Source organism: Macrobrachium rosenbergii, chromosome 42, assembly GCF_040412425.1.
Source record: "Macrobrachium rosenbergii isolate ZJJX-2024 chromosome 42, ASM4041242v1, whole genome shotgun sequence".
Taxonomy (NCBI): domain Eukaryota; kingdom Metazoa; phylum Arthropoda; class Malacostraca; order Decapoda; family Palaemonidae; genus Macrobrachium; species Macrobrachium rosenbergii.
In genome coordinates this window covers 44,426,322-44,536,321 of record NC_089782.1, presented here as the reverse complement: position 1 = coordinate 44,536,321, position 110,000 = coordinate 44,426,322, and the positions used below count along the sequence as shown (strand labels likewise).

The 110,000-nt window shown below is 35.4% G+C and overlaps 4 protein-coding genes across 9 annotated transcripts; 1 reads left to right on the top strand and 3 right to left on the bottom strand.

The window, feature by feature from the left end:
• Window positions 1–2,852: 2,852 nt before the first annotated feature.
• ND-18 (NADH:ubiquinone oxidoreductase subunit 18) lies at window positions 2,853–13,200 on the top strand. The gene is made up of 5 exons (XM_067086340.1): window positions 2,853–3,157; window positions 6,355–6,502; window positions 10,456–10,568; window positions 12,261–12,348; window positions 12,788–13,200. The coding sequence occupies exons 1-5, from the start codon at window positions 3,093–3,095 to the stop codon at window positions 12,938–12,940; spliced, it is 567 nt and encodes a 188-aa protein (XP_066942441.1). The 5' UTR covers window positions 2,853–3,092; the 3' UTR covers window positions 12,941–13,200.
• A 252-nt stretch (window positions 13,201–13,452) lies between these two features.
• Window positions 13,453–50,059, bottom strand: frj (farjavit). 2 transcript variants are annotated; one of them, XM_067086337.1, is made up of 10 exons: window positions 49,744–50,046; window positions 46,338–46,464; window positions 42,721–42,895; window positions 41,439–41,593; window positions 28,716–28,772; window positions 21,254–21,465; window positions 20,903–21,076; window positions 20,468–20,606; window positions 18,741–18,929; window positions 13,453–18,098 (listed from the first exon to the last, which is right to left on the bottom strand). In XM_067086337.1, the coding sequence occupies exons 1-10, from the start codon at window positions 49,953–49,955 to the stop codon at window positions 17,946–17,948; spliced, it is 1,593 nt and encodes a 530-aa protein (XP_066942438.1). In that variant the 5' UTR covers window positions 49,956–50,046; the 3' UTR covers window positions 13,453–17,945. The 2 variants fall into 2 exon arrangements, with proteins under 2 accessions (XP_066942438.1, XP_066942440.1); XM_067086339.1 differs by lacking the exon at window positions 28,716–28,772 and having other exon boundaries at window positions 49,744–50,059.
• A 4,088-nt stretch (window positions 50,060–54,147) lies between these two features.
• TfIIS (RNA polymerase II elongation factor) lies at window positions 54,148–83,096 on the bottom strand. Of its 5 annotated transcripts, none has more exons than XM_067086333.1 (7): window positions 82,887–83,096; window positions 77,110–77,169; window positions 76,854–76,971; window positions 72,533–72,742; window positions 66,576–66,787; window positions 65,707–65,853; window positions 54,148–55,485 (listed from the first exon to the last, which is right to left on the bottom strand). In XM_067086333.1, the coding sequence occupies exons 1-7, from the start codon at window positions 82,950–82,952 to the stop codon at window positions 55,405–55,407; spliced, it is 894 nt and encodes a 297-aa protein (XP_066942434.1). In that variant the 5' UTR covers window positions 82,953–83,096; the 3' UTR covers window positions 54,148–55,404. The 5 variants fall into 5 exon arrangements, with proteins under 5 accessions (XP_066942434.1, XP_066942433.1, XP_066942435.1 ...); XM_067086332.1 differs by lacking the exon at window positions 82,887–83,096 and adding an exon at window positions 82,714–82,845; XM_067086334.1 differs by lacking the exon at window positions 82,887–83,096 and adding an exon at window positions 82,579–82,638.
• A 5,535-nt stretch (window positions 83,097–88,631) lies between these two features.
• On the bottom strand, window positions 88,632–96,325 carry LOC136828371 (uncharacterized). Its single transcript, XM_067086331.1, has 6 exons — window positions 96,187–96,325; window positions 93,044–93,144; window positions 92,812–92,860; window positions 92,554–92,636; window positions 92,222–92,401; window positions 88,632–91,107 (listed from the first exon to the last, which is right to left on the bottom strand). The coding sequence occupies exons 2-6, from the start codon at window positions 93,128–93,130 to the stop codon at window positions 91,075–91,077; spliced, it is 432 nt and encodes a 143-aa protein (XP_066942432.1). The 5' UTR covers window positions 93,131–93,144; window positions 96,187–96,325; the 3' UTR covers window positions 88,632–91,074.
• Between the last annotated feature and the right edge of the window lie 13,675 nt (window positions 96,326–110,000).

Below are 110,000 nucleotides of genomic sequence, written 5' to 3'. Positions count from 1 at the left end.
TTGGAATAGATGGAACAATGTTTAAGTAAATGGAAACATGAAAATCAAGATTAGTTAAAAAAAAGAAACGAAGCAGGAGAGAGATGTCATAGTAGTTGTTTAAATGTAAAAGTAAATAAAAATCGTGTACATATTCCTTAAACAGTTAAGACTGTATTTTTGTTCTTCGAACAAGCCCATAAAATATATCCTAAAACAGTGACGTTAAGAAGGGCCAATGAAAAACGTCATACGTGTCATTTTGTCTCTTAGGGGGTAGTGCAATCAGTGTACCTCACGCGGTGCACTGTAGGCATTACTTAAGGTTCTTTGCAGCGTCCCTTCGGCCTCTAGCTACAACCCCCTTTCATTCCTTTTACTGTACTTCCATTCGTATTCTTTCTTCCATCTGACTTATAATTGTTTCATAGTGCAACTGCGAGGTTTTCCTCCTGTTACACCCTTTAAACTTCTTACTCATAGTGTTCCTTTGATCGCTGAATAACCTCTAAAGTCCCCAGGGCTTGGCCATCGGCCTAAATTTTATATTGTACGTGCCATTTTGTTTCTTTCGTTCATGAAAGATATTTCCGAATACAGATATTCAGAGAAAATTATTATAACGGTAGAACTTCCTCAAGAAAGAAAAACAGGTTGAAAACTGCTCTCTGGGGACTTGGCGGAAGGCGAATGTTTCTATATAATAACAAAAACATTTAACGCCATTGGACTTTTGGAAAATCCCAGGAAACGCGTAATGATAACTTGTTTGTTTATGTACTTTAGCAGAATTACTACCGCCAGAGATTATAGGCGAACTGACAGGATCGATCGTCTTTATTTTCTCGTAAACAAAGCCAATTATAGTGTTTTTCCGAGTTCAGGTATCTTCAGTCTCAAATGGACTGAGGGGCGAAAATGTTACGGAAAAACCGGGGAACGTTTGGGAGAGAGAGAGAGATAACATGTTTTATTTGATCTTCCAGATACACCTATTAATAGAATTAACTAGGAAAACAATGCGTATGTTTTTTCGTGCATTCTTAATAATGAAGATATAAAGAAACCGTATTTATTTTTAATTTATAAAGAGTATGATGTTCCACTCAGTTTATCATATTTATTATTTTTTTTTTTGGTCAAGTTGCTCTAAAGGGATATGCAGTTGTACAGACAGCACAAATAATTCTTCCCACGTCTTAACATTTTAGTAGTTAATGATGTTTTCCTTTTATTTTTCTCCTCCCTTTTGCATAAGTAATATTTCTTTTTGCCTTTTCCCAGTTATGTCTCTCCACTCGTATCCATCTCGAGCAAAGATAAATAATGACAAAATTCAAATATCTTTATTGATGGAGATTTCTGACTACCGCTTCCCACCCCTCAAGACCCCCATCCCAGAACGTATCAAATCCAACTTGGCTCTTTCCCTCCAGTGCCATGCTCTGGAATGTTTTCCCTGCTTCCACTTTTCCCAACATAACCCCTATTCTCTCTTTGGGGTTAAGCTTTATTATTTCCTTTCTTTTTCTTTTTTGTATGGCTATTTGGTGGGATGGGAGACGGGATGTGGGTTAAGAAGGGCTGTGAAAAAAAATCATAAATTAACCAATATTTTGGTCGTCTTGGTTGTTTAGACCGAGTCCAGAAGTCCACATCAGGCCACTTAATCACTTAAAACCGTATCAAACTTTATGAATTGGCCCTTTTGGATATAAAGTCGGCTTCATATGAACCAACAAAATATAGTTTTGCAAGGGTGGTGACGGAATAAGAGTCCCACGTTTACATGCATTCGTGTAGGGCCATAAATAGTCCTATATTTAATAAGTCTCAGCATTCGGATTTACTTACAGACTCGTTCTTCAAACACCAGGTTAAAAACGTGCTAGAAGCTACCGTCAGACTGGGGTAGGCGTTCCGTTCTTATATAATTTTTAAAATAAAACACAAAGGAATGAAACCTAAATGCTAATCTGAATGAATTATTCTTGAAAGACATAAATATTAACACTGGAGTCTGTGATTTTAACGATTTAACCAATTAGCTCATCTAGGCTATGCAAATGTTGCTTCATGAAAACCCATCATCACGAGCTGACCACATCAGTGACAGAGCACATACACGGGGATGGAATCTTTCAGTATAGCACATATTTAGACAGGGAAGAGAGTTCTCCTGTAGTATTAGGTTTTTATTAACCCCTAGAATATATCAAAATTTGCCAAAATATTACCATTTCAACTGAATGATGACAAATAGACGGAATTAGAAATAGACGACATGTCGATACTATTTAATTAAAAAACACCCAAAGACATTTATGTGAGGGTTGTTCCAGAAGCACATCCCATGCTTCCAAGCCAGCCATAAGGCTAGCTTAATCTAACTAACAACAAACACAATCACGAAAAGAAATGAGATACTGAAAAGGTTATGTATAAATACACTGGTGATGATTTGTATAGTTAAAACAATTATGTATATCAACATCTTTTGATATAAGCAGTTCGTGTTCAAGCAAACCAAAAAGTAAAAGGCACTTGGCACATCATCCACTGATATAAAAGAAAGATGTTAAATGATGGCTAAGGTTTCTTAATATTGGTCGGTTGTGAAAAACCCTCATTTTTTTAGGCTCATTTATGTTATCAGGGAAATAATCGCTCTCCTTAGTGAGCAACTTTAGCTGCAATTCTCACAGGATGTGGTAACATTTTCCAAACTAATAAGGAAAAGTACCACATTTAAATAATGTGATAACTATGATTTACAAAGGTGTTCATGATACACATATTAAAAGATTATCAGCTTTTGCTTTCCAATTTTGCTTGATGTCAAGGAAACCTGTGAAGATCACGGTGTATCTGGTAACACTGTTAAGAACAAGGAGTGTAGTTAAACGTTAATATATCTCGATTAGAATTGTTAATTAATTCATAAAACTAAGATTTATATATCAGATTGGTCATTGATTAACCACTGAGAAATAATATCGCTCTGGTAACAAAACTAGATTTTGCATATTATCAGAGAAGTTGAGCAAGTTTTAGTGAGGTCTGAAACTGAATGTCGGTCTGGTAACATTGTTTGATCAAAATATTAGAGAAAAATGGCTCTCCGGTTAGGTACAGCTGCGCTTTGCTCGCAGTTTTCTCGTATTACTTTACGTCAGGGGTAAGTTTTCAATATCTTAATCTTACAGTAAAGTTTTCCATTTACTATGCGTTATTCTTATTAAGTAGAACCTTATCTTAAAGTAAATATAAGCTGAAATAGGCTTAACTTTGCTGACGGAAGGTCAGCTTAGGCTAGTTCCATCATAATCCGGTCACTTTTATGATGATAATTTAAGAATATTATTCAAAAAGGTTTAAACAATCCTCAAGTCTTTGGAGTGTATCTTGGTTTTAGTGGTACGAGGTTGTCAACGAGCAAAAAATATGTGCTGGCATGGGGCCAACTTACGCTAGTCTAGCCTGGGCCACTACCAGCAACAATAGGCTAGTAATAACGTAACAGTCCTAGGCTAAGCTTTTGCTAGCCGAATTACATTGCATTAGGACGGGAGGAAATGCAGAGTGAGGGAGCAGGGCTTCTGTAGTAGGGATTTCAAAGGAAATAGGCCACGACCTAACCAGACTTAGGCTAGGCTACCTTAATCCAACCTAAACTCAGACACCATGGCCTAACCTGGCCAGGGGCACTTTACCCCCCTAAGTAATTCGTGACCCCATCCTCTGCAATCTACCCTTCCTTAACTGAAGTGGTGGCTTGCAGAACGACGGGACTACCTCTGAACAGAAGCTAAGTCCAGTGTCTCCAATGTCTAGCCTAGTGTTACTTGGAGGAGTCCAGAAGGGGTGAAGCCCCACCGGCCAGTTTGGGTCATGGCTCCCTAAGTAAGGTTAGGAAGGTAAGGTCTGGTTAGGTCAGGACATGGCATTCTAGGAAAGGTTAGGTTTGTCTACGTCTGCGGAACCTGTTCCATTTGTTTTACACTTGCTGCATAAAGTAGACATTTAAGAGGGAAGACGGCCTACCCAGACCTAGGATATGTTTACTGAACTTCACCAAGGGTCTCATGCCCTTACCTGGTCAGCATTCGGGTCGTTTCGGCAGTAAGTCATTTAGGCCATAAGCACGTTTACGTGCAAAATGGGCGCCGTGTTTAGTACCAGCCCCTTGGGGATGTACGTAAAACATGAAATAATAATGGTAAGTACCATAAACATAACGGTAAATACCATAAACATAACGTCTTACATTGTTTTGGATGTTACGGCCTAAAGTGACTTACAGCTGAAACGACCAGGACCGCCTGGTCAGGAGGGCTTTGGGTAAATTTTGTTTTACTGTAAATCCTGTCATCAGACAGACAAAATAATATTTATGCCTATTGAGGGTGTTAGTCAGGTTTTTAAGACTTTTTTCAGTAAATTTTTGCCTTTAATACCGTATCCTCCTCATGAACGCTGAGTTTAGTACCATCTCCCTAGGAATGAATCATGGGTAAATGTAAAGGAGAAGGCTGCACAAAGATATTGTTTATTAATGCAATTCCTTTACTGGAGAATATAGAAAAGTGTGTATATAATACAGTACAGGTGAGATAATAGAAATTTACCAAGATAATTGGAAATTTATCATCTGTTGTTTATATTTTTGCTCTTATCCCCAAAGGGATAGTAGTAAACTTGGTGCCCAGTAGAGCTTCCGCTCAGGGATGAAAGTAAAAAGATAAAAAAAAAAAAAGATGGTAAGTTTCTCATTATCACAGTAAATTTTTCAAATTATCTCACCTGTACTCTGTTATATATACCATTTTCTATAATGTATAGTAAAAATTCTACATTAGTAAACGTTATCTTCTTGCAGCCTTCTCCTTTACATTTACCAAATCTTAAAGTATAAAACAAGGGAAATATCACAGTAACAGTAAATCTGTGGTAGATTTTAGTGCTGTATGATTTTTGTATTAATCTATACATATTAAGGAGGCTTAAGAGCACAGCATAAACACCCCAATATCAAGTTTTCGTATTGAGGTTAAAAAGACTAATTTTTTAGTAAAATCTTTGCACATCATAGCCTAATATAGGCTAACCTAGCTTGATACCCAATATGGGGTGGCTGCCATTTTCACTCCCTGTCCTGTCAAGCATGTGTAAGCTACGCTAAATGTATACAGCATGCTAGCCAGATTGGCTCAACCACATACTTTAAGGCCCTATCATGTACATTTCACATTTAAGTATCCAATTATTCTGTGGTAACTTTACTTCTTGTATTTATTAGCATAATAATAAACTAATTCAAATTGGACACACCAACATGAGGCACCCTGGACAATACTGACAGTGATGAGTATGACAAGTCGATTGAGTCAGCTAGGCTATTTACACGACATATTCAAGTTTAGGTACATAGATTTGTATTAAGAGCATATTTAGAAAAGTGAACAAGAGTCCTCCCAAATTGTATTTAGGGTTTTATAACCTAGAATGTATTGTATCTTGAGGAAATATTATTTTCAACAAAAAACATGCATGCACGCACAATGAACGGCCAAACATCATTGACAGTTGATGGCAATGCACAGTCGTATGACATCGCCAGGCAAATCGGTGTTTGTTTTGCCATCTCTAGGTAAAATGTGCCTCTCAAGTTTTACAGATCTTACAATCATGGATTCATCATCTTTGTTTTGCTGTTCTCTTGTGGTTTGTGAGATGAGTTTCCAAATAATTCTGAAATAATAATGGTAGGTTAGGTGCTTTTTTTTTTTTAAGATAACTTGATATCCATGTGCAGATGTTAGTGTCCTTACTGTGTAAGAATGGCTTATTTTATGTGTTTTGGTTCTTTCTCGTTGACGGCCAAAAATAATAGTATCGAGTAAGTCTTTAGGTAGGATATGCCACCTTAGGTCAGGTTAGTTGGCTGTATCCTGGTTTTGGTTCTCCCCCACCCAAAAGTCCCAGTTCTTACAATGATCCTCATTACTACTGTGTTAGACGTGGGGTGCTTTAATTTTTTAACCAGAATGGTCAAATCCATGAACATGAATCAGGACGCCAATAAAACTTACAAGAGTCTGTTATTGACCTGGCTCACCTTTTGTGACAGTATAATGACTAAATGAACTACCAGGTTAGTTGCAAATTGCTATCCTTTGATGATGATGGCATTCCTAGTGAATTTCAAGTGCAGAAATACATGTATATAACAGGTTTGTAAATTCTTTTAAGCCTTATATTTTTATTGTATTCTGGAATTATTCACGGGTCCTTAAGGGCTTAGAAGTAATTTTGCTTTGAGTTTTAGACTCATTTTGATTGTATCTTTAACCAGCAGTCATATTTACTTTTCAGGCGTGCTGTGAGTACATCCCTACCCCGCCTTATTGATGACCTCTCGGCAAAGCAAGTAGAACCCTCAGATGCCAAAAAGTCTATGATGACCGTGGAAGAGGCAGAACATGCTAAGGCCATGCAAGGTTACATTACAATTGAAACTCCAGTAAGTGCTTTTGATACTTATAATACAATAACTTCTATACCACTTATTTATTAATTGACATATTGGTGGTTTTGTATTTTCACTTATTGTATATATATCCCCACTTTTTGGTGGGGGTAGGTTTCAGAACCCACTGCGGAAATGCAGAATCCCATCTAAAAACACTTATAACAGCTTACAACTGCCTAATACCCTGTACCCCTTATATTAAAATGCTTATAACTTTTTATTTTAAAATTTCACTGCCTAATTTAGTAGTTCAAACAAAAATATACCCTAAATTATCATACTAAAACAATTTAATATCAATTCAAACAAAAGTACGCACACCCCAAACCATCATCCCAGAACACCCAAAGTCATCTTAGATTAGTACCCTTTTAGAACTATTACTCTTATGTATATACACCCCCTAAAATGCTTATAACAATGATTTACTAATTTTAAAATATTAATATTAACTTAAACACAACAAAATATCTATAAAATGTTTAATACAAATTAAATAAATCTTTAATAATATTAAGTAAACTCTCCTGCAGAACATTTGACAACTATTCAAGTTACCCCTGTATACATAAGCATAACCGTTTTCTTTCGTAGTATTGAAGTTGTCCAATTCTCCTTATTGGTAAAAACAATTAAAATAGTCACTAATTTACCTTTTATTTTTTGTTGAGCAACACTGTTTATACACTATTGAGATTGAAACTGACCTGGGTTACTGGGTATGTCGCCTTCCACGCCACCCCCACGGCATCCGGTGGGGTTGGGTCTCCCGCCAATTATATCAGCATTCCAAACAAAGTTTGAAAATTTATATCTCGGACGTGTCGAATTTTAAGAGATAAAAGCTTTTACAGTGTTTTGGTAAGTATAATGAAACATCATTTTATCATAATGTCATATTTTTTGTTTCATGTTCGTGACTAAATATAGATTTTTATGATAAAAATAATTTACAGTGTACCTATTAAGCTCATTCCAGGTTGGGGCCCAGACTGAGCATAACAGGTGTATGATTCTCTCTCTCTCTCTCTCTCTTTCTCTCTCTCTTTCAGGGTAATGTAAGATGTATTTGAAATTGTATTACTGTAAAGTGTGTTTTTGGATGATAGAGCATATTGTACAATATTTAAAATTTTTGCTAATTATTTTAATTTTATTTTCCAGTCTGCTTTTACTGGAAAATTAAATTAAAATAATTAGCAAATATATTTTAAATATTGTACAATATGTTCTATCATCCAAAAACACTTCAATATCATTTTCAAATATGTCTTACAGTACCCTTAAAGAGAGAGAGAGAGAGAGAGAGAGAGAGAATCAAATCGTACACCTGTTATGATCAGTCTGGGGCCCGACCTGGAATGAACTTAACAAATACACTGTAAATCATAATAAGTGCACTGTAAATCATTTTTATCATAAAAATTAGTATTTAGTCACAAACATAATTTGAAAAAATACAGTAATTAGTGAATAAGTAGTGTTGCTCTACGAAAAAAAAGTGAATTAGTGATAATTTTGGAGATACAGTCCATAGAAAAAACCAGCGAATTGGTGAAAGTTCTCACGGAAAAGTGAAAGATAACATTCCACAAAAATCTGCTGCAAAATGAAGCATGGATAAGCACAAAAATCTGCGACGAAATGAAGCATGGATAAGTGAAGCATGAAAAAGTGGGGTAGCACTGTCTGTATGTGAATTTTTCAATTGTTCATACAACATTCTTGTTTCTTAATGCCTTCTAGAGGTAACTTGAGCATATTGCACTGATAATTCAAGTGTTATGGTAGTGAAATATTTTTGGGCAATTTCTTTGTTGTTTTTATGTAGTACTGTATATCCTTAGTCCAAGCGATGACCGGCAGGGCAGCCGATTGAGACTACAGTCTACCCCAAAGCCAAATCAAAGTCCTTCAAAAGAAGGCATCGTGCATACCCCATACAAATGGGAAAAACAAGCATGTTAAAAGAAGAAGTATTTGCTTTGTCCATTATGTATTGTTATTCATAGTGTTGATAAGTTCATTGCTTGTTTAATTTCAGTCATTTACTGACAGATTTTTATTATAATAATCATGAATTGTTGCATGTTTTTTAAGTAGAAAGAAATCGATAGGGTTTGGTGTTTTTGTCAATACTAATAATATTGATGTGGACAATTTTAGATTGTCATGAAATGTGTATGGTGAGTTAGTTGTGGACAAGATTGAAGAGTAGTGTTTGCTGACACCATATCTCTTTCTCATAATGCAAAGTTGTTTGATAATTAAAACTAGGGAAATGGTAGTCATGCAACAGAATGTGATCCGGGTGGTCATGAAGTTATGGCTGGTTGTAGTCTTGCTTGCTGAATTGTCACAGGTCTGGTGGACAGTTGGAATGATGACCTTTACTGAGGCAACATGTGATGATGAAACAAGTTCTTAATTACATGAGTCATTGGCTTTGGAAATCAGTGGAAGGACTGTCATGCAGCAATTTGATGAGTGGATGATAGGATTGTTTATAAGTTGCATGGTATTTATAACTCCCCAGGTCTCCTAGGCCAATGATGGGAGTAGGTGTAGGATCAGGGACACTAAAAGTTTAATTCCAGTACTTTGAGATGGAGGAGGAGCATTACAGTAACTGACAGATGGCGTTTCTAGCATTACCAACTCTTAGAAGAGACAAGTCAGGTAATTAGTGTGACACTGTTCTAACAAGATGATCATTAGGTGATGATCAGTTAAGATACGAGGTCAGGTTCAGGAGGTGAACAAAGGACAAAGATTTGCAGCATAAGGATAAAAATAGCACATGAGTTTGACACCTAGATGACCATATTCAGACAGGTTAAAATGACCAGTTGCATAACAAGGTTGTGTATGAGTGCCAGCTATTATTATTATTATTATTATTATTATTATTATTATCATTGATATTATTATCATTATTATTAATATTATTATTATTATTATTATTATTATTATTATTATTATTATTATTATTATTATTCAGACAATGAACCCTATTCATATGATGTTAGATGTTAGTGTGTGTGAGATTGTTCAGTGTTATAATCATTGCATAAATCCCATGAACTGTAGTTCTCTGTTTGCTTGATGTGCAGACTGAATTACATAATATTCCCTAAGACCGTAATCCAGGGCAGAAGGAAAGGTGTTCAAAAGATATGACCTCCAATTATAGTACAATATTGCAATGTTCATTAATTACATATGAGAATGACACCATAACTTTTGCAGTGACCTGTATTAGCCTTTGTTGTTCTTGCTTAGCTTGTACCAGCAGTTTTGAGCTTTTTGTCAAAGAGCAGTTTACAGTTTTGTATTGTATGTAAGTAATAAAGTTACTATTTACTTAACACCAGATTGACCTTGTTTGATCATCATTGGCCTAATTTTTTAACCTTTGTTCCAACTCCCCAGTTTCAAGTATAGTACGAAGTCCAGTTTTAGATGGTCATAGTCTACATGGGAGGGTATGGTGTTAAGGCTTTTAACAATTTATCCAACTTTAGTGACAAAATGACCTCATAGGCATTTTGTCTAAATTTTATACAGTATTCCATTCCTTAATTCTGATTATCAAAGGAGTCATGGAACTGGTGCCTGATATGGCCTAATTTTAGCAGAGGTTCTGTAATATGCTAAAAGTTAATTATACTTGAATATCCCCTTTCTTGCCATGCAATTTTAGTTTGTAATTGTAGCATGTAATAGCAAAACTTTTCATTATACAAAACTTACATATGATTGGTCTTTTAATCATGTGATTTAAAAATCTGTGAATTTTCCAAAAATATTTACAGCAATTGAATATTTGAGAAAAATGAGGATGCCAAAATACAATTCCATTGGCTTTAAGGTTGTAATTTTTTTCTGATGTAACACTGTGTTAGCTGTATACATTGTAATGATCAAAATTGTATCTTTTTCAGCTTGATATTACACCAGTTACTGGTGTGCCAGAAGAACATGTAAAGACACGACGTGTTCTTATTAAGAAGCCTACGAAAAATTCTATGCAGTCAGGAACCAACAGTCTTCACAGGCAAGTGTAACCCTAAATACTTTTGCCTGTTAGTGTTACTGTGTTTCTAAGTTGCTTGTTTTTATCAAGTATTCTAGTTTCAGTGCCAGTGATTTTACATGGAATGTTAATGTCTTTTATGGTAGCACTATAATTTCCATGCTTTCAGAATATTTTTCGTCAGAAACCCATTACTTTAATGTAGCTTATGCATCGTGTGAATACGAGTCGTAGTTTGCAGAAGAAAAAGATGATGGTCAAGTGTCTCTAGTAGAGTAGTGGTTAACTGAATCATTTGGTGCGTGGCAACTGGTTAACAGCTCCAGGGATTGCCAGACTTGAAACTTTTCAGGATTAACACTTTACCTGATCTTGTTTTTTTGTACACTCATTCCTTTATTTTAATTTTTCCCCATGTGCTGCTGATAACATAATCACTCTACGGTTTTTACTGAAATCCCTCTTAGTTTTGTGAACAGCAGTTTCATGAGTTTCTGTATGTACTTTCTTTTGCTTTTTTGCCGTGTGATTTATAATTTGTTCAGTAACAGTCTTATTTTATGCTCCATTTTACTATTTGAAATGTAAGTTTTTGTAATACTAGCAAGAACCCATAGAATTAAGGTTTAGTACTCTAGTTACCAACCAGTAATTTTTTCTAACTAATTAAGATGTTTAAAAAATTCCAGGTTTTATTAATAATTATTTGTGAGGTGTTTATTAATTTCTTAGGAAGTGTTCTATGCAAAGTTCACACCATACTTTTTGTCATTTCTGATTTATTGTTTTGTTGTTAATGAACTCGTTAGCATTGCATTTTTCCCATTAAAGTCACCAAACAGTAATCCATCAAGTAGGTCCAATGGGATGCAGAAACTGAAATTCAGTAAAGATTCTTAACTACCCAAAAATTATAGACTAACCTTGAAATTTACTTTGTCTGCCTTTTACAAGCAGCTTTAGTATAAAGTATGAAATAAAATCTTACTAACCCATTGCAAATAGATATCCAGTCACATAAACTTGTTAGAACCCCAATGTGCATACCCAGACCACCTGCCATAGTCCTCCAAGCCATCATTCTTCCATGCTAACCTTGAGAGTGCGAGTGAAGGGTGAAGGGCATCAGCCATTATGAATGGGTTATCATGATGAAGAAGATTATATATAGCATGCAAAGCTATTGATTGTTCCTAATACATCAGTTAATCATGAATAACTTGAATCACAATTTAGGAGTGAAGGCAAGATGAGCAATGAGAAGTGAAAGAATGTGCCAGTTACTTAAGTCTTTTACCCTTCTTTACGTTCCCTCACTTTTTAAACAGTTCCATTCCAAGTCTTGAATCCCTGTACCTCTTGAGGCCATTTATCTTTGGCTCTTTCTCAGCTGGATCAGACTACACTAAGAATGATTCAGTTAACTACAAAATATAGAAAGGACCATAGACATTTGTTTGCCTACCTGAGCCATCTGCACCAGTATCCTATTCCTTTAAAAGTGGATTGTTATGTGTGAGGATCACTTGCAACATATGAATAGGCATTGTTAAAAGTAATGGGATTTTGATAAAATAATTTTTGTTTATGTTTTACAGTAAGAATATGCCTTTTGAAAGTTGTGTAAGTACAGGTACTTTAGATATATATATATATAGTGAATATAATGTGATAATGTTTTTGAATGGAACATAATATCAATTATTTACTTAGGTGGAAGATAACATTTGAGGCACGTGAACGCTGGGAGAATCCCTTAATGGGATGGGCATCTACAGCTGATCCCCTGTCCAATGTTGAGGTTAGTAGTTTTAAAAAGAAATTTCATGTGAAATTAATTAATTTTATTGATATGTTTGTATGGTGACAGTTACTTGATAGTCAATCTTGGGATTGAGGAATTCAGAGCAGGAAAGGTACTCTTTTACACCTTCCTCTACATGTAGTGGTGCCTCTGGTCAAGAACGTTCGTGGCAATGGGAAATAAAAGGTAACTTGAAACTTTGGGATCTTTATAGACATGTGGAGGGCTGCTGAATGACTGACATCGGGATCTTTATAGACATGTGGAGGGCTGCTGAATGACTGACATCGGGATCTTTATAGACATGTGGAGGGCTGCTGAATGACTGACATCGTGTTTTAATTCTGAACAGGGACTAAGTTTCTGGAATTTCATGTATCACAAAATGGCATAAGTAATGGGTTTACACTAAAAATTTTTTAAAATTTTTTTCCAGATTAATTTTGCCACAAGAGAGGAGGCCATTGCATTTTGTGAGAAAAATGGGTGGTTTTGGGAAACAGAAGACCCACCTGTTAAGCCACCTAGAGCAAAAAGTTATGGGGCCAATTTCTCTTGGAATAAGAGAACTAGACGATCTACAAAATAGTTTTATTCTGGGAATCTTAGCGTGAATTTTTATTTTCATTAAGGTATTTGCAAATTTAGGATGACATTTTTTTTTATTTTCCAAAGTTTTCTCTAAAGGTCATATTTATGTTGTTGGAATTATGCTCAGCACACTATACTTGTATTAAAAAAGTGGTACTGAGCTCTTTGGGTTATTTAATGTAAAGAAATATTAAATGCATGGGAAAATATATTCCAATTCTTTATGTACATAAAATATACATAATTTACTCAGAATAAGTCTTTTATTAGTTCCTTATGTAACACCAGGAGCATTACTGGAACTTCCCTAGTTTTATAATATGCTTTGATAGCTAGCTTTCACTCCACTGCAAATGTGACTTTACTAAGGTTACATTTATTCCACCCGATCTCTGGCTAGTCCTCTCAATCGAAATCATAGTTGGTACAAACACCCAGTAAAAGTGCCTCCAAACTTTAGTATAAATGACAGGATGTATCAAACAGTAAATATGGTTACTTAAAGCACAGTTGTGTATAAACATTTTTATTTCCCATATTAGCTTACTCTCAAATCTTGGTATAGCATGCCAACATGTAGAAGTGAAGACCTATTACCATTTAATGCTTGGAAGATATTTCCAAAAATGTTAATTCTGACTGAGGTGTTAACTCGGCATAACTCCAAGATTTGAGCTTATATAAATATCTATAAGGGTGCATCTACGTGGTCTGACAATGTCCGACAGAAACTCTTCTGACATCATAGGCAAGTCATTTTTGCAGTGTTACCAGATCTGTGAAGTCATGTTCATATAGTACAACTATCTGGGGGGCAAATTTTGCTAACAACAAAACCAAGCTTGTTTGCTGTGAATGACTAATATTTCACCTATATACCAGCCACCCTCTGTGTGGGGATTATGATCAACTTTGTCAGCCAGACATGTCGGATTGTGTACACACATCCTAGAGAAATTTCAACCACAAGACCATCTATTTTTAGAATTATTAGTGTATAATATAAAGTGATAAAATTCAACATTATTACTGACACTACTGTCGATAGTTTGGTATAAAAATAAATGAAGGGTTAAGTACTTTTAAAACGTTCAGCTAATAAACAAGTTGGAAGAATCAATAGGGGGTAAACTACTACATGTACAACTGTGTTCAATCATATTATGCGTACTTGTAGTTTGTATGGCTACAAAATTACTATACAATACATATTTTCTAATCTAAAAGATGATCCGATACACTGGTTTTCTGGTGACTATTAATTTACATTCCAAAACAGTTCTATAAGAATTCCCAAAATGGCTAATCATAGGTACCTCATTAAAACTGATGCTCTAGTACTTATAGAAAACTATGAATTTCAACTGAATATCAAGATTTTTCAATTTTGTTTCCATACTGTAGTTTTCCCCTTTTATGATGACAGTTCTTTGAAAGTATGTACTGTAACAGCATATTTAAAGCACTTACCTCAACAATGAGTCATATTTACTATGTTATAAAATTTACAGAACATTTTGTGGCCCTTATACTGAGATGTAATACCTTTTTATTTCTCAGTATCCACACAAACAATAATATTTACATAAAAACACCCTCTTATAAAGGATGTGCATTACTGTTTACAGATATATTTACACAATCATTTTTATTCAAATCCCCTTAATTTATGATCTTGCAGTTATGAAACAATAATAACCAAACCCCTCTTTTGCAAAAAGATATCCTTGGGAGATTTTAGTAAACAAAGGAACAGGATAAAGGCAATCACATCATATAAATTAGTTTGTAAAATTAGTCTGTTTCCCCATCCCTTAATTAATAATAACCTTAGAATTCACTGGCAGCAAAAAACTACCACATTCGTCACAAAATTGTGCCTTAGAATTCATTGGCAGCAAGAAACTAACACATTCATTACAAAATTGTGCAATGTACATAAATCACACAATTCAAATCTCAAACTTAATGGGTAATAATAGTTTCACACCATTCATATTTAACTGGGAAAAAGCTATTGACTAAACCTGTTAAAACCTTTTGTTACATAAAATAATCTCAATTTTAAAAATTATGTAATGACAACTTTTCAAGGTTTCAGTTTAAACATATGATTTAATTAAGGGCCTTAATCTTACAACCCTTGTAATACTGAATATAAGATTAATTTCACTTAATCATATTTCTAAATATTTAATTAATTTTGATTCAATGTGTTTCTAAAATGTTATTCACATACTTTATTAATTGGTCTGCTTGAGTAACAGCAACTAAAAAGAAATTGCCTATAACCAACATTAATGCTTTAGAGTCTGAGACCCAACAGTATGATTATTCTCAATTGTGCCAAAATAAAAAGCCAAAAATAAATAGACATAAAACTACATCACCTCACATTATTACAAACAGTATTACAAAAATACTATCCCTTAGCCATGTATGAAATGAAAATCATCACAAGTTTTTTTTTTAGTCCAACACTGGTTTGTTATAAAGACACCAAGATTTGAACTCCTGCCCAGAAAGTACATTTTAGTCCAGAACATTATATCGTGAGATTTACCATAAATAAAAAAAGACAAAAATATATGCAAACTCAAAATCACAATGTAACTATTAATGACAGTACCCAGAACACCAAGTTTCTAATACATTGTTAATACTTTTTAATGAACACTACTATATTTACCTGTACATTAGCTAGTTCTCACACTGCATGCAAATACAACCTACAAAAATAAGTCGTCCACATATGCTTACAATATTACACTTACTTTTGGCACACCTTTATTTTACACTTTATTAAACTTGACTAAATCTCGCTTACTACTTGTCAAACAAAACAATAAAGTATACAACATATTCATATATAAAAGCATTAGCAAAATATGGCTAATATACTGTACATTGCCATTTTAATTAATACAGACTTGAAACAAAATTAATAATACTTTTAACCAGTCAAATGACACTACTGTCATGTATATAATGTCTTAAAGCCAGTTTATACATAAAATAAAAGTGACTAGATTCTGGAAATGTGACACTAATATTTCCTTCAAGACAGAAACAACAAATTCAGAGTACTAATCCAATCTTAATTATAATCATTAGTGCTTACTTCAAAATATTCTACTTGAAATTACAGAGGTTAAATTAAGTTTACAGTTACAAAAGTCTATAAATTTTAAACATGCCTAAAATTTTAACTCCTATTTTTAACAGTACACTAAAGATAAACCCCTACAAAAAATGTTTTAAATTTTGTCAAAAACCTTCAAACTAATTCTGTGCACTCTAAACTGAAGTTTGACAGAAACAATGCAGAATTTAGAGATAACAAAAACTGGAAAAAACTTGGTTACACAAGTTATTTTCAGAATGAAGTCATGGCAACTCAATAGGGCAACCACAACAGAACACCAAACAAACAAAACACAAACGTAAGTCAACTGTAGCTCTTAATTGTTCCCATTTTGTTCTCTTACATGAGCTACACAAGAAAAAAACATCTGTAACTGGGAATTACAACACAGAGGGAAGCAACAATACCCAGAAGTTCCATGATATGATATTATCAGGATATAATTATACCGTATGCAGTACATTTACTAGTAAGACATATATCACTTGACTTAACCATTCTAAAAAGGGGATATGTGACTCACGAGGTACTACTACCAAGTAATTTATGTCTTAATCTCCAAGCCAAAATTATGGACCTTGTCAATGAAATAATAATGAACAACAGGCATCGTGATAAAAAGCCAAATTAAGAATTTTGCCAACTTTCAATAATGAGAAGTGTTAAGAAAAATGCCAACTTGGTCCCCTGGCCTTGTACTCAAAATATAAGACAAAATAAAATAATGAATATTCTTGGTAACTTTTTCATTGTGGCTCCAAAGTCTTTACTTAGTACACTGCACCTAAATGTTTGTTAAAGAAGCTTTAAATAAAAAAAAATTATGAAAAAATATGTTTATGATGCAGTCATATAAAAGTCTCAGTTTAAATTTTTCTATTGTTTGACATTACGGCCATTTGAAAACCACTCCAAAATCAATGAGTAATACTGAATAGTTTATACTTAATGACATACGTATAGTACTGTAAATCATGTAGTACAACACTGGAAAAGCCTCACCAAATACAACTTTATCTTTCCATGCTTAACATTTCATTAAAACAATAAGCAATGTCAGTTATCCTTTTCATAACTATAATTTAATTGATGAATAAAGGCTTTCCCTTAAAAAGTTAACAAAGCCTGTGCATTCACAGTCCTTCAGTGGTTGAGCAACATTACATAAGCATTATGCTAAAGTTAATTTATCAATTTCACCATTTGCATCTTGATTTCAATGTATTGAAATACCACAACTGGCTGTTTATTTCAAGTTAGAGAATTTACTTATGTTAAATCATTTTTCATTTCCAGTAAATGAATTAACTCTGATTATCTGTTCCATAAAAATTTGCATTATTAACGGTTTTGAATACTACCATAAAAATCATCATTACCTAAGTAATTTACAGATGTAAAATGACCTCAGTAAACATCAGGATCTTTCCCATGAAGATATTTATACAGTACAGGGATAGGACTGGATTTACAATGTACATAACAAATGTTATCATTAGATAGTTTAACCAGACCTCTGAAATGATATCTTCAATTTGCACAGGACTGGCCTAAAAAAATGGTAATTTCCCTTTGATCTGCATAATCCAGTGTTCATTCTCTGATTTTGCTTACATTATCCTTTAGTATAAACTGAGACTTTAACCTCTGTTAATCATCAATTGAAAAAACACCAATTTGGTAAAGGATAACTTGCAAACTAAATGATTTAAAGTAGAGAATATACAAACTCAAATTATGATTCAGTATGACATGAATGTTTGCCATAAGACATTTTAAAACAATACGATGTCAAAAAGAATACATCTTTAAATGAACTTCATCAATCTCAGCTGAAAAATAAACACCTCAATTATGATCAGTCATCCTTTTTAGCACCTACTGCATCACCATTCGAAGTGTCCAAAGCAACTGCTGGTTCACTCGCAACTTCTATGGTTCGTTTGTAACGAATTTTTGTGGTCTCATCAATGACTGCTGTTGCACGAGCCTTCTTCAGCTTATGTTCTGCCTGGTGTTGAAAAAACAAATAATCCTCATTACTCATACTGAATACATACCTCTTTTCCTTCTTACCATAATTAAAGTATAATACTGCTTTACTTGCACTACTAATGCTATTTTTAGCAAAGTCACTCATACATAAAATGAAATCAATTACAGTGGAATTTGTAAAAGTACAAATACTGAAACTACAACACAAAAATCTAAAACTAAACTTCAAGGGACAGTTTTGCTAACTTTGTCTGCTGCCAAATAAACCTGGGTATGATCTGCATGAGATGGCTAGGAGTGGGTACTAATTTGCAGTTTTCATTAACTTTTGCTATTTTTTTTTTACCTGCAATGTCCCTTGTAATTTTTTTGTTCACTTAATGCACACTAATCAGATGTAATTAATAATTTACTCATGTTAATATTTAACCAATAACTATTTTAGGAATTTATTATTGGAGTCAAACCTAAATCACCTCCAGAAAATCTCAGATATTTTCAGTTAACAAATAAGTACTCCAAATCCCCTAAGTCTGTTATTGAGAGACTATCACAGTTTTCGACCTCCAGTAATATATAACCTTCCAATGCTTAAATGCCATTACAGACTTGTCAAACTTTCATATGATATTGAATAAAAATAAAGCAGATTACTAACCTTTCCAAGGATAAGGTTTACATACTGAGCAGCACAATGCATCAGGAATAACAGTCCATGGTAGAGATAACCAATTGAGTGCCAATAGTAAAGTGTTGTATTAACCCTGAGGAGAAGGAAAGCCATTCCCATGTAAGCGAAGTTCTGCATTTTGATAAACCATGATAACCAGTCATACCATTTCTTTCCCTGAAATAAATAATGAAATGAGAACAAAACAATCAAATATATCTTCTGAAATCATGACACTAAAGTTAATGCAAAAAAAAAAATTACTTTTTTATACAAAACCATCACTCATGCATAGCCCACACCCATGGTTTTTTGCATATCCCAGACATTGCAGTCTCGTCTAAGAGTGGTAGTAACCTATGCACATGCCACCTGGATCAACAATTGCACAGCAATCACCTGCCTCACTTTATGTATTCTAGATAGAGGCTATGAAGGATCAGCATGGCTGAGAGGAATGCACTTTTCATATGATTGGTTTCTGTGAAAAAGATCAATTTTGTGTTAGATTTTTATTAACATAAACTCATCACTGATATACACCGGAGCTCAACCACAATTACAGGATCCACAGAGAGTTCTTGAGGAAAGGATTAGCAAGAAATTAAAGACTGACATAAGAAGGGAAGTTGTCCCTGGATGCAAAGTGTGTGTAGATGTGTACTCCCTAATATGGTTCAGCAAAGGAAAAGCATTTAGCATTTAAGAAGCAAAGTTATCAGATCATCAGACAAAAAATAACTTTTAACAATGGGTAACTCACCTAACCTGATTAAAAATCTAATTTACCTTCATCACACAAAAATTAATAGAGTAAGGACACCAACCGTAGTTTCACTCCTCAAAACACCGAATACTGTATAATAAACACAAGCTATTCATACACAAAACAATAAATACAACAACAAAATACGATTTGCACAATCTATCAGTGCCACCTTGTAATGGCTAACTGTTTAATAAGCATTACTGAAGTCAAGAAAGAAATACCAATAACCCTGGAGAACTATAAAACTGCATTTACTGTACAATGAAGCACTAACTCCTTGATCAAGAATAGCTTTATTCTGTTTGAGCACCTCTCTAGTCAAATCACCATGAAAAAACTCAAAAGGCAAAGACCTCATCAAACATGCACAGACCAAGGCATGTCATCCCACTTGAGCTCATTCTTTTGATGAAAGTACTGGAGAAGGAAGGAGGGCACTAAAATTAAGGCCAAGGGGTTTAATATGAAACATGTTATTGCAAAATCAGTTTGTTTATTACAATCCCATTACTCATAAATAGCCTGAACTGCAATTTCGGGGGAAGGACATTAATAAAAAACAAAACTAAAACACTTACCTGGCTGTAACTTAAGGATCCTTGTGGGGCATGCATGATGCTACTAGCTAGTCAGAAGATGATTAATTTCTATTAAATCTGAATGTCTAGGATTTGTAAGAAACACTACAGTAATGTGAGCCAGTGTAAATTATGGGTTTGTTGTAAAATTAATGAAATTTTTTATTCTTCATAAAGATTTCATTGCAATACCTCTGAACTAATGCCAGAACCACAGCATTACTAAAAGGGTGGAATTCTGTACCCTATAACATCAAATTACAAAAAATCACAAGTAAAAAACTATGGATTTGTAAACTTCATACTGCATCCTACAAGTTATAAAGTCTCACCAACATACTAAATACATACATGGCGTATTTACTTACAGTGTCTCCAAGTTTCCTTCTCACTAGTCTGTCAAAATAGTCCTCAATTGCAAGAATGAATGGCACAGTAAGCATGGAGAGGTAATATCCCGAATAAACACCATGCCAGTATGCAGATGTCAACATTGTAAGAGCTTCCCTGCAAGCAATTTGACTTTTGTAACCTCACATCTGCTTGCCTTATCACCTTACAGTTACATTTTCAGTAGTATCATGCAAATTATTAGCGTAAAATAATTTACTGATTATGCTCACCAGAAATAACTGTAATGTATTAACAGCCACAGTGATTATTTTATCATTCATATTAAGTTTGATCCTCTTATGAAATCTAAAGACTGGCAAGCAGTAGAAAATATAAAAAGTCCCTATTAGATTCAAGTAACAGAAAAAGCAAAACAATCTGGCTCGACTTCACTTATGCACTTAACTTACTTGATTGGTCGAGCTAGTTTAAGCCGCTTATAAACATTATTAGCCAGCCAGAACTGTACAGTCATGTTCCAACATCTCATACCAGCACGCACAGTGGGGGTAAAATCAGCGCCATATTCATCAATGTTGTGGATTGTCTCAAAATTAAACTCTGTCTTCTGTTCTTTATTTTCTCTGAAAATGAAGCAACATCCTTAGCATAACTAAAACATTAAGTTTGCTCAATTGTATGCCAGTGTAAAGCAATTTAACGTATTATTTGGAAGTCATTTCAAGATTAGGCACCATTTCTTAACTGATTACCAAATATATACAGTATAGCATATAAATAACTACTTAAGGGAATCTTACTTCTGTTCCAAAGCTTCATAATTACTAGGCCCCTTTCCTGGCTTAGGCTCACAAATCTTGGGATAAGCGCCAAGCCCAGCCATGATGCAAACACATTCTGACAGTACAAATCCGGAGTATATACGCATTCGAAAAGTGAAGAACACTGGTGTCATATACCACACTCGGTAAAAGAAACTGTAATCCGTGAAGATTGCATCATCTTCTGCAAACTGTAAGTAGAGTGGAAATAACTTATTTTTTTCAGAATCAAAGAACACAACCTACCTTTGTAAATACACCAGCTACTGATGTTAATTAAAATACAGTTATTGTTATTCAATATGTAAATAATATACATTAATAACTTCTTACCCTAATCATATCATATCATATAAAAATTCTAAAAATATATTTAAAATTTCCTACAAGCACTAAATTATCCTACCAAACTATCACAACTCCTTAAAGTGTTTGAAGGCCAAGAGGAATATCCTTTTCAAATATGAAATTGACACATACAGTATCTATGAGTCAGTACTGTATGCAATTACTTATATTCATAATTCATGTAAAGTTTACCTCATACATGGAGCTGTAAAACTAAGAAAGGATGTGACAATCTAAATATGGAAGCTCATTACAGTATCTCTTTAAAAAAAAGTAATTTTTAAAAAATAATTTTTCCAAATAACAACTTACCTGAACATAGCTTATTTTGTGTAGTCACAGATACCTTATTTAACTTTTAATAAAAAATCACCTGACCTGGTATGTTACCAAATGCATACAAAATCCCTCAGGCACCGGTGGTTAAATGAATCACTTTTTCTGTGGTCTGACCCAACCACAAAGGGCTGTGGGGTTAGGAGGTCCATGCTTTGGTTACAGAAATAGGTTAGTAATGAAAAAAACCTTTGTTTTAAAAAAATTATATTTGTTTCAACACAAACCAATTGCTGTAACATAGCCTAAGTAGCTGCTTGGGTACAAGGATGCTGCGCTGCTGATACCCCAGCAGGTACAGTGAAAAGGACCTGAAGAGACCCTAGGAGCTCCTGTGAAACAGGAATGAGAAGCCAAGAGCTCAACAGACAACAAGGAGTTATGAGCTGGATTGGAACCCAGTTAGAAAATTTAATGCATGATGTGACTGCCAAGCAGCACAAGCACTAGCTTATAAATAAGACATAACAGAGAGGTGGTCTTTGAACCTTTAGTTCAGCAGGAAACCAAACTATGACAGTTAATGCTACAAGTAAGACGATCCTCCATGGCAGAAGCTTGTCTTGCTAATCTACCAGGATACTGGAGTTGAGATAACATCTCAGGGGGAAGCAAAATAAATATCTGTTTAACATTCCTCAGGAAAGCAAAAGAAGTCTGGTACCTAGAACTACTGACTAAAAATCAGCTCAGGCTTTCCATCCAGACTTTTCTTGCCAGAAAAGTAAAGGCTACAAAAAATCTTGATTACTAAGAATTGTATGTACGTAGTACCAAAATCTATACGAAAGAAAGGAAGTGTCTCTTGCTGAATTACATGTGGATTATGTACGAATGTCTTGCTGTGGTAAAAACCATGAGAACACTGTCTCTATGGGGAGGATTGAAGAGGCTTCTACCAAAAATTCAAGGGAGAAAATCATGATCTGACAACCAGTGAGAAATCCCACTAGAGGCTAAAAGAATTTGAGAAGCACTGCCTGATGAATTGCTGGATAACAAGCACGTTCCCCGAACCAGACAGCCAAACTGAAAGGCAAACCTGGCCTTGCCTTTGGAGGAGTCTGCAACTCTGAAGGCTTACCAGAAGCAATATTGAATAAGCTTGGTTCTGTTCACTCCAGACAAGAAAAAAAGATGATAACTGGCAAGCGCAAATTCTTGTCTTTGTGCCACATTAACTTGGTTAGATTGCTGTTGTCAAAAAGGCCACACACATCCAAAAGAGAGCTACAATTCAAGTTCATTTGATGAGAAAAAAGTTCCACCCTTTTGACCGTTCTGAGACTCTCCTGACTCAAACCAGTTGGCTGCAGAGGCCAGAATGTCTGGAAATGGCGGTGAAGGGCTAACTCCTCAACTTGAAGGGATGGCTGAAGAGACACTGCCATGTGCTGGCATAAGGATTTGGATTTGAAGAGTCCAGGTCTTTTTTCTTTATTTTTTTGCTGGGCTGACTGGTTACTCACAGAATATACAGCACACCTAAGAATGTGCCTTGTTTAGTTGGACGAAAGTCTGTTATCACTAATCAGTCTTCCAGGTATATGCTGTAGCTGTTAAAAGTGTACCTGTTCAGCTATCATGCATATTCCTTGGAGACGGTGCGCAGAACACTGGCTAAACCAAAGGCCCTTCATCATTCAAAAGTGACAATGCCTGGTTAAAAGTATCCTAACTGGGTCCTTCCCTGCCATCTGACCTATTACAACAGAAATCTGTGGTAGTACTGGAAGTTGAGTCTGAACAAGAAGGAACCCCATCTTGATTTCTTTGACCAGATATGGTTCCTTCCAGTAAGCTGACCTCAGTTCTACTAAGTGAAAGAATTAAAACAAAATTAAAATGAAAGCGTATGACACACAGTGATACTGGAACGTTTTAAAAGCCTGGGAATCTCTGGGAGCTTTTGACCTTGGTAGACACAAAAAGTGATTCAATTAACCTCCAGAAGCACCTGTGTGCACATGCATGCCTACTGGAGCCAGCTGAATGAAGTATCTTGGATTTTGTGCAAAGTATGATATCAGCTGTGTTACAATGATAAGTTCACAATGAAATAGTCCTTTCTTTAAAAGTAAACCTTAATTAGCAGTTTTTAACAAATTTATTTTCAAACATGCTATTAGAAAAATATTTCTGCATGAACTACACAAGCAAAATTTCTTTTTAAACAAACATTAAATTTCTCAGAAACCATTTTACAAAATAAATTTCCAAGTAATATAGCTCCTCTTAAAGAACAACATCTGAAGGAGATATATTTCATATGATGGTCCCTATATGAAAAACATATCTATGTCAGTCACATAAGACATTTTTATGTAATGCAAAATCAGATTATGCTTCACACTGACCAACATTTGCCAAAGTATGATGAAAAAATGCTCTTCTTAGATGAAAAAAAGTCTTATTTTTTAACAAAATTAATAACAGCCTTGATTTTGGCCCTACCTGCAAAGACTGATGCCTTCTATCCTAATGATGAAAGGTAAAATTTATACTTTACCTTAAAGAAATTCCCACAACAAATTTCTGGAGGAATATTGAGTGTCTCTACATTTCAATTCAATCCTACAAGTGATAAAAAATACCCATTAAATAGGTCTACTAGCTACTATTAAATACTTTAATTACTACAGTATCTTGCCAATTTAGTAGCTTGAAGTAGCTGGAAATGCCAGCACACAACGAATTTGTAAGACTTTTTTTTCAAACAAGAATACAGACCCTACCAAATACGGGCAAGTAGAGATATGCACATCTATTCAACCTTGGTCACTTCATATTACCCAGATTACTGAGTCTTATACTGGCCCTACTGGTAAATCTATAAAACTGGAGAATAACAAAAGCCTACAAACAAGATTCTAAATTATATATACTCATACATGAAAATTTTCACATACATTTTTCTACATTAAAAGTTAGCAGTGCTCTTTACTTACAAACTGACTTTGCTTTCTAACACAAAATTATTACTTGCAAAACGTACAACTCATGAACTATAAGTCCATTAATTTTATCAGAGTACTGAATACCGTACACACTACAAACCAACGGTTAAATTTACACCTGATAACACTGTCAACCAGAATATAGCAGGCATTTGAAACCATGAAAATCTTTGAGAGAGAAATTAAGGTTCAATAAACTTAAAAAAAAATTTTTCTATTTGGCTATTTACAAAATAATAATTTTTTCAAATAATTTTTTTTTTTTTTACTTTCAACAATACAGGCCAAACACCACACCCACCTGGCTTCAACGGGCATTCTCCAGCCTCCAATTACATATGCTTAAATTTTCATAATGAAATAAAATTTCTAGAAAATTTTTCAAGTACAAAGGTTTGGATGGGACACTTACAACCACATTATGTAGTTTCTTAGTAATAAATATAACTGTAAAGAGAGGATATCAGCGTTATGAAACAAATTATACATTTCAGGTTCCTTTTTATATGGAAGAAAAAGTACCAGTTACTGAATGTTTCAGTTGCTGAATAATGAGATTTGCCAAGTTTTCAAAATAAATAACACACAATTTCTCTGTGTACAACAGCTTTAAATTAAATCCTTTAAAACAGGGATAAACTACCTAATGACCTATGACCATCCACTGTTTACCTTTTCGAAGGTCCTTGCTGCAAGCATGGCTATTTTGGTTCTAGCTAAACCCATCGTTCACTGAGAGTGGACCAGCAAAGAGAAGTCAGTAGCAGAACACAGAGGCTACTAGTCCGACAAACTAGTTACCCAATAAAGAACCCTTGTGAAAATATTTGCGAGTAAAATTTAACTTATACAGTTTTTAAATCATCTCAAGAGTTTCTTCTGATTGACAGTTAAGAATTCAAGAGTCTAGTTTTCTTAGGATAGAGAAACTCAGACTACATACAGATAGCAGTACCTATCCTCTCTCTATATATATATAAATTAATATTTTAATGTATGCTTAATTTATTTTCTATGCATACTGTATGTTTCTTATATCTAGTAGTACTCTTGTAAATGGTATTTTCTAAATGTATTTTTGGCATTTTTATACTTTCAAATTTTCATTTTACAATGTTTTCTATGTACTTATGGGTATATCTTAAATTATATTTCTATCATCATATGCATTGTGTTTCTCTCTTTATAGTTTTGAAAATGCTACAAGCAACTGCAATGAAACATTAAATAAAAAGCTTACTTTTTGTAACTAATGACCTCAGAATGTAACTACAAACAGTACTGTTGAAAAACTGGTAAATTAATAAACATTCCACCTGGTGGGATTTCTGATAAAAGTATGTGCCTGTCTTACAATGCAGATGAATGTTATCAAGCATACTGATCTCTCTTTCTTGAATGTTGTGATTAAATGTACTCAACCCAGAAAATATAATCTTTTAAACATAAATGTATTTTCATACACGCACATTAGTTATAATTTACCGAAATTTCTGGTCAATGAATTTCCCAGACACTTCATTCCCTATTCCAAAGAAAATAGTTTCCTGGTCAGCAGCATTGCACATGGGCCTCACAAATCCTTAGGTTCACAGTAGGCAAGATCATTGTAAATGAATAGTTTAATCAGACCAATGCGTTACAATTCTTAACTCCCAATTGGCTGGCCTAAAGGGCTTGTAGTACATTGCTGGGTGAAAATGGGGCAATCACAAAAGAGATGTTTGACTGTAACTCTTGTTCTGTACTTGTTCTGTACTCAGGAACTGAAAGCCTCAATTTTTTTTTTTTGTGTACCCTAGCCAACAGCTGCAATTTGGCAGACAAATTTGTTTCACAATAAAACTCTTACTCATCATCTGGCCTGATAGTAGTAATTTAGGAGGAAGGACAAATTCATTATCAAACTCAGAATTGGCCGAATGGAATGAGGGACCTGTTGAGAACTCCTTCGCTTGAGATATGCAATCAAACCCACAGCTGAAAAAACACAGGGGCTCTACTTCTACAGCTGAAACCCTGAGAACTACATCAACACTAAAAAGTTTATAAATCCAAGTGTATACAATAAGGTAATATTGGAAGAAACAGACAAATACTCAACTTAAGAAAAATGTAAGAGTGAATAACTCTGGAAAGTCAGTGTCTAGAATGATGTGCTAATGAAAAAAGGAGGCCAACAGCAATGAAAACCAAAAATCTGTCAACCATCAGCTCAAGGAGGTACCAAGTCACACTGCTATTACAGGTCCTGATAAAAATAGTTCAGTTAAAATATATCTCAGATCTGTAAGAAGGGTTTACAATGCCTGGAACCTCCACAAGACCACCAGAAAATGGTTGACAACAAAGTCTCTTTTCAAGGGTAAACGTAGAAAGAACTGTGATTAAGCAGACAAGCATCTAGCCTTACAAAGTACTGTCATCCATTGAGCACACAAGACAATTATCTAAGCAAATGAGAAATTAGATTAGTTTTACTAATGTTGTTGTTCCCTGGAACAACTTGTGGAAAACAAAATCCTGGACACATACTCTGCAGCCCTTGGTTTCTTGAAGATAAGGATGTATCACTAGCTGGCAATGAAAACTTCACCTGTGAATTCACTCGGATCCTTTAAACACAAAACTAAACAAGGAGATGAACTGAAATGAATACATATTGTGGGATTAAGAAACAAATAAATAAATGAATCCTGAACATATATCAATTTGAAGTCTACAAAATCAGTATGATGTTACAAACAAAGTAGGCACATGAAGGATCTGTGAGGCACTTGTGCAGCGCTGAAAATCAGGGACTTCCTTTTGACATTTGCTGGTCACAAATCTGGCCTAAATTACAAATAATAGGGTTGTTGTGGAGCAAAGCCGTTTGAGGTCAGTGATATTTATTTCAGTTAACTAAATTATAGTATCTATAGAAATGATTTTGTGATAGCTCATGCGCTGAATTTTTCAACTAAATACAGCTCTCTGCTTCATAAAAATAAATTTCAATAAATATAAAATTAATGTTTAGTCATCCCAGACATGTACCACATGACCTCACATAAAACAAAACTTTCATGGGTTTCGTTAGATTCTCATCCAATGCAATGTCAACATATACATATAAAGAGAAGTGTTTTCTTTTTCCTCTTTCAGAAGAAACAGTACTTTTTAACTCACCAACATTAAGATGAAATAAAATATTTTTGGCAAAACCAGTAGCAACACTAATCAGTATCGCTTTTCTTTGTTACAGTATTCACATAAAAGCAACCCATATGTGTTCCTCTATACTGTATTGTAAACATTGGAAAATTGATCAAGATTTTTTCAGGAACTCTTCCAGCAAAAATACTCTGTGCTTCTTGCCTATTCTTCGTAATACACTATAAGAAGTACTAATTCCTGCTAAAAGAGTAAAACAGGGCGGAATTGACGAGCATAATTATCTGTGTCTTTACTGAAGCGCCGCTGGATAAGAGTGAAACTAAAATAAAATAATGTAATTAAGTGTGAAAATGGAAATAATGTGGAATTATTTGCAAATTTGCTTTATGCACATGTGTGCACAAAATCTACACATGAACAATGCATCAGGTATGCACACAAGACAACACTATGTTAACGAGAAAAAAATTTACTCACTACAAAAAAATAAGTAACCAATTACAATGTTAAAGCAATACTGAAAATACCAGAAGCCTGCATACAGAAGTAAGAGTAAAAATAAACTCATATATCAAAGCTCTCAATCAAAATAGTCATCTCTGTATAGAAGCACAGTACAACTACTTGCACATCTTCCTCACCTTGCCGCAGGCTGCAATTCCACTCACAAAACCAAAGCCTTCAAAGTAACATTTGGTCTGGTGGGTCACAGAGGAGCAGAGGGGATGAGAGAAAGAAAAAGACACAAGAAGGACCACTCATAATGATTTAACAAAAATAAAAAAGGCACCATATGAACAAACACACAAACTCACTTAGCTTAACCCCTGATTAATTTCATAACTCTTCTGACATTGACAGCAACCTACCAACCTAAGGGCATTGGGATTTTTTTCCTCAAAAGTACAGTCACATCTTAATTAGGGACATCTCAAAATCTAAGTGAGTATGCTTTATGTCCTTAAAAATATAACACTTATGGAACACAAATATACAAACATGTACATTGAAATGCAAGATACAAAAAATACTTGCACAAAAGTACTACCAAAAAAGGTCTGGACTTATGAAAGACATTTTCATTATAAATTTCAGGTTGTTAATGCAATACTACTTCCTATGGGCATTCACATTTAATACAAATAACATCAACAGCTTTAGCCTGTAAAAGGTCAGTAACTGTGAATTCAGTCACTTTCAGAGTTCTTCCAAAACACATACTCTAATTTCCCCTCAAGTATGAGTACCATATAATCATACACACAGACTACACTGCAAGAAAATAACAAAATGGCTATAAAATCAATATTTTTGTATTTTGCAGCATAGAGAGCACTTCATAGTGAGTCTTTATTAAGATTATAAATTAAGAGGGACTGATATGAGGTAACTATTTGGTGGTAACAAACATTTAGCTATCAGTCTGCCTGGTGTAACTTTGTTAGACCTTAAAAATGTTAGTCCAATATACAATTCAAAATTACACAATACTATACTGTATAAATAAATCTAAAGTGTATCAAGTTGCAAAATACATTACTAAAATCTTTCATACACATTTACAAACTACTGTGCTGTATTGTACTTGCACATATCCATGAAAAATTTGAAATGACCACAGTTTGTGATCATCAATAAAATATGCACAAAGTTATAAAAAAACATAAAATATGACCAAGAAATTCAGATTTGAAAAAGTGAAAAGCACGTGAATAAAATGATCTAATCAACAGTTTCAGTACTGCCAACAAAGTATAAAAAATTACCCCTTTGTAACTCATTACAAAACAAGAGTTCAATCTTCAACCAAAATCAAAGGCCAAGTTTGTTACCTGGTGCATTAGCTGGTGCATTTTAGTGGAGCACTTGCAGTACCAACATGCAATTGCAATTCCAAACAAACAGCCCTCAGATCATCAACATGCAACTGCAGCTCTACACATACGAGATTCTTAAAGCAATTATTATGATTCCCAGATTCAGCCATACACTCTCTTAAGGCACTTTGTTGTTGCTTTCAACTAAACTGATCCTGATTCAGCCATTTCAGGGCCAATGGTCATGCCCAGGACCATTCCAGGTCATGATCAGGAGGCTAATCATGACCATGATAGTCAAAGGACTGTGAGAGCAGACATTCTTCAAGAGACAGACAAAGAAGTGATGACAATTTAGATTTGGTGACACAACAGGTGACTGCCAACAAAAGGTGCCACAAGATCAGTGTCACAGGCAACACCGCCCCCAAAAACATATTTCTTTTGAAAAATCAATAAAGACATTCAAGCTGTCATTGCTAATGTTTGATGTGTAGGAAATAATTAGGACTCAAGAAATGTACCTCTGCTGGTGCGAAAGGTAAAGCTGAACTACAGTATAATGAAGAAGTATGATTCATTTTAAAAGTTGGGCTGGAGAAAAGGTAGAAGTAAAAGAAACAAGGGTGGTCAGGAAAAGACCAAGAATATTCAAGGTAACATCATGACAATTATTAAAATGTATGGGGTTACATCAGACTTGACTTAAGTCGTTCCGATCTTACGGCACTTTTCATATATATTCATAAAAAAATCGGTTCAGGGTTACGGCAGATGTGAAGTTACGTTGTTTCAGTCTTACAGTGCCATAAGCAACGAAAGACTGGAATTAGTTTCTGAGCGGCAAAGCTGTAGGCGCTATAACGAGGTGAGAAAACCGGTTTATTACCAGGGCAATACTTAAAAATCTGTTTCCTTCCCCTGGCTAACATGACAGTCTCTCTCTCTCTCTCTCTCAATGAGATAAGACAGAGGGAGAGAGAGATTTTTTTATGCATATGTAACATTCATCTTTATTTGTTTTGTACTGTTTTATAGATAAACGTGAAGTTACTTTGTCTTTTGTTTTTTCATATTTTCCATGCTATAAGTACAACTTTTTGCCATTCAATAACTAGGAAATTATAATAAAACACAGTAAATTAGGCGAGATTTTAGCATAATTCTGTGGCGTTCCCAATCTTTTTCTGGTAGGATAAGTGGAAGAGGGATGTGGGCTTAACTATCAATTCTCCTGACATATTGATGTGAAGGGTGCTGGCCAAACAGCACTTTTTTTATTTTATAAATTGTTGAGGTAAGAAATTCATTACTTTTTTTCCGATTTCCGTCGTGCCTCAGGAACGGAACTCCGACATAAGCTGGGGACTGCGGGTACTGTACATCATCTCCTAAACAGAAAAATCAAGTATCTGGGGGACATCTCCCAACGAATTTGGTGTGAGGAGCAAATCCAGAGATTAACAGAGCAACTAAAATCACTATGCTAGAAGACAAAGAGGAAACTATATATCCATGAGCCTAGTTTCAAATAATGTTAATATTATACAATACATGGTTCCATCTGTGAAATGACACAAGTAAAGGGTGCAGTGTGAGATTCAGAAAGAATTGGGAAGAGCACCACTGGGAAGTGAATTTTGGGAAGATCACCACTGGGAAGTGAATTTTGTAAAGTAGAGGATAAAGGCTAAGCAATGTTCAGCAGTGGAAAAAAAACTAAAGGTTCATGAATGGAACTAGTACTGCTACCAAGTGAGTTTAACCTCTCACAACAGGAAATGGTACAGCACATTCAAATTGTCTGATGTAAGGTGACAGAAATTTGTAAGAAATATACCTGATCATTAAGGAAAAGTTCAGACATCAAAATAAGGCCATGAGTCAGACAATACAAAGCAGTCCTAGAAGGGAGATATAATCTCTAGTGGCAGTAGTCACATAGGCTGTTATAAAACAGCAAATGCATAAGTATTTTATGCTCAAGAAGAGGACCAATAATACAAAACTAATGTAATATTTGTGAAATATCCTCGCTTAAAGGTAGCAGTGTAAAATAAAAGATCACTATACAAGTCAAGAAGAATAAAAAAAAATGAAGGGCACTAATTATGTAATGTAGGTGTTTCTACCACAAATCAAGAATTTTGAGGGACTGGGTGTGGATAATGATACTAGGAACTTGCCCTTAGCTAGGGACAACTTACACTGGTGTGGCAGAAGGTATAAGTTCAAAATGATGAAGTATCTTGTAATTTTTCCTAATAAAAAGACATCCTTTAATTACCATAGTATGAAAAAATGTCTTGCTTGCAATCATCCATCTTTTCATAAGACACTTAAAATGGCTTTCCAGCCAGCAGGAAGTTTGGCTCTTATGACTTATTAACCACTTACACACATACACAGGAACATGTAAATTTTGGAAAGTAACACCTACACTAACCAATAGAAAATGGCTTCACGTACAGGTAATTACAAAAATTCAAATTCATAAAAAGTTATAAGAAATGAATCAAACATTTATTTTACCTGTAACAAATTTTGCTTTTCACTGTAATACTTTAGAAATGTAACTTTTTAAAAAATAATTTCACCCCTACTGAATTCAATTTCAGTGAAGTATGTTTGAATGCCCAATATACAAATAACACATTAACAACCTAAAATATACTTATCTTAATAGAAATAAAATGAGCTATAACAAAACATCATGATCCCACTTTCAACAATAAGTTTTAAAACCTAAATACAAAAAAGGATATATTTATTAAGATAACAGGATAAATACCATACTACTGCATAAATACTACTAAACCATGCAAAAACATAATCTGTAAATGTAAGAAAATCAGTACAATGTAGTGATCAGTACACAATGAAATAGAATATGATAAAAACAATTAATGCTAAGCCTCTAGATCAGTTATTGTTCATGTAACGACCATAAAATTTGTATAAATGTTTTTCAAGTTTTATGAAGTCTTTAGAAGACAAACTATTGAAAAATCTTAAACCAAACAGGTCAAATCCTTGAGTGTTCAGTTCTCCTCTTCTAATTGTAAGAGTACTACAAAGTGCTCCATCTTTCCTAAAAGCAGTGCATATTTGTCCAGTATTCTGACACTGCTTAGAGTGCACGATCATGAAAATAATAAGTGCTGAGCCTCTGCACGTATTACAAATAAAACAAGAACTTCAAAACAAAATGCCATATCTCAAACGGCTGAAAGCTTGCATCAAAGCTGACTGCATAAAACCAGTTATTCTTTATTAGCAGAAGTTTCAGGCAAAGCCTATAAGTTTCTAGATAAAACAAATGAAAACTCTGCAGAGTTGAGCAAAAGCAAGAAAAATATCAAAAAACAAAAATCTGACAATAGGCTGCAACTAATGTCTGAAAATGTAGATGACCATTGTTGTCTTCCTCACAAAAATGGAAAGTTAGTAAATGTATAGCATGCAAAAAAGTGAAAAATAACTTAAAAAATAAATGAGAGACGGTAAATGTTTTGAGGTTAGTGTCAACCATACTGAAGTCAAAAATATGTAAAAAAGTGTTAGCTTCAAAGATACTAATATTTCCTTTTACATAATTTTTTCACTTGATGTAATAAGGTCATATCTAGAATTCTAAACTGGCTTAATCTCAGTGATGGTTAACTAGTAAGTGAAATAAGCCTAATAAGGGTCGCACCTTCTCTCATCTACTCCTGTAGAAGGGTAGCAATTTTGTGCCTTATGCACCACACTGTAGGTAGTATTAAGAGTCTTTCCAACATCAATTGAGAATTGGTCCAACGAACCAAGCCCCCAAGTCAAGAAAAGTATTCCTGCAACCAGTCTGCAGGAATGAAAAAAGAGCAGTCTAGCACTGCAGTAGCAATTATCCCCTCCAAATTCCAAAATTTTCTTTGTTCATGAGGAGTAAAATCACTGCTGAAAGCTGATGAACAGCTACTGGGAGAGTGGCAGTTCATGATTACAGATATTTTTACTGTAATTCCCATGGTGACCGGATTTTTGTCAAGTTGCAATAACATACAATGACAACTTCAACTACCTTATGAGTTTATCAATACACATGCTGTCTTCCAGTGAGAATGGATAAAGGATTAATTTTGCTGAAGACTGCAGTTGAAGGCCCCAACTGAGCTACCTTTTTCACTGAAATCACCAGTCAAATGAAGAATGAACTAGCAAATAATGGCATGAGACACTGCCTGGATGTACAGTAATTCCTATCATAGTTGGGCATGTAGTTAGAAAGAAAGAGGTAATCATGGGAAAAAAAGTCTTAACATGGCAGCTGGCACAAATATGAAAATGGCCAGGTTTTTACAACGGAGCTGTCAGACAAGACTTGACAAAGAAATGTAACAATTCCAGTTATAACAGAAGCTGTAAAGGAAATGTAAGAATATGAGTTCTGACATAAAACTCCAGCCATGGGTATCATGCCCTGTAAACTGTAAAACACTAATCTATAGGAGAGACACAGACGATCACTTTCTTGTTTTTGAACACAAAATTCCCATCAGACCATTTTATGAATACGGTAATCCTTCAATTATCAGGATCACCATTATCCAGAACTTGACACTATCTGGTACACCCAAACCAGGGACCAAGGCCTCAAAGATATATATATAAGTTTTAAAAAATATAAAAAAAACCCATTCTCCGATGGTTGGCAATGCTGCACAGCCTCAAGAAAATGTTGGTAACACTGATTACACTCATAAATAGACTGAGAGAGGGTTTTTAGGGGTGGGGAAGACCTCGAGAAGTTTCCATGGCTGGGTGCTTAGGGAGAAGAGGGGCAGTAAGGCTATGTAGAGGAACTCAATCAAGAGAAGGGTTTGTTTTGGAAGGTGGGTGGGGCTGAGGAGTAGTTTCCCCTGGCTGGGAAAGGATGGGGATGCAGTGTTGGATGGGTGAAGAGGGCTAGGTGGATGTCTAAGCATGCTAAAGCTTGTTTTATTTTGTGTTGTTATGCTTATGATTTTTTAATTTATATTTTATGCTATTCTCACTTATATTTTTACTGTATTTTCTCATTTTTTATTTTTAAAATACAAAAGATTAATGTAATCGTGTGCATAGGGTATGTACATGGACACACATTCACTGGTGTCATGAACTTGCTAAAGCTTGTTTTGTGTTTTTCCACGATAGTCTTCACTTGATGAACAAATTTTATTTTTGGTAGGTTGAATTAGGCTAGGCTTTCAAACTAGATTACCAAACTTATGGCTTATGTAACAATTCAGAACTATCTCTTATAATTAACAAACACTTACCAATGAACTGACAAAAACAACATCAAGTATGACATAAACAAACAAATCTGGAAACAGCTATTTTGCAATTTTGAGGGATTTTACTTTAACATAAAGTATGTTAGTTTACCTTTGTATACCCGTTTTGCATTTACGTACAAAAATTAAAATAATAATTCCAGTAATATACTGTAGTTGTTTCTTTAGGAACTAAAAAATGTTTCTCCTAATTCTTTTGCTAGCAGGCTCCGTAAGCTGATTCTGAGAGCATAAAAATTACTCAATGCAAATGGCGGATGATTGATTTTTTTATAAATACCATGATGATGTAACTTGACAATAATATAGTACAAATAGATTCAGTTAGTAAAATATCAGTTTCACTTCCATTTCCTTTATCTTACATACAGTACAGCTGTAATAACCTACTTGCCTTGTGCAAATGGATACTGAGAGTAACACCTAGCCTAGGTCACTAGTTCACACATACACATTTTGTATCTCGTGTATGGTAATACAATATGGTTGATAAGAAAGTTGCTGTATAAAAATACATTAATGATCATAAAACCATGGTAGGCCGGGGGTAAACACAGGTAAGGTACCAACCTACTGAACTGTGTCATTTATGAGAGAGAGAGAGAAAAAGAAGGGGTTGCATTTTTTTCAAGGTGCATTTATGCACTATATTTTTTTTACAAATATGGGGGAAAAAGGGTTAATAATTGCTTTTTGCATAGTTTTCAATTTAAAATGTGATGGCTGTTGAAGGCATATTGAGTTTTTACAGTTATGTGGTACTGACAAGGTTAGGTGAGGAAAGGTACGGAGTTCCCTTGAACACCACTAAATTTTTTTTACTTGCCCTTATCTAGATTTCGCCAATAATTAATCCAGATAACTGAAGGATTACTAAACATTACCAGTCAGCATAACAAAGTAGACTTACACTGGAGAAAGAGAGAATATCAGACCCTACAAAAAAGTTATATATTTCAGGTTCCCTTTTATAACGAACAAAATCAACCGGTGATTAAATGAAAAGATTACTGAGGCTTTCAAAACTTCCTGCCATAAATAACACAAATTCTCTAGGTATAACAATTTTAAAACAAAATCCTTTTCAAAAACAAGTATAAACCACTTGATGGCCTATGCACATCCAATGCTTACTTTTTCCAGTGTTACTACTGAAAACTGCTGGCAAGGCCATGTTAGTTCAAGCTCAAAAACTTTCTTGATAATGGACCAACATAGAGTAGTAAGTAGCAAAACAAAGAAACCACTGGTAATACAAAGTAGCTCCTCATCAAGGAATCACTGTGAATATAGTGCTAATTTATTATAAATATATTGTAAATACCTTAGTTTTTCTTGTTAATAGTGTTTTACAAATATATTTATAACACTTGTGAACACTCAAATTTTCATTTGCAATGTTTTTCTATTGCACTTGCGTAGCAAATTGTTACAAAAAATGCTATGGATATGGAATGTGTTCAGTGATACAATTTCCCACAAAAATACCAGTATTTATACCACAATACAGGAAGCTGAGATGGAAACCGATATAACAGAATGATTCTTGACTGTGAATAAAAAGATTTATTGCCTGTCAAAAATCAAATACCCAAAAGAGGTATGTACCAGTGTTCTAACATGACACACAGATTGTTGCAAGAGTTTCTCCAGCCCCCGGTACACTGCTTTCTTCTTTTTACTTTCCATCCATTCCTTTTGGTCTCTTCTCACATAGCTTTCTGGGTTCTTTATCTTACTTTGAAAATATCACACATCATTCAAAATAAAATCCTTAAGGTGACTCTATGAGTCTACAAATGTGACTCAACAGTTTCACTTATAATCTGATGCCCTGCTATTCGATGGTTGGAAAATCTAATGGTGACAGTGACAACTGGCAAGGGGCACCACCACTGGAAAAGATGAAAGCTTAACTAAAGCCAGGAAGGGAAGTTGTTGTACGAACCAGTATTAAATGTGCATACAGTATACTGCACTATGGAGATAGCTGTATCACATTATAGGAACTAAACATAAATAGAAATACCAACATGAGGCACAGGCCAATAAGAGGAAAAAAATAGGATCCAAGTCTTATGAGGAGTAAGAAGGTACTAACTTCCTGACCACAAGCTATGCATATTGAAGATGATTTAAATGCCTTGTGAATGAAAAGAGAAGGAACTTCCCAATAAAAGGCTGTTTCACTGGCTAGTTAATCACAAATCTAAATTATTCATTATTTTAAAGCTGGCTTCCTGTCCTGACCAGAGACATGACTTTTGTTAAAACAAACAATAGTATTTTGTATGAACACACTTCTGTTAGATTACTACTGCCCCTTCCAGATTTCAGCCACTTGGCAATTTTTTCAGTGGCCAACGCACCTCACATTTATTGCTCGCTTAGCAATATTTCACTCTGAGTTGTTATTATAAAGTTACTTCTTTTGATAGGATATTTAGTTTGGCATGGCCTTTCCCACACAAGCAGTGTATGTCATGCTGAACAGACCATATGCCCAGTATATTCTAAATTAATTTAAAAATTCTTTTACTGATCAACTAATTATATGTTTTGGTACCTCAACAATTGCAAATTTTACATTATCAGAAGCTGAAAGGATTAATATTCCTGAAGAAAACTCTTACCTAAGATTTCCTGGCTAAGAGAAAACATAAAAATACATCAGCACATCAGCAAGATTCAAGATTTAATCTTATGGTTAATAGGGTTAACTTCCATAAACAGTCTATTGCTCAGGCTAAACAGACCTCAAATAAGAATATTAAACCTGAAAGAAAAGTAACCTTACTGGAATAATGTATAACCACAGCAACACATAATTCACATCCAAATTTTAAGTTACCTAACACCCTCAGAATCTGTAAGCATCTGGATGACAAGAACATGACTGTACATATACACATTACCAGTTACAGCACAGTACTTCAGTTTGGATGCTCAATTCAGTAGTGCTATATTGCTACCACCAATTAGTGAAAGTCATAATAATAATAATGTGAGACTGTATGTGTGCAGGAACAGAACTGCATACTCAAGTTGAATTTTGATAGTAATAGTAAGTGCAACTAAATAAGCTTAATCAAGAATATTTTCTTAAAACCACATAAACTTTGCTATACAGTAGTTGCAAGGATAACACAAAAGATTAATTATATGCCATAAAGAACAAATAACTTCTCATTTAAAAATTAGTCCTAAAAATGTTTCTTTGCCACGGGATGACAATCAAACTACAACGAGAATGCAATTACATACTGATACTTAACTAGAAAATTGTATCTTGAAAAGACAAAGTAACAGTAGATCTAAAACAATAGAGCAAGCCATGAGACTATAAAAGTCTTACTGGAGACTCCTCCAAGCACCCTAAATATAGGACTGATGTGCTGTAAGCACCAGCTGGCAATGTACTTAAACTGACTTAATCTTCCTTAAAGTGATCACGCACTGGTTATGGCTGATATATATAATATAAATTATGTATAGTTAAGCATAAGTATATACTGTACAGTATAAACTAGATAGTTAGGTACAAAGTCTTATAAACGAATTTTTTAATTCACTGAACTGGGACAAGAAAGCTTAAGCCTGAGGTACTGCACATAAAGGAAAAGTTAAAGAAGACTGCAAGATGTTTATAGAGAAAAGAGGTTCTGAATAAAGTAAATGGTTCCATGTTGATAAGAAGTGTCACCTATAATGAATAGAAAAGTTGGACCTACCAAAAAAATCTGAGAGGAAAGAGAAAACTATGCTGCAAATGATGGAAACTTCAGTGGTTCACAAAGAAAATATTTGCTGTGACTCGTGAAGCAAAATGCCAGAGGCAACATTACTAATATTCTTGCTCCTTGCAATTCTGGAGAAGCCTACGTTACTGTACCCAAGCTTCCATATCTCCTAATGTTAAAAGGTTTTACATCACTCAGTCCCACACAAAAAGGTGAAAAATCCTCGTAAAGGTTAAATGTTAAGAGCTTTCTGGCAAAACATGTTGCTTTCCCCATAGTAGCATGTTTTTTGTTTGTCTTCTACCCCTAAATTGAAAACCTTTTCTATTTTCACTTTACGGTCATTCTAATTATGGACATTACTTCAGTTCCTGAAGAGGCAGAAGTAAAAGTAGCATGCATATTTTCTTCTTTCTTACAATTTCTCTTATGGCTGATTAATTCTATTTTGGCATTCAGGCAAAATCTGCAATATTTTTCTCTTTGTGCATTTCATCAAGAGTTTCCATTTTGAGACTTAAATTGCCATCAGCAACAATCTTGTGCTTTGGGACTATTTTTGCCATCAGCAGCAATCTTGTGCTTGGGACTATTTTAACAAGACTTTTCACAAATGAACCTTAAATGAGGTGCTAACAACAGCAAGCATGGATATGGTTCACAAAGGAAAAGCAGAACAAAAGAACCCAGAGCTAAATAACTTGGGCTGATGGTCACGACAGCAGCCACGTAAGCTAATTCTGAAATATCTAGTATTCTACAACCACAGGTAACAATTACCTTGTTACAGTGAACAAAGGGGTAATGCAGAACAACCATACAGTAGTCTAATAAAATCACGAAGTCACATTTTCATACTCCTATGTAGCTTGTCAAAGACACTTCTTAAATAAAGTGAAAAAATGCAAAATATTAGGGTAGATGAAAAGACAAAAAAAAGGATCTGATGGAAAGTAAAAGGCAAAACACAATACAGCTACAGGGTAAAGGGGCACTGCAAAGGCCAAATACTGTACAGTAAACCCCCTGTATTCCTGGGGGATGCATACCGCGTGAATAGCTAAAATCCATGAATACTTAAAACCTCTCTAAATACACTTAGAACTGCCTATTTTGATAGTTTAAACACAAAAAAAAACTCTCTAAAAATGCTTATACCTGAGTATTTTACTAGTTTTATCACAGAAAGTGCATTTAGTCATGAAAATGATATGAAAATACAGTAATTAGTGAATATTTCTCAGTGAAAAATACAGCGAATGGGCGAATTTTCTGCGAATAATGGTTAGATCCGTTCCACAGAGAAATCTGAGAGTACGTGAATCCACGAATCGTGAGAACGCGAATACGGGGGGGGTTTACTGTATGCAGAAAAAGACTCTCATTACGGCTAGTTATGTACAATAAAACTAAAAAGAAGGATGGGAGAAAAAAATATCGCCTCAGTGAAAGGGACTTAACCTAACATTAAATGGTGCTATGCCAGGCACAAGGAAAATCAAAAGGCTGCTACCACCTAAGAAAAAAAAAAAAAAAAAACTAACTGGAATGCAAAAAAATGGTAAAACTGCTGAGAAAAATTTAAATAAATTACTGCTAGCTTTAAAGCTGCAATTAAATGAAATACAACCCAACACAACAAAGTTGCTTGATGGGTATACAAATACATGAAACATGTGGAGCAAAGTCCAGAAACATGTGGAGCAAAGTCCAGAGATACAAATTATAGGAGTGACACACCAAGAAATCAGGGTTACATGTCAAAAGGTTTGCTAGTTGATGCCTTAATGAACATCAGTCACTCATATTTTGGGTAAATGAAGAACCCCTGCAAAGTTTGCCCTCGACTGATAGCTCATAAGTTATTTCAAATCTCTGTTACTCCTCAGCCAAAAGTGTTCTTTACATATAACATCTAAATTCAACTACTTTTCTCTTTAAGTCTGACTGGATACCACTGTTTTACATGGCAGAGCCATAACCAAGATTCTTTGGATGTAAGCCAATAATTCACTAAGAAATTTTAATGGCAGGTACCTTTAACTGCAATACAAAAAATAATTATGGTAAATTAAATTTGAACTGAATATATTACATTTAATTTGAATTTTTTACCTATCATTACCCATTCCCTAGCCTTAACACCAAACATCATATGTACTGTAAAACTACATCACTTCTGATTGAATGTAAATCAGTGCAAGAAAAATACTTCTAAATAAACTATAAGACATACCAAACATGAAGGTCCAAATGTGCATGCTAGGTCTCCTCTGAATAAAAGTTCTCTTGTTTTCACACCCCAAATACTGTACTATAATGTGACACTGCATGCTATAACCAAGATATATCTTCAAACAAGAACTTTAAATCATGCACTTCCAATGAGGAAAATACTTAAAGAATATCAAACATAACTTAAAATGTGATAACAAAAACAGTAGTAGCACACAAATGTATTTCAACACAAGTATGAAATTTCCTACCGATAATGGGAAGAAATGAGATGTGATAAGAAATGCCACAGAATACAGCGGGACAACCCAGATCCTTTGTAACATTGCCTGTACACAATTAAGTCCACTATCAACAAAAGTTCCATGCAGCATATCGACGTACACTCGATACTTGTAGTACGGACCTGATAAGAATGAAATCAATACTTTAAGTAATGCAACAAACATCATACTATGCTGTTCAGGCACAAACAATAGCTATACTGCCTTTCCACAATCTTAAGAATTTAATGCAATTGGATTTGTTCAGAGGCATGAAACTTTCATAGAGTACATACAACAGCACTAAATTAACTTCACTTTCATCCAACTTATAATGTAGTCACACTTCCCCACTTTTGAAAACTATGCCCCAAATTATATGATGAAAGTAATATAGTTAAGTTTAAAACTAAATTTTCTCACACAATCCCAACACTGTACTTGTATACCCCATTTGTTTGTCACAAACAGTCCAGGACAAAAGTGGTCCAAAAGAAGAAGAATGGCAGCAGGCTGATACATTGCCTGCACATTCAGACCAATTGATCCCCAGCTGTCAACCCAGTTTATTCTTTGTGTAGTTTTAGCTTTTGACCTCATGAACATGAGACACAAGAAAAAGAAAATTGATAAATAATGAGTTTGTATGGAAAAATTGGTTAAAAAAATAAACATTTGTGTCACAATAAAACCCATTACACATAATGCCTGAATCTCAATATAAGAGAAGATCAGTTATCAAACCCCAAGACTGTTAAGAGACAACTCTAGGATCAATTATTTGCTCTATGAACATTACATCCCTCAGATCTATCTTATTTGTGGCACGATACTGTACTCCAACAGTGCTCTCATTGTAAAACTTATCATTCTGTAATTAAACCTATTCAAAATCTCCATTTCCTTTATAAGTGCTAATACAGATGTAATTACAGTAACAATTATGTTATCCCTGAAATCTGTCTCCATTGTAAAACTTACCGCTCTGTAATGAAAACTATTCAAAATCTTCTCCATTTTCCTTATAAGTCATAATACAGATGTAATTACTGTGTACTTACAATTATGTTACCCCTGAAATCTGTACGAAAACATAATAGAAGTCCTACAGCAAGCCTTGTCAAAACTAACTTCACTTAATGGTCATTCTGACCCCCAACAGTTAAACCTAGGTTAAAATTTACCACAAAAATACACTCCATAGTAATGTGAATATATAACCTTTTCAAAATATACTTCAAATTTCAATACAAATATAAAAAAACCATACCTGTTAATACACCAACATAATTAAAAGCATAGTGAAATATGTCTGCTGGAGAAGGATCAACTTCTTCATATTTCAATTCTTGCATTAGTTTGGCTTTAACTTCTTCATCTTCCTCTTTCTTAAGGAGGCCACGCTTCTTCCAAGTATCATGAACCTCATAACAAACTCCAACCAGCTATTGAAAAAAATAAATAAACCAATTACAGTAGTTGTATGTAACCAAATTCTGGTTTATAACTTCAAAATACAGTGAAACCCCCGTATTCGCGGGGGATGCGTCCCACACCCCCCTGCGAATGGGTCAAATCCGCAAATGCTTAAAACCCCTCTAAAAACACTTAGAACTGCCTATTTTGACAGCTTAAACACAGAAAAACCCTGTAAAAATGCTTATACCTGAATATTTTAATAGTTTTATCACAAAAAGTGCATTTATTCATGAAAATTATATGAAAATACAGTAATTAGTGAATATTTCTCAGTGAAAAATACCACGAATCGGCGAATTTTCTGCGAATGATGGCTAGATATGTTCCACAGAGAAACCCGCGAATGTAAGAGTCCGCGAACGTTGACAACACGAATACGGGGGGTTCACTGTATTGGTGGGTGAACCTACAGCTTTACCCCGAAACGACTGTAAAGCTTCGACATAATTATAAAGACAGTAGAAAAAGACAAAAGTATATTTAGAATACATAGCCATACCAAACAGCTGAAGGATGGGGCTGCCAAAATGCATAACGCACCCTGGTCTAGCCCTGTTCTCTCAGGAAACCAGTCATCCTCCTTAATACAAACTAATACAAGCTTCACTTCCACCATAAAAAATGAATTTTTCAAAACCAAAATAGGCTTTTTTTCACAAATTGCAGACAATTCTTTCCCAATTGGAGGAAACAGTAAAACAATCGGCTCCCAAGGACAATACCTGGATTAGTTGCTAAGTTCTGGAACAAAAAACTGACTCAATGAATGCGTTTCATGAACCTGCTTGGAGGAGGGCATTTGCAGTGTAAGTACTGTACTGAACGCTTGAATTAAAATAAGCATACAAAAAGCTCTAATGAATAAACTGTGCGTACTTACTCCATTCTTTAAGGGATAGCAGTAAGTGACCACAATGAATACCATGAAAAGAAGGAAGAAAGTTATGACAATTAAGATGATCCTACCAAAGGAAAATTCTCCCTTAATGCAGGATTGACATAGCTAGCCTTAACAACAGGGCCAATGGAGAAAACATCGAGAGTCATGTCCCTTAGGCAAACTTTACAAAAGTTACTGGCATCTTCAGGAGTCAGCAACCAAGACCTCATTACCATGTATCTTGAGCTTAAAAAGCAATGAAGTCGGCAAAGCCCTTATCTCATTACCATTAGCTTTCATCCTAGATGCCACCTTTTCTGGATCATCCTCACTGGTCATTAAATAAAACTTTACCAAAATGAAATGGTATTCTCAGAAAATGGTCTCTTTACTCTGTTAACAGAAAAACATGATAATCCCCCATTAAGGTCCTAATTCTTCATAAGTACAGTACTCTCCAACACATTTCTACCAGGACAATGCATAAGATCCCTTTCATCCCTAGCATGGGGAGCCAAAGATGGAAAGCAATAGATGATTAAACTGGGTCTCAAGCCATAGAAGGTTGAGTCTTAGTGATGAAATTTAAAGTAAGGTAAAGACCAACCTCTGATCAATTCTCTGAGTGGTTGACCATCACAGAGGCTGCTTTAAGAATATTTTCTCCTCTTTTTAAAAGCCCATTTCTATCTAAAATTAAATTATATTGCATTTACTTATCCTAATTTTTCTTCGACACTTAAGACTGGGTATCAAATTGTTTTATAAAGACAATGCCAAATCTAAAGCCTTATTTTCCCTTGTTAGTTTGTTTACCCAGTGCATTACATATTCATCAGAGGCAAAGTCTACCAAACACTCATTCTGCATTTACAGCCCCTGATTTCCAGTTTACTGAACAGTTGAAGCTCTCTGTGACAATGCATAATTTAACTGTATTTCTGATAATGCTCCTTCAATTGCAGTGAGTTTTCACCTCTTTCCACAGACTGATGGGGAGGCAGATACATATAGAACTTTTAATCAAGTTTATCACATTTCTCAACATTTCATATTCTGTCTCTGTGCTAATTTACATTTAACTGAATGCAAGGGCTGTATTCCTTAACATATAACAGTAAATATCCCTGGAGATGGTCTAGCCTGTAATGAACAACCAATAATCATACAAAATCTCCTGGCCATGGCATCAAGTAACATAAACAACTGCAGTGACACAAAGGCTTTTTATGATTTAGTCTTGAAACCTTTACCCTCTAAGTGACCCATCATGCCTAAAGGAATTTCTGCCATGGCATCAGCAGTAGAAAGATCAGACTCATGGAAAGCTGCTTCTGTCTTGACCTCTTGCATAAGTTCTGTTGCAGAGATGAGTTTGTGAGATTTCGGAGGCTCTGTCTTACTAAAGAATGAGTGCATCATTGCCATTCTCATCATTACTCATTACAAGGAATTCCCTTAACTCCTCTTAAAACCTGATGCACTTGGCTGGGGTTGCATATTATTTACACTTTATTGCTGGATAAATCAAATGATCTCTGCCCGGGGTACCAGAGGATGCCTCAACATTTAGTGAAAGAAAAATAAATCTATGATCATGAGAATACAACCACTTTTACAGAGACAGAAGAGCTTGAATCTACACCCAAGCAGTTATAAAAAGGATGCAACACTGGAAATGGGGGCCCTGGATTACAACAGGCATACCAGAATGTTAATCAAATGCTGTAAGAGGATCAGTTAAAATTCGGAGGCAGTAGTGAACAAACTGCTAGTAGTAAGAGACATACAAGGAGCTGGAGTAACATATACAACCAATATATTATTGTATACATCAGATCTATCCTCCAAGCTGAGACAGCAGTTGGGCAATCATGTGTTACTAGGCACGGTCAGGAGCATAAACTAGATCAAAGTTAGATCTGAAATCCTTAGCTTCACTTGATATTTGCTCAAGATAGAACCAGGAGCACAGTTTCAACCATAGGTGAGGTTGGAAGAAGATCTGGTTGAGTAGTGATGGTCCTACAAATGATGAGAGCTGCAATCCTGGCAAAAGGAGGAAGATCAGCAAGTCAAGGGAGCCCTCAGAGCCAGAAGAATACCAGGAACCAAGATCACAGCCAGAAGTAACAGTATCCCAAGATACTAAGCTCATACTTCCTGTATTAGCCAGAACATTATTGTTCTTTGTACACCAATGAAAATCATGACAATACTATTTCTACAAAATAAAAACATGGATTTCTCAATTTAGCAAAAGTCTTCCACAAATTTGGGCTGCATTTATGAATTAGATGGGCACTCATGGATCCTTTTTGATAAGACTCCTTAACATGTTTCCCACCAGAAATATTATGCCAAGTCTACCACTGTTTAAATATTATGCCACTGCAACAATACATAAAAAGCAAATAAAAAGTCAAGTACAAAACACTTCCTATTATCTCATGCTAAAATTTTACTACATGCTATATTTCCCATGAAGGCTTCTGTTCTATATCAAACAAAATATTCAAAGTATATACCTTTAGTGTAATCATCATCAGTATGGCATTTGTATGAGCAGGGGGCATTTCGAATCCAACGTAGTGACATACTCGGAAGAAAAATAAATAGGAAAAACTCCAGAAGAAACTGGCAACATGGCACAAACTGCAAACAAAAGAAATCATTCAATTCATAACTTTCTTAACAATATACATTAAGGACTCCTTCCATTACCAAATTGAAATCTACAAACTTATAACCTTTTACCTAACCCTGCATCTTGTTACTGATTCTTACATGATGTTAAAATAATAAAAATACAACCCCTGACATTTAATTTTTCCTTGCATCAAAACCATCATTGTACCTAACTTATACAGGTATAAGCTTAAATGACAATCATAAAGGCTGAATAAGATATATATTTCAAACTACATACTGTACTCATGAGACGATTTGCAGTTTGTTACTTATGAAGCACAAAATGTAGCAAATATCAATCATACTTTCCTACCTTAACGTCATAACAAATATTGACCAAAAGAGTTGGAATACTGGCTGATCTATGCAAAACACTTGGTTTAAAAGCTATATAAAAAATTTGTTTCATAACATAAATAAACAACAGCATACAAATGTATCCCATTCATTGTTGGGAATGAGTCATTATCCTTAGGATATGATCTTCTCAAAGGATTTTACTGCAAGCAAATTCAATATGGCTTGCAGTTCATTCTGTAATTTATTTCAGCCCTCTTTTCTAAATACGTTATGCAATTTCACTGGACTCTGTTATGAGTTAATATTTGCGTCATTCATGGGAACCAAGTAATATTTGATAATAACCTTGAAGATGGTAATAACTTGAAAAGTTGTCAAGTATTCCTGATGTTGTAAGATCAGACATGGAACTTATGTGCTGGGTAGTTCAACTACTAAGTTTAACACTGCCAGGTAATGGTCTTTACTGACTGGATCCATGCTGACCACTTCAACAACTGGTTACAGGCTTCCCTAGTTGGTTAACCTGTCATTGCTGGTACTATAATGAATTTCATGCACAAATTGGACCACATTACACTGTCTTTTTAGGTTTGTTTTTGCAAAATTATGAATGACCTCTAAATAATTAACAAATACTGTACCTAGCTGCAAAAATGTATTTAAACAAGTGAAGAGACAAATTTATTGACTAGCAAAAAGTTTTGCTTTAAATAAACCTTAACAATGCTTACTTTGACAGCATGATTATTTTGGATGCATAAAGAAAATTTTACATATGGCCATTAAGTGCATTTGTTTAAAAATTCTCTGTATTCAATGTAATGTTATAATCGACAATTTTTATGATGATGAGGCCAAGCTCATCTGAAACATATGTCAATAAACAGAGAGAAAAATTTTAAATGCTGTAACCAACATATCACCACAAGTTTTACAAAACTTATTCATTTATGTTATGATCATTTTTCAAATACAAAATCATCCAATATTTGGTAAGGTAAATGCTGATGAAAAGCATTTTTTTTATTAGTTCCTAATGTAAGGTTTTACATTATTAAAGACCTGACCTACACACAAGCATAGTGTAGGGTCCTCATGTGGACCCTAAACACCTTCATCGCACAGGCCAGTAATCCCACAAAAACGACCCCATATCTGTCACACATCATTTGTACATATAACTCTATTATTATTGTCACATCAAATGTATCATCATCATCATACGTATTGTACTGTCAACTTCTCAGCCATATGTATATTAACTTCAGTCATGCATTATGTATTGATTCATATGTATATTTCCATCTGCCAACAAACACAAGTGATTGTGTTTAATCTCTTTTCTAGCTGCCTAATGTCAGGTGCTACATTTCTGCTCACAAGAGTTACTCCATTATCAAGATTGATTGATTGATTATGAAATTTAGGTCTTAAAGACCAAGCGCCGGAACCCATCAAGATTATGATGTGATTGATAATGAAAAGGTGAATCAAGAATCGGTATTAATATTATAAATTATCAAGAAGCCTTCTACTCCTCCAAACTCAGGTAAGAATATGTATATAGTTCTTCATTGGGGGGGTGGATAGAGCTTTCAGCTAGCACGCTGTTGGCCCAGGGTTCGACTCTCTGACCGCAGCCAATGAAGAATTAGAGGAATTTATTTCTAGTGACAGAAATTCATTTCTCGTCATAATGTGGTTCGGGTTCCACAATAAGCTGTAGGTCCCATTGCTAGGTAACCAGTTGATTCTTAGCCATGTAAAATAAATCTAATCCTTCAGGCCAGCCCTAAGAGAGCTGTTAACCAGCTCAGTGGTCTGGTTAAGCTAAATATACTTAACTTAAGAATAATATGTCACACCTTAGATTAAGTTATGGTGTAGCTTACCCTTTAACTAAGTAAATTTCAGCAAAGTGGATGTTAGTTAATCTCGATGTTACTTGGACTAGGCTATGTAGGACTCATAGGTACAATTTTATAATGGGTATGATCTAAAAGGGTAAAATTTACTTTAATACTACAACCACTCCTATGAGTGCCATGTTTAGGACCAGCCTCATGGGAATGAATGTTAAAACATAAACAAAAGGTTGTAAAAATCTCAGTAAAAGTAAACTTGCAATATCCCCTAGACTTTAGTATAATTTTTGTATTAGGTATCCTAAGGAGACTTAACAGCACAGCATAAAAACTCCAATACTGATCTGTGGTATTGGAATACAATAACAAACAATATTCATAAATAAATTTCTCAGTAACTGTAAATTTGCAACAGATTTTCATAGGCCTACATTATTCATATACAGCATATTAAGGAGACTTAAGAACAAAGAAAAAGGGCCAATATTGAAAACTCATGTTAAAGTAGAAAATCACCAAAAGACCTCCATCTCACCCATCCTGACTCACATAAGCAGGAAACTTTCTTTCAATATATATATATATATATATATATATATATATATATATATATATATATATATATATATATATATATATATATATATATATAATATATATATATATATATATATATATATATATAAGACTTATATATATAACAATATTTGTTATTATTTTATATTTAAACTATCTTCTGATAAGTTGCTGGATTTGTTATTATTTTTTAATATCTTTTGATGATCTGGAGTTTTTATGCTGTAAGTCTGAGCCTTAACAAGAAAAGAAATGGTAACAAGAAACAAACATTGGGAATGTTCAAAGCACATATTAACACATAGCAAAACTGTATTTTCAAGTCCAAAATATGATAATGGTAGCCTATGACGTTGATTAAAATTTTACCCAATATTCTAATAGGTACAATAGGTTTGCGGTCCAATGATACCATGACCAACCATTTTGGATTACAGAAGACTTAATCTATGTTATTTTTCCATGGATCCCAAGTAATCATAGGCCACCCTGAACTTACCTTTTGTCAACGAAGGTCAAGATCAAGATGTTGGTGATGGTAAGGAAAACAGGATGCAGAAGGTGGATTCCTGAGACCGCTAGAACTACCACCAACCCCACACATGTTCCAACCCATTTTCGGGTTTCTGGGTCTTGCAGTTTCCTATAAACCTCGCCGAATGCAATGCAGCCAATAAGAAGTCCTAAATATATTACGTCATCGAAATTCATTGCTGTTTTTACTCAGAAGGACAATTTTCCTTGGCGAAAAGTTCCATTCGTTGACGTTCCTGCCCAAAAAAGATTAGATACAAACGCAAGGAATTTGAGATTACAGTGTAGGTTCGGTTTAGTTTGATAGCATATTTTACTTATCCTAATTTTTTTCTATTCTGTACTAAAAAATATTCACATATATGATTTATAATATTTATATGAAGACACTAAATGCTGCAAAGTTTTATATCATGAAATGTATACAGTATTCTAAATAGTTGATGTAATGAACAGTTCCAAAAATGTAAACAGTTTAATAAATCAGAAAGAAAGTTGTTTCTCGTGCATGCTGTCATTTTAATGTATAGTAACTCGACTGGATAACTCACTCCAAGAATATCATAGTATAGTGTACTTTTATCATCTGCCGATAATCTAGTGTGCTTATTATGTAGTTACGTAATAACTGGAGGAAAAAATACTGTGTACTAATCCACTTTTACCATTACGTAAGAAAATAGTATTAACGCAAAAAAAAAAATAAATAAATTGGAAGACATGAGCTGCATTTTCATTTTTTCGCCAAGATAAGTTCGTATCCTAAGTCTGTCTAAATATATTGTTTCTATGAATTACCAACTCGTGTTTTTTCTTAACTGAGCAGTTCTATATACTTCTAATGTGCATGAGTTTATGTATAATAAAATCTACATAATTACGATCCAGACTGTCGCCAGAAGATACCTTGAGCAGTCTCCCAGAATTATTCGATATCATTACTATAATTTAGAGGTATTGATAAAAGACCCTATTAGTGGCGTACTGCTCAGAAAGCTATAAGAATTGATTGCCTGCAGTCTTTACCGAGGAATTCTGCTAATGCGTCACTTATTCTAACGTATTGCGAGTGAGTCATCGAATATGTTCTTGTTTATTGATTGCATCTGTTACTTAGTGTGATATGTAGTTCCTATAGTAAATGTATTATACTTGCTCCTTTTCGTCTTCCCTTCTATGAACACAATACACACACACACACACACACACACACACACACACACACATATATATATATATATATATATATATATATATATATATATATATATATATATATATATATATATATATATATATATATATATATATATATATATATATATATATATATATATATATATATATATATATATATATATATATATATATATATATATATATATATATATATATTCATTCGTATTAGGCTTCACTATGACGAGATGGTTTCAATTCCAGATTAATTCATTTGCAAAGTATAAGCTTTTAAAGACATACAGTCTTCTTCAGGTACCGATGCACTGAGGAAAAAACAACTTCACTTGGGTAAATATGTACTGTATGTGTTCCACCCAACATCTGTTGTTTTCTGTTTCTAATTCCCGGGGTGGCCTGCCCTTCTAGTCTTCTTGATCTCCGTGGCCGTATGCTTAACCCTTGGTTGTTCGGAATCATCCCCTTGCTGTTCATCTTTTATGTTCTTTTCATAAAAGTTGATGAAGGCGTTTTCTAGGATGACCTCCGATATTTTGTTCTTGTTGTTTCGTTTAAAATCTGTTATATTTCCAATTGATGATGTGGTTGTAATTCCGGCAGTATTTTGCCAGAGTCGAGGTTTGGTTGTAATGGGCAATTTTCTGCTTTATATAAATATATATATATATATATATATATATATATATATATATATATATATATATATATATATATATATATATATATATATATATATATATATATAATCTCCTTAATTTGATGCACTAGAACTGCTGGTCCTCTTTCAGCAACATTTTTATCACATTTGATGCAATATATGTTGATCTGATTTGATTTCCTAGGAAATTTATGGTGTCAAGCCACTGCAGCACCCAGCAGTGAAGAGAGTTGGAGCGGTCAGACAGCTAGATAGAGAGACCCAGAAAATAAATGCAATGGAGGATCCAAAGGTGGAACTCTGAAAAAAACCCACAGTTGCACTAAGCAGTGACAAGACAGGTTGGACAGCAAGACCGAAGAAACAGGAATGGAGGTAAAATAAAAGGCTTAAAAGTGGGTGTAACTAAGGGTCAAGTGTCACTGCAAGCCACCTTTAGATATGCCTGCAGTGCACCACACGAGGTGCACTGACAACACTAACCCGCTGTGGGGACAATAATTGTGTATGTATTTTCAGTGTTTTTCTATAATGAATGACAGTTTAAGAGGTTTACAGAAACCTAGTGAGGGAGGAATTGCAGCATGAAATTTGTCATAAAGTTATCAAAAAGAAAATTGTGGAAAATAGAATGGAATGGAACATAAATTTTAGGCCAAAGACCTAGCGCTGGGACCTACAAGGTCATTCAGCGCTGAAAGGGAAATAGAGAGTAGAAAGATCAGGTGTAATGGCCTGTCCACACTAGCGGGCATGCCCGTCGGGCACTTCCAGCTGTTTATACTTTCTCTAGCTTCTGAAGCAGTGTTACCGGACAATCGCATCGTTCTGGCTCCATACTCGGTCGGTCAGTATAATGGAACGAGTTATGGGAACAGTGTTTGCCCGTCGGGCAGTGGCCGCTGGTGTGGACAGGGCTTAACAGGAGGAAAACCTTGCAGTTGCTCTATGAAAAATTGTTAGGAGGCAGTGGATAGCAAGATGGAATAAAGAGAATGTGAATGGTGGTATAGTAACAGGAATGAAAGTGGTTGCAGCTAGGGGCCGAAGGAATGCTGCAAAGAACCTAAAGTAATGCCTACAGTGCACCACATCAGGTGCAATGATGCCACTACCCCCACTTCAGGGGTATTATAACCCAGCTTTTTTCTAAATTTCTAATGCCTCCATTTCATTTGCTCCATCACTGTTTTTTTATCACTGTAATGCACTATGTAATTTCAAGGGCCTACATTCAGAGCAGTGTAGCCATTTTTACTCCACTGCTTATAGGCTGCTTTTTTCCAGCTACTTAAAACAACTTGCACCAATTTCATGCTCTCTCATTTACATAAAGTTGTACAAAAACTTTGAATAATGAGCAAAGTTAAGTATACCTTAGTTTAACCAGACCACTGAGCTGATTAACAGCTCTCCTAGGGCTGGCCCGAAGGATTAGACATATTTTACGTGGCTAAGAACCAATTGGTTATCTAGCAACAGGACCTACAGTTTATTGTGGAATCCGAACCACATTATACCGAGAAATGAATTTCTATCACCAGAAATAAATTCCTCTAATCCTTCACTGGCCGGCCGGGGAATCGAACGCGGTCCCAGAGTGCTAGGCGAGTACGATATCGACCCATCCAGTGAAGACCTTGAATAATGAGCAAACCCTGTTACATACAATATATGGTAGTTCTGGTAATGCATGAATGTTACATGTATGTTAAGTATGGAGTGTGTTGGTAGAACTTCAGCAATAAACACTACAGTATGCGGGTTTTGAGTTGGGCTACCATTTTCCTAATGGCATTTTTCAGATGAATCTCAGAAATTGAACGGCAATTGTAAACTACATTAGGCTATGCTAGAAATTAAAAGGTATTAGTTTACAGGATGTACCTCAGCTATAGGATGGGATATCTTGAATATGCAAGTGCAGACTATACCATAGGATTTCAGTACTTACCAAGTTTTGCCACTAAAAATTTACTCCTGAAAATCTTTAATTTTTCTACCGGAAGGCCCACAAAAAATGTGTGGGGGTGGACTCAAAACCTTGATGAGCCTTACAATATCATTCTTGAAAAATTTTAAAATTGGTTAGGACATCAGATGTAATTTGTTATAGGAATGGAATATAGTTTAGGCCACAGGCCCAACACTAGGACCTAATGACCTAGTGAAAGGGTTTGCAGCTAGGGGCTGAAGGGATGATACAAAGAACCTTTAGTAATGCTTACAGTATACCCTGTGAGGTGCACTGACGCCACTACTCCCCAATGGGGTAGATTGTTATAGTGCAAATACTTATTTGAACTGCACGAACTAAAGTCAAAACTCTTGACTACCATAAGCCTGGCACATCTGACAAACTGTTTAACTAGTGTACTTCAACCTCCATGATTTCTGATAAAAGGCACAAGCAAATCAAATTTATTTGAGTTAAAATGCAATGGTCAAATGACCCTTTTTAACCAGTTTACAAATACATAAAAAATTAAACTGGAATTCAAAGAAAACAATTCATCTACAGGTACACTTGTATTTTACGAGAACACTTTACTTGTATATTATTTATAAGCACAAAAGCTTTCAATTTTATTAAAAACATATTAATAAAAGTTGCTCAAAATGATCAACCATGAAAAATGTGCACTAATCAAATAAATAAAACACAAGTTTTTAATGTGACATATTACTAACAACTATATAATACAAAATTCATAATCCAAATACAAAAATTAAACTACAGCATCTACTAAACAGAGCAATGAATTTTAGTAATTTACCAGACAATAACATGGTTAACACATCTTTAAGAGCAAAGTAGAAAAAAAATATTAACAGCACTAATGAAAAAAAAAAAAATATAAACAGCATGGTGACACAGCAAAGTGAAAGATAAATTAATATATCTTTGAATAAAACACTGTTTCATGAAATGCTTGTATCAGGAGATAAAGTCGTATGTTGCAAGGATCTTCACATTTGCTACTATTTACATTAACATATTGCAGTTTACATCTGAACATGTTATATACCGTAGTTTGCAAAGACTGCACAGTAATTATTACTCTATGACTGCGATGTCAAACATCAAATTTAAATGGTTTGAACATAATTTTTAAAACCATTGAAAGTAAATCTCCAAATACAAAAATAATTAATATCTGTACTTTGCAACAATAACTTCTATCTTCCTCTGTCGGATAACCATGACCACTAGGATACTATACAGTGAAAAGTATAGATTTCTCGCAGACAAAACAATTCTATCCAACCATTGGCAATTGCTTATTATCGAAAGTAATCATGTTGACATACAACCTTCATGACAATCTGGTTAACCTGTCAAAATTTATTAAATAAGATGTTAATCATTAGCTCTATGACTGATAGAAAGCTAGATTATTAATTTACAAATTAACAAACATAGTTACTGTAATAATATAGATATAATCTGTAGTACCAGAATAAACACATGATATGGACAAGAAAAGTGCACAGTAAACAAGATTTGTTTACTAATCCTGGCTACTACAAAACCAAAGTAATTCCAGTGTTGAAGTCAGTTATGCCATACTTTTAAGACAAATCATTCTTCACTGTCAAAATGAAAGGTGGGTTAAAAGATGCACTTAACATTTCTAATTAAAAAGAGCAAAAAAAATATCTATGTAACATAAAATCACAATTTGTCTCCTTTAGACGAACATATCAAAATCAATATCCCTCTATTGAGGAGCATTGAGGTGGAGTAAGATGACACTTGGTTCAAGCTCCTCAGCAGAATTTCCAACGATTACCACAGTGATTGCAAAGCACAAATGTGGTCATAGGTTCATCAGAACTTCTTGTCTGCATCTGCAAAAAAGTAAAAGGCAAGCATTAGAAGCTGCAAAAACAGACTATACCCAACCCAGAAAAAATTAAATTCTAAAACTAGCAGATTTTAAAAGTATTTTGTATTTTTCCTAACATATAAACTGAAGTTCCTCTCATTAGTATAAGCTTGCAAATCCGAGCTGGAATGGCTGTTAAACACTTACTGACAAGATGGGTAACTATCAACACTAGGAGGGGAAGCCAGGCCCACCTGCTGGTCTACAATCCACTTTGCCTTTTGGTCCATGTGCCAGGTGAGAGGGGCGGTTGAAGTGGGCCATTACGTAAAGAACTTCAGGTTTGTATGTTAGGAAAAATACAAATTACTTTTAAAATTTTCCTGTTTGTTCCTACACAAATACAAACTTCCATTCTTTACATTAGGAGACTTACCTATTGGTGGGAGGAAATCTGGGTGCTTTCTGAACTGAATGGTAGGTTGCCCAACCTGGGATGTCCTTTTCTGGTCCTAGAGAGGAGCAAAGGGATCCCACACCTCTGGCATACTGTACATATGGGATGTGCATTTGCCAGACTTCCAGACCACCAAGTACTGTAATGGGTTTGTGCGCAATTACTTGATAAGGCTGGAAAAGGCATGTAATACATCAGAGACAACAAAGACCTGGCTATTTTAATCAACAGGTTTGTTTAGTGTATCCCCTTTCTTCCTTGTCAAAAGAAAGGGGGAATATGCAATCTTAAACTAAAACATATCAATCAATGACTGACGCCTTGTAGCGTGTGTAAGTCAGCTGCACAGCTTGCCAGCCCAGCATGTACTTGGCCAGCTTTCCAACTCTCTGCCCTAAGCGAGAGAAAGGAAAGGGAAAGAGGGGAACCAGTCACACATACTCTCTCGCTCACTGAATACCTTAGCCAAGGTGGTACTTGTCCCCTTAGGGGAACTGGGATAGTTAAGCAACTTGTTGAGCAGCAACTACAGGACCCAAGAAAATGTATCCAAGGACTTGAGAGCAACATTCCAAACGTAAGAGGAGGTGAACGTTATCTGCCATGACCCTTGCATGTAACACCTGCTGAAGTGACTGGTTCTTCCTGAATGCCCCTACTATAGTAGGGGCAATGCCCTAAATTCAACAGCTCTCATCCATACTGTACACTCGCCTCCTTGCTGGACTAGTAATACTCCCGCCATGCTTCCACTCTGTCTGCCTGGTTGTCTACACAACCCCCCACTTTTGGCAGGTGATGGGGAGGAATGCTGCCCTTAGCATTCTCCCCTCTTCCTCTTATCCTTGCTTCCCTTCCTAGGACCGGGCAGGAGGCTGAAAGGAGTGCGGCTGTGCAACCTTCCCTACAGGGGAAGAAGTCTGGGGAGCTTGACAAGAAGCAGAGCAAGTCAGGGCCTTCCTGATGCCAAAGGATAGTACTGCATCCCTTCTCTTAAGGACCCAGTTGAAACACAGGTGCTGTCTGGACCAGGTAGGTAATTTCCCTACCTCCAGACAGCAGCAGTCTCCTGAAGGAGCCATCCTTGTCAGGGTATGACCACCTGATGAGGAGGATGTGAGCTACTAGAGCAAAATCCATGGCTCTTTGCAGCTAAGCCCAGCCCACTGCACGCCAATGATTGACTAGCTCTCGAAAGGGGAATGACGTTGCACTTATTAACAGTCCATATGATTACAAGTATGGATTTGAGTGTTTGGTAATGTTGAGCCTCATGCATGAATAATGACATCACAGAGTTGTGAAGTATGCAACTGATATCTCCAATAGAAGTTGCATTAAGTTATATATTATGAAGATCTTGGGTCATTCTGTCTGTTCATCTTTTTTTTTTATTCTGATCATGTGCAACCTAAATACATAAGCATCTTACTTTTTTTTTTAATTGGTGTTGGCATACATAAGCAGTTCCACATAGACCACATTAATTGAAATGAAGCATAAACTTATGCAGCCAGTTCCAATATTAGGGAATTAATTCATAATCCTGCATGTCAAATGTTAATATTATTATGAGATTAGGCCTACATATCAAATTCTTATATTTTAAGGCAATGATACGGCATAAGCCTACACATCAATTTCTTATAATTTGAGGTGACAAGGCATAGGCTTACAAGTCAATTTCTTATATTTTGAGGTAATGACAAGGCACAGGCCTGTGAGGTCCAGAGCTGTTCCCAGGACCCTCAGGCCAATCTCACTTTAAAACAAAAATCTATATGACACACCGAGACTCAGGAAACACAGATCCAGTGCTCCTGATTCAAACAATCTATTATGCATTTTTCTGAAGATACTTTATGTTATTGTCAGAACTGTAATTACTAATACATGTAATGCAATGCATGCTTTTTAACCATATGTATTTGAAAGCTCTTCCTAATTTGTGTATAGAATTGTTAACCATTCTTCAGGTGTGAGAAATCATCTGACTGTATATAGACATCCCCCTATTTTCCTCTAATGTAAAATGCTACTTTTCCACTCGCAAGAGTTCTTGACATGTCAGAGATTTTGTGTCAATAAATTAGAATACCTTGAACCTGCATCTTACTCGCCCCCTCGTTATAGGCCTACACGTCAATTTCTTATTGCAAATACTGTAGTTTTCTACCCATATCTGTTAGAAATAGAGTAGTTTCAATTCCACTATATATAATGTACTATATATGCATGCAGTGGAATGTACACATCAATACAATATTTATGTATGCATATATATATATATATATTATATATATATATATATATATATATATATATATATATATATATATATATATATATATATATATATATATATATATATATATATATATATATACAATATATATATATACATATATACATATTACAAAAACATGTACACACAAATACTACATATATCATATACATGTATAGAGTATACATGCACACACATACATAAACATATCCATACATATACAGACAGTCTCTGGGTTATTTCCTGAGTCACTTATGTGAAGCAGCAGATGCTTATGCTTTCAGCCAGGATTGGTAGATACCAGGTTGTGCTCACACCAGCCCAGATATTAGGTTAAATTAGGTTACGCAAAATGATGGTTGATGCATTTCCACTTCATAAATTGTTTATTTTTTCCTTCTTTGTAAATTGTAGGTAATGGAAAGGAAATATTAATATAAAATTAATATTTTTTGAAGTTTAGGCAAGTTTTAAGATAAAGTAAAATTAAACCCTGTTGTGCATTGTATATATGTATGTGTAGTCAAGGGCACACACACACACACACACACACACACACACATATATATATATATTATATATATATATATATATATATATATATATAATATAACCAGTAGTGATCTACTATTGATCAATCTGAGGTGGTGTAGCCAACTTCTGGATAGTATTATATTTGCTAATGCAGTATATATATTTTTATGGAGCTGGCAGTTGTACACTTTTAGTGATTAAGAACTTGTATATTTGGTGTTGGTAAATTACAGGCTAAGATGTCTGACCTGGAAGAATTGAAGAGGACATGGGGGGTTTTAAGTCTGTGATAACTAACTGGTCAAAAAAGGTTGAAACCACTATTGATGCTGGTGATATCAATAGTATTTCCTCATTGAGAGACTCCTTGAAGGAATATTTACAGAAAGTCCAGGAATTGGATAACGAAATATTGGATCTGACAGATCCTGGAGGACAACCTGACCAAATTATGAATCAAGCAGAATATAGCCTAAAGGTAGGCACTGAAATTCATAGACTAAACTCCTCCATCACGAGTCTTCTAGCTGTAAGAAGTGAATCCAGTGCACAGATATCACCTGTTAAAGCTACTGTAAGAGGTGAATCTAGTGCACAGATATCACCTGTTAAAGCTACTGTGAAGTTACCCTAATTGGACCTCAAACATTTAGATGGTGATGTATTGGAATGGAATTCATTTTGGGAACTTTATTAAGTATCAGTGCACCAATGTACTGATTTTGAAAATATATAGAAGTTTTCTTATTTGAAAGGCCTATTGGAAGGTGAGGCTTTGGAACTGATATCTGGTTTAAAGTTAGAAGGTGATAAATATTACAAGCAGTGAACCTGTTAAAAGAGACCTGTGGCAGAAAAGACGAAATCAAGTTGTGCTTAGTTAGAAAACTCTTTCAAACTGAGACTCCCAAGGCAGATGCAGAATCACTACAAGGATTTTGAGTGCAATTCGAATGCTGCCTAAGATCATTGGAGAGTGAAAGGCTGGAATTGAGTAAATTGTATACCATCTTGCTCTACACCAAACTACCAAGTAGTGTAAGTGAAATAATAAAACGAAGGTGTGGAGAAGATTGGCTGAAATTTGACACCTTTAAAAATATCTTGAAGAAGAAATACACAATTTGAGGGCTTTTCCACAGGCTGAACCAGCAAAAGCGAATACATTGACAACGGTATCTGCTTTCACAGTAGAACAATGGCAATCTGTGAGACTAAAAAAAACATCGGTAAGGCTTAAAGAAAGTACGAACAAAGCCAAGGTAAACCAGGTTAAAGGATGTGCAACCAGAGGAGGAAAGATGGAAAGACTCAGAACTCGGGGTTTGTGTTTCATATGCACATCCAGTAAACACTTCAGTTCCGACTGTGACAGGCAAGGTTGTAATAATGGTTGGACTGTAAGACATCATAGTGCTACATGCAATTGAAACCAACCGAATAAATCTACTGTAGGTGGGGTACAAGTTGGAACTCTCTTTGACGAATACCAGACAGGGAAATAAGACGACTAGGAAGTCGACCTTACCTACAGCCACAATAACCCTAAAGGGTAAAAGAGGTCGCACTGTGCGAAAGAGAGGGTTGTTAGATACCTGTGCCGAGAGATCATTTATAAAGAAATCTGCTCTTGAGGGACTCCACTATAAAAGCAAGGGAGTTGAAAATATCATTGAGAGGTTACTTAACTTCTACACCAGTTGAGGAATATGAAATGGTGAACATCACTGTGCTTCATTGGGGTAGATTAATAAATATGGACTGTACAATGGTAGACGAGCTACCAGAATATACGAAGAAATTTGGCTTTAAGAAGAACTTAAGGTCGTTGTGTAGAACAAAAATCAGCTTGGCTGATAAAGATTTTAATCTACCTGTAGAGAAACAATCACCTATTGAATTGTTAACAAGGGTTGACAATGTGTACAACATCTTACACCCAGGGTTTAGGAAATTTGAAAATTTAGTATTGCTACCAACCATATTTGGTTACATGGTAACCGGAACATGTAGTTCTCCTCCCACCAAGGAGACTCATGTTTCCATTTTAAAACTGGCAGTGGAAACGGACAACATAATTATGGCTGAAGGGGCTACTCAATTAAAGGATCCAAGGGAAGATCTTGAAAGTTTATGATCATTTAGGTATTGACTGCAGTGAAATAACGGAACAGGAATGGAAGGTATTAGAGAATTTTGAGTGTACTATAACATATTCTGAAATTGATAAACAGTATGTAGTGGCACTGCCTTGGAAAGGCAATACAGTGAACCCCGTATTCATGGGGATGCGTCCCCACACCCCCGCTTGAATAGGTCAAATCCATGAATGCTTAAAACCCCTCTAAAACACTTAGAACTGCCCATTTTGATAGCTTAAACCAAGAAAAACCCTGTAAAAATGCTTATACCTGAGTATTTTAATAGTTTTATCACAAAAAGTACATTTATTCATGAAAATTATATGAAAATACAGTAATTAGTGAATATTTCTGTGAAAAATACCGCGAATGATGGTTAGATATGTTCCACAGAGAAACCCGCGAATGCGTGAGTCCGCGAACCATGAGAACGCGAATACGGGGGGTTTACTGTAAAAGGAGATTAACTTCCAACTGTGGGTTGGCTTTGAACAGATTAAAACAACAGTGCCTCAAGTTTCAGGACACTCAGTATCTAGAACACTACCAGAAAATCCTGAAGGATCAGGAGGATAGGAGATTCATAGAGAGAGTGGAATATTTTAAAACAGAAGACTGTCACATCATGGTGTTAAAAAGGACAGTGCAACAACCCCTGTTAGGATAGTATTTGACTATTCGGTCAGACAGGGAAAAAGTGGGTTAAGCTTGCATGATTGTTTGTGGACAGGACCATATAACAGCTGACCTACTCAAAGCTCTACTGCAGTTTTAGGGCAAAGATATACCTGCAGAATTTGTGGATGAACAACTCCCAGACCCATTACAGAACCAATGGGTTGAGTTATCCGAAGACTTAGAAAAATGTCTTGATATATTCTTTCCTAGGAATACTAGCCTAGGAAAGGGGACTCCTTACACATATTCCGCGATGCCAGTGAGTTAGCATATGGTTGTGTAGCCTACAGAGTTAAGAACGAAAACTCTTATTTAATGATGGCAAAGGCAAGAGTAGCGCCCATTAAAGAATTAACTGTTCCAAAACTGAGTTGATGGCATTGTTGCTAGCAGCAAGAATGGCCAAATTTACTAAAGAATCCTTTGAGAAGGATGAGTTTGTAGAACTGTTCGTTTGGTCGGACAGTAAAGTCACACTAAGTCGGCTGGTATCGAAAAGTGTCTCCCTGTGTTTGTGAAAAATAGAGTACAGGAAATAAAATCTAATTCCAGAGGCAGTCCTGTCCTATGTGCCTACAAATGATAATCCCAGTGACTGGTTGACATGTGGGAAAAGTACAGAAATGATCTTGGATAGTTCTTTCTGGTGGGAGGGACCCACTTGGTTAAAAAATTCCTCTTGGCCAATGGATAGGTCATGGGCTGGTGGATCACTTGGGCAGGGTAGGGAAAGGAGCATTTTGGTCAATACTGTTGGGGACAACCTGAATGGTAATACTCACTTGCTGAATTGGGAGATTCAGCAAGGGTGAAAAAGTCTACAGGACCAGAGCATGGATCCTACGATTTTTGAATAATTGTAGGAGTTCAACCAGTACGAAGAGGCATGGTGAATTGACCTCGGAAGAACTCCAAGAGGCAAAGAATGAGACCATTGCCATCATACAAAGGGAATATTTCCAAGAGGAATACGAGAGTTTGATGAAGGGGGTAAGAAAACCAAAACTAGCTCTCATACACCAGTTGAATCTTTACCTGGACAACGGGATAATAAGGTGTAAGGGTTGACTAGAACACGCACAGTTACCCGAATCTGTTAAGTTTCCCATACTATTGCCGATGAGTTGCTATGTTACTCGGGTAATTATTAAAGAAAATCATGATGCTAATGCTCATATGGGTGTAAATGCAACTGTGGCCAGTCTCAGACAGGAGTTCTGGATCCCACAGATAAAGCAACTGACTAAGAGTATAATACACCATTGTGTTATTTGTAGGAGAATGCAGGGGAGGCCGTATAGGCCCAATTTAGTTCCTCCATTACCCGAGTTCAGGGTGCAATGTAAGCAACCTTTTAATACCACATACGTGGACTACACTGGTGCATTATGGGTTAAGGGAAAAGGACAAAGCCCTGAGAAGGCTTATATCATCTTGTTTATGTGCCCAATAACCAGAGGCATACATGTGGAGCTAGTTGATAACCAGTCCTGTGACTTGTTCCTCATGAGTTTTAGAAAATTCTGTAGCAGAAGAGGTTTCCCAACACTCATGTTGAGTGACAACGCCACCATGTTTGTAGCGGTATCAGAATACCTTAAGACCATGTCGGAGAATCCCAAAGTAAAGGAATATCTGTTAGATATAAAGTGTAACTGGAAGTTCATTCCAGCGACAGCACCATGGTTTGGTGCTATATGGGAAAGGCTGATAGGACTTCTGAAGTCATGTCTAAAAATGATCGTAGCCAAGCCTTGCTCAGTTTTGAGGAATTGACCTGTGTGTTGGTGGAACTGGAAGGAATTATCAATGACAGACCATTAAGTTACACACCCGGATTTGAATCAGTTGGAAATTTTAACCCCTTACCATGTGATCCTTGGACGAAAGCTTAAGTCCTTCCCAAGAGAAGTAGTAAACTGGGAAGAGATCTCCGGTGACCCTACCTATGGACGGAGAGAGTTCACCGAGAGAAGATTCCTCTATGTATCCAAGTTGTGTGACAACTTGTGGAAGAGATGGGAAAGGGAGTATTTAACAACGTTAAGAGAGACCCACTGAGTAGGAATAGTGCATGGCTCTTGGCCCATGATAGGGCAAGTTGTCCTCATTCATGACACGGGGCCAAGGAGCAAGTGGAAGTTGGGCCAAATGATCGAGTTACACATGGAGAGAGACAAGTTCCCAAGAGTGGCTACTCTAAGAATGGCACACAGCCAGCTTATGAGACCTGTAATTAAGTTATACCCCTTAGAGCTGTGGCAGGAGTTAAGGGAAACTAATCCTGTGACAGATGACATTCAGTCAAGCACCCGCCTGAGCAGAAGGACTGCTCAAATAGCTGCAGAAGCCAGAGAGGCATTGATAAGAACAGGACTATTGTAAACAATGTAGGCATAAGTTTTCATGCGGGGGAGTATGTCGAAACTTCGACAAGAGAGATTGTACTTTTCCACAAGTTGTGGTATAGTTTTATGTATTCTCTTTAAATTTACGTAAAGTGGAAATGCATATTATGTAGAAGAAGGATATTATGTTTTGTTGTGTTTGTATTTAGTAATGAAAGGCATTGTTTTAGCTGTTTCGTGTGTTTAATTGTAAGTATACGTGAAATAGTGCTTAACTACCGTTATCGGTTGTTTGTCCGGTGGTTAGTCGAAGGTTTGGTGTCGGTCAAAGACGGCCGTGAACTCAGTCTCTTCATAACCTTGATGCAGAGTGGTTCAAGCTAGTAGGGACTCAAGAATACATTAGGTGTCATCTGCATCCATTGAGCAAACTGAAACCAGTTTTGAGTAATGTCCAGTCACCACCTATTGATTTTTGGTAAGGTCCTTGTGATAAGAATGAGACTTCAGAGTCTGATACTCAATATGCAAGGAATCCATTGACCAGAACTCAGCTTAAGTGAATCCAGCAACTAAGATTTCCCACCACGCTGAAGATCATTATACAGGCAGTTCCCAGTTAACGGCGGGGATTCCGTCCCCGGCTGAGCGCTGCTAACCAAAATTCAGTGATAGCAGTGCCAAAATCCTGGCTTAATGGCGCCTTTAACCGGAGATTGGCGCCATAATCCCTGCTTAACGGCACCATTAACCTGAGCCAGTAAGTGGGGTCTGCCTGTACTGGAACTTGATGTGTTGGGTATATGGTGATGAGATCTGTTAAAAAAAATCTGTTAACTGGGGTTGACATTTCATTGCTTCCTGTCATGGTTTGGGCTGGTTCTCATTATCAACTTTATTCACAAACAGTGATGTGTCCTGAGTGTGCCTTGTCTCCATCTGTACCCTGACTGTGTGTGTAACCACACCTCATCCTTGTTTCCATATCCATAATCAAGTCTTTTTTGGACCCATCGCTCTGGCTGAATCCTCTTGTCCTGGTGTGATGTGACATTCCATTGTTCTGTAACCACAGCTTTTAATCATTTATTCTTCTGTTTGAACAAATAAAGAAAAGAAGTTTTCTGTTGACTTCTGTCTTGTTCAATGTTTGGAATGGCAAGCTGCATATCATCTTGTCTCAAGTCCAAGTCTTTGAGTTGCTGTCTTCCATACCTGAACACACACACAGCATGTTAGTCATGACACCAAGATCTTGGTCTGTCTTTTCTCCATGACTGAAACAGAAAAGTATTAGGGGCCCTGTTCAGAGCTATGTCCCAGATAAGTTGAGGCAGATGGACATGGATATAGAACCAAATGCAAAAAGTGTTGCTACTATGACCAACACAATGCTGCAAAGAACCTTTGTCACTGCCTCTGTTATACTGTGTATGGGTACCATCATAAAGAAAATTTTAAATCATAACAGTACAACACATTATAAGAATGTGAAAATTACTATAAAAATAATAAAAGAGAAACTGCAAGTAGTTAAATATCAATAAAAATACTCTCCATACTGTAATAGATTAAAGCACTTTGAAGCATGAAACTCTGGAGTTCAGCAACTCCCCCTCGAGTTTTTAGCAAATCTTGCTTGTGGTCAAGGAGTCCTTCTCCATAACAATGTACATTACATCAACAATGGTGTCCTTAACATGAAAAATTAGCTGTTGCATGTGAATACATCAAGCTGACAACTGAACATACTGTTCTGAAAACCATGCCAGCTTATGTAAATTCTACACTCACAACATACCTGGTTGTAAGTACAATCTCGCTGGCCACATTTTCCACATTTAAGCAAGTCTGTCTTGGTACCCTGCGCAACAGCTAACTGATGGTCATCAATAGCCTCCTTTGTGAACTTCTCTCGAAGTGCTTTCATTTCATTACTTGCCATTTCCTACAACAGAACAAACAATACACATGTAGAGAAAAATTTATTCTAAAAAAAAATATAGCATAGTAATCACCACTGAACCTATCAGTGTTTCTTTATGAATCTGGACATTACAGAGTATTGCAGGCACACAAAGCAGGTATAAAATAAGGATTTCATATCAAACCTAAGGCCAATGATGTGATCATTTCAGTAAATATTTTCCTCAAAGTAAAGTCTTAGCATAAACATCATAAAAATAAATACCGTTTAGGGACAAAATCAAGTTGAAGGTCAGAAGACTGCAATACAAAAGAGAAACGATTCTAAAAAATGGGGAAAGGCATTGAACTCTATAGACTATATACCAATTACCAATCTGCATGGCACAGCAAATTTGCTATGACAACTGCATCAGCCACTTAATTATTCTAAAAAAAAAATAGCAACCAACAATTGGTATTGAAAATACTAAGTAATAAAAATGTCATTGAAAAAAAAAAAAAAAAAAGATGAACCTTGCTGCCATTTCATTATGTCAGACCCAAATACAATGTTTAACATCTTGCAATACATTCCAGTGATTCCAAAAGGTGATTTAAGTATGCAAAAAGAAAAAGAAAAACCAAACTCATGAAATATGTACATAATTGTTCTTCTGAAAGTAAATATTACTTTACATATAGAACAGTAAGTATAATTAGATATGGAAAAGGCAGATTAGTCCAGTAAAAGGGTATACTCACATCCGATGTCATAATTGCAATCCTCTGGGGGGCTATAGCACCACGCAGTACATTTTCGCGGAGCTGTGGGTTCTTAGAATCTTTGAGGTTGTATACACGTGAGCGCAAGCGATTTTTGTAACCAGCATCTGTGTTACCAAATTCTTGATAAATTGCACCTTCTATCTGCTCTGCCAGATATTCAGGAGTGGCAACAGCATCTTCAGGCACCTCTGAAATTGTTCATATTTAAAACTACCGGTAATTTTCATTTTAAAGGAAATATTATTATCTATCAACTAAAAAAAAAATAAACTATAAAACAGTACCTATACCACAGTACAGTGCACAACAGAGAACACATAAACTAGCTAATAGATTTTGGAGTGTGATTCAATACAATCCTAACCTATCAGGAAACTGCTTTGACAAGATTATGGAATTAATGAAACTTAAGTATGGAATGTAACTTTTGTCAAGCATAATTCACACAATTATCCACTGAATTTTTATACATGCACAGTGCCATCAACAAATAGCCAAATCACATATGAAAGCTGGACACCAAGTTTCATATTGATGGCCTTGATAGAATTCCAAAATTTCAACATTCAAACAGGCTTATTATGATAATGTAGCAACACAATCTTTCACTTGGTACCAATTTTATTTGCAATAAAATTCCATACTATCTAGGCCAAATGGCAGGAGGAAGCAGGAAGTCCCTACCATGAACAGCTTTTATCATTGAAACAATTGAAACTAAGTTTCAAGGGTCCTCCAATATGTAAATATAATACACATATGTTTGGTTAACAAATACTGAGCAACTACTTAGGTAGAAGGCAGTAGCAATTTACCAAATTCCCATCCACCTAAAATCTGGAGTTTCATCAAATTCATATCAGCATACTTGTAACTTTAATCATGTTTGGGATTGGGATCTGTGTGGCCATCCTCCTAATGGTACTATACATGACAAATGTTTTCAAGATTCATTATGAATTTCAATGCAGAGCTAGACCTATGAAAATTGAAGACAGCAAGGCAAAATGCACAAGCACCTCTGAAAAAGATGGTCTCTGTCCTTGAAAATTGAAAAACCTATGTAACTGAAGATGGATTAATTACTTCTCTTGCATCATGTTGATTCTCTGAGTAGTTACCAGTCCTCATGACCTATTCAGTTGGTAACTTCAGGTAATTCCTTCAAAACTAACTCCCAACAATTTTATGAACCTGGGAATGCTATGGTAAATATCCCTTGGGGCATCAGAAAATTTGATACCTAGAAACTGTACATCCACTTGATCAAATATTCATGGAAAAATTACCACACTTCTTCCAAAACCATTGTTATTAATAAACAGTTTAACCAACCGATGAGTTAACATTCTTTAAACTCACATAAAGCTGGCACAAAGGGTTAGTTTTTGATGAATATACGACATCTTATTTATTAATCTTAAAAATTTAAAAATGGGATAAACTGAAAATACTGAAGATTTCTTTAAAGGACTGTTTCCAAGATAAACACTGCTGGCTGCTGTAACTCAAATTTTTAAGTGTAATCATTATTTTGTATTCACTGCATTCATGGAATGAATAAACCAGTAAACCTTGTCTCAAGAGGTCCCAAACCTAGCTCAGAATTTGTAAAGGGGAGAATGAATCAAGACTAAGGTTTGAAGTGAATACAACCTGCCTCAGAGATGATGTATATAAGCATTCTTGGAAACAAATGTTCGATGTTTCATGGCTCATAAGTACAGGCAGTCCCCATTACAGGCACCATCAGTTAATGGCATTTCAGTGTTATGGCCCTTGGCTAGCAACTTTGTTAACTGGATTTTTGGTGCCGATCTCCAGCTAACTGTGCCATTAAGTGGGGATTTCAGCGCTGATCTCCAGTTAATGGCACTGTTAAGCAGGGTTTTTGGCTCTATTATTGCCATTAACCGGAGACTGCCTGTACATGTATGAAGGAATGTACAAACTGGTTCACAGTTTGCAAACTGTATTGGATGTCACTGGAAATACCAAGTCTGAGGTACCAACTCTAGTGGTGCCAGACATACCAAACTCATGGAAAGATTAGCATGCATTAAGTTGAACAGAATTTGAACTGTACTAGGAATAAAATTCCAACAAAAATTTTGTTTACTATGATAATACGAGTTTGAAACAAACAAATAAGAAATCCCACAATTATCTACTTTCACCTTATCTGCCACTTGAACACTATTTGCATGGCTGCCAGCGTCACAATATCAAGTATAATATATATGTGTATATATATATATATACTATATATAGTTTACAAAAATTAAACAACCACCCTCCAATGGTTGGCAACACTAGCTGGGCAGAAAGAAGTGTTGGTAACACTGCTTCAATACCGGCATAAACAGGCTGAGAAAGGGTGTAAGAAGGGAGAGGGATAGAAGGGGTTGGTAACACTGCACAGGCAGAAAGAAGTGTTAGGAACACTGCTCCAAGATATATGAACACAGATAAAGGGGGGGGGAGATTCAAGGGTGGGGAAGGGGTAGGAAGGTTGTGTGGGATGGGTAGGGAGGGAAAGGAGGGTAATTGACTTCTTGAGAGCTTCTGCGATTATTGTTGGCTTAAAGGCACAATGTTACTTGACCTCTGTCATTTTGTTTATCACTTTTAACTGGCTGATACAGATAAGTCATCAGTTCAGTAGCATATGGGAGAAGGTGTATGTTTGTAAGCTTCTAACTACTGGCAGAAACGGATACGTCATTGTGGCTGTTTGTTTCTGAATCGCTTATTGAGTGTGCATCATATCACAAAAATTTCCTTCTCTAATGGGCTACATTTGAAGAATATCAATGATCTTGGTAGCAACACGTGCTCCTTTGTCCAATTCTGCATCAGTTCTCGGTATACGTTCTTTCAGCAGGTACTGTGATTGTGTTGTGATGCTTTCCCCTCATTCTGTTGCTTATGATGTGGTGCCTGCAGCATTGCAAGTGCTCTTATTACTTGTGTGGTGCTGTGTATTTTTTTAATGGTCCCACCTCGTCCTAAAAGTGTGAGGAAGGTGTTGACTCTACAGAAGCTTGAAACTGTCGAAGTATTGAGGCAGGCTGGTCAATGGGACATAATGGAAAATTATAGCCTGACTGGTCAACCTTGCTGGATATCAAGAATACCAAGGAAAAGCTGAAGAAGTACTTAACGGTTTTTGGGAAGATGTCATGGAGAGGTTAAACAGTTGATACTGATCTAGTTTTGTCAGCAAATGGTGGCTGGTGTGCACGTGCATGGTACTGAGTTGAAGGCTAGGGCTCGAGCTACAAAGTTCACAGGCCTGCATGGGTTTTCCTGTTTTGGTTCAAGATTCAGCATGGGTTTTTTAACAAAATGACTCATGGCAAAGCTTTGGATGCTTTCGAGGAGGGAAGAGAGGAATTTCGGCAGACGTTGCAAGATTTAATGAGAAAAGAAGGACTAGTTTTGGGCCAAATCTACAATGCTGAAGAAAGTGCTCTAGTCTATTGCTCCTCACCTACTAACACTGACTGACAGGAATTAAAAGAACTTACCCAGTTGAAAGCTTCCCATACAACATGTCTGTGCTTTGTTATATGCAGATTCTTCTGGTAGCCATCAATGTAAACCAGTGGTAGTTGTACACACAAAGCAACCACAAACCCTGCATGGGTTGACAGATAAGCTCCTAGGGATTTGGTATCATTCAGCAAAGGCTTGATTCACCTCCAACATCATCTCTGATTGGTTCCATTAATCACTTTTGTAAGGAGGTTGTTCACCAACAGACAGAGAACCTTGGCACTGCTAGACATTCAGTGAAGGCTTTTCTTCTCTTGGGCAATGCACCTGGACATCCCACCACAACCCAGTTGGTTTGTGACATAGGTCATTATTAGGGTCATGTTTTTGCCTCCTAATATGAATGCACTCACCCCCCAATGGACCAAGGTGTTATTGTCACCATGAAACTGCTATGCCAGAGGAAGTTCCTAGAGAGGTAATGGTGATGTTCGAGGATTAGGAGGAGGAGCTAAGCCTGGATACACGGGGAATGGACACTGGAGAACCTTCAAAGGCACTCGAAGTGTGCTATCTATAACTTCACAAATGCTTGGAAGGCAGTCACTGTACAGACCCTCAAACAAGCTTGGGACCATATCCTGAAGGGAGAGGGGGGCATGATGGATTTCCATGGATTTAAAAGTTAACTTTTGTGCCACATTCACTAAGTGAGGCAACAGCGTTCCTGAGGATGACGTACAGGAGTGGCTGGACAATGATGGAGCCAACCCTGGCTTCAGATTGTTATCCAACACTGAGATGGCTGCTGCCAATGCTGCTGCTGAGGAGGAAGCCCATGAAGACAATGACAATGATGAGGTTGCTTCACAACCACTGCCCTCCTATAAACATATTCGCATGGATGGTTCTTCGGTATATTTATCATTATAGAGAATCTCAACTTTTACCACAGTGAATTCCCGAAGGCCTTGGATTTGGCTAAGAAGTTCAAGAAGTGCGGCAGATGGTATTGCAAAGCAGAATTGTTGTTTGTATCATCAGAGTACCCTCGACAGCTTCTTCAGATCCCAAACCCCAATGCACCAAAGTCCATCGACAGCCACTTCTTCGGTTATTTCCTTGTTCAGCATGGAAGCAAAGCGAGCACATGAGCTCCCTTTATCAATGTGTGAGGTTATTTCAGCCAAGAATCTGATATGTTGCTGCTGCAGCTCAACAACAATGACCCTCTAATTATTTTTACCACTACACTTCTTCCTGCCAGTTCACCATTTAATGTCTCCCAGGAGTCACAGGAGGCAGACGATACCGATCTTGACAATACAGTCAAGCTGGAGGAGGGGGAGGAAGAGGGGAATGAGGCAGCCTTGTAAACCTCCTTGCAAGTTTTTAAAAGTCCGGCCATTGTAAGCAATTTTGGCAGTGCACACAAGCAAGAGAGAAAAAGATTTGTTTTTTAAGAGTTATATTTCTTAATGTGTTTAGGCAAAATAGGAAAACAAAGTGATACCCATGTTATACTGTATGGCAGTGTATTGTATGTACAGTACACCTACCATATTACGCGATTCATGCAAGTAAAAAAGGGGTTTGCTTTTAATGTGTACAAAGTATTTTTAAATGTTAGTGTTTACAATACTGTGTTTAGGCAAAACAGGAAAAACAAAGCAATACATGTGCTTTACAGTAGTACAATGTGTATACATTACACCTGCTGTATTGTGTTGGGTACAAGACAAAAAAAAAAAAAAAAAAAAAAATAAGAGGTTTACTCTTTTGTGTACAGTGTGTTTTTATACGTTAGGTTTACGGGATTTTGCTTAAGCAAAATGATACAACAAACTGATACCTGTGTTTTACAGTGGTGCACAGTACCTCCAATACACCCACAATATTGTGTGGTGTGTTGTGTGCAAGAGATTAAAAAAAAAGGGGTTGTTTTTTATTTTCAGAGTATTTAAACAGTAATTTTGTTAAAAATATTCCCATAAGATGGAAAATTGGCTTTTGTGTCAATTTTTCAATTTAGTATGATGGTTGTTGTTTATAAGCATATTTAGTGTTTAGGGTCATGTGATATTGACAAGGTCAGGGGAGTTAAGGTACCGTACAAAGTTGCCATTTTACATTTGCAGTGTTTTTTTTATCATATCTGGAAATTACCACTATTTGCAAGGGCCTTGGCTCTATTAATGAGGATATGGGAGAGAGTACTGTATTTAACTCAAAGAAAATACTACAAAAGAAACATCTCTGACACACAAAATAAAACCCTAAAATATTAGAAAAAATTATGTCCTCATATAGATGAAAATTTGCCAAGATCTCCCCAAAAATAAAAAACATGAAACTACCATAAATCTCTAAGTTACATGTAACAAGTAATGTAATCTGCTATATGCAAAGACTATCACATCATAAAACTAACTCACCAGTTGATTTTAATGCATTAGCTATCATCTCACGGCATTTGAGTCGCAAAGAATCAGTTGTGGGTGGAGCTGCATTGGGGAATGTAACAGGTTTTGAATTGCCACTGCTACTGCTACTACTGTTACCATTGCTGGCACTTTTCTTTTCCTTATCCTCTTTCTCTTTTTTCTTCTCCTCCTTTCCATCTTTATCGTCGTCATCCTTTTTGTCTGGAATAAAAAAACATTACTGTATTTACCAAAACTCAGTGATCTACAATATGCATATCAATTTACTTTAGTAATTGGTATTTTCCATAGGTATACAAACTATAGCCTTTTAAGTAGTACTTCTAAGCAGCACACTGGAATCGTTGTTGAAACTTGGTGGTAGGTGGGTGAATGAGGTTCACCTACCATTATCAAGCACTTTCTTTTGGCATCAGGAACTAAGTGGGGAAGTTTGGGTGTGATTATGATACAAGGCTTAGGTTTGTATGCCTAGGAAATATATAGACTGCATTAAATTTGATTTACTCCTAAGGGCAACTCCTTACGTTGGAGGTAGACTATCAACAGACTGGTAAGTAAGTTGAATCTCCCACTGGAAATGTCAGGTCCCTAGTCTCAATAGTCAGCGGGAGAGTGCTGACTCTTGCAACCTTCTATCTGTCTATTATAGGGATAACTTTCTATCTGTCCACTATAGGGATGAGCTTCTGCCTCACAAAGGGAGAAAGAGAAGGAAGAGGGAAGAGAGGAACCAGCCAATCTACCATTCAACCAAGGCATGTCAAAGAAGGGATGAGAAGACTTGGGGTCCTGAGCACACTCAGGGAACCTGATTCAACCCTACCTAAGTTACATGTCCCATCCACAGATGTGTGAGCAAGGAAGAAGTGTGCATGGGCTCCTTCATCTTACTCCATACACACGCCAGTGGAGAACTGGTCAAGATGAGGAATACTCAGCACAAGCCACAGTAAAAGCTGCAAGAGCAATTCCAACAAGTATGACACCTGCTACCAGAGGCTCAAAAAGTTAAGCTCTTTAGCAAGTGCAGTAACAATGGACATACGCTGTGCACTAACAGACATACACTGAAGATTTAGACAAAGCTAAATAGTCCAGAGAGGAAGCAGATGGACTCCCCAGAATACAAAGGGAAGGCCACATTGGCAAGTAATCAATTGTCAACATCCCTGGAGTAGCCAACATAGCAGGAGCGAGAGGTGAGTTTCACCTGAGGATAGCCTAGTACACAAACCTGACTATTTGCAAAGGAGAGTGGGTGTTGGTTACCCAGCATCATCCCGTGTATACCCCTTAGAATAGGTCAGAGGTATACACATGGAAGAAGCAGGGATGGAGGAGAGAGCAATCCTTTTCTACTGCAAAGGGAACCAAACTGAACATTCCTCAAACAATAGATCAAGACTGTAGGTATTACCCCCCCACAAATGGAACAATATTGGTCAGGATCCACAGGCACAGCAGACATGAAGTTACCACACATGATCACATCTTTAACACACATGATATTTAATTTTTGAGACATCCAAGATGTAAACAAGAGAAATTCTCCATACACACTAACTATAGAAAGAGTTTCTACAGCAGTCAGCTGGAGCAATACAAGAAGTCCTGACTCAAAAGTGACAAAAGAAACAATACTCTCCTGATGGCTGGTGAGATGAGGTTTCCCCCCACTCACCAACCACCACCAATTAACTACTTTATCACCAAGTTCAAATGACCAATTCCAGCTCACCACTGAGGAATATTCCGGCAAAAAAGGCGATGGTTTGTATACCCATATGAATAAATAATTATGTAATGATTAACAGCACAGATGAAATACATATATTATGTCTAACTTTTCTTTTTCTTGGTGCTGCACAATAATTGATAAAGCATGGTCCTTGCATGACACCAAATAGGTTACCAAAATTAATTTACTATCATTTAAGCATGTTTAGTGCCAGAAAACATATATAGGGAAGTTCTACCATATACATAATGTATACAGGCAGTCCACGGGTTATGTAGGACTCGACTTACGTCATTCCGATTTCACAGTGCTTTCCAAATATATTAAAAAAACTCAGTTCCAGGTTATGGCGGATGTTCCGAAGTTACGCTGTTTCAATCTTACGGCACTGTAAGTGAGGAAAGACTGGAACTAGTTTCTGAGCATGCAGCTGACCTGACAATGACCTACTCTGGGTCGCTTACATGGTGTAGCAATACCAAGCAAAGGCCTCACATGTGTGTTTGCCAGTTCATCACTTTTTTTTTGTTTTAATAGCTTTTTTAATACCGTGTTCCGACTTATGTCATTTTCCGACTTCAGTCACACCCCAGGAACGGAACTCAACCATAAATCAGGGACTGCCTGTAGTGTACTAAAATCCATTCTTAAAACCACTCCAATTTACTATAATCTAATCTAGCAGTTACCATTTCCAGTAGACACACTCCAGAGAAAAGGAGAAACCAACAAACTGGCAGGGTATGCATCCCATACATCAAGGCCAATCAAGTTGGTAGTCCAATGGACCAACAGAGTTTTAGGTATACTTTTTCCAGACTCCTTAAATAATTTTCCTTCATGGGTTGGATACGCTGTAACTGCATTACCAGCCATTGTAAGTACAGCACTGAACAACTGTTTATCTTAGAACGCTCAACTTTGCCTGTCTGCCTCTTGAGCCATGAAGAACTGGCAGGTTCACTTCTAACAGAACAGAATAGAGAATCAAGGCCAGAGGCCAAGCGCTGGGACCTATGAAGTCATTCAGCACAAACAAAAATTGAGAGTAAAAGTTTTAAAGGTGTAACGGGAAAAACCTCGCAATTGCACTAAGAATCAAGTCTTTGGAGACGGAAAAAAGAGAATGAGAACAGGCATAGAGTGAAAGGAATGAGAGGGGTTGCAACTAGGGGCTGAAGAAATGCTGCATAAGAACCTTCAGTAATGTCTACAGTGCATCACATGAGGTGCACTGACAGCACTAACCCCCCCTATGGGGATTCACTTCTGATGGTTCCTCTACAAACTAATGACTCAGCCTACCCTGGAGACACCAAGGCAGTATCCCTGAAACTTCTTGTTCAGGTTATGCGAGGCGTTAAAAACCAAACCAAATACTATAACTTACTTCTACAAACACCATTCACTTGCCAGTAGTTCAGGGACTGTCATAAGGGGATATACAACTTTCCTGACACAACTATCAGGGAGCAGACGGGTACACCTTGGACCTTCTAGCTGAAATGAATCTCTATTTCTTGGACAACTAGCCAATCTAGCTTATGAGTCTCTGGCTTCAACATCATTAAAATTTTCATCCCTAAAGACTACCCTTATTCTCTTTATAGAAGATATCACTAGATTCTATGATTTGAGGTTAGACGAACATCCGTTTATCATAAATCCACGACTGGTAGTGAAGACTCAAGCTATTTCCCCTCAGCTACTGACTGCACCGTTCAAATTTCCCACTCATCAGTTGAGGTAGGGTATAATGAGGACCTTGCCATTAATCTTTCAGGTCTGTGTGGATGTATCTCTGGGAAACCATGACGCTTATCAAGAGTGTCTGTGTTTATTGGCCAACAGCAATCTGATCTGAACGTCACCTCTCTGGCTAAGGTAAGTGTTCCTAAAAGCACAAAGCGAACTTTCTCAGTTTCAAACATCCTAAATTACTGTATGGGAATAAAGTCTCCTGACCTCTACCCTGTAAATGGAACGTAGATGTTACCACTCTGGTAATGTTACTGCACAGAAGTGATGTCTACATCTGCTAGTATTGCATCTAAAGATTTCATCTGCATAACACTAAAAATGTAAGACTATGGCCTGGTCTTTCTGCATATGAGAAGGACTGCAGCCCATCACAACACAACTATGACCCTATTGCTATAAGGTAATATTCCATGACCCCTTGCTAGTACACAGTCATTTCAACAGAGATGATCACAGTCCTCAGCACCCAAGTCACTTATTTCAATTTAAGAAGAAACCCTTCCCACTAAACCCTTTAGGCAACTCATGGAGTTGCCCTGAAACAAAATTAAATACTTTATAGTAGAATCTACATTTTTAATACAAGCCCCAAATTTCTTGTAGTTAGTCTAGACAACAAAGGGAATAACCTAACACCACTCAAGGTAAAATTGTCCATGATGTATACCAAATCAGTTGGTGGGTCTCATCTTTTCTTTATAGTGCATCTACAAGAGCTGCTGGCTGCAGGTTGGCAATAGTAAAAGCAATGGGTTGTATCAGAAAATACATTATGCTTTTAAACAATTAATACTGTATCTAAATACACACCTGGAACAAATTTCTTCCAATTCTTAATGAGTTGTTTGGCTGTAGATATTACTTCCTCATCTGAAGAGGCTTTGCGCAGAGCGTTCACAGTCATCCCAATACGTGTTTTGGACAGCACCTGTAGTTTTTTTATATTCACTGTAGTACAACACAGTAACATTCAAACACTGTTTATCATTCAAGTTTTTATAGCAAATGACAACTACTTTAAACAATGAGCAGTTCTATACAAAAGAATATAAAAAATCATACAAACCTGAAAGTTTATTGGGAGTCCCTGCAGCACTTTCAAAATTTCTAGTGCCTGTGTTTGGTCCTGAAATGTGAAAAGTGCTATGAGAATCAGCTTCACTTCCTAATGATGGGTATACACAGTCTGGTTACACATTAAGATACTGTCAGGCCAATTTTAACAAGCTGAAAAAAGGGCATACAGAATACTGAGTATCATTCAAGAGAAAAAAAGATATATTCATTATCTTTTCAAACACACACTGTATGAGCAACACTATAAATTATATTATGCTATTAGTTTCAGGAGATATAACCGAATAATTTTGACATTTGGTCTTGTATGCAACTGGACAGTGTTTATACTAACTCGACAACATACTGTACCCCAATAGTTTATCAGATGCTTCATGGGTCCAGCCTTCAGATAAGTGGCAAAATGTGATAAGTAACATAGACCTTATAGTAGAGTCAAACTTGAACATTCAAGATATTCCACAGTAATTTCCCAGTTTCCACACTAAACTACCCAGCATCTTTTAGGTATATATGATGCAGAAAAACTCAACACAAAATCAATGTATATCTTTACACAGTAGCTTTCAGCCAAGTGTATTTTGTCAACAAAATATTCTAGTTCACTGAATTCTATTTGAAAAATACTAGAAGAAAAATATTTCACAGCCTCCACATGACTATCATGGTTTGACTAACTTGAAAGCCTGGAGTTCAGTTCAATCAAAAAAGCAAAAATTCCTTTTTCCATTTAATATCCTCTTCTTCATATTCTTTAACGTACGTCAATACCCAAGTACTTTCTCTCCCTCCTTGGATTTTTTCTGTTACTATCAAGCATTGATGAACTTCCAGCCTCTTCCACAACATTCCACATAATACTGAACACTTTAGAACTAATAGGTCAACATATAAGTGTTGTCACTGTCTGTCTCTATTTTTTTTCCTTCCTTCAACTAACCAAGGATATTTCAGGCACAGTTTTACAGACATCTTTTGATCATAAGGGAATATAGCAAGTTGGCTACAACTTATACATACAGTAGAAGCAACACAAAAATGCAACTGAAAAACAATCAATAATCTTTCAATAACCAAAATTATTCATATAATAAACAACAAATTTTCAACCAAAATCACACAAGTGTTTAATGTACTGTACTGTACTTTGTACTTTTCCACGATATACAAACATGTAAGCGTATTCCTCGGTGCAAACATTCTTTCCTTTGGCATCAGGAACTGCATGGTGTGCTTGAGGCAAGCAGCATCATCAGACTATTCTCTGCGTACCTCGACAGAAGTACAAACAGGAAGAGGCCAGGAAAGTCCTCACATTTTAGAAGTGTTGTAGGCATATACAGGGAGACACTGTTTGAAAAACACTCAGACAACCCTGTGTCACTACTTCCTGTGGGAGAATTCCCAACCACAGCTGAAGGAGAGCCATCATCAACTCAAAATGCAGGTATGCATTTACTTGAAGTCTGATGGAACTTCTTGGGAGAGGGCTTTTGAGACCTCCTCCTCTTCTTCCTATGGAAGGACAATGAGGCAGAAGATAAGGAGGAAGAGCTTGATGACAAGGAAGAGGAAACAGATTTGCTCGTGTTTTTTCACCTTACTCTATCTCCACACTCTTTTCTGGAAGCAGCATCAAAGGAGTACAACCTTTGACTGATACTATGGTGGTATCCCCACAGTTAAGACAACTGCTACAAGAAGCTAAACAGCACCTAGTTCCTTTGCAGAAATGGTAGCGGAACACAAGCGAAAGATGGATCACTTATAACACTTAGAATACCAAGAATACACCTCTGTCAGTACTCCAGCAAAGCCATCATCAAAGCACTGGTAGGTGTTGACAAACCGTGAACAAATACTGCTGTCTCACCAAGGGGAGCAGGTGCACCTTGCTCAGCAATGTCAGAGTGCAGGCTGACTGGCTACCCTCACAGTATCATCATCTTGCAAAAGATGACGGTAGACAGAGAAACAGACAAGTTCAGGAGGATGGAGCAGAAACAATTCAGAGGTATCAATGGCTGAATAATCCCTTTCAAAGAAATTGGTAGGCATCTTTTGGCTTTACTCTGATACTGCCCAACCTTTCCAATGCAAAGGAGATGAGCCAGCACATTCCTAACACCAATGAAGAACAACAAAGCTGGTTATATTTATACCAAGGACATAAAAGTGGGCAAACATCCACTTTTGTCCTCATACCTTTTGTTCTTCACAGTCAATGTCGATCAAAAACCAAAAACACCAGACATACAATAAATAAGATAAAAAGTTTGAACTTGATGGTCAATCAGAGCACAGTAACATGTCTAAACTCGACCAAGGTTCAACAACCAATTCTAGCTTGCACTATGGAATACACTTACATAAAAGGCAATGTTCTTCATTACCAAAAGAACAAGTATCAATTAATTTAGCTAATTATGTTATTCGTGAATGAAACAAAGGTTATCCTACAAGGCTAAAGGCTTAAATTTCATCCAGTCAATCTTGATTATTAAGTGCTCTTACAACCTGAACATGATAGTCCTACCAATTTAAATTAGGTTGTGTGAAAACTAATTCAATGTATATGACCAAATCAACACTGACAGAATAGTAATGTATTTATCTGAAATACTTTTGTTCATCATTTCAAGAAAAAATTATTTCTTTCAAATGAACCAAAACTAATCTAAACTGACAGTTCTTAGCCAAGTTAAGCTAATCAAAACACATTCAATCAGAATTAAACCTAAAGCTGTTTTTCTGAACAAGTAGGTTACATTTATTAATTAACAGGATATATTGTGCTGCAGTGAACAAAAAAAAAAGTTGAACCTGAACAACAGAGGTTTACACATCTACAGAAGTAGTCTTACCTTCAATTAAGTTTACAGAGGTTTAGGCACCTACGCAATTAGACTCAACACTGAATTCACCTAACGCCAGAATTAGGTTTCATTCGTCCCCCCCGTCTCCTAAGTCGATCCTAAAGTTTTCACGGAAGGATAAACACTAAAGTTATCAACAGGTTACCATGCTTGTAAGAGAAGTAAGGTAACTTATCAGTCAAAATTATTCTAGCCTTATTAACCAAATTACTTAATTATTACTGCAAATACAGTCCAAAACTATATTTCCTGTGAAGACCAGTTGTAGCCTAAGAAAATTAAATTATAAAATCTGCACTGACTCCCACTATAAAAATCCACTTGCTGGCATTTCACCCCAAACATAATTAACATCATAGCAGAATCATTCATACGTACAGACAAACAGCCCAAATTTGTTGAACGATATGGGTTAGTACAGGAGCATCAGTTTATTCATACAAATGTGTAAAGTTCACAATAAGATGTGTGTAGTGTACCTTATATTAATACAATGTTTTAATGTGTAGTGTACCTTATATAATTACAATGTTTTAATATGTCACAAAATACTTCAAGTTTAAATAATTATTTTTCGCTACATAGCACTTACAATAGGACTGCGATTTATCTACATTTTTTCTACTTCAAATGAAACTATACCTGGCATTCTCCAATTTAGCAGTGTCTATCATTTCCCTAATATGTCATAACTGTTATAAATCACTAGCTGATACTTTTGGTTTTATTAGCCATGAGAATTAATGATACTTTAATTTGGTTAAAGTCTGTATAATACCAAAGACCAGATGATAATCAAGTTGTTAATTCTGTTGTGTACTGTGACACTTTATTTAAACTATTCTTGATTTCATTCTCATTCACACTTATCTTCACTTGCACTCTGCTGTACACGGTGATAATGTCCTTGCTCACAATATACTCTGATGCTGTTATGGCAGCCATGCCAAACCTATATTAATTTTCAGTGAGCAAACTGGTAAAGACAACTTGTCTGCTTTTTCAGTAAAATGACTCGTCCAACTATTTAGCCTTAGGTGCAGACTAGTTTTATAGCCTAATACAAATTAGAAAACAGGCTTTGACTTCACGAGATGCCATGTTGAGAATTGGAAAGCTATATTAGTCAATTATCATCCTAAACAAACTTCACAGACCAAAAATAGCCAAGAAGCATTAAGCAATCTTTTTTCACAGTTACATTTGCGCACTGGTAGATACGACCTCACTTCACTTTTATTTCCATCGGTGATCTCTGATTTTGATCAAATATGCAATACAATAAATAGTTCATCAGAATAAAATGTGAAAAACACTGCAAACCCACAAACATCCAAAGTACATTTATATACAGGAAATATATAAATGGTAGGCATAAAAACAAAAAAACCTGCTGGTGTCCACATCTAGAAAATATAACTGTCCTCTTTGCAGCCTCGTGTAAATTTCTGTATACATTTTATATGCCTATAGCACATAAACTGTATATGGGCTATTTATCATAATTTTCTTTGTGACACCAAGAAATGACTATCCTCTTTGTAGCCTGGCGTAAAGTTTTGTAAACATTATACAGGTCTATTGCATATTATCTGTATATGGGCTATTTACAGCAATTTTTTCAGGATGTGGATGTTGTTGGTAATGATGATTTAACAAAATTTGTTACAAAAATATTATATTTTTTCCCTTTTATATATATATATATATATATATATATATATATATATATATATATATATATATATATATATAATTTACATGTCTTAAGACCTTGTAACAATTCAGGGTATTGATGGTCACAAATTGAGGATCTAAGATGGAAATAAAAGCAGATGAGATCACTTTATGAGTTGGGTATATATATATATATATATATATATATATATATATATATATATATATATATATATATATATATATATATATATATATATATATATATATATATATATTATATATATATATATATACACATATATTATATATATAATTTACATGTCTTAAGACCTTGTAACAATTCAGGATATTGCTGGTCACAAATTGAGGATCTAAGATGGAAATAAAAGCAGATGAGATCACTTTATGAGTGGGGTACGATCACTTGTCCTGGGTCAGGACAAGTTGAAGTGGTTGGCGAGATAAGTGGGCTGGGAGCAGGACTACCCTAGGCTAGAGCCGAATGTCCATCACTGCACTAAATAACATTTCACTATAATGATAACTGGCCTCGTTGTGTCCTTGGCTAAAAAGTAACAACTTTGGTCAACATCACTTTCCCAAACTGCTTGTAGGCTAGCTCAAGATAATATTACTTTGCACAAAAATAAAACTTAATATCACTCTGCACGAAAATAATGAACGTCATTAGGATAAGGAGGCCTTGTTAATAGCCTAGACCTCAACCTCCAGTAGGCTAGCAAGTAGCCAATATTCAAAGCCCAGTCCTAATACCGACGTCATTCAAATTTGGCCAAACTGCTTTACAAAACGTTAGGCCTTTAACTAAGCTAATGACAATTAGCAAAGAACTGTGGCCCAAAAGGCCTGGTATTATTCTCTTGACATGGATTACAGTTCACCTGACGCCTTCGCAGATCATCATTCTTCGAAACTGTCAGCCCCATTCACGTCACGATTTCACCAAAAACCCCGAAATTCGACATCAAAACCCCCTGGCTGGCAACGTTCCAACCCCCAAAGGTGACCGCCCCCACCTTAAGGGATAAGAGTCCGATAAGGGGTCTCATTGAGGCCCGAAATGGCCTGGGCTCTCCCCCGAAACTGCCCATGCACTCCTTTCAACTCCGCCTAAGTGACATGAACACAAAAGCATCTGGGTCCCTTCGCACACACACACTCGTATACAAGGGCACACTTATCCACTAACACCGTCGCTGGACGTCATCTTGTCCAGCTTCTTCTTGATGCGGAGGACCTCCTCTTCGCAGCCCATGATTCTCAACGGCGAAAATGGGAGTCCGAGATTTAAGTCAGGAAAAGCTTGGTCCTGCAGCGTAACGCTCTCGTCAGGAGACGCCGGCGACGACTGTTGTCATTCGGACAACAAGAGATGATTCAAGGGGGAAACCCCGCGGACGGAGGGGATGTTACGCGCGCGAAACCAGTCACTAGATGGCGGGGAGTCGAATGTTCGATGGATGCGAGAGGACGTGGTTTTTTCTTCGGATATTTAGTCAGTTCAAGGTTTTCAACCGTAAAATGAACTTGTAATCAACTGCCTCTCTTACCTTTGAAGTATAAAAAAATAAACATTCTCATTCCGAACGGATCTTGCTTTAAAAATGGGTTATGTGTGCGGGGGTGAGTTTAATGAAGATCGGAATTCAAGACGGAGCTTCCAAACAAGCGCTAGGTGGCGCTTGCTTTATTTCCGCCAAAAACTAGATATAGCAGCCACTTGCGTCTTAAAAATAACAATTCCGTAAAAGGGATAACTAAAGTAATATGCAAAACGTCTTTCTTTTTTTATAAAAATCTTTTATATAAAGCATTTTTAATTTGGGGAACAATCTGTACTGAACAGTCAGTTCTCCCATTAAAAGCAAATGAGAATTTACAAAGTACTTTTAAATAATAAAATCTGTCTCTTCTGATGATATACTTCTTTCGTTCTTAATCTCATCCTGTCGAAATCGTAACCTTCCCTTATAGCTAGGTAAGAAGAGTATAAAGAACAGTCATGACAGCACCAGCTCACCATCTGCAGAAAAAAGCACGAATTCTTAATGCGCATAACCTTTGCCATTATCACTGGCTTGTGCTCATAAAGTTTGAAGCATTTTGATTTCTTACATCACTCATTACTAGACTCTTCATGATCTAATGGTGATATATTCATTCCAGCAAATCTGTGTAAAATAACAAACACAAAATATTTGCGTTTCAGTACTTATCTTTCCAATGATAGCTACCGAGAAGATGGCTTTAAACATCTCTCTCTCTCTCTCTCTCTCTCTCTCTCTCTCTCTCTCTCTCTTCCCGAATCAAAATAAACTACGCCAAGCCGCGCCAAAGCCCTACCGTAAAATTAGTTTAGGCCTATCGAAATAGCTTGATTACAAATGCTTAGGTCTATTGGAATACGTTGGCTGCAAAAACTTTTATCTATCAGTATAGCTTGGCCAAGAAATGCATGTGTCTTTAAGATGGTCAAGTTCCAAAGGCTGTGATTTGATGTAGTGATTTAGCTGCACAGGCTCTAGGCTTTAGCCTATTAAAATGGTTTAGAATATTAGTTTACCTGCAAAGGCTAAATGAAATGGCTTAGTTACGAAAAATATGGTTGCCTAAATGGCGTCCTCGTGCTTTTTTTCAATTTTATATTCTCAGTTTATTCATGTAAACCAAAATTCTCATCATCAGCCCGTTGACTCTCCTTATGAAAGAAAGACAAATTATATCCATTTTTCAAGAGCTCGCCGTAGTCTCAATAGTTTCTTGTCCCTTTTCTTCTTCTTTGCAGATCCCTGAATCATATGCCTAGTCCACACTTTCTTAACTCTTGTAACTTGTAAGCACTTCATAATCTGAGCACTTTAACAACAACTTACAGTATTTTAAACATTGGTGGCAAGGCGGTGTTACACCAGAGTGATTACTGTGTGTGAGTGTTTCTCTTTTTTTAAATATGCCACAAGACTCTACCAATTAGCTTCTATTTGGTGATAAAAGTGAATACAGAATGTGTAGCCTATATTGTATGTTCCTGTTCATGTGACGCCACATTAAATACAAGATTAGTCTGGTATTTCTCGTTTATTTACCTCTAAGTCCGGAAACTGTGGCAACGATCAATTAGAGTCGTTTAGTCTCCTGAAAGCTGATATAGCCTTGAATACAGATTTATTAGAGCCCTTATCAAATGAAAAGTTATTTGTGACTCTTCGTATGAAAACACCGAGTGAAGTCGTTAGGATATACGAGCTGGCTGGTTTTCTGGTTTAGATTAAGCTGTTTTATGTATAGAGACGGCCCTAATGTGGCTGAGTGCTAAAACGTAGAAATGTGGCCTCCGGTGTGAAAGTTTTCATGCACAACATGATCAGGTGGAGAAGTGGCGTCTTCATTTTACTGTCTGCCACACCAAGTGTGGAAAAAATTTTTCACACTCTTTTTGGGGTTTATTGTGTTTAAATATATTTTTTCTTATATCATGTGATTCATTGACTTATATTCTTAGTCATTTGCGTATTTATATGTATGTTCATATAATAACGACTGAATATAAGAACTATCAAAGAATAGTTGTTTCCGTCCCAATGCAAGAAGCAGTATAGAAGTCCATTGACCGATGTCTTGAGTAATATGTGAAATGCAGACAATAACAACGACAGCTCTAGGTTTCCGACTAATTAAGGTAATTCATATCTATTTAGAATTCTTTTAATAAATGTAAAAGTAACTGTGATTAACTTGATAATGGAAGTTCTTTGCAAAGTGATATTGCAAATGCGTTTAATGTTTAGATCTATATATAATAGTCTCATTACCATTGAAGTTGTTGGATGTCAATAGACCACGTGATGGTAAACATTTGGGTTTTTCGTTTAACATATGTTTACGCAAATGATCTTTAGGCAGTAAAGAAAAGCATGTATTTTTTTTATGTATACGTTAGATTTTACGATGATTGAATGAATATAAAATTTAGGCGAGAGTGGAAGTCAGTGGTATGGAAATGTGGCACCACTTACCTGGCCCCCGGAAGTATAATTATGAGGCCTGGTGTGGATGCATCTGAACTCCTTCACCCAGCAGAGACAGTAAGTTGCTGATTACATTCAATCAATTATATATATATATATATATATATATATATATATATATATATATATATATATATATATATATATATATATATGTGTGTGTGTGTGTGTGTGTGTGTGTGTGTGTGTGTGTGTATGTATGTAAGTATATTATTTTTCTTATTGTCGATTTATTTGTATTTATTGGTGATTTATATGGGTACAACTTGTTTCTCCTTTTTTTTTTTTTTTTTTTTTGGAAGGCATCGTAGTAAAAATAGTGTTCTAGGCTTGTTCCTTGAATGTCCCAGCAGTGGGCCATCAGGTCCAGATTTTTCTTAGGCAAGGACCAAGGACGGAGTACAAAGAAAGGCAGAAAGGTGACCGGTGCGAGTTCGCCACTTGATATCCTTGGCAACTTTACTGCACGGTACTCCGAAGAATCACATAGGCTTCGTAGCCTTGACCTTTGGTATTCAAGTATATCTCCACATCCATAGGCTTAGTGTGCGTAGAAGTACTTGAGTGCCAAGGGTAACTTACAACTAGGCCTATGTCTGCCGAGTTTCACACAATGAGGTGCGGTAAGGAGTACAGACAATGTGGACAGATTTTATCTGTCAGTTCTTTACCGATCAAGGTCCATAGTAAAAACTCGCTGGATATTGTTCCTGGTGACAGCTATCGAGACACTATGATAATACTCGCATCTTGGAGTGGTCTACGGGCTACGGAGGAGTTCAACTCTGTAAGAGCAGAATAAAAGAAAAAAAACTAAAAACATCACTGTCATTACTTTTATTCTAATTTACGATCTCTTTATGTTACAACAAACGTAGTTGCGGATATCGCACGTCATTCCGTTTCAGTAAACCGTTTCAAATTTACCGCAGGACAGGAAATGTTTTTTCGCGGGTCGAGCCACTCTAGCTTACTAGAACGTTCTTCCTTTGTGCTCGGTTATGCTTCGTTTTCTGTTCGCTGGTAGCTAAGGAAAACGATCAAAATACCATTCGATTCATAGAAAACGAGTTCAGATATTCAAATTTTGGGGGAGTTTTGTTCGTTGAAAAGCGACTTGAGCTTGTAAGGAATATACGCTCTTGAAATATTTTGCGTGAAACCACGAAACGAACCACCTACAACAAGGCTAATTTGAAAGACTGACATCTTTAACTGCAACACATTGCTTAGATTTTATTACTGTAACACGTAGCAGCACTGTCATGGTAGATTAAAGTCGTTACGAAATCGATTTAGCATAATTCATCCTCACAGGGTAACGATAATCTCCTCTTCTGATGTAGCGAAAATATTAAACTCTGAAATATGGCTGGTCTTACCTGCTGTGTCCTTATGGAACATACCGTCGCTTGGAAGCCCAGGATCAATGGCGATCGATGTGCGTTTCTTACCGGTTTCTACGTTTAAAAAATGACGTTAAAAAAAACTTTCAACCGCAATTTCAGAGGGCATCAGGGAATTTCCTGTCACTACTATTGCAGTTTCGGTGTATGGATTAGATTAGAGTAAAGAGGCTACCTGGTGTTAATAAATAACGTAAGATTCTTGAAATAAACATGGTATTTAAAGTTAATCTAGACATCTAGACCTACTTCCTCTTTTTTTTCGTTGTTGTTTTTGCTTTTTTTTTGGTCATATTCTCTTGTGTAAACTGGATTAGTAAGACAACACTGTTTTATTTTACTTTCAAAGAATTTGGAAACATAACAAAGAATATAAATAATAATAATAATGTGAAACATCAGTTGTTATTTCGCAACGGTCTTCCTAATAACAATGACATTAACCTCTAGCTACTAGTCTTGTTAATTAATAGCGTCAGCCAAGAGAATATCATAAGAATCAGTGAACCCGTAAAATAATTTGGTAATTGTATCATGTATTATACTGCTCTGCATTTTCTCGTTTAAGATTTTGTGATGGTAGTCATTGCTCGCTGACTGTATTACGTCTAGAATTAATGAATATATAACAATTAGGTTTCATACAATACGATTATGTTGTTCAAGTAATATGCGACTTTTTGGTGATGAATTTGTGCCACAGATGGCAGCTGAGAGAGAGAGAAAGAGAATATCTGATGTATAGTTTCATCTCATGGGGTGAAAATTGCCTCGCTGAAGTCATTGGCATACCGGAGGTTGTTGGGAGTCACTCGGTTAATACGGTCAACTGAGAATGAATTTGATCTGATATGCTTCCTTATAAATATTGAAAATTTATGTCAAAAAATTACTTTCTTTTAATGCTCGTTAGAATTTGTTGTAGAGATGAGGATGATGAGGTGGATGTGCGGAGTCACAAGGAGTGAAAGGATTAGAAATGAATTTATTAGAGGAGCAGTTAAGGTAGCCGAAGTCTCGAAAAAGGCCCAGGAAAGAAGACTACATTGCTTTGGTCCTGTCAGGCGGAGAGAAGATCATGTATGTAAAAAAGTTATGAGTATGGAGGTGGAGGGAAGGAGAAGGCTTAGATGGAAGGATAAAGTATGGAATGACATGCGGAAGAAAGGTCTAAGAAGCAGGATGCACTATAGACAGAGGAAGGTGGAGAATGCTGATAGGAAACAGCAACCCTGTATAGAAATGGGCAAAGCTGAAGATAACGATGAATTTTCGTTAGAACTGATCTCTCTTCCGTGGTTATCCAGGTGTTCCTTGATACTTCTGCTTTAGTTCTCTTCAGGGATAAAGGAGAGGATTTTCTTAAAAAAAAATGAAAATCAGATTGCGTACAATTTTTTGTTAGCAGTGAACACAATTCACAATATCAAAACTGTATCAGTCGTAATTCTTATACTGTAGAGATAAAATCAGGTCAGGGGTTGAAAATAAAATACCATCTAAATCTACCACATTTATTGAGAGAGAGAATAAATTAACAGTCACAGTAAATAAAAAAATGAGGGTAGGATTGACAATGATTACAATAAAGTGTTTTTTTTTATTTTTTGTCTTGATGCCTGGTGAAAACATAAAATTATTTTTCAAGGTCAGGCTGAATTACCATGAAAAAATGTTAACAAATTAGAAAAATAAAAAAAAGTACCAAAAATGCTATAATAATGAATAGAGGATACAGTGAAAATGATTAGTCATAGTACTATGATGAAAAGCCCAAAAAAAAAAAAGCTCCTCGCTGCTTTTGTGGCATAGTACTGTATGTGAAGTTTGTAACCTGTAATGCCACATACTCTATGATGGCATAGTAGAAATAGTATTTACAATGATTTTCAAAATATGGTAATGGGGAGGAAAACATCATTAGCTGCCTGGATCACAGAAAGAATTAGGCGACATCGACAGCCGAACAATCTGATGATGATGTGGAATTTCTTTCGAGAGACTGATGAATAAAATATATCTAAATCAGCACAAAGAATTTCACTAAGATGAATTTGAAATGGAAGTCAACAAGCAGATAAATTGGGTAATATGGTTTCAAATGCAGAAGGGAATATTGATTAAATTACAGACAGGTTCAAACAGAAGAAAGCGAAAATACTTCAGTTCTGATACTAGTTGATCCTAAAGCAAAAAAGTAAGGTAAAAAAAGAAAAAGATTATGTCAGCGACTCGTAAAATTCTAACTGAATATAGAAAGTAGGTAAAAGTTGGGCACTTACGTGGTTATAAGACGAACCAACGTTACAAGCTGGAAAAATGTGAAGAAATAAATATCACAACTGATGACAAAGGAGAGAAAAAAAAAGACTACAAAGCTTTCGATGAAGGAAGTAGAAGTTCATAGAACTGATCTGGCAAAAGAGAAGATGACTGCAAGCACTCTGCAGCGCAGAAAGGTCTAATAGAGACAGTACGTAATAAAATACTTTAATCACCCGTGATAGGGTGCAGATCATGCCAGAAGTACAAAGAAGAAGCAAAAATAATATACAAAATGATCATGAAAATCAACAGTGAATTAAATAAAATGACTAAATCTGAAATGAACTGACTAACGCGAGAGAACGTACAGGAAATGATATGATAATTCCAGTAGATAAAAATATTACCAAAAGAAAACAAGTACACACAGAAGTATGTACTACTATATAGCTTGATGAAGTGAACATTCAACAAAGACAGCGAAAAAAAGGACCTTTATTCACAAGAAACCAAACAATTATTATTATTCTGTATAAGGTCCACAATAATGTATCAATAGAACGTGAGACTTTATAAAAATGTATAAAAATCTTTCGAACCCTATCCTGGGTTCATCTTCAGTCCAACTGAGTGATCAAAACATAAAATATGACGAGGTAAACCTCCGAAAAGATAGATGGCGATGGTCGTCAGCTCCGCCAACGGTCACGTCAATGAAGGAAATGGTCAACCGCCCAAATAGGTAATTTCATCTCCTCTGTCTCACATTCTGTTCATACATTATTGTGGACCTTATACAAAATTACCAGTTCTCGGCATTGAGAGTTCTACACAATTATTATTATTATATTCAGGAGGTGAACCCCATTCATATGAAAAGGCTTACGAGGACCATTGATTTGAAATTCAAGCTTCCGAAGTTTATGGTGTTCATTCGAAGGAAATTACGAAAGATAATGCGAAATGCAGAAAGAACAGATCATTCGAAGGAAATTACAAAAGGTATTGCGAAATGCAAAAAGAAGAGATCAGCTATTTAGAAAACAAAGATAAATTAACAAATCAATACATCAACAGACAGAAATGTAAATACATTATTAAAAGTACAAGGAGAATTGTTTTAAGGTTGTAATGGATTGCATCTTCGCTTGAACTTGCCTAAAAAGTTGTCAACGAACTTAAATATAGAGTTTAGGCCAAAGGCCAAGCGCTGTGACCCTTGAGGTCATTCAGCGCTGAAAGGAAAATTGAGAGGAAAACCTCGCAGTTGCACTATGAAATAATCGTTAGGAGAGGATGGCTAGCAAGATGGAAGAGAATATGAAATGAAGCACAGTAAAAGGAATGATACGGGTTGCAGTTAGGGGCCGAAGGGAGGACGTAGCAAGGAACCTAAGTAATGTCTACAGTGCACCCCGTGAGATGCACTGACGGTACTATCCCCCCCACCTACGGCCCAATGAACTTCAAAAAAAAAAAAGACGTGAAAACTCGAAGACATCTGGGAAAACAATAAAGACATTGGAGAACAATTTATTCTAGAAAACTACCTAAAATGTAATAGACATATACTGTACATCAGGTGGCCCGAACGAGAAATAAAAGGAGAATCTAGAAAAATAAATAACGAGGATGATGATACTGATGATGATGATGATGATGATCTCATCTGCAGCATCTAGTGCGACATTGGGAGCTCCAGACTTTGCAGCTGAAAATAGAAAAGAAAAATAAAAATCAGAAAAATTACTGAAAATGAAAGAAAAGAAATAAAAATCAGAAAAATTTATTTTTATAGAATTCCAGATTCTGGAGTCAAGACGATGCAACAGAGAAAATTTAGTTTTTGAGCTGATTAACAGCTCTCCTAGGGCTGGCCCGAAGGATTAGACTTATTCTACGTGGCTAAGAGTTACTTAGCAACGGGACCTACACTTATTGTGGAATGAACCACATTATAGCGAGAAATGAATTTCTATCACCAGAAATAAATTTCTCTAACTCTTCATCAGCTGGTCGGGGAATTGAACTCCGGTCCAGAACGACAGTCTGAAGCTCAAGATTCACCCAAAGAAGGGCTAGAGAGAGAGAGAGAGAGAGAGAGAGAGAGAGAGAGAGAGAGAGAGAGAGAGAGAGAGAGAGAGAGAGAGAGATAACGGATATCAGTCTCAAGAGTAAGTCTATTTTAATTCAGAATAGGGAAAATAATGAACAGAAATTCAAGTTAAGAAGGATCTCCTGACTTCAGAAAAAGGAAATACTATGACACATTCTGTACTTTGAGAAAAGAAAAGCGGAAACTTATCAAAAATAAACAATTTTAAAGCGACAGTTGTAGAAGAACAGAGTAAATAAAAATCGACGTTACAAAAGGAAATAAGACAAAGATAAGAGAAGTAAAATTATATTTCGAAGTAAAATTAAAGAGATGACTCCATAAATTAAAATAGATAAGAAAAGTCCTCTACGTACAAAAAAAAAAAAAAAAAAAAAAATTCTTAATTTGGCAGAAATAAAAGTTTAAACCTCGAGTTTGATGTTACAAAATAAAGGATAACTTTTTTTACTTGAAAGAGATTAGACAAATATAACAGCCACTGACTACTAGTAGATTGAAAAAAAAAAAGTTAACAGTAATGGAGAGAGAGAGAGAGAGAGAGAGAGAGAGAGAGAGAGAGAGAGAGAGAGAGAGAGAGAGAGAGAGAGATTATCATACATTTAATCGATGTAGAAATATCAAACTCAACATACGAAGAGAAAACAAAAGAGAAATTTTAGGAGAAACAATACCTCGAACCAGAACATTGGAACACCATCAAACTCACCGAGGCTGAGTAGGACCTAACGACGAGGATGAAGTAAGTCTGAATGATAGCGACCGCAAAGAAGATGACGCCTTCCATGACCAATGAGGACAGGAGGATGACGAAGATACCCAGGAAGACTGTTAGGATGATGGTGACCATCGTCGTCCACACCCAGGCGAGGACGAAGCGATTTTGCTCCTGCAGGAAGACGAGAATCAAGACTTAAAATCTTGTTTAGGTTCGCAGTTGATTTAAACGTAAAAAGTGTTGTATCTGTTTACAGACGATGTTAATCTTTGGAGAGTTGCTAAAATGATAACTAGAGATAGAAAACTCCCAAAATAACTCACTTTCTTTATGCCGTGGATGAGAAGTGCTACCAGGATAATGTTGACAATGTTAATAGCAACGTTCAGCCAACCTCCCGCCAAACCTGGAGAAGAAGAAGAATGTGATCAGCAGCTTTTTTTTGTAAAATATAGAATAGTATTAGAAGGAAATTCATCAACGAAGAAAGAAAGAAACGCTGAATAACCATGAATAATTAGAAAGAACAGATGAATAAGGGAGAAGTGAAGGTGATTTTTGTTAATGTTCGTATAGCTTACCGTTAAGTCCAGCAAAGATGCTAAGTCCTAGGCCAATCAAACCGAGTATCTGAAAAACAGAATGAAAACGGGACATCAGAAGTAGTGAGGTGTACTAAAGAACATTATTTGAAACCAAATCATATACTAGAATCATTGACTGATTATGCTCAGAACGAGAGTGAAGAAAAAAATTCGAAAACTGCAGTAGTAGGGAATTGTCTCTGAAACGGCTCCGTAAACAGTAACTCACCAAACTGAGGATGGCGACGATGAGCGATCCTATTCGCAGGGAACATCCACAACAGCAGGTCTTGAGGAGTAACTTTTTGTCTGCCATCTTCTCTTCTAGTGCTGGAAGATGGATTTTTTCTTTAGATAGCGAGAAGTGATATGAAATAGACTGTAAACCGTAAGGTGTATGGTAATGAAACTTAAAACGAGCAGAAACAGAGGCTGCAAAGGAATTTTTACTCCATTAGCGGAGAGCAGTGGCGTCGATATTGTGGGGCTGGGGGAGGGGCATTAAGTTGATGGGTCCCCACTGCCCCCCATGTTGAAATTCCCTTTGCAGCTAAACTTTAACCCTTACAATATTTGATACACATTTGCATATAGTAAGGGCTGAAAATTAATTGAAAACTGAGCTCTATAATTTCAATTACAGGTTTACTAATTACTAATACTATTATTTTCCTTCATTCACATGGATATATGCATTCGAGAATAGTATACTCTACTAATTACAGAGCCCCAAAAATATCTTGGCTCCACCTAGGCCCACCTACTGATGGAATGCTAGCTACGCCACTGGCTGAGAGTAATTGGGTATAGATTTAAAACTTCAAATAAATTAAAGAGAAAAACAACACATACACATGAGCTGGTAACCGTACACCATTTTCCGAGTTGCGATTACAATAGAGCTGCACTTGTGAGAGACATCAGTATTAAGAATGACGAAAGAAAAAAAAAATCTGATCTATTTTGTGAATAAGGGTGCGATTAAATGTCGATTAATTATTGATCCTCGAATGAAATAAGAAGTATTAGGCGCCATAGAAACCAGATAGATGACTATTTTACAGGGTTCCTGAGACACGTCGTTAATGGGAAATATAATAGAATACGAATTGAGAGATAATACGCGAATGGAAAAAAATCCATGGCTTATTAAAACGGAGATATACTTTAGACGCAAATGTTCCACGCACCACAGTTGTCCCCGTAGGATGTTAGTGCCGTCAGTGCACCTCACGTGGTGCACTATAGGCATCGTCATAGGCAGTGGCGTCATTTCAGATGTTTCTTTGGGGGGCGGGGGAAGGGGGCAAAGGTTTAGGACTTTATGGTATGGGTGGGGTGGCGAGCTAAGCGAGCCCTATCTGCTGGAGGTAGGGGGGCCGCTGTAAGCCGCCCTACCACTCCCGAGAAATTTTTGGAAATTTTAAGCCATATAAGAGCTGTATTAAGTTAATAAAGCAGCAAAAAGGTGTGCCACACACACAATTATATATACATATACTATATATATATATATATATATATATATATATATATTAGTCACATAAAACTAGAAATAGGAATGTAGGAATGACAATATAGGAGTAAAGAGATAGTCTGGTTCTAGTACGCACGGGATATTAAGTGTAAAGTAAATTTATCTTTTATTAGAAAATAAAACATAAATCACGAAATAACAAAGGAAAGATGCTAAAACTCATGAAAAATAGCGAGATCTAGCCAACATTAGGCAACACTGCTTCTACCTCATCCTGTCTCGTGCACTCGTTGACAAACTAGAGCGCGATCAAGTCTCGGCCGTTTCAACCGGAGGCCCCTCTCCAGTCTCCATCCCCAAACACACGCACACATACACAAACACCTTGGAGTGAATTTTACTTATTATTATTATTATTATTATTATTATTATTATTATTATTATTATTTCAAAGGCTAGGGGGGCAAACCAAGTCTTGTGGTGGGGGAGCCATCAGTGTCTTGAGGGGGGCAAGTGCGCCACCCCAAATGACGCCCCTGGTCATAAGGCGTTTTCAGCATCCGTTTGGCTGCCAACCCTAACTGCACGCACTTCTTAGTCTTTTACTTTACACCCTTCATTTCACTCTCTCTTTAAATCATGAGCTGAAACCCCTCACAGACACAGGCAGCACACTTTCAACCCAAGAGAGACTCCAAAGGGAAATCAGCCTGGAGGAAGAGAGACAAGATACAGGGAGAGGAGGGAAATAAATATGTGGAAACAGAAAATAAAACCGATAAACCTGGAATTCAAGGGACGTCAGCAGAGAGCAGGAATGAATTTGCTTCTCGCTTAAACATTTGGAAAGTCGAGTGTACCTTAGTTTAAACCAGACCACTGAGGAGCTGATTAACAGCTCTCCTAGGGCTGGCCCGAAGGATTAGACTTTATTTTACGTAGCTAAGAATCAATTTGGAAATCAGAAAATTCCTCAACTGCACTCGGTAAACTATTCCACATTTCGGTTGTAGCCACGATGAAACTCTTAGCAAACTTGAGTTTTACCTTGCAGGCTACAACTAAAATGTGGAAAATTCTACCTAGTGCAGTTGCGGAATTTCCTGATCTTCAATAATCCTTCAATCTTGCTGTCCAACCTCTCCAACCCCCCTCTTTTCACTGTCTTAAACAAGTTAACACCTGTGTGCAATGCGTTGAGTCAAAGATTATCTATCAAGGGGCTCACACATGGCTACCTGTAGTCCTTTGATGTTCTGTTTACTTATCTATTCGTATCTCTTTCGTAATATTATGTCTTCTTCTTCTTCTTCAGTGTACCGTATCTTCCAAAACATTGGTGATAATTGCTTTCCTTTCTTGTTACACACACACACACACACACACACACACACACATATATATATATATATATATATATATATATATATATATATATATATATATATATATATATATATATATATATATAACTGAATCAATGAACGTGATGAATATATAAATAAGGCAATGCCACAAAGGAAGAGAAACGACGGAGTGGTGCTAGGCCTTTCGACTTCTTGCCCTTTACTTAGCTAAGCAAAGAACAATAAGTCGAAAGGCCTAGCACCACCCGTCGTTTATCTTTCCTTCGTGGAATTGCCTTTTATATATATATATATATATATATATATATATATATATATATATATTATAAGTTAAGTATATCTTTATATATATATATATATATATATATATATATATATATATATATATATATATATATATATATATATATAAATAGATACATATATATATATATATATATATATATATATATATATATATATATATATATATATATATATATAACTAAATCGATAATCAATGACACTCAAACATAACAACCGACTAACCTCGTACAATAAATCCTCTTCAGACAAGGAGCAACGCCTTCACAAACCGCTGTCGTCACAGAACTAACGTAACTGGCACGAGAGGAAGGTGAGAGGGCGTCACTTATAGCCTGAAAACATCGTAGAAAACAGGTTACCACGAATTTAAGAACCTTACAAATTTCCACGCGCGTATAACGAAGAAAATTGCTAAATAGGAAAGGGAAAACTATCTTGGGGTTCGGGCTTCCGCTCCCGATACGTCACGAGTGACGTCGGAAGTCTCAGGGATAGGTCGGGGTTTGAATTCTACCCACTCCCCAGCGAATCGCTTCCTGCCGCCTTGAAAATATTGCTTCCGTATCCGAATGACCGCGAAAAGGAACTGCAGTAACTTGTGCCGTTATGAAAGGTATGGATAAAGTACCCGTATGACTCATCGACCTTGAAAGTTTCGGCGAAGCCTCCGCGGTTTAGGCTTGTACCCCTTTGTTTACGATGTTTAGGCTCTGTACCCTTCTTTTAGTCATAAAATAAGCCTGACATCCCACTCGAAATTGCTTTTCGACATTTTTTTGCGACACTGCTTGTCGATTAGAGAAATAACTACAAAAATAGACACAGTGATGCTAAAACTAAATATATTATTACCGTAGAAACGAACACTAAAGTCATAACGAAAGTTAATGAAATGAAACGTTGAATATTTGAAGGGATGTTAAATCCTTCATTGAAGACAAGAAAAAGAAACTACATCCTCCGAGAGTATCACTCTTGTGTTGCGTGAATGGAAAATTGTTTTTGTTGAAGAATGGTGCAAGTCAGGAAAGAAAGTACAGGATTCCGAAAGTGAATTCCGGCATAACCTTGTCTCTCTGGGCTACTGACTACTGAGCCCCTCCGCCCTCTCTTTCTCTCTGTCTTTATTGTCCATAATGTATATACTGTATATATATATATATATATATATATGTATATATATTTATTTATATGTATATATATTATATACATATATATTTATTTATATGTATATATATATATATATATATATATATATGGAGGGAGAGAGAGAGATAAATTGATTTTACGTTCGAAACCTCCTGAGATAGAGAAATAACGACCTTTTATAATGGAATTCTTAGCACGTACTGCATTTGAAAGCCTTCAACCTCAAGCAGGAGTTGGTGATCTCTCTCTCTGTCTTGCTTTAGTGACTACAGGAAATGGCATACACGTTTAGCTAGGCTGAATATGGCTGTGACTCATCAGTTAGTGGACGGGTGACCTAGAATTTGCAGATTCCTTTGGGAAATAAGTCTCATTAACATCAACTAAAGTAGGACACGGAGTTTGGAAGCTCATCCAGAATTATTTGGTGAAATCCGGAGTGGCGGCATCGTCTGGAGCCATCCGCTCTAAAGGATAAACACGTCTCTCTCTCTCTCTCTCTCTCTCTCTCTCTCTCTCTCTCTCTCTCTCTCTCTCTATATATATATATATATATGTGTGTGTGTGTGTGTGTGTGTGTGGGTGCTAATTTGGCTTGTTATTTACGCGTCACCTACCGTGAGGTGCTAGTAGGCCTACTAAACACCGTACGGTAAATGTAAAGTAAACGGCCGCACGAAGATATCGTTTATTTATTAATATAATTTGACGACCACACAATATTGAAATGGGTGTGTATAATGCTTTGATCCCCGAGGGGCTATAGTACTAAACACGGCGTCCCAAGGAGCTTCCGCCATGTTTAGTACTAGCACCTCGTAGTAGGTGACTCGTAGATAACAAGCCCAAGTAGCACCGTGTGTGTGTGTGTGCGTGTGTGTGTAAGACTATAAGACAACTCATCATTGTCATTTTCGTAATTCGATATTGTGAGCGAGAGTGTAACTAAAATTTTTGTGTAAAGTTAGCAAACCACTTTCATAAATCTTCCAAAGGCTACATAACGTTAGTTTTAACATTCGTTTAAATTTCTAATGATTTCGCAGAACGATAATGAATTTCACAACAAAAGGAATTTAACTGAAGTCTCTCTCTCTCTCTCTCTCTCTCTCTCTCTCACAAAAACACACGCCCATTTCCCTTATCCACATAATTGAAAACGAGATACCAACACTTTAATGAAAATCAACCATTCATTTTAACTTTATCCTCTATACAATCCTTCCTCTTATAGACTTTTCCAAAACTGAAACAAGTCATAATATATCCCTATAACCCAACCACCGTCCACAAAAAAACCGCACAAATAAACCGCAAAATTCAAATATTGTCTCTCGAGAAACCCAGCTCCCGATAACGGACCTGCGTAGTATCAGCCCATCCTTAGCGCGGTTTTTCTAGACCGAGTCTAGGCCGAGGCCTTTAGCAACAACGGTCTTCGGGTATCTTTCACACGAGGACTTTGACCAGAAGGATGTCCGATTATCGCATTTCAGGACGGATGTTATTAGTCAACAAGGACTTGACCCATTACGAGGGTGCGGCGTTGATTTCCGAAAGGATACAGCGGTCAGGTTGGATGTTGTATTCTTGGTGAACGGAATTTCTCTTCAGTTTCCGTGAATGTGGTATTTTTGTTTGTATTACTCATGCGCGAGTATTTATGTGTTTTACTTGTTTGTATAATGCTATCTGTTGTTGAATGTGATATTCACTGTTCTTATGATTATTATATTTTATATGTTTAAGTAAAACGCACTTTGAAGCTCTTTGCATAAGTGCTGAATCCAGTGTGTAGCAGAGATGGCATTAATATGAGTAAAGCACAGATGACATGAACATGAGTAGAGCAGAAATGACATGGATATGAGTAGGGCAGAGATGGCATTAATATGAGTAGAGCAGAGATGACGTGAACATGAGCAGAGCAGAAATGATATGGATATGAGTAGAACAGAGATGGCGTAAATATGAGTAGAGCAGAAATGACGTGAATATTAGTAGAGCAGAGATGACGTGAATATGAGTAGAACAGAAATGACGTGAATATGAGTAGAGCGGAGACGACATGAATAAGAGGAGAGCAGAGATGACATGAATATGAGTAGAGCAAAGATGACATGAAATGAGTAGAGCAGAGATGACATGAATATGAGTAGAGCAGAGACGACGTGAATATGAGTAGAGCAGAAATGACATTAATATGAGTAAAGTTAAAGTTAAGTATACTTTAGTTTAACTAGACCACTGAGCTGATGAGGAGCTCTCCTAGAGAGGGCTGGCCCGAAGGATTAGACTTATTTCACGTGGCTAAGAACCAGTTGGTTACGTAGTAACGGGACCTACAGCTTTTTGTGGAATCCGAACCACATTATACCGAGAACTGAATTTCTATCACCAGAAATAAATTCCTCTAATTCCTCATTGGCCGGTCGGAGACTCGAACGCGGGCCCAGCAGACATTAATATGAGTAGAGCAGAGATGACGTGAATATGAGTAGAGCAGAGATGACATGAATATGACTGCAATTAACAAAATTTAATCATTTACTTATTTCTCTTACACATTTATTTCATTTTGATATTAAATATTGCTGTTAGTTATTTAGTAATTATTCTATTTAAGTGAGTTAGTTTTTCATTGATTTTAATGTGATTTATCAATTCAGTTTGAAAAGTTATTCAGTTATGAATATCATCCATTTTATGATTTTTTTATTTAAATAATTTCGTATATTAGTTCATAAATCATTATGATCTTTTAAAATTTCATATTGCATTAATTCATAAATGAATAATTAACTTTAATTTTCCAAATTCATAATTCATTTAATTTTTCATTTTTGTGAGTATTAATTCTTTTAATAACTGTTTTATTCACTGTTTACTCATTCATAAATTTGTGTTTTTATTATTAATCATTTCATTTATTCATTTCAGATTTATTGATATCTATTTACCCATTTATTGATTTTTTTTATTTTTTATCAGTTTTTCATTTATAACATTATATAATTATTGTGTTTTTTCATTTGTTATTTGTTAATTTTGTTTTATTCGTAAGGTCCATATTTTTCATATATTGCACGTATTTATTTATTTTTATTTAGCATTCTGTGAATTTTGTATTTATTTGTTTATCAGTTTTTGCACTATTTTATTAATTTGTATATTTGGTTGCTTAATTATTTTAATAATTTAGTTTTTTCGGCATATTTATTTATTTCTTATTTATTTATGTATTTATTATTTTTTAAAGTTATACTGATCCTATTTAAGTTGTATAATTACTCAACTTCACTCATTTTTTCATTATTCAATTTCACTCATTTTTTAATTTCTTTATTTTGTATTTATTTATTTATTTATATATTTTAAAATTTTCTATTCTTCAATTGATTTTTTCGATATATCTATTTATTTTATTTTTTCATCTCATTTATATTTACTAATCTATTTATTTTTTTGGAATAATTTATATATATATTTGTCAGTCTTTTAATCTGTCTCATTATATACCTATGTATTCATTTCAGTTTTATCTTTAATGTGATTAATTTTTATTTGAAATTATCGATATAATCTATTTTCTTTATTGTATAATGCTTTATTTTCTTTATTGTATAATGCTACATATCATTAAATATTATTTAATTGACTTTCTTTATTCATTTCGTATATAGATTTATTTACGTGTTTTTTTTATTCACACTTTAATTTTAGTCACTTTTCACTTGTTTGTTTTTATTTTATTTACCTTCTCTATTGATTATCTTTTGCTTATATATTCATTTTGTTTTGTCAGGTTATTTGTTTATCTATTTTTTATTGAGTTGCTTTATTTGTTTTTATTTTGCCTCTTTCTTTATATATTTGCATTTTACTTTATTTTCTTTCGTATCTTCATCTCATTTATTTCTTTTTCTATCTCTTATTTATTATTGATTTATTTGATCATTCATTTACATATCCATTTGTCTGTCTATTTTATCAATTAATTTATTTAATTATATTATTATATACGCATTTATTAATTTAACGTTTTGTTATTATTTAGCTGATTGTTTTATTCATTGAGAACTTTTTATTTATTTATTTTCTGTTTATTTGTGTATTTATTTTAATATTTTTGTTTTATATTATCTTATCTACATGTTTTTATTTTTTAAATTATTCACTGTCATTCATTTATATATGTTGTTCACTTACCAGGTTTCAATTAATTATTTGTAGTATTTTTGTTTATTTACTTATTTTATTATCTTATTTGGGTATTTATTAATTTATTGGAGTATTTTTTTAATTATGAATTATTACTTATGGTAATTAATCAGTTTATTTGTATTTATGTATTTATTCTAGTAATTTTATTCTGTAATTTTTTATCTACATATTTCTTTAAATTTTTGTTTTTCGCTTATTACATCTCAGTTAATCAGTTCTTAATATTTTTATTTACGTATTTACTTTATTATTTTATTTAAGTATATATTTATCTAATGGCCTATTTGTTTTGGACTATGAATTATTACTTAATCAGTTTATTTTTATTTATTCATACATTTATTATTTATATACACATATATATACACATATATATTTTTGAAGTTGAAGTCCTCCTGGGCCTCTGTAGGCTCATAGGGCAGGTGCTGATCTCCTGTTTCTTAGGCCGACAGCCAGTGGGGGACAGGTTCCAATGCCTATGACACGTGGCCAGTGTGTCGCTAGGCCCACTATTTAACTTCCCAGCCTGAGGGCTGGTACCTACTCTCCTACTTGAACCTCTCGTTTTTTTTCGGACCGTTAGGTTGACGGGCTGCCGGATTTTTGCAGTGATGCAGTCTGAGCCATCAGTGAGCAGCGGGATTTGAACCCCGGCCCCCTTGAATGGTAGCTGAGAATCATCCCACTGTGCCACCATGGCGGCTATGGACGTATATACATGTATATATATGTATATATATGTATACTGTATATATTTATATATATATATGTATACATATACATATGTATATCTGTATGTATATATATATATTTTTTTCATTTATTTGCTCGTTCATTTCTTTAATTCTTTCCTTGATTTCATTTAATTTCTGTTCCTTTATTTGTTTATTTATCTTATATTGTAATATTTTAGTTCAAAACTTTTAATTCAGCTTATTTATTTATAGATTATTATTTTGAATGACTACCTCATATATTAGTATTATTCATATTTAAATAATTTATTATTTGATTTTATGCATAGATTATGTATTTATCTAATTGTTTATTTTCTGTTTCTTTTGGTTATTTGATTGGTTATCCAATTCTTATTTATTTAATTTATTATTTTTTTGAATATTCATATATTAAAAATTCATCTTGTTTATTTTTTAATAATGATTTTTTGCAGTTATTTGTTAAAATCTTCTCAATTTCTTATTTATACATGAATGAATAAATAGTAAATTACATTTTTTAAAACTTTTTTAGAGTACTTTTATATTTTATAATTTGTTGGTTTTTATTAATTTATTGGTTTACTTATTTCTTTTATTACTTATTTGTTGGTTTAATTATCCATTCATTTGTTTTATCTCTATCTATCATAGTTTATTTTCTCGTTGATTCATCTTTTTTATCTATTTAGTTATTTCATTGTTATACGTTTATTTATTTATTTAGTTATTGATTTATTTATTTATTTATTTAGTTATTGGTTTTTTATTTATTTAGTTATTTATTTATTTATTTAGTTAGTTATTGATTTTATTTATTTATTTATTTAGTTATTGGTTTTATGTATTTATTTATTTATTTAGTTATTAGTTTTATTTATTTAGTTAGTTATTGGTTTTATTTTTTATTTACTTAGTTATTGGTTTTATTTATTTATTTATTTATTTATTTAGTTATAGGTTTTATTTATTTGTTTATCTATTTATTTATCCATGTATATTGTTTATTTGTTTTATGTATCTCTTCATATAGTTTTGTTATCAGAAATACGACATGACACTTATTTTCGAAAAAAGGGCAGAAACGGGGTAAGAATAACCTAAAACAGGAAGGATCTGTAAGGAATTTTTCGTTTCTAATTTATTTATTTATTACAACAACTACTACTTCTTTTTATTTATTTACTTATTTAGCCTTATTAATTTATTTATTTTCGGACTTAAAATTCTACTGTTTAGTAGATTTACCAGCATTTATTGATCTTATTTAGATTTGGAGGCTGAAGCTAGTAGTACTATTTCAGTAACATGGAAATCTGACAAAGAAATACATCCTCACCACAGAGTTAAAGAAGTCGGGGTTAGATTTATTAGTTTCTTATGCTACGTGATTCATTTGCCTATATTTTCGGTCATGTGCACATTTGTATATGTGTTTATATAATAATGACTGAATAAACAATCATCAAAAATTGGTTGTTTAAAAGCCAGTTTATGAAGCAGTAGAAGTCGCTCGAGCGATGTCCCGATTTTTTTTTATCTTGTATTAAAGAAAATATACAATATTTTATTTTTTAACAGTATTTATTTACAGAATTTTATCACTGATACATAGAATACAGTGCCAGCTTTAGATTTCGTCTTATTAAGGCAATTCAAATCTATTTAGAATTGTTGTAATAAATGTAAAAAGTTTTGCAGAGTAGTAGTGTAAATGCATTTAATGTTTTAGATCTGCGTGATAAGGCCGTTTCACACCGGATGCGATCCTAAGCGTGCTACGCTATGCTACGGAACCATGCTAATTATTCTCGCGATCGTGTGTTCACACCGAAAGCTATGAATGTCCGCGAACAATTGATGCAAGTATGTAAGTATCTATCGTCACTGCTATATTTAAAGGTAATTTATATATTAATCTATGAAATCATTTATATTCCTTGGACATTTGCTTATTTTTAATAATAATAATAATAATAGGTCTTATTAAAAAGGATGGCTGTATTATGCGAATTTATCTTTATTTAGAGTCTTTATTTATCTTATTTATGATTATTTTCAGGCTCAGCGGTGTTAGTCAGCAACTGGCCGATATTCATGTTGGAAAAGGATATTTGTGCGGAATATGGGAAGTCTTTTATTAAAATACCCAATCAGAAATCGTTCGTCTGTATTCAGGTTCTATTTTAGGTACCGTCGATTTATTTTCGACCAGCTCGTTGGTCATCCTTGGATTTAGTTGCAGAAGGTCTGATTTTTATTGCTCTATTATTGGTATTTATAGGGTTTCTTCAGACCTTGGATATTTTAATAAAAGACTTCCCATATTTACATTATTTTTTCCAATTATGAATATCGGCCAGTTATTGACTTATCGCTGAGCCTGAAAAGCGAATCATAAGAAAGATAGAAAAGACATTTATATAAGATAAATTTTTAATACAGCCATCCTTTTTATAAGACCTGTTTAAAAGAGGGTCTATTCCTTCATATAATAATTTATTTAATAATTTATTTATTTATTTATTTATAATAATAATAATTAATAATAATAATAATAATAATAATAATAATTTTTGACCATGCACTACTGGAAATAAAATTTTGCTTTGAGTAAATTTATTTAATTTTTTGCACGGAGTTTATTTTGATCATTCCCAGCTAATGCACATTTGAAAATGCTTTTAAAAAAGAAAAATATTTACTACATCTTTAACCCCTATATTTTCAGGAATGAACTTCATTTTTTTTGCAATTAATTTATTCATTATTTCAATAAATGATTAAAAATTGGAAAAAGTAAAAAAAAAATTAATTTTACTCTGAGGTATTTCGTTAGTGGCGCAAGTAATCCTTTAGTACACTATCAGTGTATGATACATACATGTTCCATATTTGCAACATTTCTTGTATTGTATTCTGTGTAAATGCTATACTTTCAAAATATGTACAAAATAATATAGATGTCTTTATTGTTTTAATGATACCAATCATCCTTTTCTTATGCCACCAAACTGATTTCTGTCCCTTGCATTTACTGCTCTGAAATCAGATTTAACTAATATGAATTTATTTTTAACTCAGGTAACTTTCAATGGTAAGTTTGTGAACTAACCCCATTTCATTTATTGAAATATAAACATACCATGATTTTTTTATTTAAAGTTTGCTTTTATTTATCATAAAATAGAAATATTTATTTAATTTTTTTTATTTATTTATCATCTATTTCCTAAGGAAATAATTTAGCAAAAGCATTCATAGGAGTCAAATTTTCAAATTTATTTATTACCTTATGAGTCTGTATAAATTATTGTATTATCCATTGCTTGGGATTATTATAATTTACTTCAACTTCAATCCATGTATATGGCCAACAACATCAACACATCATCATCATCATTAACGTCATCATCCTCACTTTCCACCAGATCTGAATCATCTATTTATAATCAGATTCTGAATCAGAAGCAAATAAATTTCCTCGATTTCTTAGTTGAAATATATATATATATATATATATATATATTATTTATTATATATATATATATACATAAATACATTTATTCATTTATTATATATATAGGTATATATATTTATATACACATGTCTCAAACTTTTTATTTAATCATTGAGAGAGATTAAAACTTTTTTACAATAGTGGGTCTGAGACAGGTGTGTGGTTTATACATGTTGTTTGAAAATAAGTTGGCCTTATTTAGCACGGGATCTTGATCCTAGAGCAGCCAGTAAGAGTCATTCTGATGGTATACAAGTTTAAAGATGGTCGGGATTAAGAGTTATGTTTAATGATATGAAAGCCATAACGACGAGTCTCCAAGGTTATTGGATATATTTTTACTGATTTGGTGATGCATAAATTGGAAAAATTTTTATTTTTTTTTCTAGAGAAAATTTATGAAATTCTAAAAATGCAGAAAGAAAAATGTGAGAGGGAGGTGAATATAAGCTGAAGAGTGGGTTCTGTTTATTACAGACTCCGGAAATGGATCTACATTTCTTTTGCCTTGCCTCCGCCTAGTAGCAGTTTTTGGTGTGCAGTTGTGCAGTGGAACCTCAGCGGAGTCCGTCAAAATGGACCCAGGTCTGGAAGCCGCCTTGGGATCAAGAATTTATTCTGGTTGCTTTTTTTGGATTGGCTAGCGCTGTAACAGGCAACATACTGGACAACATTAAGAAGCAGAAAATCGAAGATGATGATTACAATGGAAAATTGAAGCATTGCAGGGAGAAGTTCGTCTCGAAAGAGAGAAGAGGAAGAATCTGACGCTGGAGAATGTCAACTTAACTAAAAGAGTTATGATGATCTGGAAAATTTTCTTCAAGAAAATAAAACGGAAAAAGAAAATAAAGGAGATGCATAGAAAGGAACTGGAAAAAGGAAAGATCTTGAAGGTCAGTCGCACACAGGACGGTTTAACACGCAGAAGAGGGCACAGCAAAATCTTGGAGGACAAGATCCTTTTGCTTGAGAACGAAAAGCAGCTGACGCAGAAGGAGATTGGCTCAGGAAAATGTGCATTGAATATGCTGGGAGATGAGATAACGAGGATAAGAGACAGAAAGTAAGCGGCTGACTCAGAACGGTGCCGCTGTTCAGAAGCTAAGTGATTGGTTGAACAACAAAATAATGAGCTTGACTGCTCAGCTGGCAAAGCGTTAGGGGATTATCAACTTGTCAACAAGAGGAAGTACCAAGTCAGCTGGACACGGATTGCGTGAGACGAGAGAAGAGAGGATGCAGATAAAATCTAAACGAATCCGAGGACTAGGAAGGAAATCAACCACTGTAAGACTGAGATTGGGAAAACCTCCAGTTAAACGTTCGAGAAATGCAAGAGCAAGATGGAAAGCTGTCGAAAGAAAATGGCTTCCTCCAATGTCAGCTACAAGAGAAAATGAAGCTTAGTCAGCAGGATAATTTACTGCAAGCGAAAGACCACCGGCTGGAAGAGATGGCGAGGCTGGCCAGCAGATGAGCTGCGAAATCTGCAGGCAAAGAACGAAACGTTACTCCGCGACTTCAAGAACCTCGAGGTGACGACGGAACACTTGGAAAAAAGCAAACAAAAGACTACAGAAAAGACTTGCAGTTCTTGACGAGCTGGCACGAGGCAGTAGGAGCCAGCCTAAATCTGACGGAAAGAGAAATTAGAGTCAATCAGTTCCGATAATGTAGAGCAGAAAGTTTCACTAATGTTTGCCGGAGGAACAATGATGTTATTTAACACAAAGAAAACAACCACTGTTTGTGTTTAGTTTCATATGTAAATATGCATTTCTGTCAATAGTTAATATTTTCATTGTACGTTCAAGGATGAGGATATAACAAAATGTAAAAACAACTTCCCTCTGTTCATTGCCCATCAAAAAGCTAAGTTCACTAAAGTCAAGGAATACAATAATGACTTGGTATATAACAGACAAAAAGTGATACATATATATATATATATATATACTGTATATGTATACATATATATATTATATATTTATATACATGCATGTGTATATATACAGTATATATTTGAATAAATAGATACATTTATATATATATAGTTATATATGATTATTTATGTATATATATATATATATATATGATATACACATATTTATATATACGTAGTACAGTACTCTCTAATTACGTTAATCCTACAAGAAATATTGCTGAATATTAATAAAATATCTTGAATATCATAAATCATGATTATATATCATGAATCCAACTTTACCTAATATCATGAAAACCCCAGTAACCTACTAAATTCTGCAAGTGCTTGTGAAAGACGTTTCCGATAAGTACTGCAGGACGTATTTCTTAAAATCTCCAACAGATGGCAGTAGTCGTTCATCGCAGTGAAAGGGTTAAGTATATTTTATACCCCCACCTTAATATAACAATTACAGTACGTTTAGACTTAAGCTGTGAGAAACAAGTGCGCATGCGCGAGGTGAACTACGTCCACAAAAATCGTGCGCCCGGCAATCTTAGAAGCTATGAACGTTATGTCGCAGACATTGGGAGCATAGCTTCGCACCTGGTGTGAACGGCCTCGCTTAAAACAATGCCAGCAATTAAAAGGCACGTGCCGTATCATGGCTACCATACCGTGGGGCGCATAGCATCGCATCCGGTGTGAAACGGCCTATAGTCTCATTATCAGTTAAAGTAATGCTGTAGCATGTCAAGAGACCCTTACAATGATAAATTTAGGTTTTCCGGTTAACATATTATGTTTACGGCAAATGGTCTTTAGACAGCAAGGAAAAGCATATATCCTGTTCAGTTCAGTTGCTTTGGAGATGTGAGAGATTAATGACGTCCCTGCGAACTCCCTCCCCCTCTGGTATATCCGTCGTCTCGTGAGTTACAGTGGTGGATTTTGGCGGAAATTCGTCCGAGAAACGAATGATGACGTCACACTTCGGAAATGGCGGGAATTTTTTCCGCCATGTATATTCAGATGGCAAGGAAGGAAAATAGCACGTGTAGAATGAATTTTTTTATACCAGAATTTTGTATTTGAGTTTTTTTAACCGTTTCTACATACTGGCAATGAATTACATTTGGAATTGGGCCATCACTCTCTGATTGCCATGGAGAGTGTGGCGGAAAATTTGACGAGCCAGAAACTCTGTTGTCTGTGGCCGATTCCCCAGATATCCTACCTCTATGAGGTAAGGCAATCGTACTTTCATATATTTAACCCATTCATTAATAAGCCTTTATGAAACATCATTAATAATGGAATAAATTTACGTGATGTCTCAAATTTGAACAGATACTTTGTGAATAAGATATTGAGTTTAAAATCGTTTGTGTGAATTCTAGTGAAATATCAGTTAAACTTCTCGGTCCATTTCGGTTCTGAGGAAAGTCATTCGTTAGCGATTAACAACGAAATCATATCAAGCATATTTCCTTTTGTACGAACACAATATTAGTAATGGAATTTAGCGTGGGTGAAATGTCTACCGTATCTTTTGAATACATTTAGGCTCTATCCTAAAGCTATAGTCGGTTTACGATGGGATGAGAGAGATTCGAACAAGGCCATTAGAGCTGATGTTTTCTAGTGATTGCAGCAGAAACGACGAAAAACTGCAGAGAAGTAGGGCGAGAGTGAGAATACCTAGTAAGATTTCTTGAAAGGGGTCCTTTGAAAATAAACATGGGCAAAGTGAGGAGGTTGTAGTGTTACGTTAATTGATAAGGCCTTGTTCGAATCTCATGATTCTCATGCGGTCGTAGTCAGACTGTAGCTGCATTAGATCTAATCGTTACTCGAAACGGAATGTACTTCTGTCGTTGATATGGTCATGTTGAGGAAATCTATTTATGTTTATTTCTAGGTGTTGCAAAATCTTATTTAGAATATAAAAATAACTGCCTACCGGTTATGTACTGACTCACCAGTCTAGGTTGAGTATTTGCATTAATCTGTTGGTGATTATTGGTGAAATAACAAACTTCTGCGTCGTTGCGTTTATACATTATTAATAATGACATTTAGCATACATGAAAAAATAAAAAAATATATTATATATATATATATATATATATATATATATATAATATATATATATATATATATATATATATATATATATATATATATATATATATATTAGGATTATATTTATAAAGTTAGGCTCTATCCTAAAAACTAGTACTAGGTCTAATCGTACAGAATGGATTTTCTTCCGTTAATACGATAAACTTTGATATATTAAACAAGCTTTAAAAATCATGTAATTTCAGGTATAACAAGAATCTGATCAATCTTGTGAATTATCAATTATATTAGAAATTGTTGCTTACAAATTTCCGCTGGAAAGATATATACATTTTTTGCTTTGGTAAAAACTTTCAGAATGATTCTTTCAGGGAACAGTGCTTGTTTTTATGGAGACTGGATAGGGTACATG

Coding starts and splice junctions, on each gene's coding strand:
- ND-18 (XM_067086340.1), top strand. CDS start 3,093: ATGGCTCTCCGGTTAGGTACAGCTGCGCTTTGCTCGCAGTTTTCTCGT. Junction 3,158..6,354: donor CGTATTACTTTACGTCAGGG/GTAAGTTTTCAA, acceptor TTTACTTTTCAG/GCGTGCTGTGAGTACATCCC. Junction 12,349..12,787: donor ATCCCCTGTCCAATGTTGAG/GTTAGTAGTTTT, acceptor ATTTTTTTCCAG/ATTAATTTTGCCACAAGAGA.
- frj (XM_067086337.1), bottom strand. CDS start 49,955: ATGAATTTCGATGACGTAATATATTTAGGACTTCTTATTGGCTGCATT. Junction 42,896..46,337: donor TGATGATGATTACACTAAAG/GTATATACTTTG, acceptor TTTTTTCAATAG/CTGGTTGGAGTTTGTTATGA. Junction 20,607..20,902: donor AAACTAGCTCGACCAATCAA/GTAAGTTAAGTG, acceptor AATTGCTTGCAG/GGAAGCTCTTACAATGTTGA.
- TfIIS (XM_067086332.1), bottom strand. CDS start 82,788: ATGGGCAGTTTCGGGGGAGAGCCCAGGCCATTTCGGGCCTCAATGAGA. Junction 72,743..76,853: donor TTGGAAGAAATTTGTTCCAG/GTGTGTATTTAG, acceptor TTTTTATTCCAG/ACAAAAAGGATGACGACGAT. Junction 66,788..72,532: donor TAATGCATTAAAATCAACTG/GTGAGTTAGTTT, acceptor GAACAATTTCAG/AGGTGCCTGAAGATGCTGTT.
- LOC136828371 (XM_067086331.1), bottom strand. CDS start 93,130: ATGGCAGACAAAAAGTTACTCCTCAAGACCTGCTGTTGTGGATGTTCC. Junction 92,637..92,811: donor CATCTTTGCTGGACTTAACG/GTAAGCTATACG, acceptor CTTCTTCTCCAG/GTTTGGCGGGAGGTTGGCTG. Junction 91,108..92,221: donor TTAGGTCCTACTCAGCCTCG/GTGAGTTTGATG, acceptor TTCTATTTTCAG/CTGCAAAGTCTGGAGCTCCC.